Source organism: Condylostylus longicornis, unplaced genomic scaffold (assembly GCF_029603195.1).
Source record: "Condylostylus longicornis isolate FDR11 unplaced genomic scaffold, ASM2960319v2 ptg000106l, whole genome shotgun sequence".
In the NCBI taxonomy this organism is placed as follows: Eukaryota; Metazoa; Arthropoda; class Insecta; order Diptera; family Dolichopodidae; genus Condylostylus; species Condylostylus longicornis.
The window spans coordinates 967,417-1,104,540 of record NW_026578074.1 but is presented as its reverse complement, the minus strand read 5'-3'; the positions used below and the strand labels follow the sequence as shown (position 1 = coordinate 1,104,540).

Sequence of the window (137,124 nt, the reverse complement as noted above, 5' to 3'; positions counted from 1 at the left end):
TTTGTTATTGTTGTTCTTGCTGTATATATAGTAGGTGTTGACCCATATTTTTACAGTTAATGAATTTCTATTATATAATATTATTGTTATACTTACATATGTATTTAAAGCTATATAAATATGTATATACATTATATACATGTGTATTCTCTATATAATATATTAATATTGGTTTGTGGGAGTATGAACGGTTATTAGGATATTTATTTAATTTTCTATAAGGTAAATAATAATAAAATGTTTATAAGAATAATTATAATAAAAGTGTACAAGATGACATACATATATTATATATACTGTATAGAGATATACATATTATATCATAAAATATAATTGAATTTTAATCTGTATAAATATACATACATAATGTATATTAAATCTACGTTATACAAATTTTAATATATAATAATATTATATACTTATATAATATATATATAATACCAAATACATAATCCTTATCGCAATGCGTAAGCGAAATTTAAAAAATGATACAGAGGCTGGAAAAATGAGAAGGGTAGTTGGGAGTGGGGAAGAGGGAAGTGAAAATAAATGTAAATAAAATAAGTAAATAAAAATGCGTAAACTCTTCATTAACAATCAATATTACCGTTATAATTTTTTTTTCTTTTCACTTAGAAATTAGATTATAATTATATTTTATAGAGATTTTTGTACATATACACTTGTACACATTATACATAGGCATTATACTGTATTATACATACAATGCGGTGAAAATTATTTTATTTTATTTATTTATTTTTCTTTCAGAAAAAAAAAGGTTCTAAAATGTTTAATCGACTGTAAATAAATAAATAAATTATTTATATTCATACATACGCTCTAATATTTAGTAGATATGAATAAATAATATAATTAAGGAAATAATTTATGCAATATATATTGTATATAATATACACATAACACAAAATGTGTACAAACTTACATTCAAACTCATAATATTTTCAATAAAAAAGGAAAAATGTGTTAAAAAAATTATTTTCACATAGATTCCAGTCGTTTCCAAATGATTCTGAGCCTAATTCTATAAGAATTAAAAATTTGCATGATTTGGAATACAAGTTGTAGTAAAAATGCAGAATTTTCTAAATTTAAGATAAAAAGTAAGTGAAGTTTTTTAATATTATATTTAAAAATGCTGGCCAACTCATGTGAGAGCAATATTTACTATAACCTACTCAAGTACCGTGCTCTTGTTTATCTTATGTACCTTATGCTTTTGTACTTTATGCTAATGTACTTTTATATTTACATAATTAATAAATAGATACTATTCTGATAGTCCACTAAAATGTGAACAATATACCCCTTTCTATGTAAATCAATGAACCTTTTCGACTACTCAGGTAATTTGACAAATTAAGAGAAAGCAATATTAATCATAATAAATTTGAGTCAAACCAATGGTTTGTAATTTAGGACATTTCTTTTAAGAAAAATCAGCTATAAACTATATTATTAAAATTATTTTCATTCATATACGAACTTATTTTAAAAAATTGCATACCTTTAGGATGAGCAATATATTTCATTTTTGAAATAAACCAAAAAAAAAAATTAAAAGAGGCGGTAACATAATGCGAATACGAATTTAAGGGTTAATTACGTGAGTTAAGAAAAAAAATTATATTTTTTGATGACACAGCATATACCGTTAGCTTTCTGCGTTTATAGAAATTTAGAAAAGCTTGCGGTTTCGGATATATTTATAAGATGACAAAAATTCACTTTTTACATATTTCGTGGGACAATAACTTGAGGGGTGGTTGAGGTAGAAAAACACTTTCTTCTAACGAAATAAAATTATTATTAGTGTCTAAAAGGTGCTAAAATTTCAGACTTTTACAACCTAAAGTCTAGAAGATAAATGATATCAAAAATTTGGTAAAAACGGATTTTAGGTAACGCTAAATTTTAACAGCCATTTTGTTTTTTTTAAAATTCAAGTATAGTATGGCGCGGTAAAAGAAGTTAACCACGATTTTTCTGAGTATGCAAAATTTGAAAAATACTTATGGTTTCGCTGTAATAAATAGTTGAAAAATGGAGTTTTTAGGGGTTTGAGGGGCAATAACTTTTGAGGGGGGTGATAGGTCCAAGAGAGATAGGAAGAGGGGGGGGGGTTTTCTAGTAAAGATCCATGTACGTATGAAATTTCAGATTTCTATCTTTTAGAGTGTAAAAGCTTTGTTAATATGTCCACGGACAGGCGGACGATTGGACGACAGATGGACAGGCGGACGGACACAGTGATACTAATAAATACTTTTTTTCCAAAATTTCTTGGAAAAGTGCTAAAGGGAAAGGACATAAAAGTACAATTAGCTGCAAGTTTCAGTCTGCGGTGAAAAAAAAAACAAATTTATACAATAGAAATAAAGTAAAGTAATAAAGTAAAGTAATCTACACGTAAAGTGCATAAGTATATATATGAATGTGTGAATATTGTAAAGAAAAAATAAAAATACAAATTATTTTTTTTTTTTTTATTCAGTATAACACACGCATTTCCTGTTACTGCGTTAAATAATAAATTTCCACGTTATTATTAAGTAATGACAAAGTCTTGCTATTATATTGCGTGTAATAATAATGACGTGTATGTGACTTAATAATACGAGTATTATATTATATACTCGAAAGTGTATATAAAGAAATTCAAAATAAAATAATATGCAAGGTTATTGTATTTGAATGTTTAAGTGCCTAAGAAAATTATTGTATAATGGAATATAACAAATTTGTATTGAATTGCCAGGAATATAAAAAAAAAAGCTGACTTAACATAAAATTGTAAGCTAAAAATTACATACATACATACACAAAAATATTTAATTATTGTTTAGCTGACTAAAATTTTCATTTCAGTTTTTTTATTTGAGTTTATTTTCTTCTTTTCTTTGTATATAAAATTGTGTTTCTTTACTATAAATGTACAGTGTTGTTTCCATTTAATTGCAACGTGTTTAATTGATTTTTTTATTTTATTGAATGAAAAACTTTGGAGTAATTGCAAAATCCTTGAATGAAAAATTCGCTTAAACGAAGCCTTTTTTTGTTATTAAATGTGGTATTAATTGTACGATTAAGAAATTATTAGTAAGAAGATTTCTATAATTTTTAATACTGACAAAACTGGATGATTTCTCACTTAATTTAAGATTCATTGCTGAATTTTTTATTGAAGCTGTTGCGTAATGTTCGAATTGCTCTAAATTAAAAGATGAAATAGAAATATTTGAAATTTAAGACACCATTCTGGAAATCATAAAAATTAAAAATTAACAAAATCTTATTTAACAGATTTATTTTTTTCTGTAACCGTAAGAGAAATCAAATTAAGCTGTTCATAAATTAATTTACACCCTATACTCTTTTTTATTTTCTTCATTTCATTTTTCAATCTCACAGCAATGATCTCTTATATAGGCTATACCTATATATAACAATGTAGAGCCCCAATTTTCTTGAATTTTTCTCTTTTTTTTTCTGTTTTGTTTTTGTTTTTTTTTGTTTATTGTTAAAATTTGATGTTTATTTCTGTAAGTCAATAACAAAAATAAGATGAAATGAAAAAAAAATAAAAAAAAAATTAACAGCGGCTGCCTAGCTATTGTATTTGTGAATAATAAGAAAAGGAAAGAAAAAAAATGTCCTTATAGAAATAAGGAACCGAAAATTTTTTTTTTCTATTTTATTTTTCTAGTTCTTTTTCCTTACTCATTTTAAAAGTAAATAAAATTTATAGGAAACTTTCGGAACAAAAAGAAAAAAAAATTAGTGAAAATTTAAGATTTGGGTGAGCTAGTAAGAGAAGGGGGGGACGGGGGCCGATATACCACTAGTATACTTGTACAATTTGTTAGAAATTAGCTATGAACAAAGAACAAAATTTTCATGTTTTTTTTTCTCTCTTATTTTACTTTCAATTAAAGGGACAAGGAAAATTTGTCAGAAACGAAAAAAAAAAATTAGTTTCCAAAATAAGTGCAAAAAAGAATTGAGAGATGAAAATTTGTAAAATGTGTTTTTTCTTGTTATTTTTCAATATATTTGCTTCGAAAAAGCAAGTTAAGGATGTCAAATATAAAATATTTTATTATATGTACACTTAAGTCACAAAAGGACAAAGATTAGGACATTTTCAAAAAAAAAAAAAACCGGTTTATTATATTTTTAAGGATATTTTGGAGAAGGGGGCCTCTTGTAAATTATAGTATGTATAGAATGTGTGTGTTGCTTTTCTTTTGAAACTGATAATTTTAACAGGATTTGCCCTTTAATGAAAAAAATAAGAGTTTATAAAGAAAAACGAACAAAATTAAGAAGTTAATTAAGTTGAAAAATATTTCAGAGTGATTTAGAATTCCGAAAAATATTTTTAAAATTTTGTACAAATTTAATGAAATAAAGTAGAGCCCCAAATATCAGTAATTAAATTGATTTCAGTTTTTAAAGTATTTCTTTATTGTCAACTTTTTGATTTTTCCTAAGAGACTCTTGAAATACCTAAAAGTATGCGCATTTAAAGTAATGTAAATGCTTAGTTCCATAAAGGTTAAGTGCTATGGCATTCAATAGTAAGTTTGCAAGCTGTAATATTCTAAATTTGTAATCTGTAATTATTCCAATGTAGATTTGCTAATCACGATTCAATTTCCAAGAATTTCTGAAGAAGAAAGGATTAACCTATGTTAAGGACATTTAATAAAATATTTCAATAAAATTATTTAAATACAAAAAAAAAATTCTTTTGACTCTTCTAACAAATTTTTTTCATTTCAATTCATTTTGTTTTTCATTATTCAATTTGAACATTAAAAAATATCTGTGCCTCATAGGAGAAAAATTAAATTGCATTGAAATTGACATGTTCTGTAAAATTTAAACAAACACGCAATCTCAGAATTTTACATTTTTGTGCTATATGTGCATGTCATATGATAAAAAAAAAACAAAAATGAAAATTAAAAAAAAAAAAAATACAGGTATTGTACAGGTATTGTAATTTTAATTTTAAAAATAATTTTCTCTTTTGTTATTTGAACTAAAAATAAAATGAAAACAGAACAAATTCTGTACCTGTACTCCTTATATCTATATGATCCTTAATGTCTTGTATATTTTGTCTTAAAAATCTATTTTACTGAAGTAAAACAAAAGCTGCACGTACTACAATTTTTTTTTTACCCTTATATGACAATTTATTTTTTTCTATACAAATGATTGGATTATACACTGGAACCCCTTCATTTCAATTCCAAATTAGAAGAATATTTTCTCAAAATCCAACAACAACTGAATAATAAAATTTATAATAAGAAAATTTAAAACAAAAAAAAAAAAGGAGCAGAACACATGTCATATTGACATTTTAATTTCATTATTACTTAAAATTCTCAATCGTAAATGATTGCCAATGAAAATTTGAGAGAAAATTTTTTTTTGTATATATACGGGTACCTACCTAGCCTACCTTTACCAATGTGGCTCATATTATTCTATACATGAATGTTAATTTGTCAAAATAAAAATTTCAGAAAAAATAGACATTTCTTTTTAAGGATGTTTTAATTTTTAAGAGACAATATTGGACAATTATTGTCGAGTTTAAAATTTTATTTTAAAGAAAATATTAATTAATTCAATTGTATATCTATGGTTCTACGTAACTGTACATGAAATATGAGTATGTATATATACTTGTGAGATAAATTTACATTTGAATTTTATTTATTTTCTGTTAAGTATAAAAGTATAGGGTCAGTGACGATTACATGTAATTTTCTCGAACACATTTAATACAATAGTTGATATTTTAAAATTTTGTTCTTGAATTGCTTTAAGTTCTATTTGAATCGGACAATTAACCTATTAATTTTGACAATCTTAACAATCATAACTAAGGAGCCCTCATTCTGCGTTATAATTACCCATAGTATATGTTAGAATAGGAGTTACAACATAACAGAAGATTCTCTTGAAAATTCCGTATTGAATCTTTAATGGCAAAAATAAATGCGGTACCATACAACTAATATTTCTTAAATTTCAGTATTCTGCATTGATTTAGACATGTCCGTCCGTCCGTCCGTCCGTCCGTCCGATCGCACGATAACTCAGAAACGAATAATATGATCGACACTAAACTTTCATAAATTGTTTATTTTGTGCCAACGACGGCTGCTTTTGCAATTGAACCAATTCGGACAACGGGTTCAGGTAGCAGTCATATAACTCAAAGAGATTTGTGTAAATATTTCAAAAACTAATAGAGATATTAATATTAAATTTTTATAAAGTTGTGTTCAATTACGTACGTCCCATACATGCTCCATAAAAATTTATATAGAATGGCTGCACTGATTCGAATAGCTGCCATACAAATCCAAAAGTTAATTTTAAATATTCAAATACCGTTTTTTATAATTTCAAAAATACAGTAGAACCACTTTAACTTGAACTATTCTCTATAACTTCATAAAAATTAATGATCATAAGTAATAAAAATTAAAATAATCTGAAATAAATATCAAATTAGAGATGGGACAAATATAATATTATAACACTAAAACAATGGATTGGTAATTAATTATTTTAAATAATGTAGATATTTCATTCAAACGCATTTTTTTTTTGCATAATTTTAGGATGAGAACATAATTTAAAAACATCAACCATTATAGTAGACTTCGACAATAAATTATGTCACTTAACAATTACTACTAGTATTTTAATAGGAGATCATTAATTAAAATTAATTTTTTCCTTTTATAGAAATTTAGAAATATCACTGGTTTCCAAGAGATATACTTACAAAAAATTATCGGAAATTTATATTTTGCTTATTGCAAAAACTTGCAAGGCGAAGAAGAATAGAAAAAAAATTTATTTATGTTTGGAAAACTAACTCAAAGAAAGAGTAACCCTTAATTTTGAAGAGAGTAAGAATTTGAGTAACAGTTCGAGTAAGAGAAATTCGACTGTGTTAATATGTTTATGTTATACATTAGTAGTAGATACAGGTAAGCACCATGGATAAATGAATATTAAATAAATAATGTAAGATTATCATACTTCTCTAAAATATAGAAATACGTAGATATGGAGAATACAATATTATCGAGTTCTATGTCTCAGAATAATTTTAACATGTTTTATAAAATTGGATGTAATATTTTTAAGTAATTCCAATTCACATACATATATTGAATTTAAAGAAAAAAGTGAAATCTTCACTAACAACAAAACCCACAAATAAATCTTTTAATAGTTATTTTTGTCCTTTTTATGCATATTTAACTAAAATCAATTCTAAAATCTTCCAACATTGTAAATGTACAAAATATTATTACAATATTGTATATAGCATGTGTGTGTTGTTATATTGATATTCGAATTCTTATAATATTTACCTATACATTACATTGGTATTTTAACATTCAATTCAATTAGGAAAATATGTAAAAAAAAAACAAAAATATTTCCAATCAATCGATGTTAAGATCAGATAAAAATCCTACATTGTAATACAATTATTATAAATAGGTGTACGTATAGTGGAGAAGCTTAAAAAGGATATAAAATTTTACTATATATACATTTACTTCAAATACTTGAAGTATATAATATAAGGGTTAAAAAAGGAAAGTTTTTTGTTGAAAGAATAACAAAATTCTAGTACGAAAACATAGAAAATATATTTTAAGTTTAATGTTATTGAAAATTTTCAATATAATTATATAAGTAACTCTTCAGAAATCCTCAGATTCCATACAGTAATTTACGTTTTATCAATTAAATTTAGTTATGGCCATTAAGCTGAGTTACCACCCGATAGTAACATTGGATTCAATGAATTTTGAAAATATCAATTTTTTTTGGATAGTAAATCCCCATTATTTAATTCAAGTTGTAGAAAAACTTGGTTAATATTTTTTCAATTATATTTTTCTAAAATTAATGAATACAAGTAATGATATCAGTCACACTCTCCTACCACAGTATTCCCGAAGGTTACTGTTATATGTCAAATACTGGTTTGTTTAACCTATATAGTCATGCAACTGTTTTAAGAAATTTCATCTATACAAAATCAAATATGACTAACTCACAGAGCTAGAACAAATGAGTTCAAAATTTTGATTTCACATTATTTCGAATTTTCACGATAATAGTGCCTTTTCACTTTTCAAAATATACGGTATAGGGGTTTTGAAATACAAAAGTAAAGTACATATCTGACCGTATGCCAATATTATAAAAGTACTTAAAAATTATTTTTATAAAAACACACTATACTTTTTCAATCTAGTACCCATAATTCTAAATATTTCAATATAACACTTCAATACACGTGTATCTAAACATATTACAAAAACATACTTATAACATACATACATGAAATTGAAGAGCATAAACAAATTGATATTACATAATATTATACAAGAAGATGAATCGATTCGTTCAAATCATTCTTAATCTATATTTCCTATATATATATACGAGTAGGATAAAACAAATTCGATATCCTTAAAAAAAATATCTTATATACAAAAAAAAAATGTTGTTTATGTATGATGCAATCTGAATGTACGTTCTAAATAAAAACTGTTTTACTTTTTGGATCTATTGATGCTAAGGAATAAACTAGAATAGAAAAAAATGCAAAGAAATGGAGAAAATTTAATATTAAACACTTAAGGATATTTTAAGGATTAATCAATAAGTCGTTAAAAATCTATCATCTATTGAATGGGTTATCATTTTAGGATATGATATTGGTGATATTTGAGTGAATAAATTATTATTATTGTATACTATTAATATATTATGTTATATTAATATTTGTATAACAGTGTATAAGAGTATATTTGTAAAGTATAAGCGCTTGTGTGCGTCAGTGTTCTATATGGTTTATTTAATTTTAAGAAACACATAATTTTATAATATTTATTTAAAGAAAATAGTTCAAAAGTGTATGGCTTCTGCTAGATAGAAATAGATTTTATTCAATCTATTTGCTTATTAATTCTATTTTGATTAAAATGTCGAGAAATTGAAAGCGTGTTAAACTTGAAAAAGAAAGAAGGCTGTATTTTCTAGCGAAATTGAAATCGAGTCGGTATTTCTCGTTCTATTCAAGTGAAACTAATATTTTGGACAGTTCTATATTATATAAATTTATTTTTTTGTTGAAAAATGCATTTATTTAACATTTTTGTTTGTTTAAATGTTGTATAACACTTAAAATTACTACCAACTTTTTACATTCATAAAAATATTTTAGTAAGAAGATAATAAAATCTAGGCCCAACCCAAAAACCACCGCATTATTGAGAAACAAAAAAATTCAAGTTCATCAAAGTTCCACGAATGATTATAGAATTTTTTAAACTTACAATTTCAGTTGATATTCTCTTTATATTTTTAACTTCATTACCGTTAATTGTATAACGAGAAATGAGAAAACAATTCTGTTATACTAGCTGACATTAAAAAAGACGTTGGCTGGAAAAATTATATACTGTTTGAGCATTTTGCAGAAGGTTAATTGCATAAAAAACGAATCATTTCGAATTCAAAAATTCTTATTACGTCGTCTAAGTATATTTGAAATATATTTATAGTATAACAATATTTGAAATATAATCATAACAATATATTAGATTTCAAATAAGGATATAAAAAAGAAACTAAACTGAAAAATCTGTTTTTGTTTTTTTGTTGTATCTTAAGTGCAATATGGTAATAAAATTTTATAATTCACTGTACTCGGCTATAATACCATTTGTATATCCGAAATTTTTTAATGTATATAACATGTATTGTACTTGCTTATTACGAAATTCTCTTGAATGAGTTGAAGTGTTCTTGGAAAAAAAATAAAATAAAACAATATTTTTAACTTAAATTTTACCTTGAATTTTTTCATTTTCATTTTTTGGTTGTGGTTGTAGTATTGTTAGTTTCTATACGGAGTTGGGGTGAAAACGCACTTATGAAAACTCTTATTTTACTAAACATGTTACACAAAACTATTGTTTAAATTTGTGTCGTTCCAAGAAAAATTCTTGAAGGTGGTTTTTAATTTCTTGATCGGTTTAGATTATCAAATATGTTATGAAATATTAACATTTCAGTGAATCAAGAAATGGTAAACGGGTTTGGAATCGACTTATTTCTGGAAAATATTATGGACGGATTCGAATAAATTATAAAAATGTAAAAATTTTTCAATAAATACCATTAAAATTATATTGAAACAAGTTTTTTTATATGGTGATTACAAAATGTATTTCAGTTCAAACATCTGTTCCTTGTGAACTGTTTCGGTTGTTCTTCAACTTCTCTATCTCTTTGAATATTCTGTGCGGAATAAACTAGACTACAACCGAAAACATTAAATAATAAAATTATATTTTCAATATATTTTCAATATAAATAAATTAATTTGTATGATCATACGATATCATACGATTTGTTTGACTGATTCAACACATGACTTGAAATGTAATTGAATATAGGCGCAATTATTGTTTTTTTTTTGTAACGGGAATAAACTCAAGATAAATCGATCTTGTAGAAATTTTACTTACAATTATTACTTACAATTATTAAACGAACATGTTGTAAAGTGAATTGAATAGAACGAATATGTTGTATTGAAATTTTATAAGAGCAATAATAATTTTTACTGCAGTTTTATGAACAAATAATAAAATCTTGTGCATACAAAATATTTTTCGTAAAAGAGGACACCAAAATTATAGGATGAGAGAAAAAAATTTTTTTTTTTTTTATTAAAGATCATCAGACATTCATACACATACAGTATGGTATTACTAATGCATTTTTATGATTGCTTTATACATTTGCGCGTATCTCCGAAAAATTACATGATCAACTATAAAAATTTTCTTGGTTTACTTTTTTTTTTTTTTTTTTTTGAGAATTTTGTGAGTAACTTCTTTTTAAATTGCAAAATAAAAAATATAGTGTATTTGGTTTATGTGCTTTTATATTTTCGTTGTTTGAATGGTGTGTAGATTTTAATGGCGATGCAATTTTGATATTATAAACTATGGTTTATGTTTATGCTTTAAAAATATACACAAATTTTTTGAACCAAAGAATGCTTGCCATTTTTTTTTCGAATTTTTCATATTTTCTATTTTTTTTTTTTTTTTTTTTGTTTCGCTTATGAACGTCATCATAATGTAATGTGGTTTCATAAAAATTTTTCTTTTGTTTGTTGTTCAATTTTTGTTTTTGTATTATTTTTCTCTCTTATATTACTTTGGTAGCAATTTCGTTTAAGTGTAAGTAAAAATCTCAGGTGTGCATCCATGTCAAAATTTTTCAACAATAATAAACATATATATATATACATATACAATATAATATACAAGCATACATAGTATAGAAAAAATGAAAATGAAAAAAAAAAAACAAATTGCACACATAATATGAATGAAGAAGGGAAACTTAAAACTATTTTATTTAGTCCTTGTGGTGCTACGCTAAAAGGATTTAAAAGTTTTCTTTCAATGCATTACCATGAAACACAATTTTTTAACCATATATAGGGAAAATTGTGTATATATATATAATGTACTTAATAAATACATGTATATAAGAGTGAGACAAAGTTAATCTAGTTTTTCACGTACCAACTATTTTTTTTTTTTTTGTTTTTATTCTTTTTATTATTATATTTTCATTACTTACTTAACATTTACATATGTGCATGAATTAAGGTACATCTGTTGGTTAAATCGTCTATGTTACACATTATATATGTATATTATATATATATATATATATAAATATGTGTAAGGATAATGTACATAAATGTTGGGTCTAATTTAATAGTAGCACAAGTACTGAATACAACACTAGCAACCAAAAAATATACAATATAAAACCTGGGTTTTATTGCAATTTGATTTGGTTTTTTTTTTTCTGGAAAAATACAAAATGTTTTTGCATTCCCCATTTTTATTGTGGTTAAGAGAAAAATAAAAAATAAAGAGAAAATATTTCACCAAAAATGAATCCAACACAATATTTTTGTGTACACAATAAAAAATGTATTGTGTATCCTTTTTTTTATTCCTTCATATTCAATTTTTTTTTTCATTTTTTGCTCTTTTGGTTATTAGAGTTTGGATTTGGTGGTGGTGTGGTGGTGGTGGGTATATGAGAGATGAATAATTTTTTTTTATATGATAAATGCAATGAATGCAGGTATTTATGAGATAAAAGATAGAAAAAATTACAAAATTTTTTTGTACATGAAATATTTTTGGTGCATTGGTTTTTTTGGTTTTTTTTTGTTTCATTTTTAATGTTTCATAATAAAGTATATCATATTTAATATGAAATATAATGCTGAATTAGGGTTAAAAATTATTTTTTATTTATTTATCCCTATAGAGTTGTTTTTTTTTTTTGCATTATTATGCAAAATTTTTAATAAACAATATAAATTTTGTTTAAATATATTGTTAAACACACACACATATGAACATAAGAAACAATTCATTTTGTTAATTTTTTGTTTTTTTGTTATTTTTGGAAATTAAATTTAATTTGTTATACATTTAATATAGTTTCAACCCAAAAAATATTCAAATTGTATTAATAATTTTGAAAAAAAAAAATAAAATAATTGCTAGCATTAAAAAGTTTAAGTATGTATAATTTTTAAGAATTTCATGAAATATTTATCACTTAATATTGTGAATATAAGGAATTTTTACTTAATTATTTACAGTACTTGCATATGTATTGCAAAAGTATGAATGAAAATTTTAAAATACGAAATATTTCTAAACTTCTTAAGAATATTCGGCATTTAGATAACTTATTTTTCAAATTTATATTCCATTAGCTTAATTAAAAATCAATATTTCATGTGATTTCCGAATTTTTAAATAATAATTTTAATTTTAAAAATTTTACATAACAATATGTCGGCTAATTAATCATTCGGCTTTATTATTTGTACAAGCTTGAGAGAATAAATATGATATTCGTTAAAAATATAATTGAATTAAATATTTAAAAAAAAATTAAATTTTCAAGCAATTTAAAAATTTTAATAAAATAATGAAAAAATTGCATATATTAAGGTGCGAATTTTAAATTGTTTTCTTGTATTTTATATTAATAGAACTAATTTTCTAAAAACCAAGTTTTTTTTCTAAGTTAATAATGAAAAAAGAGAACATGGCAAGTAATTTTATAAATTAGACTTATATTTAATTTCTATGCTAAATAAAAATTATGTGGAAAACATATACTTAGTTGAACAATTTAGAAATAAATTAAATTAAAACGTTATTTAAATAAAAAATTGCTCGTTTCTCTTAAGTTAGCGAAATCGCCAAATTTTTCTTCGTAGACGAATTCGGCAAATCTCAAGATTCTTCTGAGTATCCGAATTCGCAAAATTGCTCAATTCGCTTGAGTTGGCGAATTCGCCGAAATTTTCCGTCGTAGACAAATTCGCCAAATTTCTCGGTTCTCTTGAATTTGCGAATTCGACAAACTTCCCATCGTAGACGAATTCTCCAAATTTATTTTCGTAAGCGAATTCGCCTAATTACTAGATTCTAATAGAAAAATTACAAGATTCGCATAAAATTGTCGGATTTTTTGCGTTTATTGTTTGAGAATGGTGTATTATTTGCTTTTAAATACTTTTAGTTTTAGAATAATTGTGCGTTTTTTTTTGTATATTCCAAAGACTATTTGAATTTTTTTTTATTAAAATTTCTATAATTATTATTATTTGCTTTCTTTTATCTTTAAATAATTATTTAAAAAATGTTCATAGACACAAAAATATTTAATAAATCGAAAAAAATGCAAGAATCTCGTATGAAACCTTACAAAATTTTCCTTTTGAATAGAAAAAAATTAAAAGATGAATTGATTTTACTTGTCAATTTTTACTACTATTAAAAATTTAAAAAAATAAATATATATATATAAAAATAGCCATGAATTCAGTTGAGCCCTAAATTTTTTTTTGCTCTTTTTTTGCATATTTAATGTTTATACTTGTAACTTGTACGTCTTATGCTATCAATTTTAATTAATTTTTATCGTAAACAAATCCTTCTTAAATTTCTAATGACATACTCTTAATTTATTTCAAATTGTCTTTAAAAATAAAACAAAAAAAAATTTTTTTTTTACATCAGCTTTTTTTCATTAATACCTTATAATTAACAGCTTTGGTATGGTTTCAATTCATTTCATTTAATATACACACATATACATATTTGTATATATTTTTGTATATACTTTTTTTTTTATTAAAAATAATTACATAATTTACACAAATTAACTACCCTTATAATACATATATATATATATATATTACGTATAGGTATAAGTGTACTACTAGTATGTAACAGATGAACAAGAAATAGACCCTTAAGTAAAATAAAGTGAAAATAAAAGAGGCAAAAATATTTTTCTAAAAAATTTTCACAATGGGCGACAATTACACTTTTCTACATAACATTCTGATATAACAGTACACAATAAGAAAATTTATATTTCGAAAAGAAATAAGAAAAAAAAAAAATTTTTTTTTTTACAAATATTTTTTTTTGTTTTTTAGAACATAAAATTTAGTCCTTTTCCTTTATGTATAACTCTTGTAAAAGAATTTGTTTTCCTGTCTTTCTAAAAAATTTTCTCTCTTTCTAAAATTGATAGCGTATGTACAAAGTAATTTAGGATGAAATATTTATAAGAATAGAGAGAACAGAAAATAAGAAGAATTATTTTTTGAATGTACAGGATGTTTCAAAATTTTTTATTTATTTAAAGTTTTAAAATGGAAATTTTCTATATATTTTAGAGCTTTAATAATTCATCAATTAAAATTTGAGATGAATCAAGTTTAATTAGGGTATAAGACTATTAAAAATTAATAGTGATTTGTTCCATTAAGCATTCAGGAATTTTAATAACAAGAATAATCAAAACATTAAATTAAACATAATATGGCGATCTTAACATAATTCTGAAGAGCTTCTGTAGGGACAGCTCAGTTCGGAAAACTTGTTTTTTTGTAATTATTCCATCTAATAAAAATTATACCGTATGGAATCTAAAAAAGGGATATTTATTATTTATTAAAAAGACAAAATTGTACATTTAATTTTAGAACACGCTGTATATGAATTTTTACTTCATCTCAACATAATATTTTACATAATTTCAAATGAAAATGTTATAAACGAAATTTTTGTTTTTTTTTTTTTTTTTGTATCTATATGTTTATATTTGTATGAATAAATAAATAAATAAAGTCGATATAATATATATATATGTATATATTTACTATATATTTTATTTATGCTTGTATATTAGATGCAATTACAAAATGTGTGAAAATCAACATTGCCGGCAATAATAATGAAAATCTCATTCATTTGTAAATTATATTTTCAAGGCTATAATAATAATAAATCACCTGTCGACTATATATTGTACATATATACACATTGTATTGGCTTAAAAAATAAGAATAAATTTTTATATATACATATATATACATACATATATATTTACATTTAGGTTGTAATACTAAGAATTTTTTATTCTTTGTTTTTGAATAGGCATTTCATTTCAAATTTATTATGAGTAAATAAAAATTATATATATAAATATCTATACATACATATGTGTATTTATGTATGTTACATACATATAATGATATATGTATGATGTGTAATAAACATGAATATTATCACTAAAAATGATTGTATAAATTTTCATTTATATAAAATTATAGGAACCTTGTACTTGTACATACATACATACATACATATGTATGTAAATATAATCATAATGAATTGATGATGAATTAAGGTATCTTGATAATGAACTAAGGTAACTCTTCCTTGCAATCAGAAAAAAAAAAAAAATTTTTTTTTCCTTACAATATTTTTATCCTTTAGTTTACAGAACGTTCACGCGACTATATGAATTTTATATCTATTTTGAATTCTAACAAGATACCCTCGTTATCATGGTCATAGATTCATTAAACATATTGCTAGTAGCACGTAAATTTACTTCATCATTTCCTCCATCAAGCGGTAATATTCAAATAATAGCATTTTATTTGAGATTTGTAGTTGAAACCGAATATAGTGGCCCCCGCACAATTTATAATAAAATGCCAAATTTTCAAATATTTTGTAGGTTTCACATAATTGTTGTATGTAAGAATTTCATATTTCCTAATTAACATTGAAATGATCTCAAATTGTTATAGCAAATTGTTGAATTATTTCCAATATTTGAATTTAAAATGCTGTGCCTCTCGAAATACGAAATTTTGATTTTTTTATTTTTATTTAAAAAAAATTGTGGTCTAAATTAGCTTTGTTTGTGATTTTTATATTATATGTAAGAACTCGTAACTTTTATATAAATTTTATATGAATGATGAGAATAAATTTTTTTAAAAGCAAAAGTTGTTTCATTACAGTCTATAGGTTTACCATATACTTTACCATATACTAGAAAATCTAAAAAAAACAAAATAGCAAAATTCTGAAAAATTTTTACTAAATCCTTCCTTTAGTTGCTCATTTAAAAATACAAACTATATTATGTACATTATTTGCATATATGTGAAGTTTTTTAATGTTGACGGTATAAGTTTTAGAAACTAAACAAAAATAAATTCACATTAGAAGATAGTCTTTTCATTCAAAGTTGATTCATGAATTTTTTTGTTTTTATTGTTCAAAATTAGTCCATTATTTTTATTTTATAAAGTATAAGCTCTATACTACTACTATTATATAATATTTGCCACATAAGTATGGTGGTAACTTTTTGAACAAATTCTATTTTAAATTTTTATTTTTGTGACCACAGGATAGAATTTATCGTTTTTATATTTTATAGAATTAAATTGAAATACCAAAATATTTAAAATAACAAAATGGCTAAAGTTTTAATGCATACAATATAAAGATTTAAATTTTTTTTACAAATTTTATAAATTTCATAGGTTTAAAAAGTTATAAATGGTTTTTTTTTTTAAATTAGTTTTGATTTTTTATAAGTTCATACTCGTACAGTATAAATGGTATTTCTATAAATACAAAATATCTAGCATTAAAGGATTGAGTTTTCATTTAAAGACCGTGATTTATAATTAACATTAAATTATGAGTTTATGAAAATAAATTTTGAACATTTTTTGCTTGATTTTTTATTCTGTAAATAATTTTAATTTTTGAATAATTTTTTTATAGGTGTAGTTTTTTTATATAAGAAACTGCTACAAGAAACACAAGAAATATTTAAAACAATCTAAATCTTATTGATAGATTTTGATTGTCATCATACATATATCGGAAGAAGAAGGTATAGTTGTCGTAATTGTCTTGAGTGGATGGTATGTGGCAGTGCCGGATCTACTATAAATGTAAAGTAACCATTTGCAATTGGCACTGAAAAACACGGGGGTCATAAAAACAAAAAACTAAATTTTAAAAAATAAAATATTTTTCTAATTTTTTTCATTACGTGTTTTCCAAAAATTTTGCGCCCTTTTTTAAAACCGTATAGGTCACCGAACAAGTTAGATATGTCCGGCCCTAAATGTGTAACACAAATATATGAAACGCTACACACAAAAAAATATGAAAATAGGTGAAATTGTGAAAAAAATTTGGACCAGTTTTAATTGCAGTTTTATTAATATTTGAGATAAAACAATGATGATCCAAATTAAAGAATCATAGGTTCTGATATCTGACAAATGGGTAATGATGATAGCAATACGTTCTTTAACCAAAGGGTTCTAGATTCAAACTTCGATCATTTTATAAATTCAAAAAAACTTCAAAATTTTTGGTATACCAAATTTAAGTTTTTGACTTATTTTAATATTCGATAACATTATTAGCCCAAGATTACGAATACTTTTAAATTTCCGTGTAGCCGTCTAACAAGCAACTATTTCAATTTTTAATAGAAAATTTTTGATAACAGCATCGCGTATGTAACACAATTTTACTGACCGCTCTAATAACTTTGTTAAAATTTTTGTTATACCCCAAGAAGTATGCAATAATAGAAACTTTTGAATAATTTGAATACTATTAAGAAAATTTATTGAAAGGAATTCAGTTGATATAGAAAATCCTTCTTCGACTGCAATTTATTGATTAATTATTTTTAAAATACGCAATAATAAAAACTCTAAAGAATCAATGAGCTTAAGTAAAAATTTCCTCATATTAACATATAGTTATTAATTCAAACTATAAATATAAAAATTTAATAAAATAACAAGTCAAATTTTATTATCTAATAAGCTAATTTTCAAATTCATATGTAAAAAAATAAGGCAAATAAAATCAAAACCACACGGCAAAACCACACGGATCAAAAGGCTTTAAAAACAAGTAAAAACATTTCAGTCGATCTAAACCAATTGAATTATATACGTATCATGCACCATGATATTCTGAGCATAAAGATTTCTTGTTGAAATATTTATAATTAACTTTTATGGTAATATGGCAAGTTTCTCGAACCTGTTGGCCAAATTTGTCCAATAACAATAAGGTCCATCCTTGGCACTATAGTAGCAATTTGTGCAAGTTTAGTCGCATTTGCTTTATTCGTTTTTGAGTTATCGTGTGATCGGGCGGACGAAAAGACGGACATGTCTAAATCATCACAGAATTTTTTGGTGAACAAGAATGCTCATACCGCAGATGACTCCATCAAGTGCTTATAAACTCCTTACCCTTCACGAAGGTGCAGGGTATAAAAAAGGACAGAAAACAAAATTTAACGAAAGTTTTTGTTTTTTTTTTCTCAGTTTTTCTTATGACTTTTGTTTTTTTTTAATAAAGTCAAAAACTAAAAATCTTCCTACACACTAACCATATTCCAATACAAAAATTCATCGAAAATTTTAAATTACTTATACTTTTAAAAGTTACAAGAAAAAAATTATTTTTCAAAACTCTTAAAAATAAAGTTATTTTTGTATTGTGCATAAGAATCAGTATAACAGTTTAAAAAAAAACATATTTTTGTTTTATGAAAATTTCCAAAAACTTTCAAACAAACATACGTAAAAAATTTTAAAAAATGCTACCATATAGTTCGAAAGAGACGGAGAGGGAGAGAGAGAGAGAGAGAGAGAGAAAGAGAGAGAAAGAGACAAAAAAAAAGAGGTTTTTTAAAACAAAAAAAAAAATCAACTTTTTTAAAACTTTTCATATTTGATTTTTATAAATTTTTTTTTTTTTGCTCCCAAAATTTTCCAAGTTATTTATTCGACTTTATTTGGCTTTATGTAATCAAAAATTTAATTTAAATATTTATAAATATTACTCTATACCATATTGGCTGTTTATGTACCAAATTCAAGTTCTTTTCATAATATTTCATTTATGTAGTCTTATAAAACATACACACAAACACAGATAGTACATACATTCCTATATTTATTTACGTGATTTTCTCTATATAATGTAGATATAGAAAGGAATACCAGCAGGATGTTTTAGATACTATTTTTTATTACAGTTTAGTTGGCATTATAGTTGAGTTACTCGATTTTTAGAGAAAATAAAAAAAAAATAAATAAATTTTTTTTTCTTTTTAGTTTTTGTTTGCTGTGGTATCGAAAAAAAAATTTTTTTTTTTGTTTTTGTCCATCAGGTGTTGAAGAAAATATTTTTAATACTAAATATAGAATAAACATATTCTATACACAATTTATGTATGTATGTTAATTTATAAATGAAATACTTACATACATAATTTATACGAAAGATATATTGTGTGCATTTAATTCGAATCCAGTAAAGAATGCATAGATAGACTATATTTCTTTAATAGATTTTAGCATCAATGTATTACAGTATAGGCTCGAATTTATGTGAATCAATATAAAATGGCAAAACGAATTGAAATGAATGAAAATTGTTCAAGGAGTACCCAAATAATTTCAATCGGAATTTCTGTTCTATCTCGGCAAGATTTACGAAATTTCGGGTCCAAAATTTCGTATCAATCTAAAAATATTTCAAAATTTTTTAACAATTCAATAAGATGGCGTCATACTAAACAAAATTTTTTTGGAATATATAGAAATTATGACGAATTTTTCTTGACAGTTTTTGAATTTTCAAAACTGTTAAATAATTTATAAAATTTAACATAGCCTTAATATAGATTTCCTTATATTGAAATAAAAATTTGTCCCTTTCAGCATTTTTCCCTGATACTTGAAAATTTTCTCACTAATTTTCATCTATTAAACATATTCGTATAATTTATTTCGAAAACCAACTATTTGTTAGCAAGTTAATGTAAATCGGGATTCTACTGTAATAACATACTACTATTGGTATTGGTTATGTATACTTGTGCCAAAAAACAAGTTAAAAACCCAGAGGTATAAGTGCAAAAATTTTGTAATTCAATTTTTGGACTTTTTAATATTGTTTAGTTGTATATAATTTTGGAGAAAAAAAAAAAAAAACTTTCCAAAAGGAAGAAACTTTCAATTTTAAAAGTTGATTTTTGAGAGTAACATAAAATTTTTCTTTATTCTACTTTTTGTTTGGGATTTTATTTTTTCATATTATGTAACCATGTGTATATAAATTTAGACAATATTAAATTAAAATTGTATGTAACATTACGATATACGATATTAGAATTTTTTTTTTTTTTTTGTAAATTAAGTGAACATGAACACAAAATATATACAAAAATTAATTTGAACAATAAGAAAAATGAAATTTTTTAAAATTTTCTTCTTGATGATTTGAGGGTGGCTAACACTTATGAAAAAATTCTTGTTTAAAATTTTTCAAATTTTTCTAATAAAATTCTGTTAAATTTTCGTTTTGAATGCTTTGGAATCTAAAATTATGTTTTTCTGAGTGTATTTTTATATTTACAAAATATATGCATACAAGTTCGTTCATATTTACTAAATATTTATGAAGGTGTGCAAGTGTATAATGTAAATTTATTGAAAACAAGAAAAAATGGGATCAATTTTTTAATGGTGCTTTTTTCTTTTAAATTTTATGAATAATGCAAAAAATGAAATGAAAAGTGAAAAATTGAATAAGAATTCAATGAAAATAAAAATTAAATACGTAGGGGTCTCAATTTTTTTTTTAATTTTGAATTGGAAAATATACAAATGAGCAAGGTTAATTTCAATAAAAAAAAAATTGATTTATTAATTACCAAAATTATTGTTAAGTTGTTCAATCGAATTTTGGTTTTTTTTTATTTCAAAACTTAAGTGATTTTAGATAATATTGCAAATATTTAATAATTTTTTTAAAAAACATTTTTGATATTGATATTGATTGATGTTGCTTTGTTGAAAATTATTTTCAGATTATGGAACATAGATAAGGCGAACAAGTTTCTATTGTTTTGCATAAGAATTATAAAGAAGATTTCACATATATTTGTGATAATTTAAAAATTAATTGCCGCTTTTGCTAGAAATTTTTAATACTCGTAAAGCACTCTGTATTAAATAAGCACTCTGTTCAAAAATCAAACCAATTATTAGAAGGAAGAGTTATAGGGCCTTGATGAAAGAGTTATAAAATCGCAGAAAGAAAACTTTAAAAACTGTATAGAAATTTTATGCCAATTTTTCTAATATTTCACCGACATATTATTTGCATATTCAAATTCAAACCTTATTCAAATTGCTAAAAACAAATTTAGCTCGAGAAGAGATTTTAAAGGATTGAAATATTTTCATAAAAATTTTAAAATAATTTAATTTTTCATAAAATTAAATGCAAATTGACTTTGGCCCTAAATTGTATAAAAAATACCAAGAACTCCTATTGATACCCTTACAAAAAATTATCTATGTATAGTTAAATAACACCATAAAGTATGAATAAACACAAAAAGAAAAAAAAAAGTATAAGAAAATGTAAAATTAGTTGAAAATTTTTCATTTTCAATATTATTCATGATCTTCTTCTTCGTCTTCTTTTGCTCTTTCATTAATTTGAATCTTGATTTAATTATATTTAAACCTGTTGATCCATTGTATAAAAATATATTTAATTTACTTTTGTAAATCGTTTAAATGTTTAATAAATCCAGATTCCTTCAGTTGAAAAAAAAATTTCTTTAGAACTTGTACAAAATTTTACTTTCATTTTTTCCTAATTTAGTTTTTTTTTTTCTTATCAAAAAAAATGAAAATCGAAAATTTAATAAAAATTAAAAATAAAAAGAAAAATAAAGGAAAAGCAATAATCGGATTAAAAAACAAAAACAAAAGAAGAAAAACGGGAAAATTTAAAAATGAGTGAAGAATGAGAAAAAAATTTTTTTTCTTCAGAATAAGCCTTAAGGAATCGATTGAAATTTTAATTTCTTTTTTCCTCAATTTCATTTTTAAATTGCTTAAACATTTTGAAATTGCTTAAGAAAATAAAGAAAAATTTCTTGTTACTTATAATATTACTGAAGTACGTCAACCTGATTTTGGGACACATTCTGATTAATATAGAAGTATTTGAATTTTACTCAGATCTCTCTGGTTTTAATTTTACTAGTAAGATCTCTCAGAAAAAACAGTCGGAATGCCATCGGAAAAAATATAGTAGGGAAAATATTCTGATTCCCAGAATATATTCCGAAGCTGTAAATAAAATTGGTAGATTCATAGGGAACTGAGCAGGCCAAGAGAAAATATCATCCGGATCACCGTGGCCATTCACGACTTATTGTAGCCTCTCCACCCGACTTATTGTAGCCTCCCGTCTAAAATATCCTTTTTTCAACCATAAAACTTAAAATATCCGCAAAAGAATTAGGCAACAGTTTTCGAAAGCACAGGAAACCCTGCCAACGATAATTACGACGCTGTACAGCTAGTACCGGACAATCACAAATACTGTGCACAACGTCACATCTCGTCACCTTCCCCATAAAATTTGGACAAGATTTGGAGTCCAATTTTCCCAGCTTATGCAGGTGATACCTTAATCTGCAATGTCCAGTAAAGGAATTCGCAGTACCAAGAACCGGGTTTATATCCATCTCAAACAACCACGCGGTTAATCAATCAATCGCTCAATGGACGACTCTCTTAAAGATGAATTGAATTTTGCATTCGCTCATGTACTGGACGCAATTTAAATCAGAAATTTTGAAAGGGACAGATAAGGGAGCTCTTTCAAAAAGTATAAAATATAACACTTTCAAAAATTTTAATAGAACGAAAAAAACTGAAAAAACGAAGTGGTAAGAAAATAAATTTAAAATTTTGAGTTTGTCTCTACCGTCACAGTTTTGTCGCAGTAATTCATAGTGCTTGTATGGCTATTCAAATTTGTCTAGTTTAACTACAATAATCAGAAAATATGAAAACGCGTATAACAAATACAGATTTCCTTTCAATAATATCAAGATTTTTTAAATGATTTCAAAATAAATTTCATAAATTTTAAGAAGATCATTGATTTTCTTATTTGATTAAAATGAAAATTATAAAGTACTTTGAAAGTCGATTACAATACTTAAATTTATTATGTGTTACCATTATTTTTCTTATTTTTTTTAATAAAAACTGTGATACTCTTACTTTTTACCAAATGATTTTTTATACTCAGCCGATGATTTAAATAAAAAAAAAAAATAAAGTAAGACAAGCGAAATAAAAAACTAAAAGAAAATTTAATTTCCACAAGAAGTCAACGTAAAAGTCAATAAAAACCGTATAAAAAAAAAAGAAAGATTTTAAAACTGATATACTACGTGCTTTACAGAAGAAAAGAAGATAACACTAAATTTTAACGTTTTGAGAACTTAATCATCGAAAAATAAGAAGAAAAAACAAGTGAAAAACACACACATAAAAAAATAAAATTTCATCTAGTCTCGAGGCTTTTTTAAATTCGTTTTAAAGTTAAGAATAAGGAAATGAGATGACAATATTATTTAATTTTCTCATTATTATGTGTGTTTCTTTTCTCTTTCTAACTTCTTGTTTTAAGCCTAATACATACTTTTATACATATAATTAATAATGAGAAATGATAATGGAAATAGAGAAAAATGAGGCGATCTCTAAAAAACTTTAATAAAATTTTGGGTAATTGAATTAGGAGAAGAAGTCTATTGAAACTGATTCTTCTTCTTCTTGTCAAACTTACTTTTATTATTATTGATAGTGAGCTTATATAAATGTTATACAGCAGTATATATCAATATTTATATTTCTGTTATACAAAAGTGCATATTAATAGTTAGTTTATATAAGCCAGTATGTATAGCATCAACAATTTGTGGGGTTCCATTTTAGAGTACATATATATTATAATATTCTAAATGTATGACACTTCTGGTATATAACAACTACGCATTAGAAATTACGCATATTTATTCCGATAGATGACTTTTTACTTTTACATGAATATAAATGTCTAATTCTAATATTGAAATTTCTATTTCTGTATAACAGAATTTTCGTAATACTTTTTATTTCCAGAATTTTCGTACTAGTTCCGTTATATGTATAGCAGAACTTGCCTACTCATTTTTATTCCTGTATAACAGAATTTTTGTGCTAGTTATAATTTCCAGAATTTCCGTTCTGTTATATGTATAACAGAATTTGTTTACTAATTTTTATTCCCGAATTAACAGAATTTTCGTGCTAGTTTTTATTTCGGTATAACAGAATTTTCGTACTAGTTTTTATTCCTATATAACAGAATTTCTGTAATCTATAAAGAATATCCTGTATAACAGAATTATGTTTCTAGAAAGTTCAAGTTGACTTTTTAAGTCGAAAATTTTTTAAATTTTCTAAAAAATTTTTAAATATACTTTTTCAATTACTTTTTTAATAATCCCGCAGTACTCGTAGTTCCAAATAAATATAATGTTATACATCTTTAAAAATAAAACCAATGAATATTTACTGTAAATTAAAATTTTAATTTGAAAAGAACGTCTTCCGATATATTCCTGTTGCTTTTTCTCTCTCTTTTTTGTGTATTGTGTATATAAATTCAAAATTACTGATGACAGCTTGTTGATGAAATGCTTATACATATATAAGTAAGACAAAAATTTTTTTTTTGCGAAAGTAGCGCTTTTAAAAAAGAAAACAAAAAAAAATGCCGTATAAAATTAAAATTCTTACTTTATTTAATTTTTTTTTTTTTGTTTTGTTATATGATTGAATATTGCAGAAATCATTACTAATATAGCCGTCATCGCATCACCATCATCGTCACTACTATCATCATTATTTTATCATGATTATTATCAAAGTTTCGTATTAATATAAGAAATACCGTTAAAAAAAAAAAATAGCAATTTAAAAGATTTAAATGGCGATGGCAGTGAAAATAATGAAGTGAGAGAGAAAAAAAAAAAATGTTATAAAAAAATTTTTATTCTTTTTTTTTTTACGTTAGGCGCTAGTAAAGACATTTAATGCAAAGGAGTCGCCGAAAAATTAAAAAAAAAAAAACTGGAGAAAAAAAATTTTTTTTTTTTTTTATAATTTTTTTGGGGAAAATTTTTTTAATGGATTTCATTTTCCTTTTTCTTTCTATATTTTTTTTTTAATGTTAATTGAATTGAAAATTTTTTTCTCCCCACTTATTTTATCGTTTATTAAATAAAAAAAAAAGAAGGGATTTATGAGAGATCGGTTTTCTTATGCTGTTTGTGTATTTTTTTGCTTCCGGACCTTGATGAAAGACTGAAAATGTTTTTAAATGTAAGTAATCATTTCATTTTTTTCCTGTTTTGTTTGCTTTTTTCCTACTTATTTGATTTTGATATATCAAAAAATTTTAAATTATTTTTTTTTTTCTTAAAATTTTCACTAATAATTTAATTTTATAATTTCTATCAGAAATGTTATCTTTACCTATAAAAAAGAGGGTGAAAGGGAGGAGAGACGCCATTTATACTCGGTATGAATGGAAAATCGTTGATAATAATTTTTTGTACTTGATTGAATTTTTCAAACTATTTTTCTTTTTTCTTTGTTTCGATAATCGCGGTATAATACGGATTGAAAGATCGTAATGGATCTGCTATACAATAATATTGAAGAATTGAAAAAAAAAAATAGGTTTTCTTGAAAATGCTATTAAAATTTCGATATTATTGAATAAATTTGTAATTTTTTTATGACTTGAATGAAACTGAAGATAGAAGAGAGCAAAACTATTAAATAGAAAAATATTCTTAACATAAAATAAATATATAAGAAGAATTTCTTGATTGTTGATAAAAACTTTCTTTGCTTGGACGTTATTTTCTTAAAATTTTTCGAATAAACTATGATGAGGAGAAGCAATTATGGCAATTAATTCTAACATACATATGGCATGCTTACAATCGACCAAAATTGACAAACATATAATCTTTATCAAAATCTTCATTATATTTTAATTAAAACGTCTGTCTCTTCTCGGTTCATTTCAAAAACAAAAAAAACCAAATCAGACTTCTTTCCTAAATTCACTTATTTCGAGGTCAATATTTTCTCCATTTAAAGGAATTTTAATTAAAATTACAAAAAAGTTGCTAATTTAGTAGTATACAAAATAATTTATGTGAATATAAAAAATATTTATTTAAATTAAATAATAAATAAAATTTTAAACTCACAAATTTTTGGTATGTTTTTCCTTACCTGTAAACAAACAAAAAAAAAATATTAAAAATCATTAATTTCGGCAATATTATCAAATAAAAATTAATGTTATTTAGATTTTTAACAAGATTTTCTTATGCTCTTAAATTTCAAGATGAACCCCGGAAAAATTTCAACTTTGTTCCCATTTTTAACAAACTTTGTTCCCATTTTACTATTTAGAAAAAAATTACTTTTAAATACGAAGACTCCTGGTCCCAATGCGTTTCCTATTAAGATGATCCATTCGAATGCTTCAATTTTAAAACATTTTTTTTTCCATATCTCGGTACATTACCAATAACACTTTGATAATTAGTTTTTAAGAGTTGGTATTCGATTCGGAAAGTAGGTCAGTATTTTTTTTTTTTTGAAAAACTTCTTTTTAGCAGAACAAATCCCATTGAATACAATCCATAATAAAAGCGAGATGGAATTTTGGCATAACTAGCACCCAACAACTAGAGGTAAGAAATTATTTAAAAAAAAAACTCTTCAACAAGTGAATAACAAAAATGTCTTTAGCTTTTATCACAATTTCGAATAAAATGAATAAATTTGAAGAATACAAAAAATTTTACTACAAATTGAATTGAAAATAAAATACGACACCAGTCTTGTCATTTGGAAAAGTTTTATGTCATTTATGAAAAATGTCAATCTACGTTTTGAATAACATGGAACTATTTCCTGTACCAGTGTCTTATTAGCTTTCTTAGAATATTATGATCTATTAGTGAGAATTTCGAATAACAAATGTGGTAACATTGAACCAAGGAAAATTCAAATATAAAAAAAAAAATTAATTTACTCGAAATTCTATCTTAATTTGGCAATAAAAAAAAATTTGCTAATTAAATCTCTTGCCTTTCTTACACAGTTTGAAAGTGCATTTTTTTTTTGTTAAAATCTCTATAATATTAGTTATTGCACTAATTTTATTCTATACCAAATAAAACAAAATTAATCTTCTGATCCTTCTTTGTGTAACAAAATTTTTTAGTATAACGAGTGTGAAAAACACAAGAACCATTGCAACTTTATCTTATGGTTTAAAAAATCCTTTAACAATTTTTCAAATAAAAAGAAATAATTTTAAAATCTCTATGTAAAAAAACGAAAAAAAAAACCACAACCTTCATCATCATCACCATTTTATTATTAAAAACCATCATATGAATATCGAATATCTTCTCTCTCTCTATATTAAAGTTTGACAAAAAGAAGAGGACCAAAAAAAAAAAAATAAGTATTCAAATATCACTGATGATGCATTTTGCGTCCTTTTGTAATATTTTTGTTTTTTATTCTCAAAAAAAAATTTCAATTTCTTTCTCTATTATTTTGTTTAGAATTCGGGTTTTTTTTTATTATTTTTTTTTTTTTTGCTGAACACAGGACACTCGTAAGCATGCATATGATTGTATGTATGTTCGTGTATTTAGTTTAAATTCATTCATAGGGTAATCACACTTAAATCAAGTCCCATATTCAATTTAATACCATGTATACCACAAGTATTGAATTTGCTATATTTTTTTTTTTTGTATATTTGTAATCTGATAAAGCTGGTACTGATTTAAGTGCACATATTGTTATTTTTGGTTCAAGAGAGAGGGTGTATTGAAACAAAAGAATTATACTACAGGAAAAAAAATTCTGTATAACAAATTCAGTGGAGAGGAGAGTATATGTAAAAGATTTAAATGAAAAAATAAAAAATTTGAATTTATCAGAAATTTAACAGACCTTTTAATATTGTTTCCAATGATTTTAAATATATTTAAGTTTTGTTAATAAAATATAAGGTTACTATACTTTTTCATATACAAATGAATTCCATTTCATTACTAAAAATATTGTAAAAATGAAAAATGTCAAGCTTTTAGCAATTTTAATATGACAAATTGAAAGAGAGCCCACTAAAATCACTTTGTAGACCGGGCGCACCCGAACTAAATATGTCCAACTGATATATTGTCAAGAGCTCCAATAATTTTTTAAGATTATATTTTAGCAAGATCATATCTTCTTTATTAACTCGCATACTAAACCTTTTGTATGCAGCCCCGTTAGAAACTCGTTCGATTCTATAACTTTATGACAACTTAATAAAAACCCCTCAGAAAAAAATTATGATCCTTAAAATGCATTACTCGAAAAATATTAAAAAAAAAATATGTTTGCTGACCCAATGTATAGAATAAGGAAGGTTATGTGATGCACAAAATTTCGAACGTCGAATTTTCAATGAAAGTACCCCGGTTTATGCTGGTCAATTTAAAAACAACCACTTTTGGAAAGATAGTATGTGTACTTGTGTACTTCTATTTCTCAATTTGGACTGTATAAAATTTTTAATAAAATTTTGAATTTACTTAAATGTGGTGGAAATTTAACTTTTGGGGCATATGAGGCCAAACAATTGGTTTTTCACTATAGGCCGATTTCACATTATTGATTGCTTTTAACAAAATTATTAAAGGAATTTTTTGTAAATCTTAAATTGCATACATTTAGGATGAGGCAAAAAAAAAAAATTGAAAGAGGTGTTAACCTAATGCTTGAATTCAAGGGTTAATTGCTCGAGTTAAGAAAAATAATTATATTGTTTAATACCATGGCATTTACCGTTGTCTGCCTTCATAAAAATTTGGAAAAGCGTACAGTTTCGGAAATACAATAATATTAATTATGACGATATCTCAAAATTATTATTTATAACTATTTTGAACTGTTTTGACGTCATTCCATATCAATCTTCTATTTTTAATTTCAATTTATAAAATTCATTTTTTTTTATACGCCTTAAAATTAGAAAAAATAAATAGATTAAAATTAGAAGAAAATTAGAGGGCGTAAATGTGATTCTAACGTAATTTTATTGTATGAGGGGCGTAATAATTGATAATATTAAATTTTCAAATATCTTATTAAATTTTAAATAACATAATTTTATCTTAAATTCCAATTAAAATATTAAAAAGCATCTTGAATTTAATAAAATTTTTGAGTAAAATCTCAAATAAAAAAGTTCAAAATGAATTGTAAATGAAACATTTTACGCAATTCTAAAAATTTTTTATAATTTGCCACTATAAGATTTGGTATTCGATCAAAAAATACCATTTGTTAATATTATTGATGCTTTATAATTATATTTATTAATTTTAAAAAAATTCCGTAAAGGAAATGTCCAAATTCCATATAAACTACAAAAATAAAATGAAAACATAATCTTAGGCGGTAGAACCAGTTTTAAAATAATCATATCAGCTAAAATATAGCAGCACTGCTAATAATATTCATGTATAAAATAATTTTTTTTGTAGGAAGAATATTTTCCAAAATTATTTATTTCGCCCTTTCGAGAAATGGTAACTGAATATATGCAAAAATTCAGCCACTCAAATTTAGAAATTAAAATACAATCTTAACTTGTATTCTAATTTTAAAAACGAGTAACTTAATTTAATATTTTTATTCTAGTACAGTGTACTTTTAAATTTACATCTTTGTAGTACTCATGTATATATAAATTTTTAGAATCTAAGCTCTTATGTTTATATTAAGAAAAAAAAAGTATTACTAAAAAACAGAAAAAACTTACCATCAAAGCATTACTAGAAGCACCATATACGTACAAACGTATATGCATAGAAAAGTCTACAACGAAATTAAAGTGCTTCATTGTATACAATATAAATAACAAAATTTCATCACGATTGAAATAATCAAAAATTCTTTTGTTTGAGTTCCTTGCTCTCTCTCTCTCTCTCTCTCTCTCTTTCTTATTCTTTCTTTCTCTCTCTCGTAAAATATTTTATATTTTGTAATTTTTCCTTTTATATGGTAATAAACAAATTTTTCTTTTTATTTCAATATTAGAATCGGTTCGGTTTTGTATATTGCATAGCAGTTTGGGCTGGAGGGGTTTTTGTGATCAGCTATTATTTTATTCACTCCCAAAATTTTATTATAACTTTCATTTATATTAAGTTCCTTTTATTTATAATTATATTGGTTTTAACCATACACGTATTTATTAATATTTATGTAAGTACAATACTTGTACAATGAATGTAGCCATCACAGTCGATTTAAACAGGATATTTTGTTATTTCCTTTTTTGTTTACTTAGTTAACAACAACAAAAAAAATGTTCGTGATCAAATTTGGTTTTGTTCTTATTTATTTGAAATTTTGTTTTTTTATTTTTTTTATTTTATTATTCATTTGAAATTGCCTTTAAAATTTTTTCTGGTTTTTATAATGTAAAAAGAAATGGAATTGGAATAGAAGAGATAATGAAATATGAGTACACTATATAAAATAAATAGTGTAGGTATAATATGTATAGGTAAGAAAATGAGCCTTTGTATATATGCAATATTTAAACCATATATAGAAAGCATAGTTATTTGTGACGATTCAAAAATCGTGATGATTTCAAATTGAAAATCTTTCTTTTATTATTATTTATTATTACCATCATTTGTGGTGCACATTCTTGTACACTTATCGTATGTATATATACGTACTTATATATCTGTACTATATACTAAAGTGGTTCTTTCTTTACAACACCATTTATAATATTATACAGAGACTTCATTATATTTTCAAGTAAAAATTACATATTTTTCTTTTGTGTATGTTTGTGTCGTATATATGTAAAATTTTGTATAATATAAAATGACTTGGCATAAATATGTGAGGATGTGAGAAAGTCAGGTGAGATTTTCAATTTATTTGTTGTTTTATATTCAGAATTTTATTATCATATAATCACAATAACAATCATCATTATTGTCATCAGAATAAAATTTTATATTTTTTTATAATGGATGGTCATGAAATAGGAAACAATGATGGAAAAATTTTGGTGTTAACAATATTATTTTTGTTTTAATAATATTTGCAGTTGTTACAATTACTGTTGCCATATTATTACAATATATTCCTACAACACTGTTATACTGTTTTCAAAATATTATATTTTTCGATTGTTTTTTTTTTTTTTGTTATTTTGAGTTTCCTTTGTTGTTGTTTTCTTACTGTGGTTTTAGTTGTACTTAATAATTTGATGATTGTTTGTTGGTTTAGTTTAATTTTTTTTTTATTATTATTTTTATTATTTTTATTATTATTGTAGTTTATATGAGTGTGTTTTCTATTAAAATATTATATATAGAAAATTTTATATTTTCATGTTTTCCGTTATTATTTTGTAAACAAAAAAAAAATTGTTTCAATGTATGTACAGTTATAGATTATCGTAAGTATAACAGTTAGGTAACTAAAATGTTTAGTTATATTCTCTTACTTTAATTTTAGTTTATTTTTTTTTTTTTGTTTTTTCCAAATATTTTTGGTTAAATAAAATAATCATTTTCCATTTTTATAACTATAATTTTTTTTTTTTGTATTACACTTATACATGCATAGGTATACAAAGTCGAGATAAATGGTTTTATATAAAGTTTATTTAGTTATGAAAATTACAAGTTTATAAAGTTTAATTTTTTATTTTTTTTTTATTATAAATTCTCTTCAATTTAAGTTTTTTTTTACATTTTGTATAATAAAAAACAAAATTAAAATATATAAGTTTTTGCTATTATTATATTTACTGGAAATACAAAATGATAATTTGGTAAATTTTAATAAATTTTGTTTTTATTACAATTAATTTATAGTTATATGTGTATAATATTTGTTTGTATGTATTTGCTACTTTCATTTATTTGAAACAGCTAAATCTTATATACAATATTAGTAAAGGTTAAAATCGGGAACAAATTATTCAAGTTTTTACAAGAAATTGTATAATATTGTCCTAGTAATTAAAATTTTTTTGAGGCATATTGTCCTCATAACAAGGGCTAATGATATAAGATGTCTATGTTTCTCTGTCTAAGTCTAAGGCTGTATATGCTTCTCTTGTATATTAAATAACTAAATCACTGCATACATTTCCAAAAAATAATGTTATATTAATAATACAAAAATATTTGGAAATTTCAACATTTTTTTGTTTATTCACTAACAAATAGTTTGGCTTTTCACTTGTGTGTTCTTAAAAAATTTCAACATAAAATACATAATATATAAAATTTTCAGAAATTTCTGAAATCAACTAAGAAGTGATAAAATTTTTGAGTGCGAATTATTGTACGGAAATTTTTAGTGTGTCAGTTTCTATATATACCAGACGAAACAGTGGGAACAGTTTAAAAATATTAATTTTTAATAAAATTTGTAAAATTAAATTTTTTAAACTCTATGACTATGGAAAACTTTTTCAAATTAGTAATATTCCATAATATTTAAGCTACATTCCGCTAGATGACTTTTTTTTAAAAATTTTACTGGAGTTTTTTGCATCTAGAAATAAACAATGAAAATTCTTTCTTACAATTTATAGAACAGTTAGATAACGCAGCCAAAACGAATAAGTCGAGAAAAATTTAAAAAAAAAAATTCTTTTCTCGAACTGAACTCGAACCAGTGACCTATTACTTTCCAGATAGACGCTCTAACATAAATGAGCTGTATACAGAGATTTTGCATTTTTCTTAAATTTCAAAATACTTTTTACATTTTTATAATAACTATAATTTTATTTAGCGTATATTCGGAACAAATATAGTTGGTAGCTATTAACAAACTAGTATTATAATAAAACACAATGAATACATAATATTCAGAGTGATATAATTGAGAAAAAAAATTTATATAATGTGCATACTCATGTGTAAAGAAAAGTAACATAATTTCATTGTTACAAGTTTTTAAGTGTTATAACAAGTTAATATATTAATATATATACGATTAAAAGGTGTACAATAATATTGTATATGAAAATATAATATAGTATATGAGTTTGTGGAAATATATCTACATGTGAATATAATTATATCATTATTTAAATCATTATTTAACTTTTATTCACAATAAATAAGTGAAAATATTTATTGTTCAGGGGGAAGTTTTCACCTTTTTTTTTTTCGTTTCTTTTGTATATTAAGGTAAAATGGAAATAAAATGAAAATATGTGAAAGAATTCGTGAAAAAGAACCCAGGTAAATATTTTATAAAATATTCTGTTACTGATTATATTCTTCTATTTTAATTATTTTTTTGTACATAATTATTTATAAGTACATATGTATTATAATGAAAAGGTTCAAGGATAATGACAATCATAATAATATTTATATAAAAATAATATAATAAAATTTTAAATAATTATTTTAATATTAAATGCTAAATTTTTACTAAGTATTTTTCATAATATGTTTAAGTGTGACTTATAATTTGGGTTTTTTCTTATTTTTTATTATTCTAGAAATTACATATAAAAATTTAAATACATACATAAATATAATGTGAAAATAATAGAATAATTAAAATTATTGTTGCTTAATAATATAGACGTGGGTGTTAATTAAATATTCAAGAATATAAAAAAAAAAAATTATTTTATTAAAATAAAAGATTAAATGAATCAGATTAATTATTTTAAAGTAATTATAAATTTTAAGGATCAATGGTTTTTTTGTTCTTTCTTTTAAATTTCACTTTATATGGATGCCACACAATATATATGAATGCGTGGGCGAAAAAAGATTCTAAATATTTTTTTTGGTTCCTCTTTTTAATTACCTTAAATACCTGAATATGAATTATAAATTTATTTAACAAAATTTTATTATATACAAATTAAAATTTATTTAAATAAATATTAAAATTATATAATAAAATTGTATAAATTTTCATGAATATTTTAAATTTTGTTGAATTTTTAATAATACAAATTTTTAATAAAAAAATTTTGTTAAAAAATTATGTATCAAAAATTAATAAATAACAATAATAATTAAAATTATTTTTAATATTGGAAATTCTAGATTTCGAATTTTTTTGACGAAGAATTAATTATGGAAACGCTATTTATAAAAAAAAGATCTAAAATATTTTACTATCGGCTTACCAAAAAAAAATATTTAAAGCGCTGCCATTTTAACAGGGCAGTGGCTAAAGTATGGTATAAATTATTTTCATTTTTTGTTTAAAATTTCGATAAGTCAATAAATGGAATTTAGAAACCGTTATGGACATTGGTATATTTATACTGGTACGAATGTATGTTCAAAAAGTATAATAAATTTGTCTTATCGTTTGCAACGGTAAGAAATAATAATCTGAGATATAATCAGAGTCTCAGAGCTGAGACTTAAGTATATGTTTTTGATCGGCGTCGAATTCTAAGCGTCGAATTTAGCTGTCCGTCCGTCCCACGTCCCAATTTATTAGGGCGAAATACGTAATAATTCGATATAAAATTTTGTATTTTAAACTCTTTATTACAAAAAAAAAAGATGCTAATGGATAATAAAGATGCAAACGAATAACTAATGGAAATTTCTTCATACACAACTGCAAAACAGATGAATGACGTAATCAAGGGAACAAATTAAAGGCAAAAAAAAATTTATATTAAAAAAATTTTTCTCCACAAACTGAACTCGAACCAGTGACCTACTCCTTTTTAAGCGGACGCTCTACCAACTAAGCTACAGAGATATGAAGAGATTCTACAAATGTTTTAGAGTTCTTTAAGAATTAAAAGTACTAATTACTAAAATATTAAACTAAATTAAAAAAAAAAATTCGACTTTATTTTTTAAAGAAAAATATATTTTTTATTTAAAAATATAATTTAAGAGTGTCTAAATTTCATGTAATGCTAAAAATAATTATTGATTAAGAAATAATTTTGATGAAAGTGAAAAAAAAATTTTTAAAACAGTATGTTGGCACTAAGGTTTTAAAAATTATTTTCCAATAAGATTAAATAGAATGTAAAAATCCAAATTAATTCGATATATTTGAGCAAATTTAAATTTATTCTAAGAAAATAATCGTAATTATTATGAACAGAAACTATATTGAGTTTGAGTTACTATAGTAATTCTGAAATATCAACATTAATTTTGAATACTGAAACCAAATGTAAAACTGTACCCAAAAAAAGAAAATTATGTACTTTTCATTACCAAACCTTAAATATAAACTTTTTAATATTATATACAAGTTGTATGAGTTTATATTTTTTACATTATATTATAATTTTGTTAAAAAATATAAAAGGAAGAGAAAAATTTTCAAGAAAAACTTAAAACTTCTTTATTGCCTGCCGTCTCCAGTAAAATACAAAATAAGAATTTTTTTTTTTTAAATTATGTGCAATAAAGTAATATTTGAGGCGTCCTATATATTATGTGTGCTATAATAATAAATATAAATGGAAAGAAAGACAAAAATTTAATAAAAAAAAAAAAAAAAACTTTATTGCACTTTGATTACATAGTTACTTATTATATTGCAGATAATAGTTAGTTATATAACAGTAAAAATAATAGTTTTTTGTATTTAAATAATGTGTAATAAATTTTGGAAATTTTTTATTATTTTAATGTTAAATTTTTATATAAATGTATATATAGCATTGTAATATCTAATAGAAATATATAGTATTATTGTTGTATTAAGGACATAAAATGCAAAATTGAATTTCAACGCAGATAATTATGTAAAATTACTGTTACTGTAAAAATAAAAAAACTTTGACTGTTAAAATTGAAAACTTTACTTTACAAGTTATTTAAAATTGTGGTAGATTTTGATTTTAAATAGAAAATTTGTGGTTCTCATACAAAATCGGAAAAATAATTAAAATATTAAAATGTAATTTGATTATATTAGGATAAAATTGAATGACTCGGAATTTCGATTTTGAAAAATACAAAAATTATAATGTTGAATGTCTTAGAAATTTACTGTTAACATGTTTCCTGTCCTCTGAGGAAACGTACGCTTGATAAGCACTGATACTACCCTGAGCTATATTTACGTCAGGTGGCATATGAAACTTCTAAAGCAAATTATTCGACTGGACGTAACAGAACTGTACAGTTTCTGCACGATAATAAAGAAAAGAAAAACGCCTGAACATACGAAAAAATATTTTTTAAATTTTGCATTTTTGTATTGGGACAGGGAACGTGTTAACCTCATTTGCAAAATTTTTAATATTTTAGTTATATAATTAACAAATAGTTATTCTTAAAATAAGGTTTTGAATAAAATTAATAATTATTAAGAAAAAAATTATTTTAAAAATTAATATAATAACTTTTAATAATATTATAGTAAATTAGTAAGAAAAAAAATTATTTCCCAATCAATATTTTTTATTTTATAAAAATAATTCTCTCTTTAATTAAGGGTGACCTACAAGATTTTCGTAAAATTATTTGTAAAAATTAATTCTTCGCGAAAATTGGTATTAAAATTAATTTTATTTAAATAAAATTTAATAAAATTTCAATTAAGCATCTATTACGTCCTGTAACAGTACGCCCTATACGATGGTCCTATACGAAATTAAAAGATTTTTGAAGTTATTTCTGAAGTTATTGGAAAAACTACAAATAAAATTAAATTAATTAATATTTCTATTAATTTATATAATTTTTTGATTGGTCTTATTAGCAAAATATTAATAAAAATTTTCTTTTTAATTTATATTTTGACCACATTCGAATTGTCCGAAACTTAATAAAATTTTACTGGCAAATCTGTGTTTTTACTAGCAAGTCTGTTTTTTTACTAGTAAGTCAAATTTAAAAAAACCTAATTACACTAAGTCCTTGAGATACGACGCCTTCTAATACGACATTTGAAGTTACGACATAATATAAATTTGGACCATTTTTATTCGGCTTGCGACATTATTCCTGATACGACATTAAAACTTTAAAAAAAAATTTTTTTTTTGTGTTTTTGGCACATTTTACTGTTTTTTGAATAAAAATCTATACAACTCTTGTCTTGTTCAATAATGAACTCTTTCTAGTTAAAAATTCCATAAAATAGGTAAAAATACAATTGGAATTTACATATTTTAAGTAAAAATTAAAAATATTATTGGAAAAACGGGTCAATTATATTTTGTCAAGATAGTTTGTCTAATTAACTTTTTGTTTCCATACATTTTTTTTTTCGTCCTCAAATGACAATTCGAATTATGACATAAATTTCTGGAACCAAAAATGTCGTATCTCGAGGACTTAATGTATATTGTAAAATTTGTCATACTCTTATATTATTATGAATATTATTATGAATAATTTTATAATCGCTGCATTTATAAAAATTAAAATTATACCCATAAATGTTATAATATGTGCTTTTACACATTATATGAATGTATATAAATAAAATTCAAATTACAGTTAGTATACATACATTTTTATAATATATGTATATATATATATAATTATCATAAAATATGTTAATAAATATGTATATATATATACAGTGTCGCATGGATTTATACAGTGTACGCACAAACAATATTACTAATTTTTTTTTTTTTTATATTCGTGCATAAAATTTTCTACATATTTATTAAATGGATAAAGATATTCCAATATTATATGTATATATAAATAATTTAAATATATATATATATATATATATATATATATATATATATATATATATATATATATATGAATGGATATATACGTGTATTACTATATAATATATATATGTAAGAATATCATAATCTGTTCTATTTAATTGCTGTTCTTCTTCTCTCATTATGGTCTTTTTGCTTTACTGAATTTTTTTTCGTTGTTTTGTTGTTTTTATACCAAACTTATCTTTTTTTTTTTAATTTTAAGATTTTTCTATATTTTTGTAAATTTTCTTTTTTCTTTGTTTTATAAAATTATTTAATACAAAAAAAAAAAAATAAAAAAAACAAAAAGAATAAAAACAAAAGCCGCTGACTAAGTAGTATTTATTTTAATAAGTGAATATATATATATATGTATATATACCAACATAATGTTATATATATCATACAAAGGTATATATTAGATATACCAAATACAACAATGTACATATATATTTGTTAATAAAGAAAAGTAAAAAAAAAACAAAAATTTAAAATAGTTTCATATAAATTGTATATGTATGTATTTAAAAATTTTTTTTTCTAAAGGACATTCATGCATATACACATATATATATAAATATATTATATATTACATACAAACATATATACACATATAATTATAATAATATATTAAAATAAATTTTGTTTCTTTTTCTGCTATACATACAGTATTATAATATCCTTTTAAAGGTCCTAAATTAGGATTTTCTTCATATCACATTTTTGTACACTCAGACAAAAAATTGATATAACAAAAAGAATTTATTTCATATGTATGTGTGTACAATTGTCGCATATTTAAAAAAAAAATAAATATTTTTTTTTTATTTTATTTTTTAATTTTTATAAAAAATATTTTATTCTTATATGTCCTCTATTCTCTTATACTGTTTAAGTTTTCCTTTGTGATTATAATTCCAATTTTTACAACTTTTTCTAGTTTGGTTTTTTTTTTTTTTGTTAAGAAAATGTTTATTCTTTGAAATATTTGAATTTAAAATTTATTTTATAATATTTTAATTTTAAATAAATTGTTTTTATAATTTAATTCAGAAATTTATTTTTTGTTTAAAATTCACTTAAATATTTTAACTAGGGTTTATTTTTTTTCTTAAAATTTTTTTAATAAAAATTTAAAATTTTGTTTTACAATTAAAATTTTGATTGTAATTTAATTTTTTGGATTATAAGAAATTTGCGGAAAATTTAAATTATAATTTAATTACGAATAATTTTAAATATTTTTATTATTTGTTTTTTTTTTTTTTTTGCTTACTAATTGTTCACTATTTTAAATATTTATTACAATTTTTCTATTTTTAATTATTTTTATTATTTTATGTGATTTAATTTTAATTTTGTTTTATTAAAGTTCTTGAATAAAGAGTTAAAAATTTAAGGTGTAATTAACATTCTTTTTTATTTAATAATTAATTTGGTAATTACTTTTTTTTCTACTTTTTTTTTTTCTATTTTAAGAGACGGGAGAGGATGCGATCACACCAAGCACTTACCAATAACTGAATGAAAACTCAGCTGTGCTATTCTATTTGAATGAATTTAATGCCCGAAGCTATTTACGAACTATAATATTGAATACCGTTATTAAAGTTCGTTATCTTGTATTCCTTTTTCCTTTTGTGCAGAAATTTTTTTTATCATATATTTTTCTCTTATGATTTTGATTTTTTTCTTTTCATTTCATTTCTCCTCCTTGGTTTTTATTTAATTATTTTGTTTTTTTCATATTTTTATACTCTTATACAGTTATACTTAATATTAAACTTTTATTCTTTCTATCCAGCCAGATAAGTTTATAATTTTTGTGAACGAAAGAGCAGAAAAAAAAACACATAAAATTATTAACGAATTTCAGTATACATTTTGCTGCAATATTTTCTGCAGAAAAATAATGAAATAACAACAACAAAAAATTTTGATAATTTTTTTTTTCTTTGTTTTGAAACTCACTGAGTCATTGCTGAATATAATCAAAAAAAATAAACCAGAATAGGGTAAAAAAATGAATACAAAAAAGGAAAGAAACCGAAAAATATGAGAGAAATGAATAGAGAAATATTGTATCTGTAACTGTGTATGTATATTAAGCATTAAAATAGAGAGAACCAGTATAACAGTTTTGAAAATTTTTAGTGAATTTTTTCCCCATTTCATGTTGTTGGTTTTGTTTTTTGTTTTTTTTTCCTTTCTCTGAAAAACGGAAACTTTACGAAATGCATTTTGCAGAAACAGTTTAATATATTTTTATTTTATGATTAAGTATATAGAAGGGCCGGTAAAAAAGAAAAAGAACAAGAATACGGTGTTCTAATTTTATTTTAATTTTTATTTTGTATAACAGAATTAATTTTGATTTTGTTATAAAGAGAATGTTAATTATAAGAATTTTCATTTATTTTTAAATTAAATCGATTTATAATAATAAAGTGTGTAATATAAAATATTAAAAATTTGTCATATTTCTTTAATTATTCAATATTATTTTGTAGGATTGTGTTCGTATAAGTATTATATTAGTTTTAATAATTTTGTTATAATTATATTATATAGAATTTTAAATAGCTGTATGTTTAATTAATTTGTAAAATATTATTTTTTTTTAATTATAATAAATATTTTAGATTCTATTTGACGGAATGTTGATTCTGTAGGTCTCTTCGTCAGTCAGCCGATTTCTCTTGTACCTATATATCTTGATTTTTGTCTGAATTTTTTGAATCTCGATTTGGACTGAGGCAATTATTGCTATTTGAATTCTCTTTTGAAATTAAATTCCGTCTCTGTCTGATAATATAGGCAGTTAACAAGCAAAAACTGATACCCAGTACAAAATTTATATTTTTGCTAATATTTATGAACATCACTTATGGATTTTCTTAGAATTTTTTATACTGATTGTGTTTGTTTAATCATATTTTTCGGAGAAATTAAAGGTCGAAATCTAAACATTTCTAGTGATTATTAAGAAAAATACTTAGTGTGGATTTCTTCTGTACTTTACCAATATTGTGGTTATATACTATTTTGCTTTAAATTAATTGATAATTATATATAACTAAGTGATTATATAAACACGATTAATCATTTTTCCCATACTATATCAAATACATATTTTTATAAAACTTTTTATACATATGTATAGTACAAACAAGTAGAATTTTTAAGTGTCGTTTTCTTTTAACTATATGTACAATAAATCCTTGCTCACGTTACATTAATCTAGAACCTAGTTATATATTATATTATATTTTATGTATGTATGTTAAAACCTGTATAAAAAAAATTATAGTTATAATAACTTTTATATTTTAATAATATACTCTCACATATTTTTTCTCCTAAAAAAAAAAAATTCCTTTAAAAAATTTTCATCTCTTAAAATCTGCATTATTTGCAGATTCAATATACTAACAATATAATAATTTCTGTAATTTATGACAGAAATACGATAGATGACACAATTTTTCATTAGAATTTTTTTATTCTTTTAGTTTAACGTATATATTTTAGTTACTAAATGATAGACATATTAATGTTATACATACATAATGAGTAAATACATAAACGCGAGTATGATTTGCAGAATTCTCTTTAAAATACTATGTTAAATTAAGGAATTTATATAGTAACCATATAACAACTCATTATATAGCATAGTAATATTAAAAAGAAAATTTATATAGAAAAAAAAAAGTAGAATGTAGTGATGATAACAAGTCGGCTAACGATTCCAAAATTTTATTTTCATTCATTTTTTTTATATATGAGTTATGTAAGCTACCTAAAATAAAGTTTGAGTTACAACTCAGCTTATGTCACTCGTACTAACTGGCATTTTTTAAAATGCATACTTTACAAAATAAGATTGTTTTATATAACTATAAAATTAGCATATAACACCTATACAGTCCTGATTTTCAAACTAGTTAAACTTATTAAAACTGCACAAAATTACTTAAGGCTTAAAAACCAGGCTTGTTTTAATCTCCTTTCTCTCTTATTTAAAATAATGAAATTTTTACACAAAATTCAGAAAAAATTCATTTTATCGAACTAAACACTGATAAAACCCTAACAAACAATTGCAAATCCCTTAACTTAACCATTTCTTTTTTTTTTTTGTTATTTTATGTACAATGTTGCGCTTTCCTCTTTAATAATTTAAAAATAAATGAAAAAAATTAAACGCACAAAAATTTTATTGTGCTTAAAGTTTTCCAAAATAATATAAAATCCTTATAATCGTCCTTGGTCGAAATTTGCACAAAACAAAAATAAAACAGAAAAGAAGAACGAAAATTCAAATAAAAAAATTGAACGAAATAAGCACTTATCTGTTCTTCTCTTGACGACCAACTAACTATATGTTACTACCGAGCAGTGAGCATAAAATTTGGCAAACTGTAAAATTTTAAACTAAAAATTAAGGAGAGGAGATAAAACAAGAAGAAGAGAAAGACAAAAAATCAAAGATAACTACGAAATATGGAAAGAAAAATGAAATCCTTTTTTTTTTTTTAAATGATTTTTGTTGATTTTATTCTTTAATTTGTTGGTTGACTTCTCAAAACTCAGCAGAATTCCAGATTCGAACCGTAGCCAAAAGTAGTAAAAATATTACCAAGAAAATTCAAAAAATCAAAAAAAAAAACAAAAAAAAAAAGGATATTAAGAATAATTTTCGTGCCAAAAGACAAAAAAAAATAAAAATCGAAAAAAATTTAATTTTTTTTTTTTAGGATTTCGCGAAATTACTTTAATTCAATGAAATTTTTAAATTCTCACGCTTATTTCTACTCAAATTCGTAAATTTTTCAATATTAGAAAATCGTTTTCATTTAGTTCATAATGTATTCTCAGTGCACCTACTGGGGGGAATGTAATGCTCTTGCTCATAGAGTTACGGTCCTCCGATCCTCACAAGTTCCTTGAGTTCATCAGGAAAGTGGGTTTCGAGCGTGTCTTGCAGGGAATGAGATCCTTATCATAGAGAAGAGATCCTTATACGTGGTCGCACTGTTGCCCCCGTTGTACAAAACTACAAATCTTGTCCATAATGTAGCAAATTTTAATATCAAATATTGTTATACAATAATAGAACATTTGACCGGTTCCCTTAAATTTTATTGCTACAATTATACTGATAAATTAAGCAATAATTTCTAGTTGCTTTGCGAGTACTTTTTTTCGATTTTACCATAAACTCAGTAATGTGCGAAATTGAGTGAAGTACGAAATTCCGCTAGAATCGAGTAAATCAAGGATGTTACACTTTTGTAATAAATATAAAATGAATTATTTCATTAATTTAAATAACTTTTCATCGATTGTTTCTGATACACTGCCCAAATATACGACCTCTTTTGATTCTTTAAATTAATCGTGATCTCAAACTAGTTTTTCACAAATTTTCAAGAGTATTTTTTTTTACCCGAATTTTTCCTTTTAAATTTTTTAACTGCATATATATATAAAATCCTACAATATATAAGAATTTAAAAATGAATTAAATCGAGAATTTCGTAAATTCTTTAAACCCCTTAAAGGAAAATTGTCTACATAATATTAAAAGTGTTCAAATATACATGTTTGTATGTGTGTACAATCTATACAAAAAAATACAAAAACAGCAAAAAAAAAAGTTGGCTTTGGTTAAAAATTCCAGTAGTTTTGTTTGAATAAAAATAATTGGCACAGATTACAAGCATAGGAACAGGTTTTGATATTTATTTTTAACTAGAATAAAATATATATAAAAAAAAAATCTGATGTAATCAGCACATAACCGACCCCAACGTATATTCCGTAGTTTAGTCAAAGTGTTGCAGAAAATTATGAAAATGCGTTTTGAACACTTCCTTTCAATTTTAAATTAGCAAATTTTTAGTTAACATACCTAGAAAAATGTTAATTTGGCTCTTAATAGAATTTCACTTTGTACCACACGAATTCCGTCAAAAGTTCGCCAGTAGGTTTCGGTAACAATCAGAACTCAAATAGCAAATTTCAAGAAATTTCATCAATCCGTTCCGTAGATATGGTAAGAAATATAAAATCGGCCGCCAGTTCGGTTTCCGAACCCTGATCTTCCCAAAAAAATTATAGCTTTTAACACCTCGAATTTAAATATTAAATTTCAAGAAAATTAATTGAAATATACGCAAAAATGTAAAATCGGCCCAGAAAAAAAACCAGTTCTCGAAGTTGATCAATCTATCATATCCCAAAAGTTGATCAATCTATGCCATAGTCAAAATAAACTCACATATCAAATTTCATCAAAATCAGTTCAGCCGAACTTAAGATATACGCATGCGCATACAGATCGACAGACCGACAAGTAGCTAAAAAAAGTTTATTTATACTTCCCTAATATGGAAAAATTCGGGAACGTGCAAATTTCGGACAAATTCGAGGTCCGAAATTTGGTGCCATAACCTTCTTCATTATATGGAATGCGGTAGGTAAAAAGGAAAACACAAGAATTAATTTCATTTCACTAATCAATTTTTTTCTTAGATTTTTGGGACTAAACTTGCAAGTACTTAAAAAATTTTATTTCTTGATTGAGGCGAAAAAAGACAATCTAATTGCATTATTGTCTTTGAAATTAAACAAAAATTAATATTTGAGAATTCTTTTTGATAAAAATAAATTATATTTAATTTCATTCTTATATTAACTTTTTTGTGATTAAAATTTCAAATCAGAATTACCTTCGAAAAGGTTTTCTTCAATGTTAACTTCGACACTTACAATACGCTAATTAATTTGTAGATCAAGCAATTTGAAAAATCAAAACATTTCGGCTTAATTAAATGTATAGTTGTAGTTGATATCTCATACATTCCGATATTGATATCTTCTCAGGGAATAAACTAAATAAAAGAGACTATGAATGAAAAAGCTTCTTAAACTTAATATATTTTTACAATGTGATACTTTACTACTCGTACCATCAAAATTAAATTAACAGCAACACTCAATCTTTGTGTTAGCTACATATTTTTATTTTTATCAATTTATATTGCTCAAATTTTTTTCAAATTATTTTTTTTCTTTAGCAACTCAAAACAATAATGTTATTTAGTTAGAATAGAATAATATTGTGCTCTCTTGATAACTAATACTAAAATATATTTTACGAGAATGAGATACGTTCTCGACTGACATTACGTATTTGCCAATTGATTCTAAATAAAGCTTTTACGCTTGAACAAAATAAGTATGTAGCATATAGGTATGTACTTTGCTCGTGTTTTTTAGTTTTGAAAACCATCTATTATCATAAGCTAACACTTAATTAATTTTATGCCTCATAAATTCAGATCTAGTTGTATCCAGTATATGAGGTAACTCTTTCACCAAAAATTAAATTGTCATTATATAAGTCAACATTAAAATGAGAAAAGTTTTCACACATGTGGTTTTGAATAGCAATAGTACATAAAATATAGATTTAAAATTTAATAGTTTGATTAATACCTAAGAGTTGGCCGGGTCAACTCCTCTCACGCATTTTATTTTCTCTCTCTTTATTTGAATTGTTATCATTGAAGTTGTATTGTATTTTAGGTATTACGCTAAAATTTTCGTATGATTAAGTAGAGTTTATTTTGTTTTACTGACAAGTACATTGCATTTTTTACTTGTATACTTTAATTTTGTATTTATTTTGCTTTTATTTTTTTTTGTTTTATGAAAAATTTTAAAAAAATTTAGTGTAAAAATTATTAAAATTTAGTGTAATTATTAAAAAATGAATATTTCAGCAGAAGCTTTTCATGATCCTTACGACAAAAGTATACATTACAAATTATTAGCAAATTTAACAATTGGCAATAAAGATTTTAATGTAAATTTTGGTGGATTTCTTTGCGGTAGTTCAAAGAGAAAGAACTGGACTTCAAGTGGAGTTTTTGCTGGTATATATTGGTAAGTGATATATTGTGAGTTATAATATATTTTATAGAATAACTGATTTTTTGAGAAAACCAATGAAAAAGCTTTCATTTTTTTATACGATCGTGTTCATCATATCGTAAAATCTATATATGTGTGTATATTCAATTCGTCACGTATTGCATTTGCTCATGATTTAATTCTAAGTCGATTTAGTTCGTCTGTCTGTTCGTCTGTTCTATCTATTGACATCAAATTCTAATATTTTCATTATTTTTTTTTTGCTTTATTGGAAAAAATTTATTAAGAAAATACTTCAATAAAAACTGTTCTAATGTGGAAGCACATTATTAACAAGTTCGTACTTGACTCTAGTTTATATATTTTAATATTTAGTATAGGAAATAAAGGCACCTACCAGAATAAATATGCCAATAATTAGTTTTTCTCGATTACTACTACCATGTTGAGGCTGGTGTAGTTAGGAGTTTTACACGATTAGAGTTCAATGCGGGTTGAATTTGATATTATTATTAAAATTTACAGTTATAATAGTTTTTTCTTTTTTTTTTTTCAGTGGAAGATTAGGTTATTCAGTGACAAAATCATTTCACGACGAGCTGATTATTGATGCAGTGAGCGTAACACATTCATTTCATTGTGATGTTATCAAAAATAAATTTTCAAAATTGAATTTATCAATTTATGAAAGTTATAAAAGTTATTTTTCGGAAACTGTTTTTGAAGAAACTTCTGGTTTCTCTATAAATTTAGGTGATTGTTATGGCAATGAATTATCATTGAATACATATGGAACAAAATTTAAAAGCGATCAAAAAGATAAAGAAATTGAGCCAACAGTTGATTTCTCTGGAAAATTAAATTTAATGAAAGATGATCTGAATTGTATAACTTTTCTTTTCACTAGTACTTATCGTCAACAATTCATTGGTATTAAAAAATATTATACGAAATGCGGACTCGGTTTTTCCTGTAACGTTATTTCAATTGAATAAATATAACTTTTAAATTCTAACAATTTGGTAGTTGCTATTTTTCTTATTTATAAAATTATTTTTTTTTTAAATTAGTGTAAATGAACTTTAAACATATTGGTCTACAGTATTTGAGTTATAAAATTTTAAAAATTCAACAAATGTTCTCATCTACTACTACTTACACCAAAACGAATTTCTGAATTAAAAAAAAAATTTAATGAATGATCAATTTGGCATGCGCATAACACACTATTATAAATCTAAAGATTGTTTTTTTTACAATACTTTTATAAAATTCTTGATTTTAAAGCTGAATTTTAAATTAATCAAATAAATACACTATCAAAGTGTAGCTCTCTTTAGCAAAAGCTTTTTTTTTTTTGCAAAATAAATAAAACGAAAAACAAGAGAAATATTTTCTACACATACATTTTTGCATGAATTTGCTTTTGTTATTGAATTGTACGAGTGTACAAGAGAAAAGCTTTCAAAGATTATGAGAGAGTGAGAAACTAATTTAAAACTTTCAAATTTTTATAGAATTTAATAATTTTTAAAATTAGTTCGGCGTGCGCATTCATTAATTTCAGTTTGGTATAGATAAATAATTTTTTTCTTGTTTGGTTGCCTCCCGAAGAATCTCACATTTTATTAAAACCAGATATGAGTATAACAGCTGAAGGTTCAATTGATCCATATATTGGTGGAATTAATTATAAAATAATTGCAAGCTGGGCAGTTACAAAAGATAAAGGTAATTTAAAACTTGGTGCATTTATAAAAGGTAACTCAAAAGATTATGGATCATTTTCTACTGGAGTATTTGGTGGTCTATATTAGTAAGTATTACGATTAGGTATATAAAAAATAATGTCAAAAAAAAAAAGCTTATTCAGCTAACCGCTTTACTGTTGGCCTATGCTCTCAAAAAAATGAAATGTTCTTTTTATAAATTGTTTTTTTTTTATTCTAAATAAAATTTGAGTAGAATTAAGTTGGATCAAACCAGTGGTTTATATTGTAGCACTTTTCCCTTTAACAAGTAAAAATACTGCTTTTAAATACAGTCTATTTATATCCACCACACTATTAAAATTATTTTCATTCATAAACGAAACTATTTCTAGGATTGCATATATTTAGGATGAACGATTTATGCAGTCTTTGAAATAAAGCAAAAATTAATTTAAAGAGGACTAAACATAATGCTCGATGAGAAAAATAAAGAATATGTTCATATGTATGTATGTACATAAAATAAATTGCTTAATTTGCAAGAAAGGGGAATTCCCGTTTCATTCGAGTTTAGTTCTGATATTCACATCTTTCAACTCATTTTGAAGTTTTGGATATTTTGTGTGTGAAGTGGAGTAAACAAAAACTAAATTTAATAGGTTAAAAATTTTCCCGCCAATAAATATTATACACATACATATAAACACGCACTAACACAAATTAAATATTTTTTATTGCTTTACCGCTCAGCTCAGTTCATATATGTATGTAAATATTGACGACATGTCTATGGTCAACATTAAAATGAAAAACATTCCAGTGGATGCCTTGCTAATGTAAAATACAAAAAATCAGTACGTTGACCGTAGTTTATGCCAAATATATTTTAATAATTTTGGAATTATAACATAAAATTTATAAGAAATAAAATATGTAAATTTTAAATTGATTGACTAAAATCGAAAACCGTGAAATTCATAATAATTTTATAATGTCAATTTATCAATAATTTTTTAATTTAATTTTAAAAATTTTAGTGGTGGACATGGTATTTTATTGACAAGAGATTTTAATAATGATTTCATCTCAACAACTACTGGTTCAATTCAAATTAAATTATTGGATGATGGAGCAAATAAATTAAATGCAACAGTACATAAAACTGTTACAAGTCTTAATAAAACAAATTTACAAATGGAAGATTATAGTGCTTCTTTGGGTTTAAATGATCTACTTCATGGTCCAGGATTTGAAATAAAAGCAGTAAAAACACTTACCGGCGATTATAAATATCATTTTAGAGGAAAATTAACTTTATTTTCTGATAATGTTAATGATGTAAGTTTTCTTGGTGAAGTAGTTGATTTATTTGGTAAAAGTCGTCTGTTAGGTGGAATTAGTGCTTCACGTAAAGTTTTAGATATGTAATTGACATGAAATATTTGTGAACTATATTTTATAAATCATTTTAGTAAAAATTATTAGTTTGTTTTTTTAATTAAATAAATGTTTAAATGCTTGTTAATTTTATTTTGATATTTTTTTTTTGTAATATTTTACATAAAGTAAGGTGTTTTATTATACGGACAAGGTTCTCTTCAAATTCTTGTATTTAAGAGAGTTATTATCGAAGTTCATATAAATCATATTCAATTACGTATACGAATTAATAGGTACTTACTATATGCACATTTAGGTATGGGGAAACTAAAATGAAGATTATGAAAAAAAATTAAACTCGATAATGAAAAGATAAAGTTAGTGTACCCTAATAATGATATAAGGGCCATATGCATATATTTGTAATGCATGTAAAAAAATTTATTAAGATATGGGACGATAATATAAATATAAGATATATATATATTTCATATGCACATGTACATACATTCATATGTACATAAAAATCATATTTAAAAGTAGATGGTAGGTAATCGTAAGTTTACTGAGCAAGTGTATAAAAATTTTGTAATTTGATATATGTATTAATATTTTATATTTTCAATATGGATTCATATATAAGGATATTTTAATATTTTTGCTTTTACATTTATACAACGATTGAATTTATTAAATTTTAAGAAGCTATAGGGCATGTGAAGCACTACAAAAAAATATTGACGTATTCTGTTTTTCCTTTTACATACGACTTCGGAAGGTTTTAAAAAAAAAATCTCGTGATATTTTTTAGAAAATAAATTTTTTTGAAAAACCCGTCTGTTCAGAAGTTATACAGCAAAAAATCAGATTTTATGAGATCCTTTTGAAATTTGTTAATTTTCCGTCATACAGGTTATTTTTGAAAAAATTCAGACGAACTCTGAATAATTTTTATTCAGTGAAATTTTTGGAAATCAACCATTGGAGGCCTGTAGGTCCCAAAAAATATATTCCGAAAAAAAACATGTTAAATATTGTTCTACTCATAATAGGTTTCAAGATAATAATTTATAATAGGCGGTACTTTGTATTCCCAGGAGTAGCCATAAGGTTACTGGAAAACTTAAATATTAAAATTTTTTTTAGCATAATCATTAATATCAAAAGAAAGATCTTAATACTTCCGGAATGTTTTTGAAAGCTCTAGTCTAAATTGTTTTTAAACAATTAATTTTTAACAAAAAGATGTTCTATTTCCAAAAAAATCTCTGGTTATATTTTGTTATTGTACTTCAGGAGGTTGGCCACCCTGAACATACCTATATAGTAAATATATAGATGAATTCATTTATGTATATGTATTTCTTCACTTAGTTATCTTATTATCTATAATTTTATATATGTATTAAAAAAAAAATAAAACAACAACAAATTATGACACGAGTACATACTTACATAATATTGTACATACTAAATACATATATACGCTTATTATATACGATAAATATACGATATAGAATAATTTAAGACCATTGTTATAAACATGTTATAAGAGTTTCATATGTAATACATATATACTTATAAGATTTTAAGTAAAAACTGTAGGACTACTACAGTAGGATATGACCATATTGATATTTAAAAATATGTATAATAAATGCTTAGTCATCATAACAGGATAACGTACTATATTTTATTTAGTATTTTCTCTATTGAAAAAAAAAAAAAAAATTTTTCATTTTTCTTTTTTTTCAAAATTTTCTATTGTTTTAGAGTTTCTTGATGTTTCCATTTTCTATACAAGTATAAGAGTGTTATATATATATATATGTATATTTATTGAACTTATATATGTACGTGTACGTCCCGCTGTGTTGAACGATAATGTACTGTAGAGTAACTTTTAAATAACATTTTATTGTTAAGTAAAGTGCATATTATATAAATGATTTGATGATGAACTACGCATATATATATATATATACTATATATATGGTTATTAAAACGACATTTTGGATTATAGTTATAAATTATTAATTTTTGTAAAGTCGAAAATACAAAGAAAATTTAAATCTAATTTTAGTATGAAAATTAATAAGAAAATCTAAATTTTGTAAAGCAAAAAATTTTCAATTAAAGTTTTCAATATCAGAATAAAATACAATTTATAGACATGCTCAAAATAATTGAATAAAATTCTATTATTTCCTATTTATGCATTATGCATTTAGATTTTGGAAAGTAAAAGTCTGAAATTTAGCAATGAGAATTTAGAAGAATAATATACAATATACTTTCTATACAAGATTAAGATTTTAGCTATATTGGTAAATGAATTGTGTACAACTAATTACAAAATTTTAAAATTCATTTGAAAAATTTTTGAAATCATAAAAATTTTGTATTAAAAGTGGATTATCTTATAACGAGGCATAAATTTCCCTAAAAAAATTGTATGAAATTGTGAAAAAAGTTATTCTTCAAAGATTTTCATAAATACACAACTATGATTCAGATAATATATATAGGAAATAAAAGAAATATATAGGAAATATAGAATCTGATTAGTATAGAATGAGTTACAGAAAAAATGTTCAATGATCAAATGATTAAATTTTAAAGAAAATATTTATCATTCAACAATAATTGTAAAGATTCTCATGAAAAATAATTCTAAAGATTCATTTTCGAAAAAAATTTTTTTGAACCGTAACAAAATCGTTGTACCATCTAACCATAATATACGTCAAATTTTTCAATGTATTTCCTGGCTTACAATAGAAGCTAAAATAACGGGTTTTTAAGGAAATTTTCAGCATTTTAATCAACAATAATTTGGCGTATTTAATATCAAACAACATACCAGAATGTAAAAAATTTCGAAAATCTGTTGAAATGAGTCTGTTGCAGTTCTTAATGCTGCCATATTCTTTATTTTTTTGGAATTTTATAACAATTAATAAGTCACAAACTATTTCTGTTGTTATCCTGATGGAATTCTCCAATTATTATGAATAGCAGCTAACTATTTTGTATTAAATGTGCACTGTTTACTTTATAATAAGTTCATATACTTGTACATTTATATACGTTTACTTAATATCTCATAGAACAACTCCCACGTACCAATATATTAGGTAAAGGTAATCAAAAAACATAAATTAAAGCTAAATTACAGCTTTATTTTGGTTATTAAGAAAAACACCATATAATATTAGAAATTTGTTTCCAAGGATATTTTCTTTCAATTCAATTGATACATAAATGTTTGTATCCTTTTTCAATATATTAATTTTTTTTTTCCAATATTTTCCTTTTAAGTTTTTTTTTTTTTTTTGTGTTATTCGTGTTCACTTTTAATTTAATATTTGTTTTCCTTTCGATCTACTTATATACACACATACATAATAGTATTATACAATAAAATATATGAATATGTTATAAACTGGTATACGTACAATGTATATATATATACATTTTACTATCTCCGCAAACAGGAAAGCTGTCATTTAATATCCGCAATTAAAGTGGTCATCAATCAAATAAAAATGAACATTAAAAAAAAAAATAAAAACATTGTCGATAATAAAGGAATTGAAAGGACGAAGATATAAAACCAAAAAAAACAACTAAAATATAACTGTGAAAAATAATAAACAGTTTATTATAAAAATATTACAAAGGAAAGAAAAATATAACAGTTAAGAAAACCTGCCCCGCCATAGGATACGAATTCTATTTAAATTTTTTCAAATTGACAATAACTCCTATTTCTGCTCAAAATTATTTGTGATTAACAGGAATCTTACAGTATTTCGATAATAATCAATTGGAACAAAATTATTATACCTCTATAATAATACCGGAGTATAGTTGAAAATATGTATGTATATTATGTATAGGTCTAAAAATAAACCTATATATAACATAAAAATTTAAGAAGTTATTGAATATTTAATGATAAATTTTCTATAAGCCGGAAAATTGTTAATTTCGACTATGTAATTACTCCTCTGAAGTACGACTTTAATAAAAAGACTGATGTAGTTAGGAATTTTATTTACACTTAAAGTATTATGTGCCCTATAATAAAACAATATATGTAGGGCCAACTGAAAATTGGAATATTGTATAACATTCCGTTTGTTAGGTCTTCCAAATAGATGAACTTATTAAAATTTTAACTTATTTGGGGAAAAAAAAAACAAATTATTCTCTACAATCACCCATGTTATTCATCGTAATTTCATGTAAAACGAAAAAATTAATTTTGTATACTACACAAAAATTTGCACACTTGCACTGTTAAGAGTACAAATTAAAAGAGTGTACCGTAATTCTGTTAAAACATAAAAAAACAAAAAATTAACAAAGCAAGAATTGTAAAAAATTCCCGGTCTTGCCCTCCCTTTTTTTTCAACATGTTCGATATTATTGTTTTTTTTTTTGTGTTTTTTCTCCGTATATTGTTTTAACACTCCACAACAAAAGGACCTCCATATTTTCAACATTGTTTTTTTTTTTTTTTTGCAAAAATTCCTTATTTCCTTGTATTAAAAAAAATTTGTGTGACAAAATAAACCAAAAAAAAATTCAAAAAAAAAAATATAGAAAAGTGCTACTTGTTTTGATACTTCTCTTCCTCTATAATGCTATTCTGTACCGTTAAAGGAAGCTACTATATATCTTGTAATTCATTAGCTGATGCATCATCAATGCTGTAATTTGTTTGCTATTTTTTTTTTTCTTATAATTTTTTTTTCTATACTGATTTAGAAGGAAAATAGAAGGATAGTGTTATTAAATTGCAAGCGCAAAAAAAGCAGGACACTATAAAAATATATAGTGTAAGAAAGTAAAGAAGAAAATACAAAAAAAAAAATAATATAAAGGCGATAGAGAATTGAACAAGAAAGAAAGAAAGAACAAAAAAAAAGAAAAGTAAATGAGGGCAACAACATCCGGTTTGATGACTTACTTTATATACTCTTGTAATATAATGGTAAAGTGTGGTTATTTTCATCACAATTTTTTATCACAACCTATATACGGTCTTATGTACTAGTGTATGCGTGTATATATTTAATATGTACCCTGTATATTAAATGAAAAACATTGTTAATTTACAAAATGAAAAAAAAAAACGAGTTAAATTTCCTGGAGTGCAGCAGGATCATATTCAATTTTGAAATGGTTCGTTTATTTTCCATTTTATTTATATATATTTGTGTATGTTGATTGTGGTTCCTATTAATGATATAATATAGGAAATTTACTTATTCACTTTAATTTTTGGAATCCGCCCGGATTTCATTTTTTATTCATATTTTAATTATTATTTATTTTTTGTTTGTATGTGTGTATGTCGAATAAATAAGTTACAAATATACAAATTAAGTGTATTTTTTAAATTAATTTCACTTTGCTTTTTTTTTCTTAAATATATTTAATATTTAAGGCATAGTAAATAAGGCGTGAAAAATGACATTTAAATTAATAAGAAACTTGGTATAAAATAAAAAAAAATAATTGTTAAAAATCTTACACTAATACACTAATCACTACTGTTACACTAATCTTGTTTGTTTTTTTTTTTGTAGGCAAAAAGTAAAGCTTGTACGGGAGTCATAATGCTTCACATTTTTTACAGTAATTGAGGAATTGTTGTGAAGTATAATATTGACAACAACTCCTCAGTAATATCGAAAAAATGTGCCGAATTATTGTTGAACAAAATAAGAATATTAACATATGTGCACGTTACTATTAAAATAACATTACTCAATCTTGAAAAAATTGTAAATTTTGCATCAGATTTCTACAATTCTTACACTGTTAGCTCGAAAACCCACCCTGAACCTTATATATATATATTTTGTTCTAATTTTCAATCGTTCATAAAATACATTCTATATTCATCCGCAATTCAAATAAATTTTGTCAAGTCTATAGTGAACGACTATTGATCTTAGAACGAAAACTATGCTCTTATAATAGCTCTTCTTATTCTAAAAAGATTTTCTAGCAAAATTGGAATTTTCTGTATAGTAATCTTTTAATTGTATAGTAATCTTTATAAACCATGAATAGATGATTTGAATCATATTACGGGTTAACTTGTATTACAGTCAGAACAGGACGAACATCATTGACGACTGGGTCCAAACAAAGCTTATTTCTTCGAAGAGTCTATGTTATATAGAAAATTAATTATCTGTTGCAGAAAAACTGTTACACTAATCAATTGATGGGGCAGTTTGAAATTAATCTGATTTGTAACCAATTGCATCGCGATACAGCAAATCAAATACCGATGGACAAATGGAATAATAAACGACTACAACGAATTATGGTCAAAGCTATATTGTACATCACACACGGGATCTGATAACACTTCGCCAGAAGGATCTTCTTGTTATTTATGTTCTAACTTTCAGAGAAATACTCATGTCACAAGCTTTTATTAAAAGATCCGTCTGAAAGCGGTGATATTAAATTCTGGCGAGGTCTCAACGTATGCTTATAGTTAACTGATGTGTCTATGTGTGTTTAAATAATAACAAAATGCAATTTGTAAAAAAAATCTTCTTCAATTATCGCACAAGTTTTATCTAGGCATGCTGAAAAAAATACCATTATACTTCAGTTATAATTAATACGCGATAAACATGACGATAAGATCCTTGTTTTTTTTTTTTTTTTTGTTTTTCCTAATAATTTTTATTTGTGTAATATTTTTTCATTATAATAAATTTTTATTTAATTAAAAGATATTAGAAAATTTATTAGTTTGAAAATTAAATTTATTGGCTCTTAATTTAAAGAAAATAATAATGTAATGTGTACTTGCTCGTTTGTGTTTTGTGTGCTTATAGAATGAAAAACTTTTTTAAGAAAATCTATTATAAAATTGCAATTAAATTGACATGTTTAAAACCACGCCTTTCCATCCATCAGAGTGAATTGCAAGGATAATTACACATACAAATTAAAAAAGGAAGACAACGCAAAAAAAATCATTTTATATGTAAGATAATATGCATACATACACACATATGTACATACATTTTCCCTTACACAATTAATATATATGAATTTCTATGCATTTAACTATCTTTATAAGCTGGATAAATAATTGAATATGTGGGAGGTTCATATTCCTTTTGTTAAAATAATAACATAGAAAAAAGTGTTCAGAAAACTAAACACAAAAAAAAAAAACAAAAATTATACATAGTATTTCCGCTCTATTATAAATACATTAAATGAAGTGCATTCTATCTTATTTTTCCGATTCAATTGAATTTTTGTTGTCTTTTTATTAACCCTCCCCTGTTTTTCTTTTACTCCCTCTTTTAAATTTTTTCCAATTCATATCCTTTATTTTTTATGTTATTAGGTGAGAATTTGTTTTGTTTGAAATTTTTTTTTATATATTTTACATACATTGTACGCAGTACATGTTATTACTGTTATCTATACATGACTAGGGACAAAGGGGTGATGAATATAAAATTGAAAATTAATTATATTATTATTATTTTTTTTTCCTTATTCTATTGAGTTTTTATTTGCAATTTTCATATAAAAAAAAAATCAGATTTGATCAGCACATAACCGAAAGTGTTACAGTCTGATTTCTTCCAAAAGTTCCGAATTAAACTTTATATATGAAATTTCAAGTAAATCTATTGAATATTTTCTTCATAATGATCAAAAATGTAAAACAGGCCCCCTAAAAAGTGCAGTTCCCTGATATATCACAAAAGTAGATCAATCCGTACAGTAGTCAAAATAAACTTAGATATAAAATTTCATCAAAATCGGTTCAGCCGAACTTTGAGATACACGCGTGCACACACAGACCGACTGGGTTGCTAAAAATAGTTAATTTACTCTTCCCTATCATGGAGAAGTGCGTTCCCACCAAAAACTCGATATGCAAAATTTGTTACCATCACATAACCTACCTATTATATTCACGGAATACGGTCGCTAAAAAACTAGTTCATATATAAATTGATAAGTTTTTCTAATAAAAGTAGGAACTGAAAAACAAAACAACAAAACAGGAGGACTAAAAACAATATTGTAATAAAAAATGTTATACGAAAGGAAACGGAAAGAATTAAATTATTGCATTGCAAAATAATTATATGGTGCGTCTGCCTGTGTATGTACATAGAAAGATAGTTTTTATTTTTTTCACATTAGAGAAAACTTTATTTTATATTTTTTTATTATATTATTGTTTACCTTAAGTAATAAATTTCGTATTTCTATATTTTTTGTTGTTGCTCTGCAATATAATAGAAAATTGCAGTTTTGGTTTCCCTTTGCAAGAAAAATAAAAATATTCAATTATAAAATGACTTTTTATTATAAATTAAAATTAATTAAATATAATAGTTGCCTACATTTAAATTAATTGATTTCAATATAATAATTTAAAAAATATAAATTCAACATAATTATGGTAGGTAACAAGATCAAAAAATTCAATTCGGAATAAAAAGTTTATTAACCATTAACACTCACACTTATTTTCGTGAAATAATTTACTCACACTGGGGCCTACCTTCCAATATGTAATATTCATTTTAAAAATTGAAAATTATATAGTTTTGCTTAAACCTAGGTTTCTTAAAAAAAATATCAATTACAGCCTGAAATATCAATCCTATTTCTTATTAAAAACCATTATTTAATTCATAACTTTTTAGAACAAAATAGGTGCTCGGTGTAAATTTCAAATGGCCGAAAAACACAATTTGCACGGGAAGAAAGTTTTCTTATCGCCTTTCTTGAGACAAAAAGCAAATTTTAGACAAAAAAATTTTTATCATTCTTTAAGTTTCCAATGACAAAAAAAAAAAATTAAAATCCAAATCCTTTAAACATTACTTACACTGGGGTTTCTCAGACCCCAAAACAACTTTAAGGCTATTTTTTGGGTATTTTTGCGCAAAGATATTTACCGTTCAATTTCTTATCGTAGACTTCTTGTCGTAGATAATAAAAAAGAAAATTTATACATATATATTTCCCGAATTGTTTACACTAACTTTCAAAAAGAAATCAATAAATTAAATTCTGTTATGGTCTACCAGACCCCAAGTGTGAGTATCTCGGGTTAAATTGTCTTGAATATATTGAATGAAATATGGTTATATAAAACCGTTTTAAAATTTTAGAATTTTATATGAAAATCTACATCTTTTTACAACAAAAATTCATTAGAATTTTGTTGACTATACCTTGCGTATATCATGAATATAAAATTATATGTATATGTAAATTACATTTTTCAAATTTTGGCAAACGCATTACTTTTTTTTTCCCCCTTTTAAAATATTTGCTTAAAAAATGAGAATTTTTCATTAAAGGAGTGAAAAGAGAAAATAAAATTTTTGTAGACCTTGAACTGTTTTATTCTCAGTAATATGAGAATTTGAGCTGTATTAAGATAATCGTGCCAAAATTTATTGTAGGTATGCAGGTTTACTATTGAAAAAATCAAAACTATGCTTAAATAACTTATAAAAAATAACAAGCCCTTCTCCATAATTATGCAAGTTTATTAAATAAAATTTACTTTTATTTTTAAAAACTGACCGGCACGGTACACTGTATCTAACACTTGCACGTCTTTTTTTTTGAAGTGCAACTATGATTTTATTAATTTTACTCTATAATTTGGAATTGGCAGACGGATCTTGTATTAGATACAATTTTTCAATTAAAGTAGAATCGTAAATTTTATTATTAAAGAAAAATATTATTGATATTGTGTATTTGTTTTTATAATTGTTATATAGATTGTGAATGCGTATTACGTAAGCTTTATTCAAAATAATTTGTAGGGTACAAAAATACACCAACATAACTGGAGCTATACAACTAAAACTCACGCTAAAAATTGAATCATTGAGCCCTATGAATGCAAGTTAAACAAAAGTCGGATCTCTAACAAGAATTCTTTTCAAAATAGGTGTAACTGTTCTAAAATAATTATAAAGTACCTACACATTGCATGTATGTATGTATGCATGTATGTAGATAATATTAACAATTTCATAGTTAATTCTAATGTGCAATAAAATTATATGTGCATACAATATATGTACATACATATAAAAATTATATATTTATTAGCAAATGAAATTTGAAGTATTCAAATAAGATATTTAGTGGGTTACTTGTAGCTTACGCTTATTAATTGTAAGCACATTACATATCTACATACCATATATACCATAAATATAAAATTATATTAATAGGTATGTACATTAATATGATCTGAAGCATGTGTACATAATAATATTAATAAACAAATAAGCAATTTGTATAATCAGTGATAAAGCTCATTCCAAAATTAAATATTCGCAAAGCTTTAATTATATGTACTTTTTACTTGATACATAGGTATATATATATATATATATATATATTTATGCATATATTCAGTTAGAGATATATATGTGTCTACTTAAATTGCTACAAACATAAAATAAAAATAAATTGAGCATAATTTTTTTTTGTGTTGCTTAAACAAAAAAAAAACAAAACTTACGTAAAATTAAATAACAAAGCAAACAAAAATACAAAAACAACACAACAACCGAAGAAACCTGTAAAGCATAAATACACTTATGTATGTAGGTACGTACGTACGTCACTTCTATTTAAATTTATTCATCAACAAATTATAACATTTATACAAAAACAGCTACAAGAAAAATAAAAAAATTTTTTAAAGTGTTTTTTTAAAATAATTAATTCATAATTGAGAGAAACTTTCGTTTTATGCTGACATGATTGCCTGGTCATAAGTTGAACTGATTGAAGATCAAAGAAAAAAAAAAAACTTTTTTGAATGTTAATGTCAAGGTGGTTTTTCAATTAATTCCTCCATTCATTCAACTAACCCATTCATTTTATAATTAACAAAAAAAAATAAATAAATATTAATAATCGACAAGAAATGATCGTATAAGAAAATATATAAAAAATGGTCAAGGTGGCCAGCTAAATCAATATTTGGTTTTTATAAAAATGTTGATAAATTTTAAAAATTTCTTTATAATTAAATTTATTGATAACATTCACTGATTAATATTTTTTTAAATTTAATTTTTTTGTAATTTGAGTTTTTGTAATGCCTCAGGCATTTTGTAGTATAACTGTTTCCGTGGTGTAGTGGTTATCACATCCGCCTAACACGCGGAAGGTCCCCGGTTCGAAACCGGGCGGAAACAATTTTTTTTGCAACAATAGATCTATAAAAAAAAATTTTAAAATTTTTAAATATTTTCGAAAAAAAAATTAGATTTTTTTTTTATTTTGAAAAATAAAAATTAATAATATTTTATTTTGTGGATTACACGAGACTAATAAGGCATTTAGATACTCAGTTTATTGAAATATTGTTATACATATTATAATAAAATACATACGTAACATATACATTAATAAATAAGTAATTAAAATATTATAAGTATTGGTATGTATATTGCTTATGAGATTTACCGTACTGCACCGCCACTGATTAATGAAGCTTTTACAATCTTCATACTAGTCTTAAAAGTAAATTGATTTAGAGTGCTTTTGCTCTTGCAAATACATAAATATGTACATGAGCCATAATATATGAAGTTTACCATTATACGATCTACTTTAATATTGAGTAGGTATATAAAAATGGAATTCATTGATTCTAACCAAGAATACAGTAATTATAACAGTATTAGAACAGAATACTGTTATCAAATTGAATACTCGTATATTATTAAAAATAATTTAATATTTTGAATAAATTTCTAAATTTATATTGCAAATTCAAAAAAAAAAAATTTTTTATTAATGACATTATTTTGATTGAAAATTTAATTTTTTTTTTAATATTACATTTGTCTGATAAAATTTTAAAAGTTATTTCTTATCTAAATCAAAATTTTTAATTCTGAATTCAAATTGTTGTGATTTATTTAAAGTAAATACGTTAAGTGTTTCCGTGGTGTAGTGGTTATCACATCCGCCTAACACGCGGAAGGTCCCCGGTTCGAAACCGGGCGGAAACAAACTAGGTTTTTTTTTAAAGTAAAAATTCTCTATTTTATTTAAAAATGGCGTTTTTTAACAATGTGCATTGAAAAATAAATGTTAAAAAAATAATCTTAATTGTTTCAATAGAAGAAAAAAAGTTAGGTAAATTTAAAATTATTTTGTTATACTTTTTTGTCAAATGGGATAAAAACTCTTAAAATCCTCAAATATTTGAATTTGAACAATAGCACATCAAAATGAATTTGAGGAGAAATATCTAAAATTTGATTTGACATATTAACTTTATTCTAGGTTTCAACAATTTTGTAATACTTTTGTATTGAATAGTTCCAATTTGAAAGATAAATGCATGGAGGATAAACCCATTTGTTAACTTAAATTTATCAATTTAACTTTTAAATCTATTTCGGATGGAAGAGTTCACTTAGAGGAAAACTGAGAATAGTATATTGCTAAAATTACATACAATGAAAAGTAATTAAAAAATTTTTGAAAATTCTGTTATATTACTTAAGTAAGCTACTAATAGCCGATTCTAACAATTTGAAAAAGTTTCAAAACGTTATTTTCAGTTTCGAAATATTGATGAATACAGTAAAATTTTGGATTATATATTTAATTTATGCCTATGTAAGTGTAATTAACATAAGAACTAAAATAACAACACATGTCTCTTTCATAAATAAAAATCTAAAATAAATATATGTTTTCGCCCGGGATTGAACCGGGGACCTTCCGCGTGTTAGGCGGATGTGATAACCACTACACCACGAAAACCAGTTAAAGGTTAATGTTGAAATAAGAGTGTTGTACTTTTCCTTACCAAAAATTTTAAAAATATATAATAGTGTTTATTAAAATCCAAGTGTAGCATTTTGTAAATATAAAATTTACCTTACTTTTTAAAATTTTTACCGGCCTGTGCTTTTGTGCAATAATTATGAAAAATTCTTAAAAGTAAATTATAATTTTTTAAAATTGAACTATAATAATTCAAGGGTTTATTCAAGCCCACAGCTTAATAATGAATTTTTCAGTGTGCGTGTGTGTTCATTGATTAAAATAATTTCCAAACTCAGACACTTACCTAAAATGAAACAAAAAGAAAATGTTATTATTAATAGAGTAATAATTATTATTAAATTAACAAAATATTTTATTAAAAAATCTTAATTAATATAGAATTTTTAAACTAACTACTGATACAATGCAATGATTGAATTCTGCAGTTCTGACTGTGAGAGCTTTTATTAGTTAAAACTGCAATGCAATAAAACTACTAAAGCTAACATAAACTGCCAACATAAACTCTGGTACCAAAATATTTGATTTATATTCTCTATTACATCTCTTCAAAAGATCTTCTATCGATTCGACAGAAGATCTTTTAGAGTTCTACCAACGAAAAAAGAATGCTTTTTGCAGCAAACTACAAAAACGTGCTGCCATTTTTATTAGAACTGCCAACGCGAATTCAACCTATTTTGAATATTAGGAAAATCATGACCTTAATCAAATTTTAAAGGATTAAAAAATGATAAGGCCTGCTGGAAACATGATAATTTTTTTAAGATAAATGTGCTTTAAAATTAATATTTTATAGGTATTTTGACATTCCGGTTTCCGTAAGTTTGGCTTTACACATTCGAGATTTTTATTTTTTATACCTTCCCAACAGCAATTATATTGAGATTCCAGGATTTATCTTTGTGCAGAATGTCACCTAAATATTTCAAATTTGTTTTACAACACTTTTTTCAATTATATTTGTATACATTAAATTTCTGACTAAATCTTAGTTATAGCCTTATAGTATGGCTATAACTAAGGATAATTTATACAACACTTCTCTTTTCAAAATTAATTTTTATTAAAAAATAGAAATTTAATTTTATATACATAATTATGCATTATAGTAATTTTACATTTTCATAACATACCTATATGAAATTTTCATTTTGAAAATATAAAGGAAAAGTGCTCTTAATGCTATTCAAAAATAATAATAAAATTTTATTATTAAAAATATCAAATATATACACCTAATACATAATATATAACAGATATTTTAATCATATATATTTAGTTTATTTTTAGCACATTTCCAAGAAAATTTCGAAAATATGTGCTTCTAAATTAAATTCAGGCCGTTCTTGTGTGAGTTTACAAAATTTGTATACCTCTTAAGATGAAAATCTAAAATTTTAAAAATAAATGGACTCCATCTGAGTTATCTACATATTTAAAACCGTAGGGCGGGAGAGTGATTTACAATGTATTGGTGAGGACAATGGACACAAATATTATGCAGAACATCTTTTAAAAAAAAAAGAAGTATTTACACTTGGAAATGTGCTAATTTCCCAAACGTTGGCTTAATCCGAATTTATTCCATATCTAGCAACTGATATGAAAGTCGTGTAAGAAGTACTCAATATTTTTATGTTAATATTTTGTCTTCTTAAATAAAATTTCGAAAACTATACATATACAATGCATATTTAAAATAAATTTTGCAATATAAAATAAAGTAAAGGGTATAATAGGTACATTGAAATGAATAAAGTTATACAAATAATATTTAATAAAATTTTATTATTATTTGTATATTACTTTGTTAGTTTTCTTTTTTTGTTTTTGACTGTTATATGCTTTTTTGTGAAAGAGCAACAAATGTTGCGTGAAATTGCATAATATTTATTTTTTTAAAAATATTTAATATTGAATTTCAATAGCAAAACGATATATACTGTTATACAAATATTACATACTGTTATACATTATAATATTATAAAATATTGTTATCCTAAGATTGAATGCAATTAAATATTATGGCATATTATATTATAAAGTTTTAGTTATACAAATATTTTGAAAAGAAATTTAGAAAACTATAAGAAATTGTTTTCTTAGTAAATTATCCTTGTAAAATAAGCGAAATATTAAAAAAACTACACTGAGTCCCTAAAATACTTTTATATTTAATCCATTCGCGGTCATATACGAATACACTCGTTATAATAGAGCCAACCTCTAGATTATGACGAATACCTATACTCGACAAAATTCGCTTTAATCAAAGAATTAGAACGAAAATACTTGTTAAGTGTTATAAAAATGTAAATTGTTTGTGTGCGTTTAGACACTCATCAAGCGTGTATTTTGTTATATGTAAATAATGTAGAGCTAAAAAAAATATTTTACACCATAATTCGATGTTTCCATTCCGAGCTTTATTTAAACTTGTCGCGGCAGATATGGTCGTCATGCGTTTTTTCATTTATTTTGATATTTTGAAAAGCACGCCCGGCGTTACTCGTCACAAGTTCAAAACTAAATTTATGTTTTAACTTTAACAATTTTTAAATTTCTTTTCATTTGCTATTTGCCGAATTCTTAAATTTATGGAAGATACGAATAGATGGAAGTTACCATCTAAACAAAAATTTTGTTTGAGCACCTTAATATTTATTTACTGTAAATTCAAAATTCTCATATTATATTAAACTATCAAATGTTCGAGTACAGCAATGGAGATATGTGCGTAACGTCATTCAGATAGATAATGAATGAGAATACATACTTAAAACGCATCCTTTCATTGCTATGTAACAAGTAAATTAAGAACATCTCTCAATGACAATATGAAGAATCATATAGAATCTCTTATAATAACTAGTATTTTCAGCTTAAAATTATAATTTTTAAAATATTCGAAAGTATGTGCTATACATCCTATATATACATCCTTAAAAATTTATTAAATAAATTTTTGCAGACTAATGAAACTTTAGAATTCAAATGATTTTAATAAAGATAAAAAATAATCTATTTTGTTTTTTTTTTCTTTTTTCAAAAATTTTAACCAAATGTGTGAATATTTAAAGATTTTTAAATGTATATGCTTCCATTTTACGGGATGCTTATGATCATTTGACATACATAAAATACTACCAAATAAACTGTCCTAAAATATAAATATAATATGATTAAATACACATAATATACGAACACCATATATATACTGAAGGATAATAGAATTTATGACATTAGTATTTTATGCATGCAGTCATGTCAATCATTTTTATATTCTTTAGAGACATTGCATGTGTATATGATGCCACACAAGGACTTAAAATACATAAGAACAATGTGTATACATACATTGTAGCTATAGCCCTTCATATGTTTTCTATATGAGTAATATAATATTGACTTTATAATATTCTAGAGAGACTAAAACAATCTGTGTTGGCGACACTATATTATGTACAACACTATAAAAGAATAACAAAAATGACAAAATACATAATACGAGTATATAAATCTATATATGAATTTTATTTTAAAAAGAAACTATAATATTGCATACGATGCCGGCTTGAACACTATGCTCCTCATTGCTCTTAATATTTTACATTATGTATACAAAATTTCATATATAACTATTCTTTCATTTTACAGTAAATAGCACTGTACACAAAATGTGTAGATGGCTATATATATATATATATATATATATGTATAAACTATAAAATGTTACAAGAAAATTTATGAGCCTAAAAGTATACTATAAAGAATTGTATATAAGATAAGTGTATTATATAATAACAATAATAATAGTGGATATTAAAAATTTTCAAAACTATATTCAACAGGATATTATTAAAATTTTATAAAAATAAATAAATTTATTTTTACCGACCGTATTGTGTAAACAATAGGTAGGTTATGTGATGGCAACAAATTTTGCATATCGAGTTTTCGGTGGGAACGTACTTCTCCATAGTAGGGAAGTGTAAATAAACTATTTTTAGCAACCTGTCGGTCTGTCGGTCTGTCGGTCTGTCGGTCTGTCGGTCTGTGTGTGCACGCGTGTATCTCAAGTTCGGCTGAACCGATTTTGATGAAATTTTATATGTAAGTTTGTTTCCGCCATGGCACGGATCGATCAACTTTTGGTATATATCAGGCCTCGGGAACTGCACTTTTTTGAAGAAACTATTCAACCGATTTACTTGAAATTTTATATATAAGCTCAGCTCGACCGTCCGCAAAAATTCGTATATTTTGGAAGAAATCAGGCATCGGCAACTAGGTGTTTACTACGGGCCAAATATACATTTTTGTGTATATAAAGAGAAATAATAAACCGATTTCATTGAAATTTAATATATGAACTCCTCGTATTAAAACAATGAACATATAAATTTTTTGGAAAGATCAGGGCTCGAAAACGGATTTGCGGGCCGATTTTACATTTTTCACCATTTTGAAGAAAGTATTCAACCGATTTACTTGAAATTTCATATATAAGCTTTGCTCGATCATACGCAAAAATTCCTAACTTTTGGAAGAAATCAGGCATCAGCAACTGGGCGTTTACTACGGGCCAAATATACATTTTTGTGTATATAAAGAGAAATAATCAACCGATTTCATTGAAATTTAATATATGAATTCCCCGTATTAAAACAATGAAATGTAAATTTTTTGGAAAGTTCAGGCATCGGCAACTAGACGTTTACTACGGGCCAAACATACACTTTTGTGTATATAAAGAGAAATAATCAACCGATTTCATTGAAATTTAATAAATGAATTCCTCATATTAAAGCAATGAACATATAACTTTTTTGGAAAGATCACCGCTCGAGAACTGATTTGCGGGCCGATTTTACATTTTTCACCATATCCACAGAACGAATTGATGGAATTTCTTGAAATTTGATATTTGAGTTCTGGTTGTTACCGAAACTAACTGGCGAGCATTTCAGGGAATTCGGATAGCACAAAGCGAAACTCTACTAAGAGCCAAATTTACATTTTTCTAAGTATGTTAACTATAAGCTTACTAATGTCCTAAAAATTGGAAAGAAGTATTTAACAGACATTTTTATAATATTCTGTAACACTTTCATTTAACTAGACAATACACAATGCGGTCGGTTATGTGCTGACCACATCAGATTTTTTACTATTTGGATTTCTTATTAAAATACCGTGAAAAAATGTTTTTGTTTTCTTTTTTCCGCGAAATAATATTTATGTAGTATAACAATTGTGTATTGCTGTTATACAAAATTAAAAAAATCACATTTTCTTTTTAGATAGCGAAAGGATTTATTATGACAAACTTTATACCGAATATTGAAGAAATTTACGATTACTTGCGTTATGAAACGTAATTTTTTTATGTGAAATTAATTTTGCAATAATTATTTATGCAAAGCAACACAAGATGACACGCAAAACACAAAGACTATGCATGTTAAGAGATTAGATTTACAACCAAACTATTGCAGATCGAAGATTTTAAAGCAAAATTATGCATATGTATTAGATAAATAATTGTTAAAAAGATACTTAGAAAGTGCTTAATTAAGTATACTTGCGTCGTAAGCAATTATTACAAGAAATTCTTATGTAGGTAATATTAATTATCAATATCCCTCCTTGGATTGGGAATAATACTATTTTGCTGTAATATTCGGAAAAAAACAATTATAAACTGCCTATGAGAGGAAATATTTTTAATTCTTCGACTATTTAAAATTTAAGCTTTATTAACACGTTTGCGACCAATGCGTCAAATGAGATACGTTGCAGTTTTGTTCTTAAAAATACCATGTATCACCGGTAACCAAAAAAATATTTAAATTAACCAATAGAATTAAAGTAAATGAAAACTGAAAATGTAATTTCTCAATTTTGTGATTGCTATGATTTCTCAATGGGTGACGCATTGGTTCCTGGGGTAAATTTTTTTTTTGTGATCACCATGGGTGACGCATTGGGGAAGCTTTCACCGGTCAACACCGAACGTGTTAAAATATTAGATATTTGCAGCCTCATCCCTTCATGTCCACTAATAAATATAGAAGAATTTATTTTTTGCCTTAGTAATTGCCTTACTAATTTCGGCTCTTTCAATACTATTATCTTCAATACTAAGTTTCATCCAAATTTTAAATGCCTTCAAATTTCTTGCAGTTACACTTTTATTTTATTGATAGAGTCCTAAAAAAATAAAATTATATTTAAAATTCAAAATAAATTTCTATTATACTATATTAGTGTTTATCAGTTTATTGTGTACAAAAGCAATTTAGACCTTGCATACACAGCTCCACATAACTACATGTTTTGTACAAATATTTGAATTTTTATATAGTTATATAAGAATTTATATAGATATATGTTATATATTATTTTGTTTATTGTATAAGGATATAAGTCAAATGAAAATTTCATTTTGAAAAAAAAAAAAAAAAATCCATTTTAGTGGTGCGTAACAAGTTTATTGGCGCCAATTTGGCCGACTGATGCTGATATTTGAATATATAGATGTAGTATAATGTAAATATTATAATATAGCTGATATAATGTATTATATATCGATATATATGTAGTAAATATACGTATATGTAGTAGATATATAAGAACATAATACTATTATGTATATGTATGTATTGAAAAAAATAAGCAAAAATTCTAGTTTTATGATGAATGTGAGTATGAAAGAGATAGTTGGAAAAAAAAATATGTAATAGGATTGTTGATGATTCACAAAATTATGAGAAGAGAAATGACAGGAAGGGAAGTGCAGAGAAGAGAAAAGAGTAAGAAGAGAAGAAAAAATATAGGAAAAAAAATGTTTGCTTCTTTTGTTTTTTTTTATTTTTATTTTTTGTAATATGTTTTAAGGACATTATTTGTGGGTGTTCTATTTTCTATCCATATTTAATTTTCTACTTTATTTTTTGTTTTTTCGTTCTCTTTTTTTTTTTATTTTATTTTTATTTTCCAAATGTTATATAAGAACGATAGGAGATAGAACAAGCAGGCGGCAAATTTTTATTTTAGTTTCAGTTTATAATATAAATGGGATTTTGGTGTTATTGTTTTTGATGTTTTATAAGGATATTTAGGAATTTTATATTATTTGTATATTTAAATGTATTTACATCAGAATATATATATAATTTTATACATTATATACATGTACATCATAGTGTGTATGTTGTATATTTTTTATATATTAAATTTGTACGTTAAATTTACTTTTGATTCATGTTATTATTCTTATTATTTTTGGTGTGTAGAAACACTATTTTTTCCGATATACATACATACATACATCTATATTACATAATATCATTTGTTGCGCCATAAGGAAATTTATTTTTTATATATAATTTTCAAATACATATATATGTATGTATCCGTATAGACAGTATTGTAAATATATTAAAATTCGAGGTAATAAAAAAGGAAAAAAACGAGAGAGACAAGTAATTTTCATTATCTTATTATTATTTGTTTTGAAATCCTTAACGTTATATACGAGGTTACCCTTTTTTTCCCCCCGTTTCTCAGCTTCAGTTCTTAATACAGTTATAATACTGTATTGAATGGCTATTTACTTATAGCTATACACCATAGGTACTTATTTCTTCTTAAATAATTTTATAATTGAATTAAATTAATTTTTTTTTGTAAATTAATTAAAAAAAAAATTGTAATTTTTATGGTGTCATTAAAATTTTACATCTGCTTAAAAATATACTTTAAATGTTTATAATAAAATAGTCAGGACGAATAATATTATAAATTGTATATTACGTTATTTATTAGGAAAATGTAAAAAAAAATGTATATAATTCAGAGTTAAAGTTGTGGAATGAAAATTTAAAACAATTAATTGCATTTTTTACTTTTAAGATTATGATACTGCAATTATGGCAGTAGCATCTCAAATATTGAAGACGCCACCAGAAAGTTGCAGTAGGCAAGCAATAGTTTTGATGCTTGAACCAAGAAATGGAAAATAAAATTAAATGAAACTAAGTCTGCACAAGTAAATTTTACAAATAAAGTTCTTGTACACCCCGCACGTATTGACTTAAATGAGGTAAATGTTGTGCAGGAAAATGCGGCAAAATATATAGGAATGACACTGGATATTAAGTTAAAATGGAAGGAACATATTAAGAAGAAAAAGGCAGAATTAGAATTATAATATAAAGAAATGTATTGGCTCCTAGGTCGCAAGTTAAGGTTGCCGATACAGTATAAGATCCTGTTTTATAACCAAATTATTAAACCGGTTTGGTTGTATCATATGAAGTTGTGGGGATGTGCCAAACAAATACATGTACAGCGAATACGAAACGTTATAGAATAGGGTTTTGCGGAATATGGTGGATACCCCTTGGTATGTGCAAAATGGAAATTTGCACAAAGATCTAAAGGGCGGTGAGATATAGAGCTCGTCTGAAGCAATATGTCAACGTAGAGGCCTCTCGGCTCCTAGTTATCCGGAAAAGAGTACTTTGCCTTCTGATTGAGAGCAAAATGCGCTTCACCAAGTTGGAGAGCGTTAAATCTCTTTCAATCTATATTAAAGAAAATTTGATGGTTGGTTTAAGGGGACTAGTATCATAATATAAGGAGGAGGTTTTTGTAGTAAAACACATAACTAACTATGGGTTACCAGGGATTACCTAAACCAAGAGCCAGGATTTAAGATTACCCAACAGCCAGGATTGCTTCTAAGAAAATTGAATAGCCCAACACCTAGGATTGTTTCCACAAACATTGAATTGCTCAACACCGTGGATTCTTTTCAAAAGCGTTGAATTGCCCAACACCGTGTATTGTTGGTAAGAAATATTGCATTTCATTTGCCACCTGAGAATAATTTTAATAAGTATATCATTATAAATTATTGATTATTAATAATGTGATCGTGGACTTTTAAGAACAAGAACCGTATTTTAAACATTTGTTGTTTTTGTAATTATTGTTTATTATTATTAGTGTAATAGGCACAATACCTATTTATATGTTCTTTGATTGTGTGTTTCAAATGGAAGATTGCATAAATAGCATCTCATGTAAACAATACTTAGTCGTCATGTATAGTTTATAGTACAAATCAATGTGAAGAATAATTTGCCGGCAATCTCTGCATACCTCTTATTCGCTCAATTGATAGACCGTCCCCTTAAAAAGCTCTAGGTCACTGGTTCGAGTCTATTTCGAGGAGAAAAATTTTTTTAATTTTTTTTTTGCCTCCCTTTGATAACGTCATCCATCGGTTCTGCAGTTATATGAAGAAATTGTTAAATCAGACCAATTGTCAAATAAATCGACTAACTGACAACTGAACTACAAAATTCTTTACTTACATTTTTCATGAATAAAGTACTTATTTCAATGAAAAAATTCAACGAATCTTACAATATTAAAAACTATTAAAATTTCTCATTACCATTTCCTTGACTTTTTTTTATTGCAATTTATTTTTTGACTTAACTTTATTCAGTGTTTCCTTACCAAATTCGGTAGAAGCATTTTTGTTAAAAATCCGTGGAAAAAATTATAACATTAAATTTATTTTTTTATTTTGGCTATAAAAACAAAAGTCTCAGAATATTTAATATATATTAACCTTAAACTATTCTCATCTTATACGATAAAAAAAACTTTGTAATAACATTTTCATTTTAAAATATTTTAGAGCTTCATACACAATTACAATATATCCGCGGGAACATCAATAAAACAGACAATTTAGAGAGGAAGGGTAATAATTTTCATTTATATTTCTTGTCTTCATGATTTTATGAATAAAGAAAATGCACATTGTAATGAAAATTACTTTAACCAACCAACCATCTGGTGGGTGAATATTTTCCTATTTTATCTTTGCTTTAATATAGTTTTTTCACATAAAATTTTCTTGCCCAAAATCACTTTTCTTTCACATTATGAAATTTTCTATCGCGTATAAATAGTTGCACTCATTTGTGTGTATATCACTTTTCATCATTTTTAACTTACATCGGTTTTATCCAAAATAAAAGGTCATATAATAAAAATGAAAATTCATCATTATACGCTATTAACTATATACATATGAGAGTGTATAAAAGAAATGATATTATAAAAGGAGTATAAAACCATCAAAAAGGATATTATGTGTATATATAGTGTGTGTATGATTTCTATACAAAAAAATACATGGTTAAATAGGGAATGCATTTTACTTTTATAATATTATTTTCATGTAATTTAACAAAAACTCTTTCAATGTTCTGGATATGACCGAAAAGAGTGCATAAAAATTGTTAAGAATAGAAAAATTAAAAGTAGTATATTATATACAGGGTGTTTCGCATACTGTGGCAAATAATTTTACGGATGATTTTTTAAATAAATTTCCAGCAAAAAATAGTATGGTCGAAAATTATAGCTTTAATCAAATTTATTGTAAGATTGAAATAAAGAACAATCAATAGCCTACAAAACAAGGTACAGATGGTTACTCTTTATCGAAAAATTCCAAAGTCATAAGCATTTATTTATATATGAAGGACCAAGGTATAACTCAAAAACGAGTACCAAATCCCAAATCCATCACCCCCCTTCTCTTACCACCCAAATCGTACAATATTTTTCTGGAAATTGATTCAAGAAGGTTTTGGACAGAGTAATTTTTTGATTTTGTACATTTTATTAGGACCCTTAAAATTTTGACATCATTTCTGTACCATACAAGATTTCTATACAAGTGGAAAATTTGATTTTTCCTAAAATTCGATTTCTTGGTATTCTGAAAGTACATAAAATACAAATTCAAGTAATATATTACTTTCAAGCCCTATATGCTAGCATTTTCAAAAACTATGTATTTGATATTTTATTCGGAATAGAAGTTATAAGCATAAAAACTTCGGCAAGTAGAAATTTCGTAAAAATTCTTTAAAATTACTGTACCTCCGAAACCGTTGAGATTTGATACCTAGTTCTGAACGAAAATTTTACTCATTTTTGATATCTTAAATTATGGTATAATTATTTTATGTCACTGATTCTGACTGAATCCTCCTGTATATGTGTACGTATATTTAACATTAAAACGATACATAATTGGTTAAAATGATTTTAAAATGAAACTTATATTAATTAAAGCTATAGGGTGCAGGGCATTTTTCAATGTAAATCAATGAAAAAAATATTAGGTTAATAATACTTTTAACATTTATTATTTAAAAAAATTCATTCAAATTATCCGGTTTCTTAACCATATTTCAAGGAAATGATTAAATAATGTCCTATTAGCGGGCACAAGGCAAACAATATTATCCTTAAATTGCATACAGAACTAAATTTGGCCAAATAAAAGATAAAATTTCATATAGATTATTAAAACAAAATAGAGAGCGATTTCAAATCAAAATTAACAATAATTTGACAAATTTTAAAAATCTCACTATAAATCAGTGTGTGTTCTTTTGAAACGTCTTTAATAAAATGACAAAATTTTATTCTAAAATTTTCAGTCAAACATCAAGTAGTATTTGAACTTGAAGTATAGAATTAAAGTTCTGTAACAGGACAAATAATCTCCGATTACTTGGAATTTCTTGATTACTTGTTAAACAGCTTTCAACTTCTTTTATTTATTATTAAAGTATGCTCTCATTTCAAAAATCGCCTTTACAAACAAAATATTTTTTATCTAACATTTTAGACGTATGATTACAAAATTCTCATTCAATTTCAAATTTTAAAAATTTTTATGAAGCATAGTTTTCAGAAATATTTTTTAATTTTTTAATTTTCTAATTTTCTTGTTTCTTATTTTTAAAGTCAGCTATAGTTCATTGTTACAGGACGAAAATTAAAATATAAAAACAAAAATAAAATAAGTAGTTTTAAACGTATTTTTATTTTCCTGTTAAAAAAAATGTGTATATACATATATACAGTTTCTTTGCAACAAAGACAAAAATAGAGAAAACAGGACGCATAAAAGAATAAAACAAAAGATATAAAAAAAAAATCGCAACATAAAAGGACGTCATCCATCCATTTATACTCGTTTACAACCCACATTCTCTATTTAAAATGTAATCTGTATATTAGAGACAAAATATATACGAAGATTATGTATGCAAGTTGTAAGGACCTTATAAGAGAAGAATTTTTTTTTTCAGTACTTTATTTTCACTGTTTCCGTTAACTACTTTCGATGTCATTAAACAAAATGAAGTTTTTAAATTTCTTGTAAACACGATTTCTTTTTTAAAATTTTTAATTTGTGTTTTTACCGACCGTATTGTGTAAACAATAGGTAGGTTATGTGATGGCAACAAATTTTGCATATCGAGTTTTCGGTGGGAACGTACTTCTCCATAGTAGGGAAGTGTAAATAAACTATTTTTAGCAACCTGTCGGTCTGTCGGTCTGTCGGTCTGTCGGTCTGTCGGTCTGTCGGTCTGTCGGTCTGTCGGTCTGTCCGTCTGTCGGTCTGTGTGTGCACGCGTGTATCTCAAGTTCGGCTGAACCGATTTTGATGAAATTTTATATGTAAGTTTGTTTCCACTATGGCACGGATCGATCAACTTTTGGTATATATCAGGCCTCGGGAACTGCACTTTTTAGCGGGCCTGTTTTACATTTTTGAACATTTTGAAGAAAATATTCAACCGATTTACTTGAAATTTTATATATAAGCTCAGCTCGACCGTCCGCAAAAATTCGTATGTTTTGGAAGAAATCAGGCATCGGCAACTAGACGTTTACTACGGGCCAAATATACATTTTTGTGTATATAAAGAGAAATAATCAACCGATTTCATTGAAATTTAATATATGAATTTCTCATATTAAAGCAAAGAACATATAAATTTTTTGGAAAGATCAGGGCTCGAGAACTGATTTGCGGGCCGATTTTACATTTTTCACCATATCCACAGAACAAATTGATGGAATTTCTTGAAATTTGATATTTGAGTTCTGGTTGTTACCGAAACTAACTGGCGAGCATTTCAGAGAATTCGGGTAGCACAAAGCGAAACTTTACTAAGAGCCAAATTTACATTTTTCTAAGTATGTTAACTATAAGCTTACTAATGTCCTAAAAATTGGAAAGAAGTATTTAACAGACATTTTTATAATATTCTGTAACACTTTCATTTAACTAGACAATACACAATGCGGTCGGTTATGTGCTGACCACATCAGATTTTTTTTTATTTTGTTATTCAAAATTCGAATTAAAAAAAAAAAACTTAATTTTATAAGTTTAATATTTGAAATTTCTCTTAAATTTGCACCTATATATAAAGCTTAGGGTAAATTTTTTAAGGAAAATCTACTATTCAAATAAGATCTAATTTTGAATTAATTTTAATTTATTTTAAAATTAATTAATTAAAAAAATATTTTTCAATTGAACATTTTATAATAATTTTTGAAAAAAAATTTTAAATAAGCTTGTATAATTGAGGTTATGTTCACATTTTTAAAGTTAAAACCCGTCCACTGTTTCGATAATCTATGTCTGCCCGTCTTTAAGGATGTTCCAGAATATGAGATCAGATATTTTTTAATATAATATTAGAGTTAACTTTTTAAAAATAATTTTTTTATTTTTAAAGCAAAATTACAAGAATTTTATTTATAATATTAAATTTTAATTTTAAAAATTTTCCATTGATAATTCTTCAAAATTTAAAGTTGTTATTCACACTTAAGTGAAGCTGCGGTAGCATTTTACTCAAATGGACGAAGGGTAGACATAATTCTTAAATTAACAATTGCAAATGCTATAACAGTAAAGAATCAACCTATATAAGAAAGGAACAACACGAAAAGAAAGGTAGCTCTTTACTGTGATTGAACAACTTTACGATTACTGTCCGAATAATAAAGAATAAAAAAAAATTTGCTGTGACGTTATCAATATAAATGTCATAAAGAGAAGTGATTATTAAGGAAAAATTGAGAAAAAAAAATTTAAAAAGTATCGGAATCATCACAAAAAATCTCCTATTATTTTGATCCTTTAATATTTTACGAGTTAATTTTTTTGAAAATTTGCAACCAGCGTCGAATTTACCCTATATTCAAAGTAAGCGGATTCAATGAGCGCCGAAAAATAGGAGGCGTAAAAAAAAAAATTCTTTGTTTTTTTATTTACAAAGATGACAAACCTTGAATTCTGTATGATAAAGTTCCATGAATGTGCAATGCGAAGTGTGCAATGTTAATGGTATATTGTTCTCTGATTTGGAAAGACGAAAGGAACGCAGGCTGATTTACTGATTTGAGCAGTTCGAGAGGGCAAAAGGAACGAAGGCTGAGAATAGCATTTTTTGAAAACTGCATAGGGCCCCGAAAAAATCAAAACCGGGCCTGTCTGTAATATAATTTCTGAATATCTTTCTCAAAATTATTGAGAAAGTCACAAATTAAATAAATTTTTTTTTTGTTTTTATAAAAATACGTTTATTGTCAGAGGTCAAAATCTAATATTTTTCTTTTAAATTCTTAAAATGTTATACATGGAATATTCCAAAAATTCGTTAGAAGATTCTACAATTCTACTTTTGCAATTAATACCATTAAAAAACAAAAATGAAAATTTAATTTTTTAAAATTTTATTTAATAAAAGTACTTACGTACGTAAGATATTTTGTTAAAATAATATTAAAATTCAATAACAATAACGGTAATAAAATCGTATACATTCTAGAGAAAAATTCCAAAAAAAAAAAAAAATAAAAACAGGAATAAGAAAAGTAAAACTAATATAAAAGTCATTTCCGTAAAACATTAAGTTGTAAAAACAATAATATTATTTTACACACACACATATACAATAGTACATAAAATTTAACCCCTTTATTTGTTGACACAATACTAACTACCCTTGTCCTTCACACATATACAAAAAATTTATACAATTTTTTTTTTAACATAAAAACTCTTAAAACGTTTAATGGTTTTTTTTCACTCCCAGTTTTTCATGTTAAATTTTTTTTTCACTGAGATTTTCATCAATCCTTTATTTTATAAAAATTTTTTTTTTCTTACCCTTTGTTTTCTTTAATTTTTTTTTGTTCCATCCGGCCACCAGCATGTTTTTCATCACTTTACCCATAAAATCTAGAATTTTTTTATTTTCCTCCCTCTTTTTTCTTATATTTCTTATGAAATTTCTTTAATTTTACGTACAATATCACAATATATCAATTTGATTCTCACACTAAAGATAACAAGAAACGTTCAATTTTCAATTTGATAAAAAAATATACATACAATCTTATATATGTGAAAATGCGTATAAAATTTAGTTGATACACTCAACTTTAAGATGTTTTAATCAATACAAAGAAAGAGTAAAACTATATTTTGTTGTATAAGTAGATGCCTTCCTTAGATTTTGTTGAACTCTTTCGATAATTGTGTAACGATATCATAAAATAAATTAAAATTCATAGCTTTCACTCGTATTTCTCACTCTTTTATTAGATCAAGTTGTCTAATTTATGTTAGAATTATCTCTAAATGCTACTTCAAACTTCACAATCTGAAACGTTCGGATGTTTCAGCTATATAAACTGACAAGTTTTATAATATATTCTTTCTTGAAGATTGTTGTGTGCACTGAGAAATTTATTGGTGTGTCCTGAGAAACATCATTATACTTATAGTATTCTATGGCTCTTCATGAAGTAGTTCCTTTGGGGATGCATTAATAGTGAACTCGGTTTTGTGAACTCGGCTAATTCTTTCGATTGAAATTAATTAAATTTTGTTCATTTTCAGAAACATAATTAAAGACATTCCAACTCTCAAAGTCTCAACATCATACTCCAAACTCCGACATATATGTTATATATGATCTTATTCAATAATCTTCCGTTTGTTGCTGTTCTTCGGTCTAATATAGACGCACACATAAATGGCAATCTCAATCCAAGGTTAATATCTCCGGTACAACATGCGTATCGTAGGGAAAGGCTTCGACGGAAATGGCCCTCAATTTTGTTCGCTGAATGCCTCGATAGGGAACATGATGTCAGGCAGACAGTATCGAGCTGGCTATCAACCCATATAAAACGAAACTAGTTATTTTTAGCAGGAGATACAAGATATCAAGTGTAAACCGGCCGCGATTCAACGAAATCCGCTTATTTTTTAGTAAATAGGCTAGGTTTCCGTATCTAATTCTCAATTTGAAACTGAAGTGGATGTCCAACATTATGGAAAGAGTAAGGAAATAGCAACTATTACGCTTTACTCACGAAAAATCTAATAAAATTTGCAGAACGAAAGAACTTATTCGTTTCTTATAGGCACAATATTGAATTAATACTTTCCGTTTTCTAAACAAAATGAAAAATTCATTATACCCACAGAATATCGTACATTATGTAGATCTAAAAGCCATTTATATTGATGGATATTTCAGTCTCATTAAAAAAAAAATAGAAGACAGTTTTTAAACTTCTAAAAAAATTAAAATAGAAAAAATACCGAAAAAATTATTACTTTTAAAAATGAACACACTCTAACGAACATTAATGAAAATAATATCATTTTGTTTTACGTGGGTGAGAGGACGAAATGGCAATAAAATAATATCAAAATATCCTTTTAACATTTTGAGTATAATGTGAAAGAAAACCCCTAATAACATACAAAAAAAAAAAAACGAAACTGATTCCAAAAAAATAACAACAAAAACAAAAAGAGAAAAAAATGTGCAAACAATAATGGAAAAAGCAGAAAATTGCAAAAAACACTTTTCTGCTTCCGGTGTTAATTGCATTATCGCATAGAGATTGACATAAAAATCCTGACATGAAATGAAAAGGACATAAAGTGCAATCCTTTTTTTTTTACTTTGAACTTTCTTTCACATATTATACTTACATATATACAAACAAAATAATTTAAACAGGAAAATATAAAAACAAAAAAAAAAAAAATTTTAAAAGAACAAAATAATGAGAACATTTTACACCCCCGTAAACCACAATATATAAGAAGCAGCGTTGCGATGACTTCGAATAAAAAAATCTGATTGAAAAATAGCACGCAGCCTCGTACTTATACACAATAAAGTTTCTCTTATATTACAGTGATCTGGTCGGAAAAATGTACTTATCGACTGTGACTACAGCAAACCAACACCTGCACTATCACGACATCACCATACATAATGGGTATAAGAAGGAAAAGAAGAGGAAAAAGGGAGACATCTTTTATTCTGACTTCTTCTTTCTGTTTTTTTTTTTTGTAATTGTTTCAAGTTTATTTTATTTTTCTTTTCTTTTTACTGCAGCTATTAAAGGAATAAAACATCTAAGAGTCTTTTGAGTATTGCAAATAAATGGAAAAAGATAAGATTACAATTCATGTTAAAACACATGAATTTTAAACTACAAAACAGAAACAAATGTGGAAAACCATTTCCAGTGTCTATTTAAAAAATAATAAAAGAAAAAGTGGTTTACTTCAAGTTAGGGTTAAAGAAACTTAAAAATGGGAAGCCACAAAGGCAAAAAAAAATTAAAAATTTAAATTAAACAAAAATTAAGGCGAAAATTTGAACTCATTAATAAGTTCGTTTATAAAAAAAATAAGATGCCTTTCGGTGTTTGTGTTACAATACAAGAATTAAAATTCCAACAGAATATCGAAAATTTGAAGTCACCAAAACTATTCTCGAATTAAATTAAGAAAATACTGTTTAAAACTATATGGGCTCAGGCAGACATGTAATTTTTAGTGTTGACCAACTATTTGCTTACTTATTTATAGGTTTTCATATTCAAGAGCGCACGCATGCAACTGTATGATTGCATGCAATTGAGCAATCAAACATATTGTGATTTTCTACGAAATGATTATAACTTTTATTTAACTAGCAATCGATTTAAATTGAGACAATATTTTATAGTTGCTTAGATGTGCAAGTAAAACGATTTTACAATGAAGTAGTATTTTTCAAATTAAAAGTTGAACATGTGTATCTGAGCCCTGTGAAAATGAACAAGAATCGAACAAATTCGAACAATATTCGAACAAAATGTTGAATGAATTTAAACAAACATCCTTCTCTATCATTTTAAGTTAGTCAGTTTTAATCTAATAATTGTTTAGGAAATTTGCTATAATTGTAATTATCTATTTGTTTTTTTTTTTTTTTGAATTATCGAAACATAAGATAGAAATCCATGTTGATAATTATATTACCGGAATAGTGGTTTCAAATTAAGTATATAATACAATATGTGATTAGTTGTTGTACTGGGAGGTATTTTTGCTTAATTCAATTATGTTTTAAATAGTTTTAATTCGGCCAATCTCTGTTAAATTACCAATTCCCGATCCCGAATAATAGATAATCGAATAATAGAATTACCAATTCCCGATCCCAAAATAGAACTCAAATAATAGATCATCGCAGGTGGTTAGAATTTCACTAACGAAAAAATTTGTAGAAATTTCTTTTCGTCTGTAAGATAGAAAGGAAAAAACTGTAAATTAGAATATGTGTTTATTCTGAAATTTTGCTTGTAAAAAGTCTGTTATTCGAAAAATCCTTCATTTCGAAATTGAATTTAGTGAGTATTGTTTTATTCACCTATTACTGAAATTGTTTCTTCGAATTCTAAAGTTGCTAGGTTTCAATTAATGCTATTTGAAATTAAATTTTGATTTTCTTCCCTATAGTTATGTTTATATGTAAAATATTTTCTGAAACACAGTTGTGATCTCGGATAAATTATTCGAATTAATCGAAACTCGACGGGAAATATGATTGTCATTGTTATGCTTTCATTCAAATATGTCAATTACAGAACTACATTTTTTCTTAAATAATATATTTGACGTAAAATTTAAAATTGTCACGCATTCATATAGAAAATTCATTATATAATGGTCATATAATTCATAGATTTTCAATTTTATTTTATTATATACTCGTACGTTATACAATGAAAAAGGAGAGTTAAAATTTTAGTACACGTGATTTTTAATTCACATGAAATTTTGTCCTATATAGTAACAGCATATAGTATAGTAACAAATCCAAGAACACTCTACATAAAGTGTGTGTATGAAGACATAAAAATTTCTTATATTTTTTTCTCATTTCTTTTAGCAAGTGTACGTAATACTTAGGTACTATTTAAAAATAAATAAAAATATATTGTTAATTTTCCAGTTGTTCTAAATATGATATTGACGTATTACGATTCTTAAGATTTACTTTAATCCTTTTTTTCTTACTCACAAGAAATGATGTAAGAAAACATGCAAAAAAAAAAAAAAGAAAAATTCAAAACTAAAAATACAATAAAAAAAAACTTCAAACTCCTTCTAGAATAAAATCCTTGAATAGATTTTCCATTTCTTTTTTTTTTTCTTTGTAATATTTGAAAAAATTGTTGAGTTCCAGATAAGTGTTCAGGTATTCTTAAGAAAAGTATTTTATTCTTTAACAAAAAATACAAAAGAAAGTAAGAAATAATTTTATAAAAGGGAAAAATTCCTGAAAGAGAAATGATTATTGGAAAATGTAATAAAAAAAAAGTAACCATTGTAATAATTGCAACAGTCACATGTCAAAGCTGTGTGGTCCAAAAAAAAAAAAAAAAAATGGAAAAGGAAAGTCGAATTTATATAAAATTTAAAAACGAAACAAAGGTCCGTGTATTACGATGATTCAGCCAACTTTGAGATTTAAGTAGATGAAAATTCATGCCCCCATGGTTTCTTAAATTAACTCTAATTTGATTTTAATACAATAAAAGAATTAGTTAAAAATTTTGGAGGCAAAAAGACGTAATTTGGAACTTCATAAGAGGAGATTTCTAAAAATTAAGTATTACAGTCATAATAAAATTTTGGAAGAATATGGTTCGGATCTCGGAAACTGCCAGATCGACAATCCGATTCCAATAAGTGATTTCCGCGACGATTATGATACCGTTCTAATTCAAGTAGAAGAGAAATTCTAAAAGGGTTCTTGTCAGATAGGAAAGTTTTCGATTTACACACGTATACCTAGTAAGATATACCTAGTAAGAATGTGAGCAAAAGTAATTTGTGACGAAAAAGTATTTGAAAATATCTACCATGTTACCAGATCAAATGTGAAAACGGAATTCAAACGTTAAGCAACAACAATGGACTATGTCCGTTGTTTTGTTAACCCAGAACAAAAGCAACATCAATTGAATAGTATTTTGTATATAATGCCACACACAAACACATATAGAAACAGGTAATGCCAAAAGAAAAAACCACCGGAAGGAATTTAGACGGAGGCGGTGAATACAAGTCTTTCCGCCGGTAATTTTGTTTGATTCAGGCCAGTCCAATTTAAATATGAGTTTTTTTTGTATATAAACTCTGACATTTTACTGCAGAGAATTGCTTTTATTCTGTTTTCAACTTAAGAATGGACGAAGGAGACGGATAGACGGAGAATAAATGAAATTTAAAATATTTGAAACATAAAAAATCTCAACTTTTCTTGTGATTTAAACCAATATTCAACACTTTAATACAACTCGATTTTTTTTTACAATTCCTTAATAAAAAAATCTTAAAACGAAATAATTTTCAATGTGAAATATATTAGAAAAGTTTTTCTCTAACATCAAATTGATTTTGTATAATAAAAACAAATTTTAAATCAATCGTTCAATAAAATTCAAAGCATTATTCATTATCCTTTCTGAAAATTCAATGACAATATTCTTGTTAAGTACAAGAAAAATTATAAAAACTATAAAAATTACTTTAATTGTAAAATTTTAATAAATTTATGGTTTCTTTGCTATAAAAATAAAGTCACAAATTTTCAATCTGTCAACTACTTGTTAAAGAAAGTAGAATTTTCATCAAGATTTATGGCAGACAAGGGTACAAGAAGATTCTCTCATATACAAAAAATGTTTGCGTATTCAAAATTTTAAAAAATGATTAAATGTACAATTAAAGAGCACAAATATTTTATATTTCAAAAATGTTGTAATAAAATTATTTAAGGTCCAGAAATTTTCCTACATATAGGTCCCCTTATATACATAGTTCCTGTACTGCTTTATATTTTTATAAAAAAAAAATCTTTAATTAAAAAAAAATGAAATGAAAAAAATTTTTCTCCTTGAACAAAATACCGGCCATATCATATAAAATTCTGTATATATATATATATTTATACTATATGAGCCGCATTATACCTGTATTTTTCTCTAATTAAGTCAAATTTCCATGAACTTAAGATCAAAATATAACGACAAAAGATGAACTTTATATATGTATTTTTTCAGTGGTTATTAATTTCAGAAAGGGGAGAGAAAAAAAAATTCTCAAAAAAAAAAAAAAATGTGATTTAAGTGGTCAATTAAATGTTTTTCTCTTTTCTATCTTTTCTATCTAGCTTTAATTTTTGTTTTTTATAAATTAAAAAAAAAAATTTTTATATTTACAATACTTTTGCAAAACAATTAGTCCTTCATTTTATTCAAGAAATTTCTCTTGCAATTGTATAACAAATTAAATTTTCGGCATTTAAAAGCACGATTCAAATTTTTTAAGAACAGGGTATTTGAAAGAGTTAAGAATAGCAATTAGACCATGAAATTTATACGACACCGTATATAAATATATTTACATTAAAAAGGGGGGTTTAATCAATTTGCCAAAATTATTCACCCTCATTTTAGAATAGAATATGCTATAGAAATATCTTACCAGATGCTCATTTCTTTAATGCATATGGTTGCATTCCATATCAGAAAGACCGGCTTAATGAAGCAAAACGGAACTGGCTTACAAGTTATTTAAGCGCAAACCGAGTTTTCCGCTCGAAATTGAATATTTCTAATATTAAAATCATTTATACCCCTAGTATACGAGATAAAAGTGAGGAACTTTTGAGTACTGAACTAAAATCCACTATACTTGTTAAATATATGAACGAATAATATGACAATCGGCTAGTAAATAAATTACAAAACTTCTTATTCAACACATTACACAAAATACAGTATCAAACAAAGAAGAAACAAAATACAAAAACAGAAAAATCTCACCACAAAAAGCATAAAGAAGAACAAAAACAAAAAATGTAAACCAAGACAAAACAAAAAATTTTGAATTCAAAACCTACAAAATAGTTTTACCTCCTTTTTTTTTTTTGGAAACATTATTCACTCTTTTTTTGGTCTATTTTTGTTTTTTTTTTTTGGAAATAATTTGCGGTCACTACATTATATTTCGTCCTTAATACAGAATATATAGAAAATAAAAAAAATTTACGAGAAATTCCGTAAAAGAAAATAAGTGAGTCAAAACAAAAAAAAAAAAATTAAAAAAAAATAACAAGGATTCTATCCTTTTCTAATAGACTTCAAATTTTCTCACTCACGTGTAACTCGATTACATTTTTTCACTCTTATATAATAAAATTACAATAAAAAATTAAATTTTTTTTTTTTGGAAAACGAAAGAAAAAAAAATTTCCAAATTCTAGAATTTTTTGTACATACATAGATAATAAAAAAAAAATTGTGTGTGTTTGTATGTGTAATTTTGTATTTATAAAAATTATGTAAAATTTTCGTGTTCTGAACCGTGGTTAGTGTTACCTTGATTATACTACTTGCTACTTCTCTTTATTATTTACGTAAAACTCTGAAATTTCGGAAAAAAAATTGATGCGAATAAAAACAACCTGAGAAAACATTTAAAGAGTAAAACCGGGTTTCGTATAGTTTTTTTTTTGTTTCTTTTTGTCATATTGTGTTCTCCACTTTTTTTTTAAGAGACTTAAAGGATCACACAATATGATACTTTTTATGGTGTTCCTGTTTTTTTTCTTTGTTGTTTTTTTTTTCTATTTTTCATATTGTGCTTGTCATTCCAATAACCACATAATTTCGTTTTCATGTATATATATTTACATACATACATACAAAGATACGAGTAAATACATATAGTGGGTAATGGCAACAGTGTAGAGAAACACTACATTGTTGGCACAATGGTTACAATAATGATGATGATTCCAATGATGACAGTGGTGTAAATGACGACCGTGGAATCGATTGTAATGAATAAAACGACAACTGATGATGATGATGATGACGATGATGATGATGATAGTGTTGATAATATAGTCGAAAACCAGTAATATTGTTTCAATAAATTTTTTTTTTGTTTGTTTGTTTGTTTGTTTCTGTCGCTCTCTAATTGCCTATACGCGAGATGTTTCAGTATAACTATACTCTTATATAAAATTATAAAAGAAAAACCAAAAATGTCACAAAAACCTTATAGTAAAAAGAAAAAAAATTAAAAAAAAAACCAAAAAAAAAAATTAAAAAAAAAAAAATTTGTAATGTTTTTCATGGTTTTCTACAATTCCGTTTTTTTTTTTTTTTTTTTTTTTTTTTTTTTTTTTTTGGAAAAACTCAATTTTCCTGATAAAAATTTTTTAACTGGAATTAAAAACTTTTAATTAACAGTGAGGCAAAAGAGATACCGAGTAAAAATATTAATGGACTGAAGTTTTTTTTTCCCGTTGATTTTGCTTTTTTTTTATTTTTTTGTTGTTTTCTTATTTCATCTTGTTTTTTTCATCTTCCATTTTGTGGTTTATGCACCTGGGATAGCAGTCTTAAGCGTATTGTTACTACTCATTTTCGACTATTTAAAGTATATACATATATACAACATACTCGTATAATATGATTAAATTGGAGGCGTAAAATATAAAATGTTGAATTATACAAATTGTTGGGGACTGTCAGTAACTATATAGTTTGACTCTGAGTCATAGAAATTGCTAAGAATAATAAGTCTTAATATTTAATGGAAATCATTATGAACAAAACAATAAATAAATTAGGTTGCAACTTCGCATGTCGCCCTACTTAACATCAATATCGAATTTGGCTTTTATTGATCCAAATATGGTGACTGCCAATATGTTATGACGATATGTTATGACGATTTTAAATCGTATTCAAAATATTAGGAACTGATGTGAATGATTATGGTAATTTCCAGTTTTCTTATGAGGCAAAAAAGGAAAATTTGAACAAAAATTGTGGAACATTCATTCCCAAAACAGAAGCGTTTCCTGCGAATAATTCTAATCTTTTGTATTTTTGCGTTGTAATGAATTATTACGATATGGGACAATGTACAAATGTAAGAAATAATTTCACATTGTAATTTGTTATAATAAGTAAATAATATAAACTTCATAATTTTTAAATTGAACCGAACGCTTGCCGTTTCTTTTTTTTTTGAAGTGAATTTTGTTATATGCAAGTTGTGAATTTCGAAAAATGTTACAATAGGGAAATATAGACTAAATTAAGATCTATATAAATTTTTGTTGAAAATAGAAAAAGATTCAAAACAAAATTGTGGCATAGATAAAATATTGAATCAGCTATGGACTTTATAAGAAAATTTTAATTGGACTCTGATAATCATACACAAGCTATATACATAATATAGTTTATACATAAAAAATATGTTTTCAGTATTAAGAATCTCATCGCTTCTGCCCGATTCGGCCTATCGCACTTTAAGAAATTTGTATCTTCCTTGAGACTAGAGGGACGGAAGTTGGCCATACTTGGTCGTCTAGATTTAAAGCTATTGGTGGGTGTCCTCACTGGATACTGCCTCTCGATGGTCCATCTGAAAAGGATGGGCAGGGCTGGGAACAGGGCCTGCCGTTAATACCAGGAGGAGGACGAAACGATAGAACATTTATTGTTTAATTGCGAAACAGTGGCGATGCATCGGGGAGGCTTTGTGGCCCCGTGGAGGATCTCATAGCTTGATGTGGCTACTATACTGCGGTACGTTAGAGGCCTAGGTATAGGGATAATGTAGATGAGAATGGGAATTTTACAAAAACTCCTATGAGTAGACATGAGAAGTGGTTAAGGACCTCGGTCCCCAAAAAAGAAAAAAAAAATCTCATCACTTATTTGAATTGTAAATTATTTAAACATCACCAAGCTACCTCCGTCTTCTTTATTATTTAAAAAAAAAAAATTCTCTGTTTCTTTCCTATTTATTTTGACTTTATTTCCCTTGTTATTTTTGTTATACATATTTTTTTTTTTTTGTTATGAATTTTGCCTCGCGAATTTTCACTCTAAATGTTATGTAATACAAAATTATAACATAAAAACGTTTTTGCATAATGAAAGTTTTGTCTCTTATATTACAAAAGTATGCGCGGTAAGTGTATTATTGTTATTGTTATTATTATTTAAATATACATACATACATACATGTATATATTTTAGCAAATTGCATATATGTATATGTGATTGTATGCAATATCTGTATGTATGTATATATGCTTATATAAATTATAAGTTTTATAGGATATAGGAAGGAAGATTTTATAGTTTGTTTCCTTTTCAACATCCTATTTAGTTCCTTATTTATTTTTCCTTTAAATTTTATGAACTATAAAAACAAAATACATAGATTTTTATTTTTTTATTTTTTGTGTTATAACAAATAAAATAACATTTTTAAAGGATTTTTGTTTGTAAAGTTAAAAAAAAAAATAAAAACCGAAACAAAAGATAAAAAAATTTGTAGTTCCTTTCCTTCTAACAAGGTACTAAAAAAAAAAAAAAACTAATAGACATAGACAATTTTTAACGATTACGTCTAACTTGATATGAAAATGTTAAAGCGCTTATTTTTAAAATAAAATAAAAAATAAACTAGAAACGGTGGAAAAGGAGTAGGAACGTAATAGTAAATAGGGAAGTGAGAAGGAAGTGAGGGATTAATTCCTTTGAAATGATATGTGAATGCATGGTAACTTTTTTTTTTTCAAGTAATTTTTAAATGTTATACAACTTTGATAAAATTTATTTTAATTTTATTACAATTTAGCAAATATTTGCAGTCACATATAATTTTTTCATAATGACTACAAATTACAACATGACATTATATATATATACATAATGCTATGGAAGCTAAGCGTAACTTAAACTCAGAAGGGTATGACACACAAAAACAAAATTCGAAATTAAGAAAAGTGCAAAATTAGAAATATTGTAAAGCATTCGACAACTTTAAACAATAGAAATTAGAAAAAATTAAAAATTTTTGAATAAATTACTGCAAAACTCATCTTGGAACAACAGATAGAGTCACTAGATTGTAAAATTATAAAACCGGGATAACGGTGTATAGCGACCACATATAAGGATCTATTGTGCCTCCACCCCCTTCTCCATTAGTGTGGTACATGCCCCTGCAGCATACGCTTGAGATCCAAGTCGTGATATATTCGAGTAATTTGTGAGGCGCGAAAAACCGTAACTTAGCCTCCATGAGAGTAAAGTCTCCTATTATTTTCATTCCAAGCAATATCAACATACTCTCCTACAAGCTGTAGTGACATCTCTCATCTTTCCCACAGAATTTGCAAATGTCTTCCAGTCTAGTCCACCGATGTGCCCCTTAAATCTCCAATTACCCGACAATTCACCTGATTCCTTCCTATTACCATATAATATTTTTAAATCGCTTCCGATAATAATTTCCTTGATCTGTCGCAACTTATGAAAACTTCTCCAACACTAACTTTACTAACTTTGTAAGCAATAAATGTGCTCAATCATTTCTTTATCGAATTAAATATGTTTAATATGATTCAATTTATAAATTTTGGACTTTAACTGAATTAAAGTTTTCGAAATCAGATTGAATATTTGATGAGAAATTCCGGTTACGGTTGTTATGTTACAATCAAAGGACTTAATTAGCTTTATATATTTTTCGATTGTGCCATTCGGAATAACTTTCATATTCATTTTTTGATTCTGTGCCATTCAGTTGGTCTCATTTACTTAATCAAATTTGATCCTCAAGCCCGATCATGTTATTTTAATTATTTATTCGAATATCAGAAAAAAATTTTATTAACTGTCTAAAAAGTGTACTTTTTAAATGTTATTTGAACATATACGTAACCTGTATTACGTATAAGTATGAAGATGTAGTCGAATAAATTCATTTTATAGTTTAACATTTTAATTTTGTTTTTTTAATTTGTTCTAGGGAAATAAAAAATATTTTCATTTTTTTTTTTTTTTTTTTTTGATAATAATGAAATAATATTTATGAGCAAACAGATTACTAAGCATTAAAAATAGTTTTCCCAGAAAAATTTATACAATTATTTTAAAAATATATGCATGATAAATTGTTAGAGATTGCATAATTAATGTTTTAAATATGAAAAAAAAAACATTTTTGCCTTTTTTGTTTTATTTTTTAAAATAAACTTTATTTTGGGGGGGTTGGTTTGATAACAATTTAATAAGTTTTTATTAGGGAAACTGATGTATATGAAAGTATACAAAGGAATGATATAAATTCAACAAGTTAAAGCCCAAAAACAATTTTTATACTTTTAATAAATTTATGAATGAAAAGATTTTTGTAAAAATTTTCAAAATTAAAATAATTTTGCTCTGTGTACGAATTTCAGATCTATGGTTTTGAATTAAATTTTTTACTTGTGTTTGAACAAGAAATAATTATTGAAAAAATTTTGAGCAATTTCAACTCTAAAACGCGAAAAAATTAAATTGTTTTAAATTAAGTGGCCAAATTCTTAAGGTCATGTAAAGGTTAGATGATAAATTAATTTTATTGTGATTTCAATTGCCAAAATATATTTGCTTAAGTTCCGGCAGAAAAAAAATTTTTAATTGCACCTATTACGTTACGATTTCCGACTTATCTAGTCTCAGTGGTGAGTTTGTCTTTAGTCTCAAAATAAACTAATACCTTGGTTATTACATTTTGCATAAATTTCGGCTGAAGTTCACAATATCTAAATTAATTAAATTTAATTACAATATTCCGAATGAAAATTGCAGGATTTCGTGCATATTTTACAAAATATTCTAGTGTATAACAGTATGCAACTATTTAATCGATTTCTTAATTTAAGTGTTATTCTTTCTCAGAGAATGAAACTATGAGTAAATTTTGTTTTTCATAATTACGTGTAAAAAGTAAAAAATTTTTTTTCCATTTTTTTTTTTTTTTTTGTTTTTGTTATTTTTTTTAAATAATAATCAATTAACAATGGAGTATTTTTATTGTTTAAGTGAATGCCATCTGTTACCGGTAATTTTAACTATTATTATGTCATTCGCTATTTTTTTTTTCTCTCTCTCTCTCTCTTGTTTTTTTTTTTTTGTAATTTTCGAGATAATAAAATAAAATTAACTGTAATTAACCACATTTTATAGCCGCCATATTGTGCAAGAGTCATATAATCTATAGATGTGTTTGTGCTGTTTTTTTTTGGAAGATTTTTTAAGAGTTGAAGTTTTTTTTTAGTAATGTTCTTCTGGCTATGAATATAGCTATAAATGGGATAATAAATGTCACGAAAATTTAAATTTTCCTAAAAAAAATAAATTTCTTTCTTAAATATACAATATTTAAATTTTACATTGTAACGAGTGTACAAGTTTTGGAAAACATGCACAAGGGCAGGTAGAAAAGCGTACAGACGAGCAGAGCAGAACAAACAAAGTGAAAATTAAAAGTAACTTTTCAAATGGATAACAAAACAATAAAATTTTGCAAAAAAGGTTCTATCACTAATAAAATTAATATAAAATAAAAAAAAATACTTTTTTGTGACAATCATGACAACGAATTGCGGTTTTAAATGAATAATTTCATCTGTAATGTCATTCTGTCACATACACATAATACAAGTGTATAACGAACAATATGTGACAGTTTTAGTTGTCAATCATTAAATTTAGAATTTCTTTGCTACTTTTGTAGAAATTAAAATTTATTTGACAAAAAAATTTCTAAAATTTTTTTATATTTCTTGTTCATTTCGACATCTCAAAGTTATTTTGTAAATCAAACGTAATCAAACATTTGATTTTTGTTGTATCTTATACATGTATGAAATCCTAAGAATATTCAATACAATATTTTGTTAATATTATTTATTAAGCCGATCAAAGCAATATGGCCTAGCAGAGACAAAATGAGGACGAGGATACTGTTCAGTTATAGTAGGGCTGATCTCAGCATATTAGTTGGACTGCCTCTTAGGGAAAATGGCCAGAAGGCTTGGGGACGGCTAACGTGTATAATCATGTTCTTTGTACGTGTCCGTCTTTGATGTAGAAGAGAAATCCTGCCTTGTGCCTTTCTTTTATGATGGCCTGGGGGACTTGTTTTGCCTGGTGCGGCGTTTGAGATTCGACAAGGAGGTTGGTTGGTTCGGATAGATGGTCTTTGGGGTTGGATCGCATGAGAGTTGTGGGATGTTTTTTTTTGGCAGATGCCGATACCTAGTGCATGGGCTTCAAGTGGATGCCCAAGTGGGGCTTCTCTCTCTTACTACTACTACTACTACTTATATAATTTATTTCAATTGTAAAAGTAAGGATCAGAAAAAAATTTTTTTAATTAAAATTTTGAACATATACAAAATTTTTAAAATTCCCTTGTAAAACAAAAAAAAAACAAACAGGAAAAATTAAAATTCAAAATCAAATCATTTCTCCCAAATGTATTTATTTTTACTTAACTTTTCAAATAACAACCAATTTTAATCACATTACTGCATCCAATTGCACTATTTTTATGTACTTACATATACATATATGCATACACTATATGTAGATGCATGTATAATGTGTTCAAGGTATTTTAAATCAAAGCAAATTTTATATATGTATATGTGTTTGTATATTATTGTATATTTTGATCGCTTTATTTGAAACGAATACTAATTTTATACCTTAAATTAAGCTGAATCTCATTATTGAGTTATATATGTTTAAATGTTATCAAAATAAGAGGGTTTTTTATACTGAATGCTAATATAGATTATAACAATATGGTATATATACAAGTATACATATACAAATATATTATATGTATAAGAAATAGTGTAAATAATGTACTGCAGTATAAGTTTAAAATCCCTTTAGTATTATTGTTTTAATGACACATACACATTATACATACATACATATGGTTTCTGTATATATGAATTAGAAAACATAAGAATTCCAAAGCCAAAAAAATTAAATGTATATACAATATGCAATGTGTTTCTTAATGACAAAATATATTTTTTTTTTTTGGTGTGTTGTCAAAAAATCGATTTTTCCCCTATAAGTATGTAAAATCTATTTAACAAAACTAAAAAAAAATTAAGAATATATCCGAATATTTCATATACCCATACAGTTAACATGCATACATACAAGTCATACTATAAGGTTAAAATAGTAAATTACTTACTTTTTGTTTTGTTTTACAAAATGAAATTTTTTTGTTTTTGTTTTTGTAAATATACAAAAACTATTCTCTAATATAAAATTACACTTTTTGACATTTTGTATTCATATCACAAATTAAATGAATTCAATTCGTGCTCACTGTATAAAAAAAGAAATTTTCAAAATGAAAGAAAATTTTAAAATAATTTTCAATAGTAAGTATATGTGTTTGTTTACAGACACACTCTACTAGTACACAATATGTTTTCTGTGTAATTATATATATAGATACATGTATGTATATGCATATGCATTTGCATATGAATGCCTTTAGTATTGCGTTTATTTTATATAGAAGCATATGTACATGATCTTCTTTACAATAATAATTATGCATATTTTTCTGAAATATAATAGGGTCTACCAAATATTTTAAATAATTAAGCTAATTTGTAATTAATTAGAAATTAATAGCTCATCATATCAGTAAGTTATTAACATCAGTTGCTATACGAAATTAATTTTTCAACTTAAATGAATTATAGATCGCTTAAACTGTAAAAATAGTTCTTTGAAAACGTTAAATATTTGCAAGAGAATTCGTTTCACGGAATATTGTCTTATCGCAAAAAAGGAATTCGCAGGTCTACAGCTTATAAATGCAAATTTTTTTGAAAAAATTAAAAAAAAAAAACTCGTTTCATAAATTGCTTTTCTAATCCAAATTAGGATTAGCCAGGGATTTTAAATTTCATATCATACTATTTCTTGTTTCTAGGTCTAAAATCGAAAAATAATCATTGGAAACTTTGGAAAAAATCAAATTAAATTTGAAATAGATCCCAGATCCCAAATAAAATACATCAATTACAAACCATATTTTAAAATGAAATCCCGTTTATATGAAACAACAAGATAATTTATAATTGTAATAGGTTCTTTTAAAAATTTGAATCCATTTAATCCTCTCTATATAAAATCTTATAAATCTGCCAGGAATATTTGTCCATTTACGTGAATTTAAAATTTTCAAATATGCTTCGCAAAATTTTCGCATTACAAATTTCGCACTACAATATCGAATGGCCCATAAAGCTCTCTGTATTGTACGTGACGTAAAAAACCATTTCGTGTTCTTAGTAATCATTTCTTACTACTTAATTTCAAATTTTTTATCATTTAATTAAATATTTTTCAAAAATTTTATAATATTATTTTTAATTAATATTGAAAAACTCTGTAAAATTTCAATATTGTACACAAAATTCAAATTTTATTTACTTCACTCTTTAGCATATCTATTATAGAAGACTATATCATTGAATTGAACTTGAGATTTTAAAATTTATTTTGTATATATATTCGTATTTAATGTAAAATATATCTAAAAATTAAGTATTACGAAATGGTTATATGCATAAAGGATATATGCCTTCATATTAAATTGTGTAAAATAAAACGTTTAACTACAACACAATAATATTCTTTAGATGTCCTTTTTTTCGTAAGTAATGCGGATAATGTAAATAATAAAAACTGATATGAAAATTTTTCAATAATAATATGAGAAAAGGGAATAAAGGATGTATGTATGGAATGGACCCAAATAATATTTATCTTTCTATAAATTTTACATTTTTGAAATCGTGAGAATTTTATTCAAAAGAAGAAAAAGAAAAAATAAAATTGTTGTAAAACCATTTCAAATAATGCTCAATACAGGCAAAATTAAAATTTCTACATAATATGAGTTTTTCTTCTCATACATACTTTCTATCGTATATATGAACACAAAGTAGATTCATGATTTTATTAGTATATACGGTTTGTATTACGCTAATTTTAATTTACGTAATATTAAGGATAATTTTGTAAAAAGGGTTTTTCTGAGAATGCAACCATATATTCATATTTATTTTTTTATCATATGCAATTTTTCGAATAAATAAATAAACAATAATATTGTGTATATGATGATGCATTCTAATATCCTTATTGGTATATACGCAAAATGTATGCAATTTCAATTACAATATTACAAAGTGAAAAATTTTACGTGAAATTCATTAAATAAAATTTGGATTTAAAAGAAATATACCCAGATCATTGAATTTAAAATTAAATGGTAAACCAAAATCCAAAAAATATCGTAAATTATTCGAATTGAAAATTTGAATTATTTTTGAAATTTTTATTAAGTACAGAATCAATTAAATTATAATAAGTATTTTACAGAATGAATTGAGATTTTTATTAAAGAAGAAAAAATTTTTTTTTTTTTACGATCTAAAATTTCAACTTAGAAATAACAGGAAACAGTTGAAATCATCGATTTTATTAACAAGGATTTTCCAACTATTTATATAGAAATAATAAAGAAGGAATAGAATTAATTCCATAGAATTTATGTTAATTTATGCAATTCTGAAATAGTATTAAAACTTATATAATATAAACAGAATAAGTGTTCTTTAATTAGATTAAGATCAAGTGGTGTAAAAAGGATTAATATACATTAGTAGAGTAAGTTAATAAAAATATTTTAATTATAAGAGTAGAAAAAAAGTTTTGATTTCAAATATTGTTATCTTAAAAGTTTTTAGGTTTTAATATGGCAAATAATTCATCGAAAAGATTAGCATTGAAATTTTTTATAATTATCATTTGAAATTCATAAAAAATCATGTGATGTGATGAGCATATAGCCAACCACAGTGTATATTGTGTTAATTTAGTAAGTGTGATACAGAAGATTAGGAAAATACATTTCAAAAAAATTTTTTACTAACACATAAAATTTAATCAAAATCGGTACAGTCGAACTGATACACGCGTACAAACACAAATCAATAGACACAGACAGACTGAAATTTCTCTAAAAATTATTTATTCGAGTTTCTCTACTATGGTAAAACTGCGTTCCTATCTCGAAAACTCGACTTCCGAAATTTATACAAGCGATACCATATTGTGAGGGAATTATACACAACTTTTCAACAATTTTTTGGCTAAAAGAATACAAAATTAAATTCGCCTCATGAATTCGCCACTCTTAAACTACTGTTGCATTTTTACAAAAATAAAAAAAAAAAAAAAAATTGTGATACATTTCGTGTTGTTGCAACATTTTCTCATTCAAAGAATTTTTTTTTGTTTTGAGTTAAACTTGAATCACTAAAAGCTAGAAGCAGTTCAAATTAGTCTAACATCGGAATATTGAAAATTGTTTTCGTTTCATGTATAAAAAATCTGCAGCGAATTTTTTTCCTAGACTGAAATATACTCTACCTTAATCCCCAGTGCCTATTTTAAAAATTAAATCGTATTATACTTTTTTTTTTATTTTGACACTTCATTTGACATATACTTCATTACATTGACCAGTAATTTAATCCAGTCAGCTTTACGGCGATTTTTTACTTCGCATATTGTATGTTGTGTACGCGGAAAATCGTAATCTTTTATTTTTTGTTAGAATGATTCACAATAAATACCCTTGAAGACACTTAGGAATATCAAAACAATGAAATGAGCTGAAGGATAACTTCACTTTTTATTTCCTTTAATTTTTTTTTTATATTAAAACGCATGAATTATTTATCACTGCTTAAAAGAAATATCCTTAATATTTTTAATTTTCATAAATGAAAGTATCCTTTACTGTTTTACATAAAAAAATTATTCAGATTATTAAAATCGTCTTTTTTTTTGTAAAATAATTAAAATTGTAAATTAATTCAAAGATTTTTTTTTTCATAATTTTGCTGTTTATCTTCAAAATCATAAAGACTTATTAATTGATTTTGAATTTTTATGAAATTTATTCTTGTATATATACAAATTTAATGTCCCATAGTTATTTAAAAAATATTCATAGAAAAAATTTGTTGCTTTCCAAAAACTTTCTTGTTATCTAAGCCTTTCTAAAGCAAAAAAATAAACAACAATAAAAGAAAAAAGTTTTCCCCAATATTAAACACAAAATTAAGTACAAAACTTTTATTTTTTATTTTCGCTTTTATAGAATTTTTCCTATATATTTTCTCTATACTCAATGGTATTTTTAGTTTTTATTCTTATCAACTATGGCATATAGCAAGCTACATACAAAAAGCGCGCAAATCTACTTATGTATTTGAATTTTCCGAAAAGGATGAAAAAATTAAATTCCTATTCTAAATTAAAAAAAAAAAAAACTGAAAAAAAACGAGAGCAATAATAAAACATTTACAAAATAAGTCCAATATTAATTTATTAGAATAACGGTTTGCAAACAAGCACATTTCCTTGGAAATTCATACTAAACATTAAATTATGCTAAAAATAAAAATGGATAATATCCAAACCAAATGAAGAACAACCAGAGAATGAAATTATACACGTTGATTCGAAAATATTTTAATCAAATGGAACAGTATAGTCAGATAAAGCCATACAATATTAATTATGTGATACCTCTAATGCCATCTAAGAGAAAACTGTAAAAATTCTGAATTAAAATAACAGCTAAGTATCTAAAAAAATTTCATTCCTTGTAATTTTCAATAATCTAAGCAATTTTTCATAGTTAGAAAATATGAATTCGAAAACGAATCAAAATACCGTAAGATTTTGTTTTTGGAGACATAAAAGCTGGCCGAATTCTATGACAAAATTACTACAAATTTAAAATTAACATCTATTATTACGCATATATTTCCCTTTTTAAATATTATATTCCAATTAGTATTTAGAAGAAAATATACTGAAATCGTATATACAAATACACATATATACAAGTCGTATAATTTCTTTATACATAATTATAGAAATAACTATACCTTAAGTCTCACACCCTATAAAATATTATTAAATGGTGTTAAAAATATTGTCTCCAGTCTATAACTCGACTATTTAAGAGTACATACAGTTTGTATATATATTTTTTCTTTATGCGTAAATATAAAAAAATGTATGTGTGTATTGGAATATTTAGAATGTGATGTTATAAAAATGGCGCCAATCTGACGTGTAGTTATTTTGTAATTTATATTACTAAGTTATTTTCTATCTTTTCTTCTATATTTTTTTTCTCTTTTTTTTTTCATTTTAAGATGGAAAAAAAAAATATTACATTTATTATGATAATATAGTGATGGGACTTGTTTTTTTTTTTTATATTAAACTTAATAATATTATGTACATATATGTTTATGAAAAAAAAAGATTGTTATTTTTATTTTTGTTGCATATTTATGTGCGCTTTTGATTAAAGGATGAAGTTATACTGCAAGAATGTCCTGTATATGTTAGGATATTGAAATAGAAATATATATATCGATTCATATAAGACTCCATAATATTATTTGATTATTTTAAGTTTAAAGAAATTCAAATGAACTACTAGGTAGCGAGAAGAGTATTTGAATCTACATACTTATAGGTTCGACCAATATTATTCATATAACAAGGCGATGTTCACGTTTTTACGGAAAGGCAACAAAAATTATAGAGGTCCCTTTAGTTTACTAAAAAATAATATTGTTACTGAAAGGTTACGTTACATCACATTTTGTTATGCATTGTTTTATGTTACGTTGCGTTAAATTGCGTTACATTGCGTTACGTTATTTTTCGTTACATTATTTTTCGTTACGTTATTTTTCGTTACGTTATTTTTCGTTACGTTACGTATGTAATATGATGTACATATGTGCGGGGTATATATTGGAAAATTCCTGAACTGAAAAAAAATGTAACGGAGATATTAACGAAACTTACGAAAATATAATATAAAAGGCTGGCAGAATCTACTGAAATTTTTTAATACGCAACAAAACGTCTCACATGATATAGTTCACTTCAATCCTAAAATCAATTTCCTTTCGTCCCACAATTCAATTATTTGTTATTATATAAAATTTTTTCACAAGTTCCATCATTTAAAAATCATTAAAATTTTCTGTTGATTCAATTTTTTAGTTTTTTATGTTTACATTAAAAGCTTGATATAATAACAGTGTGTCTTAATAATCTTAAGGCGGACAAAATTGCTTGAAAAGTCTTTATCTATTTAAATGTTCATAAATATTTTATTTAAATTATTTTCAAATTAAAATTTTGATTCAAAATATAGATAAGTGAGGAAATTTTCAATTATGTATGAGCAACTGGAATATACGGAATCTATTATGTAACACCTTAGGTAAGTGTTTGTTAGCTCCACAAAAAAAAATACCGGTTTCTTCAAGTTAGCCAACAAGGAAAAGAAATGTGATATTTTGAAAAATCTTGTAGCAAATATTTAAATTTTCAAATAATTATTGTTAATTTTCGAGGCACCCTATACGTACAAATTACTAACAAAAAAAAAATTAGTTTAGCAAAAAAAAATTTATTTTATATTTAAATGTAAATATAATTATTTATATATTAATTTTGTATAGTTATACACAATATGGTACACGTTGTTTTCCATTATATATATATATCCATTTTATACATATATAAAACTGAATGAAACACAATGTAATGAAAAAAGAATGTAAACAGCATGCGATTATTTTATTATGATTTGTCCAGCTCATAAAATATAATATGCCCGCCTGTTTTTAAAACCTTACTATAACTGTATTACACAGTGTATAAGCCGGTATATTATATATTGTATAAGAATAGTTCATTTTATTAGCATACAAAATTTTCTATAATTTTCCACCACAGTATAGTAGTTTAAATAATTTTTTTTTTATAATAATATAAAAGGACCTCAATTTCCTTACCATATAAAATGATAGTAAATAATAATAATAAAAATTACAGAAAATAAAGTAGTTATATAACAAAAACCAAAATAATCATAATAATTATATTTTTATTTAACTTCATTAAGAGCAACGAATGAAGAAAATTTCCAGGATCTTACATGGTTACAATACCGACATTTCTGCCAAAATTTAATTGAGTTTAACCGAGACATTCTTTTACTCAAAACCTGGACATATAAGGCTCTTATTATATTCTATTAAAAATCTGAATATATACGTATTCTTAAAGAACTATAGCTGGACTGTATTTTGATAAATTCAAACTTCTTTTGAAGTGTACTTGTCCTCCTAACATTAAAAATCAATGAATTCAATTAACAATTATAAAAAACATTCTAATACAGATCTTATATCAAGCATAAATCAAGATTTTCTCAACTCTTATCTCCTAGGTTTGGTGAATTATCAAAGGAATTAGCACTATGTTGGATAAGTAGCCAAATGTTTCTTTTTCATGTGTTGAAATTCTGATTATTAAAAATAATATGATAACAAATAATAATAATAAAATAAAATTTTCAAAAAAAAAAATGGAAGACAATGTAAAATTCATGTATCAACCATATATTCTAAGGAAATTCACAGAGTAAATAGAATTTTTTTTACATATCTGTAAAAACCAAGACATCACAGGCATAAAATAAAAATTTATTGTTATTTAATTTAGTTATGCCAAGATTATGGTTTTTCTTCTTTTCTAGTTTTAAGCACATTACTCAAAAAATTTTTTGTGCCTAAAAATTTCAGTGTGTTCGCTCATTCGTTAGTACGTGTAGAAAAATTCACGAAAAATTTAAAGTTTTACTCATTAGGGTTAAATTTGAGGTTATCATGTTTCCCGGACTCTTTTCTGTCAAATCTGAAATGTTTAACAGTGTTTGAATAAACCAACCATCTCCTTTTTGTTAGAACAATATTTCTTTGTATGTCCCTACATTTCTAAGTTATTATAATTATTTCTTTTAAATTACTAGATTTATTAAAATTTTTTACAAAGAACAAAAGAAGGAACAGAAAACTTCTCAATGGAAAAAATTTCCTTTACTTTTATCTCCTCTCAAATGTATGCAATAAATTTCTCCTAAATGTATGCAATAAATTTTGCCTTTGAACAATTAAAATTTAATAAGACTTTTATATTTTTATCAAACAAATTATTGAAATACTGTGTGCTATTTTACAAACCTATTGGCTCCTATTGACTTCATTTGCAATTGTTTTTTTTTATTTGTTTCAGATCCATAAAGAAAAATATGAAACTATACCAAAAAGGATATATGCGAGTGAATTAAATTTGAAATCTTCTGGCGATTCTCAGAATTTCTCAATAAAGAATGTATATATAAGAACTTTATATTTTCATACACAAAGGATGGGGGGGGGGGGCGAACTACATTAAAAGAAGAAACACTTAAATTATAATTTATCAGATCGGATAAGATCCTTTTAAGAAATAATCAAGAAAATATTTTTTTTTTCCATATTTTTATTTAATTTATTAATTTTCGTTCTTTTTCTCCTTTACTCATATTATATAAAATAATATGAGTTGAACTATACGTATAGTTCAACTCATATTATTTTATATTAGAAAAAATACTAGGTATAGATACATATGCAAGTTCCTCTCTAACAGCATGAGTTTATCAACTTGTATATGTACTCCTTATATGTACTATATTGTATATACTTATATCATATATAGGATTATGAGTAATTAAAAGATTGTGATTAGTGTTTTACTGGGGCAAAATGCAAAAAAAAAAAAATTTTTTTTATAACTGGAAGCATGAAAATCATAAAATATAATTATTATAAAGTTTCCAAAATGGGGGCACAAAAAAAAAATTAATAAATACCAATATACTATTTCATACCTTATATACATACATACATACACAACAAATAGCAGGCATACTATAGGTATAATCAGACAAAATATTGAATAAAACCAACGTTTATTTATCAAAAAAAAAAAAAAAAAGCGAAATAATAATAATGGTCATTAAGAATACACAAGAATTTTCGAATAAAGGATAATCCTGATTTCATATTAAATAAATTGTATTATATATATATCTATATATATATAAATGTATACGAGTATTATATATGGTATGACATGTAAGTGGGTAAATAATAAGGACGAAACTCTTTAACTCAATCAATTTATGATCGATTTTTTTTTCCACTCTCTCTCTTTCTCTCCCTTTCTCTTTCGCATACTCTTCCTCACCATTACAAAATCATTCTAATTTTGATTGAGTTTTGATTGAGTTGGTAATTTTATTTTAGTACATATAGAAAAAAAACTAAAACCTAAAATCTGTATATAGTTTAACTAACAAATGAGGAAAAACGGAAAAAAAATGAAAATATCTGTATAGTAATTGAGTTAATTAAGGCAGAAAATAATGAATAGTTATGTACTCGTATAAGAAACTATGGGAATTGATTCTGAGAATTTTAATTAAGACAAAGAACAGAAACAAAAATTAATTTGCAAAAATAAATTTTGATTTAAAGAATATTCAAGCTTAAAATATTTAATAAGAGAATTAAGAACAAAAAAAAAATCGTAAATTGCTCGGTATGACAAAGAACAAAAAACAAAAGAAAAACAATTTAATTATAAAAGGTGGGAGAATAAAATGACAGAAATGACAGAAAAATTTAAATGAAGAGTAAGAATAAAGTAATTATTAAAGAAAATGTCTCTACTATATGCAATACTTTCAGAAATCTTGCAGCAAGACACCTTTCCATCAAAGGTGCAGCCGAAGTGAGTCTATACTATACCAAGTATTCTCAAGTCAACGTCTTTTCTTTTCAAATATTATAACCAGCAGCTTGTTATATGAAGTCGAAAATTTGATCGAAATTAGTTCCCATATATTTTTGCATACCCTCATATAACAAATATATATGTACTCATAAAAAGCAGTAAATCACGGTTCGAGTGCAGTTTGAGATAAAAATTTTCTAAATTTCCGCCTGAAGATTGATTCCAGTATCAATTAATTTCGTATGTTCTGCCCATAAATTAAGTAAAATGGGGTATTTTTTCAAAACTACAATTCTACTAACAATTGAAATAGGAAAACTTTAAAAACTGAAATATTCATAAACTCTGCTAATATTTTTGTTTATTTCTAATGAGAAACAATTAAAATATTGAATATGTTTGAGTATTACAATACACTATGTTCAAAAAATCTATTCAATACGAAAATTAATCTGTGACTATAGGGAAAATCTCGTTTAAGCAAATATATCATCATTTTAACTTTATTTTTCCAAAATATCTCTAATTTATTTCATTTAGTTCGAAAATTCAGCTCGGAACAGATGCAATTCCTTTTAAATTAATTCCTTAAATTTTAAAATTGAATAAAAACTTAAAATAAGTTTTTTCAACTTATAGAAAGATTTAAGATACTGCAAATAGTTACAGAAATATTTAAATAGCTTAAAAATTGTAATTTGGTCTTTACACAGTTACTATTATAATTCCAAACCAATACTGTTATATATCTAATATTCTCTTCTAATTCAATAATTTCAAAACATAACAAAACTTCAATTACTTAAATTAAATAAAAATATAATAATAATTTGTTATACTTCTCTTATACAAGTATATGTACTTATAATACAAAAATTATCATAAACTTTTCAAAATTTTCTACCAATCATTTGTGCTTGTGCTTATTTTCCATAGAACACAATAGTATATATATTATATCTCTTATACATATAGAAACAATAAAATATTAGTGTAAAATTATAATTAAAAACTAAATAAAAGTTAGTTATAATCCCTTCTACTTTTTCTCTAACTTAATTATAACAAAATTATAAATATAATTCTTATACTCATTTACATATACATACGTGTACATATAAATTTCCAAAAAAAAAAAAAAAAACAAACTTTCTATTTCATTTGAAAAGAGAACTGACAAACTGACATTTAAAATATTCATAATATCAACTAAACCTACCTACATATACATATATACACACATAATAATTAATAAATCCTAAAGGATATAAAAGAATCTGCTACAATTGTTTCCATATACCAAAAAAAACTTTTATATTATATTTGGAATATTTTTGCATTGCAATATGATAAACGTACGTCATACTTATAATAAGAAGTCATTATAACACTTTTCATATATAGTTATACTTCATTAAAAATAGTGTTATATTTATTTTGGTGTAAGTACTTTTGCAAATATTACTTAAACAAATAAAAAATGATAAAGAAACCGAAATTATATAAGGACTCTTCCCTTCTAAAACAATGAATTTATTCCCGTTCTAGTTTTTTGTTTCAAGCAAAAACAGGCATAAGTTTGTTAGATATGCTACGCATCTGCGATCTACTGAAATCACTAATGTATGTTGACGGAAGACTATATCACATTATATATTTTGGTTGACTACCTCATATGATATATTTAGGCTAATTATATATATATGAACAATATATATGAGAGACCATACTATGGAAATAGATAAGATACTATACAAGAACTCCAGTTATTTTGGCAGACACGGATAGTGTAATGGATTAGAATAATATATATAAATTATATGAACAATGCCCTGAGCCACCTGTATATATGACCTGACTAAATGCTAAATTTAAATAGACGCAATATGCGCACATTTATATTAACGCATTGCCAATAAGCATTCTGGAATTGAACAATGCTGAAAGAAATAATGCATTTATTGTTATATAAGAATGACATGATTGACATTTGTATAAAATGTATAAAACAATTAATAACAATGAATTTATTTTACCACGTATTAAAATATACCTGGAAATCATGCTGTTTCCTTTTTGACAACCGCATACCGAATACGGCGATCATTTGGGTTTAGCACTGAATAAGTTATTTGGCAGTAGATAAGAGTTTGTATAAGGATTCCAGTATATGTAGGTATTTTATAATATGAATTAAAGGCAGTTACATGGCAGTACGGGGCAGTACGTATGGTCCGATTATATTATGGCATGTGGATAGTAGCATATTGATGCTGATTATTCATGAATGATGCAGTATGTGAGATTACTGTTTAAGATTTAAATAAAGGACACCTTAAGAAATAATTGATTATTTTTAATATCCCATGATTGTAAATTTATTAATTTTTTTCCCCTAACTCAATTTAATTATTTGTTATAGTTTTGCCACTTAATTTCTTCACCCACCATATAACAATTTTACATTCAGATTTTTTACTTCAAAATGGTTTTTTCTCTTATATTTTAATTCTCTTCTTTTTCTCTCTACATTAACTTCAGTTTTATTTGTGTTGGTATAGACAAAATACAAAATTGCAAAACAAAATAATAACACGAATAAAAATAAGGAAAACAAGTATTAAAAAATAAACTTAACAAAGTTGAATTTTAAATGATATCACGATTAAAATAAATTTATTTAAGTTTATTATATTGTGCAATCATGCAAAAATATGAAATGGCGTTTTAAATATTGTCTATACACTTATATCGTATGTGACTATATGCATGTACTTGTATTATATTAGAATTCTATTGAATACATTTAAATATACATACATAGATATTTACACAATGTATACTAGTATAGACTATATTGTAAAATTAACCGTCTATAATGGTATGAACCACTTGTTCATTTTTACTTTATTCATTTCCTTTATTCTTCCTTTCAAAAATACAGATTATAACGGTATGTAGTTAAAGTAAATTTTTTTGTATAAAGAACAGAAAATATTAAGAACTCGACTTAATATACTGAATTATCTGAAAGCATTGAAGAGCTTAATTTATTATGCAAACCTCCACTAAATAGTTTGTAATAAATTTTAAATCATAAATATGACATTTATGATCTAAATTAGTTTTATAATTTCAAATCAACATCACGGACAGATAGACGAGAATAAAATGTAAAATTTCTGATCAGCATATCAGACACACGTTATGTAAGCTGTAAGAATTATGTAAGCCATAAGAAATACATAGTGTAAGCGTAATTTTACATTTTTATTCATTTTTACTCATTTTTTACTCCTTTTTACAGAAATTTCCCACAATTTACGGAACGCAGCTAAAAACCACTGGAGTAAATTAATTTTAAACAATTTTAGCATATCTTTAGGCGTAAAATACTGATAATAATCCCTTTTGAAATTATTACTTACAATTTGCAACACTCTGTATATTTAATACTCAAAAACGGTACATATTTACACGTAAATGTCTACATATTGTGTAAATTAATATATGTGACTAAAGTGTATATGAAAATAACAAAAGCAAAAAAAAAAATAAAAAAAAATAAAATGAACGACGATGAGGCGCTATTATTTGTATTGTAATAATGTTAAGTGTTGTTCCGTTTACTTCTCTATAAAAGAAAAAAAAAAAAGAGAGAAGAGAAACAGTAAAATGAGTACAACAGAAAACTCTTTAACTTTAGAAGAACTCTAAAGCAATATGATGTTATTCATAACATATAACTATTATACAATATAAATATAACAATGATTATATGATAATATTTAGTAGTATTGATGATGATGTTGATTATGTTGATTATATGATAATGTTGATGATAGTATATATATGAATTGTATATTCTATTAGAAATGATGAGGTGGTGACAAAATATAAGAGGATATGCTTATCAGAATTAACATTTGAATATAAGGAAAAAAAAACAACAATAATAACAATATGAAAGCAAAATAAAGTTCTATTTTTCGCTTCTTTTATTTCATTTTCTCCATATTTAAGTCTCAGGACACGCAAAATAAAATGACGGAAGTAATCTAACAAAGTGTTGATGATACTAAATAAGTACCGTTACATTTCATTCAGAAAATTGTAGAGCTTTTGTCATTTAATTTTTTTTTTTTCAGCTTATACTTATACTTGTATATATATGACTTATTTGCCTTATTATATATACATTACATATACATATGTGTGTGTATACATAACAGCTGTTTGCTTGTCATAGTGCCTGTTCATTTTCTTACATATCATAATATGCCTGCTGTGATAATTTTGAAAATATAAATTTTGATCTTTTTGACTCTACAATTTTAATATAGCCCAAAATTATTTTAAATAAAACAACAAAGAGAACAGAAATTTGAATGTAATAATATAATGTATGTAAGAGTCACAGAAAAGGGCTATGTGTAACTGTATGAATTTTGATTTTAAATAATAAGAAAAATAATGAAGACAAAATAATAAAGAGTGTTGATAAAACAAAAAGAAAAATGTAATTTTCATCGGAAGGAAGGATAAATAGTATAGGCATTTGAATAAACAAATTGCGTAGAAAAAGAGATTGGTGCGGGGAGAAGCAGGGGTCGGGAATAAATTAAATAAAAAATTTTTTTTTTTAATTCTCTATTAAAGCATAATACCAGTTATACATACCCAGTTCTTTATAATTTAAATTCGAATTTATTATGCCAGTAGAAAATTCAAAAGAAATAACAAAATTATTAACCCGTACCTATATAAAAGAATCCAAATATCTTGAATTAGAGTGATGACAGTGATTGTCATTTTTATTTCCGTTTTAAGTATACAATAAAATTCTATACACTAAAAAAATGTTTCAAATGAAAAATTATTTCCCAATCGATTTATTTTTTTGTTTTTGGTACTTTTAACATTTAAAGTTGAAATCCGAAATTTAATCGAATAAATTTAATTTTTTTTTTTTTAAATAAATAGCCTTCGAATGTAATATAATATATATACGAACAAAAAATTTTGAATTTTTATTTTTGAACGTAAGGTTTTGATTTATTTAATTTTCATTCTCTTCTTGAAAATTCCTCTACTTATACTTTAGAGATACATGCCTGTAAGAAAAATTTATAGCTCATATCTCAGAGAACCAATTATGTATTTAAAGTTTTTGTAATTTTTGGAAACTGACATAACAAATTTTTGTTAAATCAACTGAAATTAAAATTTATGTTATTTTATAAATTATATTAATTTTATTGCATACTTTTAGGAAAACATTTAAAATGTAATGCACAATATTCAATAAAGATATGCCTACAAACTACTTTTCATACGATTTTTGTTAAAAATTTTTAAGAATATTGTAATATTCGATTAACATTAGTAATTTAGTATTTATCAATAGATTTATACAGTAGATTTAGGAATCAATTGGTATTACAATTGAAATAATTATGTAATTAACAATCATTTAATTTTAATGTTCTACAACTGAAAATTTCATTTAAATCAGTCTAGTTTAAATTAAATATCAAACATTTTTCAAAATATTACTATTTTAAATTCATCATAAATTCAAACAATCATAAACAGATTATGGTAATGTTTTTTACTTATGATCACGATTTAATATTTTCTAACAAATTTTTTGTAATAATTAAGCTTAGGGAGCAAGTTTACACTAACAGATTTTTTTATTAAACAACTAAATATTAAGTCTTCTACCTTCTGTTTAAATAATACTAAATTTCAAGACCATTAATAATAAACTATTATTGCTTCGAAAAATATTATAGTTTTATTATTATCATCGACAAAGCAGACGATGTCACATCAACATACGCTTATTTTAACATTTTCTGAAATAACAATATTAAATTCAATGTATTCATAAAATATTATTCAATAAGTATATATATAGTATGTTATAAGTTTTATACGCAATTATTCACACACCCTCTTACATTTATTCTTTATATTTTCAATATCAAAACTCTAAATTTCCATTCATATATATATATATACATATATATATATATAGGAGAGTAATACATTTTTATCGTAACGTTAAAAAATATTTTATAGATTAAAGTTAATTGCATAATAAAACAAGAACGTATCATTCTGATTAACTCAAAAAAAAAAGATGTTCAAACATACAAACATACTATGTGAACATGAAGATAATATTTAGATTATGCATTTTGAAAATTTTCTTACATTTCAATTTCTCTATTTAGCGTAACTCTCTCGTTCAATTCAAATTTACACAAAATCTAGTTTATTTTTTTAAATTGTTAAAATTGACACATTATATTCACATATTTGTATATTACGATAAATAATATGGAAGTTATTCTGAAATTTTTACTCCAATAAAATTCCCAATACGAATTTTAATCATAATAGGGCACGTTTATTAAATCTACTATAATTAATTTGCTAATATTTAAAGGAAGCTTTAAATACCATAAAAGTATAAAAGATATCTAGTTTTAGAGACAGCAATTGGTTAAAATATTAAATGAAAATTGCAATAACAAATTAAAAATTTCCAACTTGACCTAATAGATAAAATTTGAATTTATACCGTAAAATCATTATCGTAAAATCCGTAATACCGTAATATTACCGTAAAATTAAATCGATTAGCACAATACGGTGAAGTAGATGAAAAGGCGTAATATTTTTTTTTAAGTACCATACGGTCTTGTTTTTGCTATATTTTATGTTGTGGTATTATTTTTGTGGCTCTGTACTCGTTTCTTGATGTGGAAGAAATAAAAGGGGAACAGAAAGGGTAAAACAAAATACTACTTTGCAATTTATTCTGCGAATTATTCAGCATCCATAACGTCGGGAAATGAAAAAAAAAATGAAGAAAAAATTAACTGTAAAAATATTACCATTCATGTTTAATATTCTGTTATAATATTTGTGCTGATTATTTCACAATAGTAATTGTAAACTGTTATGAAATCATTTTTTTCTTGTATTCCAATTTTTTTTTTTGTTTCATGCATTTTTAATACCACTATAAACAAGTGCATTTAAACTTTAAACTGTTATGGAAAAGTTTAAATGCGCGGCGATATAGAAACAAAAATAAAATAATAACAAAAAATAAAAATATAATGGAACATTTGCATATACCGTTAAAAGCGTAAATAGGATAAGTTTAAAGGTTGAAATAATCGTTATGTATTCTAGTTACGAGTATATGATTATTATCCTTTTTTTTGTGCATTTTTTTTTTTTTTGTCTCATCAGGACATTATAGTTTTGTTTTGCTTTTTTGTTGAGATTTTAACTGTATATGAAAATATAATAATAAAAAAGTTCGAAATTTTTGTTTTCTATTTGAATTGGTATTTGAAGGTTTTTTTTAAGGAAATAACTCCCATATGGGAACCTTGAGTGATTGTAACTGGAATAGATTTTAAAATATGGTGGTAAATATATTTGAACCGCCGTCCTCTGATTTTATATCTAGTTCTAGTTCACCGAAAATATACTTTGATATATACATACTTCAATTTGGTTCGTGGTAATGAAGCACACACATTCATCATGTGTAGGATATTGATGTAATTTACAAATCAAATCGGTTATGCTAGTTTTTCCTGCCGGATCATAAATGATGGGCGGTAGTGTGTCATAATTTAATTTATATAGAGGAACTTCGGGTATCGTGGATCAGTCGGCTAAGGTGGACCACCAGTGTTTTTCAGTAATTAATATTCGTTCAACCATATTAAACGTGTCAAAATATGAAAAAGAGTGCAACCGTATGTGTCATAACTAATTTCTCTCTTTAATTCAGTTTATTTACAAGTTTCGGAGTTATAAGTGGTTGTTAAGAAAATAAAAAAAAAAACATTTAATGTGTGAATATTGCACTATTTTTTCATTAGTGTTTTTGTTTTGTGAATATTTGTTTATATTTCCAAGTAGCCCTAAATTTTCTCTTGCCAAGATAACAAAACGAAGAGGCACATTTTCTTGTGTTTTTTTTTCAAAATTTCAAAAAAAAAATTATAGTGGGGGGTCGTAATATGGACTACTAGCGATTTTAGTATTTTAGACTACTAGTCCATATTACCTGAAATGGTAATGTTTTCCACTAAAATATTTTAGAAAAATGCCAAAAAACATAAGAACTACGTTTTTCGAAATTATAAAAAGCAACAACAGGTGTTAAAAAGGGACACATGGAGTTTTTGCTAGCTTCAATAACGTTTGCTGTCCCAAGAACAAAACATAATAGTTGAACCAAAAAAAAAATATCCCTTTATCCCTTTTTTATAGTTGTGTTTCAACCAGGTCATTAGCACCCGTATTTACTTTCGAAATAGAAAAACAATTAGTTTGAATACATCAAGGAGGTGGAGTCATAATATTTTGGATTAACGCGACGAGATTATTATATTAAATTTTATTAAATTTTATAACTATGTATAGGATCGATCCTACATTGCTTTTAAAATCATAAGAAATTTAGTTTTTTGGCAAAAACTATACCTCTTCCACGCAAAACAGTTGGTCCGAAATTCTTTGGAAATTTTTTCATAAAATCTAAAAAAAAAAAAATTCATTAAAAAAATGCTACAAAATATCTTCATTTTTTCAAATTGTGCATTAAAAATTAATAGCAGAAAATTTATGAAAAGTTTTTTGGAAAATGTTGTCCAAATTTGCTTTTGCAATTTTTTCTTCTTCCTTATACATTTGCATTTTCACATTTTCAAGTTTCTCATCATTACACTCGCATATATTCGTATGTGCAAATATAATATTGAGAGTAGTATAGTTGAAAATAGCGACTGTACAAGTATAAAAAAAATGGAGTTTTTGCCAATGAAATTTGGTTTCTTTTTTTTTTTTCTTTATTTTCCTTTAAACGAATGATAAGACTGTTGAAAATGGTATAGAATAATTTTTAAACCGAAAAAAAGCAAAGATGAATTTTTTAAAACGATAAAAATACACACACACATATGCACAAATGCATGTTCATTTTAGAAAATAGTCCAGCTGCTAGCATTAAGATATGAAGACTAAGTTTTAGAATCAAAATAAAAAAAAAAGAAAAGAAGAGAATTGGAAAAACTAAAAAATAAAAAATTGAGAAAAAAACTCATTTGATAAGGGATTTAGACTATTAATTTGTACATCTAAAAATTCTAGAAATTTGGTATAAGAATGGAAAATAAATGCATCTAAAATAAAATATACAATTTTTTCCAAATTTAGTTATTCCTGTACATTAGGTAAACTATGGAACGCTCATTAAAATAATTTTATTTTTTATTTTTTTTTTATTTTTTCTTCAGCTCTCACATGAGCTAAACGGTATGATAACGGGTTTTTTCTCTTCCAATATTTTTTTATTAATTGGTTATAATGCAATGACGTAAGTGACGTAACTAAAATGATTATGTAATATAATTGAGCTCAATGTGCTATTACATTTTACGATTTATTTATAATAGAACAAATGCTATATTAGCTGCTAAGAAGCATTTTCTCTTATACTTAAATATTTCAATTTTAAAAATCTGTTAAAATTCAAGTGTTAAATTTAATAAATATTATTGCATATCTAAACAATTCAAACTAATGAGTTTTTTCGTTCAAAAATTGTGAAATTTTAATTCGAGGCTTTAATAAATTCAATTTTATAAATGATTTACTTTTCATACCCGTACGAACGTACGTTGGTAAGATACAATAATTTTGCCTCATTTTTTGTAACGCTAAGAAATAATAGTCTAGTATATAGACATAATTGTATGTTTATGATCAGTGTCGAAATCCGAGTCTATTCAAACATATATCTGTCTGTCTGTCCGACTGTCCCAACGATAGCTCAAAAACTAATTGAACTAAGTTCATTAAATTTTCACAATTAATTTATAATATAGTAAATGCCAGAACTTGATTTAAATTGAATGTAATGAAGGCAGCGGTTCAGACAACTACCACACAACTTCTAAATTTATTTATCTATATCTCAAATACAAGTTATTGAAGCTATATAATAGCGAAAATTCGTACGAGTATATTAGTAGAACGTAAGCTATGTAAGATAAAAATTGTTAAAATTTCTCGGCAAGTGGTGTTAGCTGTCATAAAACTTCAAAAATCATTTCGTCTTATAATGTGGAAACGCTTGAATATAAAGTGCTGAAATTTTGTATAAACGAATGAAAAACCACAAGTACTTATGGAACAGTATGGCAATCAACACACAGGACTTAAAATCGTTCATTCATATATGTAGGTACCACAGAGTTAAGACGGTCAACTCTATCTATTCTCATTTAATCTCTTATAATTTCATTTATTAGCTAATTGTAATTTTTTATCAAAATTTTAAATAAAATTGAAAAAAAATTCTAAAGATTTTAGTAAATTATAAAAGTTTTTACTTAAATTAAATTTAGCTTTAATTTCCTGTTCTTTTTTTTAATTTTTTAAATTTATATTAAAATATAAGGAATTTAAGATTTTCTTACATTATTACGAAAATTTAATTTTAAAGATATTTTAAAAAATTTAAATTACAATTCTTTGGTTGTTTTTCCTATATACGTTACACACTCGCATATTTTCTTAAAATTTAATAAAAAAAAAAATTTTTTTTTACCAACAAAAATTATTATAAGAATTTAAGCTTAAAGAGTAGAGTAGAGCTACCAATGGCATTCAAGTAAATATTGTAGTTAATAAAATAATGGAAAAAATCCCATACATTGAAAAAGCTACAATAGAACTTTTTCGAATAGAATAGAAGAGAGTCTTTTTTGTTTAAAATTGCCTTTTGATGAAGTAAGAGAGAAACTTTATGAGATTTGAAATAAGAGAAAATTTACGATATGAAATCGTTAGAAGAAACTATATCGAAATTTCGGAAATTTAATAACATTTGTTTTGAAGTCACATTATTTATTCATGTGTCGAAACTTAATAATATTAAAACTAATTTTTTTAGAAATCTGAACAGAAATATGGTCGAATAAGAGCATTGGTGATAGGAAATCGAAATTTTGATTTGAATTTCCTTTCATTCCAAGAAATATAGCGTTAAGAACCATACAGCCTTAAAACTATACAAAATAAGGCACAAAAGCAATCAACAATTATTGTTGACTATTATATCGGCAAGCCCAGGCGAAAAGGTCATAATTTAAAGACTTTTTAATTTAAGACTTTTAATACGATCTAAATCTATTTTTAAGTTGGGAAATTTTAAATTTTTAAATAATTTCATTCATCTGGCAAACCCAATTAAATAAGTTGAAAAACCATTTGAAACAAATTTGAAATTCTTTTTTCTCTTTTTTTATTTTTTCTTTTTCCTTCATCTTTGTTCAAACTGCTTTCTTTTCAATTTTCTTTTTTGTTTCATTTTCAAATATAGACGAGTAAATTACCAAGTTTTTCTTTTTTATCTTGTGAGAATATTTTCTTCGAATCTTATATAAATTTTAAAGAATCTTAAAGATAAAAAGAATATAATAATTTTCGCTTTTTTTTTTGTCTAAATCTTGTATAGCGTACGAGTTAACAAACGAAAATAATAAAGAAATGGTTTTTTTGAAAATTTAAAGAGAAAAGAGAAATAACAAATTATGAATTTTAACTTTTTACTTATTTCGATACCTTTAAAACTCTCAATATTATATAATGATGCTAACGTATGACAGCAGTATAATGGTACTATAATTCTGTTGTCAAAATACGGGTGAGAAATTTTCTGTACTCTATTATATACATTAAAACCATATAGAGAAAATAAAGGAAAAAGTACTTCTTTTATTTGGAAAATATGCATTCAATTACAAGGTATTTTTATTTCAAAGCGTTTATTATTTATGTAATATGTATGTGCATTGAAATTGTCCTTGAAAAAGGTTAACACTGGAAAAAAATACCAGTTTTTCTTTTCTTTTTTTTTTGGTTTTTCTTCAATATATCAGAATTGAATTTTATGTTAGCTTTAAAAATAAATTACTTCTAATTTTAAAATATTGTAAATTTTTAATTTGAAAATTTTCAATAATACAAAGAAAAAAAAATTCGAGTTATCCTAAATATATGCAAAAATTTAATTTAATGTAAGTGAGCGAAAATTTAAGAAAATGTATTATCCTAAAAGTATGCAATATTTTATCTACTTGTAAAGAAAAGTAAACAAAAAATTAACGAATTTGTAATAAAATAAAATAAAATTTTAAATTATGTTCAGAACAGTAATAAAAAAAGTATTGGAACACAGTCATTAGCAATTTCGGATATATAATTAGAAAATAATAATTAAACTAAGAGGCTTAATAATAAGGTACTGCAACTAATATAAGGTACTGCAAAATTTCTGATTCTGAAGCTAAATTAAAATTTTAAGTTCTTGTCTTAAAACAAAACTATAATTATTCTTGAAACAAACGATTTCGAAATTTTCTCCTTTAGGTTTCCTGCTTAGTTTTCTCATATATACAATATTTTCATTATCATTTAGAGCCTCAAATTCTCTTTTCATTTTGATCTGTTTGCTCGTTTTTAAACCATAAGACAGACAGTCTTTTTTCGAATTAATAGCCCAAACTTTTTAAAACAGAGTGTGGTGTGAGCTGAATTTTCGCTACTACAAGTATAATTGCCTTATGCAATAATTAATAAATTCGATTTTCTTTAATAAATTAATTACAAATTTTTGTAACTAATTCATGAAGATTTGTAGATTTTTACAATTGAGGTAGCAGTGCACCACCACCACGTATAAAAATCTATTGTGACCCCTCCTCTGAGTGCGGGGCGGCTGTGTGTGTGAAACAAGAGAGCATCAAACTTTCTCAGACTGTGTACTGAGATCTCCTCATCCTCCTTACAGAATCTGCAAGTGTTCTCACTTTCTATTCCCAGCCTACTGAAATGCCCTCCAAATTTACATTGCCCCGACAAGACCCCGGTAAGGATTCTCACATATCTAACCCCTAAAATCATCTCAAATTGTTTCTGGTCATTTTATCTCCCAGAAGATCCATGGTTTGTAGCAGTCTCGGAAGGTTTCGGTAGTGCCCCAACCGCCTTGTCTCTGATCCCTTTCTTAGATGTCATCGAACAGTATGTGGTCCTATTCCGCAGAAGAACTCCGGATCGAGGAGGAATGTATTAGCAGCGCATCAGCTGCCTCATTTCCTTTTATGTCTACATGGCCTGGCATCCAGCACAGAGTAACATAATTGATTCAAGAAACTAATGTTTTTTTATATCAAATAATAATTTAGTGGGTTAATCTTGTATAGTTTTCAAAATTTCGAAGAATTTAAAATAAATTAATTTTGAAAACTATTTCAATTAAATTTATTTAACTAATTATCATTATAGTTTCACTAAAATATTATTTAAAGGAAATAAATAAGAGGAAACTATTATTCTAATTTTTACCATATTTTGTAAGCAAAACAAAAGGCAAACTAAAGAAACCAAATTGCAACCATATAATTTAAAAAATTTCTTCATCTAAATTAAAAACAGCTATAAAACACAATTCTATATACACATACATACATCTAAATCTAAATTATATACGTACATATATATTCCAGTATGTATGTGTATATATTTTGAACTTTAGTCATAATTTTTTAACCTTACTAACAGTATACAATAAAAGAGGGGCTTCATTGTATAACAAAATTATATTCAACAGGATAAATTTCAACTTTTTGATTTTCTATACAATTTTCTTTTATTTTATTCTATACATTTTTTTATTTTTCTTGTTCTAAAGCATAAAAATTTTCCTGGCACAAAATATCCTATGCATCTTTTATTTTTATTATATATATATCTCTGGTTTTTACTATTTCCGGAAATAAATTTTCAAAGTATAACAACTGTTTTACCATCATAGTTTCTCGTATAATTTAAAAAAAAAAAGTTTCTCTATATTTTTTTATATGAATTCTTCTTTTAAAATCCCTATTATAAAAAGGTTAATCCAGGAATGTATAATAATATAACAGTTGTATCAGTATCAATTGAAGATATATAGAGAGAAGAATGAAAACAAATTCCTTTTCTGTTTCTTATATTAATTTTATATTATATAATTTGCAGATTATATCTATATCTGCTAAGAAGAATTGAGACAATTTCTCACTCTTATATACCATACGTAGAACCTATTACAAAAGTAAGTTTTTATTAAGTTCATATATTGAAATACTTATATACTTGAATCTTAAAATTCGCATAGTGAATTAAAAAGAAACTTATATGTATATATATATATATATATATATATATATATATATAGATAAAATTAACTTCACTTACCTCCATGTTAAATCTAAATGATCCCATTTTGCACCTTGTACAACATAACGTTTACGACGTCGTCGATTATCAGATTTTTCTAGATTATCCGGAGAAAAATCTAATGTATCTGCTTTATCTGGTAGACCACAACGTGGTCGTTTTAAGAGATCTTTTGTCCTATCATCTAAATTACCAGTTACAGGAATGTGAGCATATTTCTATATATATATATACAAATAAAAAATTCAAAATTTTTAGAATAAATTTAAAATGTAAATTAAGTTATATTTAAAAGATTGGAATAATAGACAAAAATATTATGCATTATAAAAAAAAAATTCTGTGGTTGAAACTGAAATAGTTTTGTAAAATAGTTAAGGTGTCGGGGGATTTAAATTAAAAATATAATATGAAAATACACAAAGAAAAAAAAATTAAAAGTTAAGTGAATATTAAAGAGCATTCCCAAAAAAAATTTTTATTATAGTTTTTATTTAAATTCAAATTTAATTTGTTGTTGAATATATTGCATAAAATGCAAATGGAAAATTTTCTCAACAATAATTTTAAATTGTGGAAATTTCTGGTGAAAATTTTTTTTTTTAAAAACCTAAAATGTTTCAGTTGAACTTTATTAGTAGACTGCCTAAAACCAAAAATTTAGTAATAAGAATTCTAATCTAAAATTTCTGAAACCTGCGTCCCACAATAGCGTTGCTGCCTTAATTGTGAATAACATTATACTTAATTATGTGTATTTAAAGTAAAATTTGTCATTAGAGAGCCGCCAGTTTCGACATGATTTTGCTTATATTTTTTTTATGTATACTTTCGATTATTGTTTAACAACTCTTTCGTATATTCATCACTGTGCCGGAATTGTCATATTAAACACTTTACTAATTACTTTATTTAAAGCTTCACAACTATTTCAATGATGTTGACGGCCTAATCAAAGCAATTTACTTTAAAACATCAAATAAAACTCTTGCCAAAAACGTGAGTTCAACATTATTATTGAATATTAGTGAGGTATACGAGTATACATATTAAAAACTCATGAAACATAATAAATTTCATAATAAAAGTAAGAGTTTTTATGTTTGGCTCGCTCTAGATACAGATTTCTCGGGGCCTTGAACTTGGATTCTCATGAATCGTTGTACATGGTGGACCTGTTAAAATTTATCGGGAACCTTAATATTAAGTTCTAATGATTTGGGGCGGTGATGCACAAAAAAAAACCTGTATGGTCGAGTTGCTGATTAAATTACAATTCCTTTAACTTAACTCTAAGGCTAACGTTTAATTGGAGTCTATATAGCATTTGATTATTTGTTTCAATTAGCAACTAAGAATTGAAGAGGTAAGTGGACAAAGGGGTTAACTAGCAATTTGACAAAAATCAAGCTTTTCGGATAGAACATTATTATTTTTATATATTTTCAACTGTGATTACTCTTATAGCTAGAAACTTAGTAGAAGACAAGATTGACAGTGCACATAGGAGTAAAGTAACAAAAAAATTAATAGTTTTAAAATTTGTTAATGAAAAAACGTGTCACAATGCAAGTTTAAGTTAACCCCTTTGTCCACTTACCTCTTCAATTATAACAGTAATTTTAAAAATTAAAAATTTTCAAAGCATTTATGAACAAGGAAATTTTTAATATTTCAAATTTTGTTGTTCGGGGAAAATAATTCCGAATCTCAGTTTAAATTACACTTATTAAATTAATGCTAGATAATCAGATTCCTTCTATGTATGCATAGAATGAAAAACCTACAAAAAAAACCCCAAATTGTTCAACTTAAGTGTTATATTAATTAACTTGTTCCTAAATGTTTGTCTATAACCTATTTTTATAACTTTAAATACTTTTACCACAATTATTTTAAATTTACCTTATGCAATTTCAAAAACTAAAGAAAAAAATTTCAAATATTCAAAATAGTATAAAACTTTTATAATAACTACCCTAAATTTTTTTTTAAATATTTTCCTTGTTTTCCTACCTTTTGTTTAAACTATACCACTCCTACAAACACTTTCATGTTATACAATGTTATACAAATATGCACATACAATAAAAACAAAAGAAATATAATTTACCTGGAGATCTTTAATCGCATTTCGGAATTGTTCTTCGGTTCTTAAATTTCCAGTTTCGATATCTGACTTTGGAAGATATCCAAATTCCATTAGGTAATTATTCTGAAAAAAAAAAAACGAAGAAGAAAAAAATTAGAATTATAAGAAAAATATTTGTTTTTTTTTTTTTTTTTTAATGTGCATTAAATTTAAGTAAAGATTATGTAATTGTCAAAAAAAGAGAGAGAAAAAAAACCAGGACATTTAATTTATACAACCATTTACATAAACCAGGACAATATACAACCATTTACATACAACTATTTCTGTAGTATTTTTTACAGGAGAAATAACAGTGAATTCTTTAAAGTGAAACAGAAAAAGAGCAAAAAGTAAAAAGAGCGACTCCATTTCATTGTTATAAAAATTTCGGTGCATTACAAACAGATTTTATTTTTGTTCTTCTTATTATTAGCTAGCTATTGAGAAAATTTTTTAAAGCCCCCCCCCCCCCACCCTTCCTCCTTCCCGACCCAACAAAATTTCTTTTAATGATTTTTCAACAAAAGATGCTTTATTAAAATTATCAGAAAATTAGGGTTTTTATTCTCTTATTTTTTTTTTTTTTGTTGTTTTTTCTGGGGTAAAACATTTTTTTGAATAGATGATGATGAATAGACAATTTTTATATTCTTACTTTTGGTATTTTGAACAAAAACAAAAAAAAAATGAAATCACATCCTTTTATTTATAGTTGCAGAGAACAAACAAAGCAAAAAAACAAAAAAAAATCAAGAAAAAATCATAAAAATAAAATCTGGGACATTTTCAAATGGATTAAATATAAGTGCAATTAAAGTAGTAATAGAGAGAAAGAGAAAGAAACAAATGAAAAAGAGAGAGAGAGAAAAAAAACGATATGGAAATTTATTTTAAGGATTGCCAATTTTTTTTTTGTTTTTATTTTAATTTGGATTTCATATTTAAAATTATTGCATAATTTTAGGGGATTTTTTTTCTTGTTTCCTTTAATTTTCCTGTATATTTGAATTAACATTAAATAGATAAGGTAAATTTCTAAACTTTATACATATATTTATATTTTTTATTATTTTTTTTTTCTTATTGTTTTTTTGTATTTAATTTATAGTTTAACTAGAAGTTTTTTAGTGAATTATGCAATAAACTGTGCTTTTAAAAATAATTTTGCCCACGGAATTTCAAAAAAATTTCAAAATAAAATGTGCAATTTGCCTTGGGCAAAAATAATCAAATGACGGAGTAAAGTTTAATTTTAAAACTCTAAGAATTTTAGAATTAAGCATTACTCCATTTTTAAGCTTCCTTAAGAAATTGAAAAAAATTTGAAAATATTATGTGCAAAGTTCAATTTTATAAGATTTATGGCACAACAAATTACTCTGAACAAGATTTTTAAAGTGGATTTATTTAAGCAAGACTAAACTGATAAATATGAGCTCAACTAAAAACTAAGATTTTTAAATCCCGCCTCAATTATCATCTTATGCGAAATTAAATATGGTATACTTAAAACAGCGGCGACAACAAATTTTTTTTTTTCATTAATTATTAAAATTAATTATTAAAGAAAACTTCCTTTTATTCGGAATAAAATACTTTTTATTTTTCGCTAATATATTTCGTGCGCTACATACGCACTTTATCAAAGCTGATTTTCTTCTAATTAAGACAACAAACAATAAAAATTGAAATCTATTAAAATTAGGAATATTATACCTGACTTAATCTAGAATTTTATTAATTTTTTTTTTTTTTTTTTTTTGTTATTATTTACAAACTAAATTTATACCTGTTTTAAACCTTAAAACTGGTCAAATAATTAATTTAAAGAGCCAAGTAGCCGCGTTACCTTCGTCCGTGTTTAGTAGGCAGTCCTTGTTTGATTTGTATATCTGCATGCTTTCATGAACTTCTCTCCGTGTGATCCGTTTCATAAATGTGTTTTGCAACCATAGAATCGAAAATCCGGTTAAATCCTACTCTCCTTGCACGTTTTATTTCACTTAAATGTTCCTTAAGTCTTGTTGTAACGGGTCTCTTCGTTTGTCCTATGTAAAATTTATTTCAATTATTACAATTGATTTTGTACACACCGCATCTTTCATGTATCTTCAATTTATCCTTAGCCGAATTTAACAAACTCCTAAGTTGATATTTACTATTGGTTTCCGATGTCCGAATATTGTGTTTCCTAAGTTGTTTATTTATCAAGTTTGTACAGTGATGATCATAACTTAAAGATGCCCATGTTGTTCTTTGTTCTTCCAATATCCTGTTCTGTTTAAACAATGTGCTCATATTCTCCTGCTCAATTTTTCGTTTTTTCTTCCTAATGAGTTTCTTAATACTTTCAGTAGAATAACCGTTCTTCACAGCCGTGCCCAAAATGAAGTTTACTTCTGATCTATAGTCGTGTCTGTCCATCGGTGTGGTTAGCATTCTATGGATCATAGAGTTGAACGCCGCCATTTTATGTTTCGTTGAATGGTACGAGTCCTTTAGAATGCATCTTTGTGTTGTTGTTTTCTTCCTATATATCTTGAATCTTATTTTTTCAGATTTTCTTTTCACCAATATGTCCAAAAAAGGTAACACTCCATTTTCCTCAATTTCGAATGTAAATTCGATGTTTCTATGTAATTTGTTGATGCATCTGTTTATATTCTCCAGTTCTTCCTTGTCCACTATCGCGAAGACGTCATCAACATACCGCATCCATACTCTAGGCATCAGAGAATCCTCCTCCATTCTTTTTTCCAATTTGGACATAAATAATTCTGCAATAAATGGTGAAAGTGGGTTGCCCATCGATACTCCCGATGTTGTTCTGTACATCTCGTTTCTGAATTCGAAGTAATTCTCCTCCATGCAAAGTCTTGCTAATTTGTGGTATTCTTTTACTTTGTTGTTCCAATTTTCTGTTTCTGTTTCTCCTTCTTGTGTTGATAACCATACTTTCAAATATTCAAGAGCTTCGTTAACTGGAACACTGGGAAAGAGCGCTTTGACATCGAACGATACCATTAATTCATCAGGACCAATCTTTAAGCCTTTAGTTTTTTCTATGAATTCCTCTCTATTCTTAATAGAACAGGGACGGAAATCCATTTCCCCAAATCTTTTCACGAGCCACTTCGCAATTTTGTATGTTGGGGCGCCGTTAGCGGAAATGATCTCCCTGAACTGCTCACCTTCCTTGTGAATTTTTGGTAGACACACCAGTTTCGGAACTGATGGACATCATAGCAGACGTGGAGACAGCCATAAGAGGAGCGGATCATGGAGCCTAACCTTTGTTCATATATTTTGTAATAGCCCTTATAATTTATAAGATTATAAGACATAATAAATAAAATATTATTTCACCCAAGGCATTAGATCTTACAAGCGTGCAATTGTATTTGTTAAACATGTGAAATTTCAAATAAACAAAATTCTTATATCGTGTAAATATGGGAATTTTTCTAATATAATTTGAATTATATGTTTTAAAAAGAAATAACCATATAAGCGTGTAAAATGCACACTATGCAGACCAATTTATTGAACGAAATAGTTGTATGACTTAAGCCGCTCAAATTAATACAGGCGTTTTATTACTTTAAGCATTTTCCTTTTAATTTCGTTCCTAGTAAAAACTTTCCACACAAATTACAATTTCCTTTAAATTTAATTTCTTTCTTTGGAAAAATTCTATCATACGCAAACTTTAAATAATAATTTCATAAAATTTCCCACAAATTTAATTACTCCAAGTGTTATAGAGTGACATAAAAGAGTATATCAATACTTTGGGAGCAAAAATAGATGGCTATTTTGTTTACCTAAAATTTATTTCGTGTGATTATTAAACCACATTTTGTTGTGCTGTGCGGTCAAAATCGAAAATTTCAAAATATTTTCATAATATTTACTAAATATGTATATAATACTACGTAAGTAGTATATATAGTAAGTAAGCATACATAAAAATATTTGCTTACAACTTGATAAATTGTAAACAATAGTTATTTTAAAGCAAAAGTAACTCTAACGTTTGTAAGTCTTATACAATTTTTCTTAATAAAATTTTTTTTTTTTTTTGCGGTTTTGATTTGGAATTCTTACATAATTCTTTCTATTCTTATAACATGTAATGTGAACGTAATAAATTTTGTGGAAAGTTTTGGATATTGTTTTTTGTTTTTTCAATTGTGACGCGTGCCACTCAACAAACACAATTAACATTTAAAATAATACGCTATATAGAAATATTTGAGGTATAAGAAAAATACAATGTGCTAATTTTTAAAATATTTATGGAATAACAATGCACCACACCACGACTCTAGATGATCTGTTACGCGCCTCAGTACTGAGTAAAATTATTTTTACCCCCTAATTCTTCTGTTTCCAAAGTATACAACAAATACGCTATTTTCTCGTGAATTAATTATTTCCCCCCGAAAAATTTATCGCCTCCCCACTGAACCGGCAGTTACGCTCGACCTTCAGTTTTCGCTTCTTCAAATGCTCACCCAATCGATAATACCACATTGAAAGACCCATGAAGACTCTCACATCTCTTAAATATCTGAAAATGATAATGCCAAAAATTAGATATCTTCATGATCAATTATTTGCTAAATTTTGTATCTTTAAAAGTCAATATCTCTAAACCAATAATTACGAGTTATCTGGTTGTAGTATTTACCTCACGTATATAGCAATTAAATCACACAAGACTGTGTGGTTCCTTATGTTCGAAAACTATTTTTGAATATTACGAATTTGTTTTTTCTTTTTCTTTTATTTATTTTATTTTATTAATATTTTTCTTACAAATTTAATTTTAATTTCCCTAAAATAAATGTTTCCTTCTCTCATCGCAAGAGATTTTTAAACAACATTGTGAATTGCACAACGATAACAACAACTTATTTATTAGCAACTCATTTATTGGAAAACACAATTTCTATGTAACTGTACAACCCTATATCTCGATAGGGGTGTGCACAACTAATCATATATATTAAAATACAATTATATTAATTAATATTTGTATGTGTATGCAAATTTATGTATTAGTTAAAGTTTTCTGTTTCTAACAAGTTATTAGTCAAAAAAAAAAAAAAAATGGGCAAAAAAGGAAATTCTTTTAAAAACTAATTTTATATCCTTTGCATTTTCAAAAAAAAAAAAATAGTTTATACGTCGTCATAAATTTTAAATTTAACACAAAAAAAAACACACCTTTTTGAAAATTTCTAAAAAGTCATCATTTTATTAATTTTGTTTTTTTTTCTCACAATTTTCTCATAATTAATATCCTTATGATTTTTTTTTTGTTTTTGTTATTTTTATTGTAATAATTTTCTTTGTCATCATAATTTTTTAAACATTTTCATGAATTTTATTCATTTATTTTGCAGAAGTCTAATTTTTCTCCGAATGAAATTCTTGGGTTGTTTTTTTTATTTTGTTTTCTTTGTTTTAATTTTTCGAAAACAGTTTTATTTTTACTTGATTTTAATAAAGTGTATAAACACTTCATTTAAAAATATTAAAAGAATTTTTTTTTTTGCCATTCTTTGTGCATTTTTATATTTTTTATATAATATTTTGTACGTTATGTATACAGGGTGTCTGAAAAGTTCGCCTACTTTTTTTTTAAATATTTTTACAGCTTAGAATTGCTACATGGATTAAGAAATCAACATTGTTAACTTGTCAGAAATGCTTATTAGAGTAGTAATAACAATATTCAATAAAAAGTTTAATACAAATGCTCCGTGCATCATAGACAGTATAACCAGTCGTCCTTACAATTTCAGTTGTCTTCATACCTGATCTGTGCAATTTTGTAAGAGTAATGCGCTTGTTATCGTGATTCATTTCTAGGCTAACAAAAAATAAAGACAGGGGTAAAATTGTACGATGAATTCAAATAATGAAACCAAATTGAAAATAAACAAGTAAAAACGTTTCAGTCGGTATAAACCGATTGAATTATACCCTGCACCTTTCGTTATTGTGTAGCAATTACTTGAACCCCTAAAATCATTCTATATAAACTTCACGGACACGTCTGACCTATAATTGGACATCCGACTGCCAAGTTTCATGAATCTGACCTTATAATTTTTCCAAATATTTAAAATTAGCTTTTGGAGTTGTATGGTAAGTACCTGAACCTGCCAAGCAATTCCACCAAAACTTCACAAATATATCTGATTTATAATCGGACACACAACTGCCAAGTTTCATGAATCTGACTTTATTATTTTTCCAAATATTAAGAATAAGCTTTTAGACTTGCATGGGAGCTACTCGAACCTGTCAAGCAATCGCACCAAAACTTTAGAAATATGTCGGACCTATAATTGGACACAACTGCCAAGTCTCATGAATTTGACTTTATTATTTTTCCAAATATTTAAAATAAGCTTTTAGACTTGTATGGGAGCTACTCGAACTTGTCGAGCAATTCCACCAAAACTTCAGAAATATATTTGAGCCATAATTAGACACATGATTGCCAAGTTTCATGAATCTGACTTTATTATTTCTCCAAATATTTAAAATTAGCTTCTGGAGTTGTATGACAGGTACCCGAACCTGTCAAGCGATTCCTCTAAAACTTCACAAATATATCTGATCTATAATCGGACATCCAACTGCCAAGTTTCATGAATCTGACTTTATTATTTTTCCAAATATTTAAAATTAGCTTCTGGAGTTGTATGGCAGGTACCCGAACCTGTCAAGCAATTCTTCTAAAACTTCAGAAATACATTTGTCCTATAATTGGACACATGACTACCAAGTTTCACGAATCTGACTTTATTATTTTGCCAAATATAAAAAATTTGCTGTTGGAGTTGTATGGCAGCCACCCGAACCGGTGCAGCTATCCCATTATAATTTTTAGAGCATGTGTAGAATATAATTGGACACATGTATACAAAATTTTATATTAATAGCTTTATTAGTTTTCGAAATATTTAAAATAAACTCCTTGAGTTGTATGGCAGCTACCCGAACCCGTTGTCCGAATTAGTCCAATAACAATAGGGTTCGTCCTTGGCACAAAAGAAAAAACTTGTGAAAGTTTGGTGTCGATTGCATTATTCGTTTTTGAGTTATCGTGCGATCGGACGGACGGACGGACGGACGGACGGACGGACAGACGGACATGTCTAAATCGACTCAGAATTTTACGCTGAGCAAGAATATATATATATATGTCCATACCGCAGATGACTCCTTCAAGTAGTTACAAACTCCATACCAAAGTTAATATACCCTTCACGAAGTGCAGGGTATAAAAAGAAACAAAATTATAACGAGAAAAATTAGTATTTCCAAGAGTACGGGAACTTTTCAGACATCCTGTACTTGTATATTATGACATAGTTATGATGACATTTTAAAAATATAAGAAAATAAAAATGAGAGAAATGAGTGAGATTTTGTATATTTTTCTCTTCTTAGTTATTTGGAAAAAAAAATATATATATATATACACATATATATATATATGTATATATATACATATAGGGAATCATAAATATAAAGGATATTATAAAATTTATATAAGAAGTTTCTTTAAGAAACATGGAGACTTTCCTGTTAATAAATTATAAAAACTTTACGAATACAAATTATTTTTATATATATATGTATATATATTTGTAAATGTTTATATAACGTATTTGTTTTGTATAATTATAATGTATAGATATTTGTATCTTATAGTGTCCTTGTATTAAAATTCTTTTATTGAGAAAAGAAAAAAAAATAAAATTTTTCTTGCAATAAAACTATTAAAAGAAATAAAATAAAATTTGAGTTCGAAAAAAAAAAATGCAAAACGCAAAACACAAACTCAAATTATAATTTCTTTGTTGCCTCATTTATAGTCTTTCCATATTACTCCTTTTCTTCTTCCCTTTATTTCCTACAATTATACTCTATTTTGTTACAAATATCCAGTCTAGATTCTTAACATTTTTATCTATGGAGTTTTGAAAGTGTTGCCGTTTGTATTTTTCATTTATGTAGTATATAATTTAATTTTTTTGATTCTAACACTCGACGTCAGAGTGATTCTAAGCTATACAGACATAGTGCAAGTTTTAGAAGAATTTTACAAAAAATTTTCCAAATTTTATGAATGAATAGAAAAAATCGGAATGTAACCAGAATAAAATTTAAATCTTTATATTTGTATCTGGCATTCTGTATTCTATTTATTCTGCTTTTAAAATGGTTGAACAAAAATCATTTATAATATTTTTACGCGGATAAAGAAAACCAGAAAAAAATCTGGAATATTCGGAATGAAAAAAACGAAAACACCCGATCTCTATATAGAGGATTATGTGGGTTGTTATTATAATTATAGGCTTGTCGTCATTTGCTTTGTGAACATTTAAAATAAAACGAAGGTAACTTAAGCACAATGTGCTTTAATGCGTGTAATTATGTAAAGAAAATTAAGTGTTTTAAGTGTTAAGAAATTTAAATGAACGGTAACCCTTAATATGCATGCTGAGTTGAAACGAAATGAATGATGAATTATTTTCAACAATAATATTTTATTAATAAATTTTCTTTATTAAATAAATAATAAAAAAATATTTCATTTTATAAACACAATCACTTCGACGCATTTTCAGACTTGTTTAAGAAAATTAAAAACATTTTTTTTTTTGGGTTTCCTTTTTTCGTTTTTTTTTTTTTGGAAAACAACATGCAAGAAAACGATAAATAACATTAAATATTCGCAGAATGTCCAAAAAACAAAAACAAATTATTTCCAAGGCGCACACAAATCTTTTGGACACGCCAGATACACACAACTGGTAGTCATTCCAATTAGAAATTCTTTGTGTCTACTACAGATTTTCATTGCATCCATAATTCCTAAAAATTTTATTAGGTTAAAATAAAAAAATAAAATTTTTTAGTTATACATGATACACATGAGCTATAATTAAGATTCATCATTAATGTCCTTGTATTTATATCCCTAGCAGTATCCCTAATTTGAGTTCATTTAAAGCGTATATTCTTAAATATTTTCTTAATGCGGCAAACTGTTCCCCGATATATTTCCGACAAAATTGATAGAAGTTTTTAAATGGTACTCAAACATCAAGGTTATCTATTTGACTACTATTTTTCATATAAAATAATAAAGCTATCTGCCCGAACAAATGTGAGTAACTAGTCTAAGCAACTAAGTCTTTATAAAGCTATGTAATTAGGAAAAAGTGTTATGTGAAAAAAAAAAAATTTATTTTTTTATTAACACTATAGATGGTGTTAATGTAATGTGATTGGCTTTAAATAAATGACGATATTATGAAATAAATTTTACGTTCTTACAGAAAACTATTAAACTGCAACTGCAAAAATTGAAAAAAAAAAAACAACAGTTTTCCGCGTAACCCCTTTATATACAACATTTAGCAGCCGATAAACTTTATAATACCAATTTCGTATAGTTGCGTGTATACCACAAAAGATGATATGCAATTTTAAAACACATGAAACTGAATGATGCTGCGAAATGCGCGCAAAATTAATGAAAATTACTTGAATAACATAAAAACAAAAAGTTTTTAATAAAAATTTACTCTATAAGAATAAAGGGCAATGAATGATAAAATGCAATTTGTTCAAAGAAGAATTATAGGAGACAAAAAGTTTTCCGCATAATTTTTTTAAAATTTTCTTCATTATACACCATCCTTTTTCAACTATATTTTTTGTACAATAACAACAATAAAATAAATTTCAACAATGTCCTGTTGAAGTTAATTTTTTTCTTTTTATTATTATTTATAAATTCATTTGATTACTATAATAGTTTTGGTCCTTTTCAGTTTATTAAAATGATACAGAGTGTCAGTAATGTTGTCATACAAATTTTATTAAACAAAAAAAAATTTGGCAAATATGTAGTAATAATATTAAAAAATTACTGAAAAGCTTCACTATTTTTAGTCGGAAATCTGAAAAGAAAAAAAAAATATAAAAATGTAACAGTTAATCCTTAAAATGATAGGGCTTTCTGCCCGGCTTACTTTTTTTTTCAAAATTTTTGTGTTTTCCTGATTAGGCTACTTAATTCTGGGAGACAGCCCTCGTAAAATTGTACTAAATTTCGTATAACAAAAATAGGAAAATGTAGCTAAATTCAGATCTTTAGTTTTTTTCAAGTGAGTATTTCAAAAGCAAAAAGATCAGCAGATGAATGAACATGGCGAAAGAAAAAACTTCGATTCTAAATAAGGCTATTTTTAAATTTTTTTATTGTGGAATATGGCGTCCTTTGTGTTATACAAAGTATTTTCCAGTTCCTAATTAAATATTTTGTTGAAAAAGATGCACTTTCAACCCATCCAAACGCAATCCTATACAATATATATGTAGGATTCCATTATAAATGTAAAATATATCATTCTGTTTTAAGGCGAACCTGTATTATAAAGACATATATAGGACAGAGTATAAATGTTTTGTATATGTACAAACAAAATACATAAAATTTGAAAATTTCAACACATCATTTGAAAACTTTTACAATGTTGTTGTACATTATTTCGTGAAAAATAAAATAAAATTAACAAAAATAATTTATACAAAAATATAAAACTGTGAATAATGTGAAAGAATTTGTGTTATACAGAGAAAAAACCAACTATAAAATAAAAAAACATTATACGAAACATATACCTACATATAAATATAGAATAATGCAACAGTTTATAAAGTTTATCAAAGAATATAAAAATATTCTTATATATAATCACGCATGTTTACACATCGTTCTTATGATTTTAGACAGTAAAGGTAAATCTATTATTCGCGACCCGACAAAAAAATTTTTCAAAGATACAATGACTAAAATTGTACGGTTCGGGAAATAATGATTCATATTATATGGTTCGGGAATATAAAAAAAAACCACCGGTATTGGTATTGGGTTAAAAAAATGTGTATGCCTATGGTTCTGTCAAAGGAATGTGTATATAAAATTGAATATCAAATTGAATTCGAAGTGATTATTTTATATCATTTTGCATAAACACAAATTCAGCGACGTATTTAATATGTATATGTCATTGAATTCAAAAATGATCAATCGCAGTCACTATTAAACATAATAACAATATCCGCAATAAAGTCTATACTTTCAAGAACCGAATTCCAAGTGTTAAGCTAAAATTTTTGTTCTATATCGAATAAAAATGTTTGCAATCACTGTCTTCATACACAAATATAATGTTTAACATAGTTATGTATGTTTGGGGTTTTCTATATATTAAATTTGCAGAAAATCCAATATAATTATTACGATATAATAAGGCGTCACAACATCCTTTGTAAAAATATATATTGATGTACGTTAATATATATATACACTTAACCATATTTCTATACAAACACTCATAAAAGAATGACTATGAGTCTCCGTCATTTTCAAAATGATTTACGATTTGAAAATGCTTTTTTTTCTTTGTTCCATATCCAGAATGAATTTTATGTAAACTTAAATGAAAATCCTTTAAAAGATTACTGTTAATTATGACAGTTTTTCATATATAACTACATTATTAAGCGAAAAGTATATATTATTCAGTTATGATATAGACAAAAACAGTGAACATACTTATTTTATGGGTCCGCAGTTACATAATAAAATGCGATTTACAAAAATTTATGCACAAATTTTGTAGATATACAAAATATACAATATCGAAGTTTTGATTTGAAAATTTCATATTTAAATCATATCAATTCCATTTAATTGAACTTTATCATAGAATAATGGAATTTAAAAATGTATATATATATTATAGAATAATTCAAATTAAAATAGCGTGTACCTGATATTGATATATATAAAGAGAGATTGAAGTAAAGAAAACAATATTCATAAAAAGGATAATAGGAAAATAAAAACATAAAAATATATAAAAATAATTTAGAATTGACATGAATTTCCACTTATATAACATAAAATAAACAAGTACATTATATACATATATATATATGTGCATTTATATATGTAAATAATTTTGAATTTATAAATTTGATTACATTTCATTTCCATATTCAAACAATATTATGAAAACAAAATTATATTTATAGTTTTTTTTTCCACCATCCATTTTATTATCCTTGGACTTTAAATATTATATGTATTGTCCACACATTGTTTTCATTCATTCAAATAAATTACAGTCGAACTTGGAAAAACGCATATCCTAACATGCTAATATGTTATTTTGACAGAAACTACAAAAATTTCGTTTCGTTTTACTCGTAGAATCGTATTATTTTAAAAATTTAATTTACCAACTTTATTAAAAATCAAAATATAAGCAAAGAAGAATTACTTATTGAAGAAATTTCACAAAACATACTCTACTACATTGTGAAAAGATATTATCGTGCTCGAGTACAAAGCTGACATTCTGCAATTTCGTCAATTTAATCGATTTCGGTATAATCAAATTGAAGTGGTACAGATTCCTAATGAATTTTTGTATATAACTCTGAAAAATTCAGTTCGGTTTATGTTGTATGATATATACATGTATGAACCACATACAGTAGCAGTCGGTAAAGTACGGTCCGTTCAACTTTAAAATGCGGTACATTATTTTGCTTGCATAATATTTAGTCGAATATTACATATTCGATTGCCACTATCAAAATTTTTCAAAAAAAATTTTTTCATTCTCGCACTTCATATTTACCCACAACTTTCATATTTACTCACATCTTCTTCTTCTTCTTGTAGCTTTATAACCCGGGGTGGGTTTTAACCTTCTGCACAATTGACCTCCATTTTCCGAGACTCATTTGCAGAGTTCGTAGCAGGTGTTTCTATGATCAGAGTTCGTAGATTTACAGGGTAGGGGAGCTAACCCTACGCCCAACCCTCATCTTTGGAGAACCGTTTTGTAGGATTTATTCACATATTTCATATTTACCCATAAACCAAAAAAGTTTGCCAGTGGTTGACATACAAGATTTGATTTGAAGTTTTTGTTCCCGGTATTAAAATTATGGATTTGGTAATGGAACAGCTATTGTACAATTGTTCATCAACTATTGTAAGAATGTTATTTTTTATATAAATTAGTGTCACTGTAAAATAAAATGGTATAGGATTTTGTAAATGATTAAATAAATTAAATTTCATATTTAAATGATAAATTTTTATAGAAAATTTTGTCAATATCATAAAAATTATATTCAATAGCTGCAAAAATTAATGTTCAATTTTAATAAAATTATTAATGTACAGATATACAGATATTTACAGACATTGTAATGATTAATACCGAATATAATTAAGAAAATTATTTATAATTTTAATGCGAACTTTATACACTAATATTGCCAAATATTATTCAGTAAAATCTTCTGAATTACACGTTCTGACGCAATGAAATTTAAAACTTTTATTTAAATTTTATAAACAATCTATAAAACAACATTAATTCTTAAAATTAACCCTCTCTTCCTTTTTTTTAAATTTATATCTAAAGTTAATTTTATTGAAATAGCACAGTCCTATTCCATAATATCCAAAACTTTTGAATTTAATAATTTATGATTTTATATAATGGCATTTACTCCTTAACATTTTTGACCTCATGCTAGGAATCATTAATTCAATACACTTATATCGTAATTATTGACCATAGACCATATTAAATTCATTCCCCCTCTTGCATTCTTATTCAAGTAATTTCATATTGTATTTTTATTTTTTCTTTTGTGATGCCACAATTTGCAATTCCATCATAACTTACTAATTTAATAATTTATTTATTATAATACAAAAAAAAAATGTACACAAACTTTTCAAATCTGTCAATCAACGCAGCAGTCAAAATTTTATTGAATCAATTTTTTTTTTTCTTCTTCTATACTTTTGGCAAATAAATTATCGTATACTATGAACAGAATAAAAATCCCAAATATGTCAAAAAAATAAATACATTTTATGTTTAATGAAATTACATTAGAGGTACCTGCTTTATACGATTTATTACCTGCTACCTGCTATATTATATAACTTTCCTATTTTCTTTACAAGTTGGTCTAAATGTTTGGTTCTTGTTATTATTATTGTAAAAAAAAATTTTTTTTTATTTCATTTTGTAAAAAAAAAATTTTTTTTTTCGAAACATATTGTACAAAAACGTGTTTTTCTATTATTAAAAACAGAAAAAGAAATAATCAAAAAAAAAAAAATTAGCAACAAAATTATTTAGTAACCAAAACTATTTTGACATATAAAGTCAAATTGTGAAAAATATTTTTTAAAATATTGCAAAATGTCAAACCAAAAACAAAAATTTAATAAGAAAAAAATTTTGTTCAATTTGATCCCAAGATAAGATTATGGCAACATTGAAAATGGTTTTTAGAATTTTATTTAAAAAATTGCAAAAGCTTTATGCCAAATATTTCATTTGATTGAAGACTTTTAAGAATTTCAACAAAAATCGATTGAAATTATCTACAAATCTTATACTTTTCAAAAAAATTTAATCAAATTAACATAAAAATGATTTTAAATTAATTCTTATTTTAGTTGTCAAATTATTAAATTACTTATAATTTAACTGTCAAAAAAAAAAAATGAAATAGAAATTCATTTGGAAATGTCAAATTCTTGATGTGACGTTTATATTGACACATTTCGTATTATTAATAAATTATTTATTTGAACAGAACTTATGGAAAGTATAGTACAAAATCAACTTTCAAATGCAATTCAAATGCTTGTCAACTATTACAATCGTATTATGTCCACATCTGTCACATTGACAATTCCAATTCTCACCGATTACTTTATCTATAACATTATATCAAAAGAATCTAATAATAAAATCATAAATCATAAATTAATTATATAAGATTTTAATTTATTTAACACACTTATATGTGTATATGTATGCGTATTTACATATGACTAAAAACGGCGTGTGGTCCAGTTCAACTTTTATATAAATTAGACACACACTATACAAAAATGGTTATGAATCATATGGATCACATTTATCCGAACAAGGAATGTTGAATTTGCCTTTGTTTTTTTTTTTGTTATACATACAAATTGTATTTATACCATTCCCACCAATCATATCTAACTTGTATTTATTATGGACTCTATCTTCAAAAAAATAATCAAAATCTATTAACACTGATTGACAGTTTATTCGGAATTCGGGTAAGTAACCATTTCAATATTATACGAAAAAAAAAAATAACAAAAAAAAAAAACTTTGTATATACAAATGAAATAAATCAACCAATATGTTGCAGAAGATGAAAAATTCCATCTTTGATTTTTTTTTTTTTTTCTGCAATCATACAAGTTAAATTTTATCAATCAAGATAAAAGCTAAATTTTTTTTTTTCTTTTTGGTACTCAATAAATAAAAAATTATAAATACAAAGGCATATATGACTTATGTAGTTACTATTCAACATACACAAGTATGTACACGTATATCAAACAATTTCAAACACATTATACAAACAACACTTTCATACATAATATGTATATCCATACTTTCAAACATACACACAATCAAACTTAATAAGTTTGATATTAACTAAACTTTTCGAGTCCACACTTAATAGAAAACAAAAAAGTGTATAATATAACTTAGTTAAATTTGTTACGTGCTTTTGAAAGTTAAAAATATCAATAAAATAAATTAAAAAAACAAAATAAAAATCAAAAAAATTTAAGTAAATAAAAATCACGTTCTTCGAAAAAAAATAAAATAAAAGTTTTCTTATATAAGATTTCTATTTCATTTATTTCTCCTTTAACTTCGAAAGTAATAAATTTTAAAAATATATATAGAATCTTATATAAAATAATAATCATAAATATACTACACTTGTGTATAACAATTTCTACGTATAACAGTATATAAATTAAAAATTGTATAAAATGAAACAATTTTTTTGAAAAAGAATGAAACTAAAGAGAGGGCTCTGCAACCTCTCAGTTAAATTTTAATTGAATTTTATCCTTTAATATTATTGACATTAAATATTTCGAAAATATTTTCGAATAAATGAAATAATATATTGAAAGATATATTGTAGTAACATATTTTGACAGAACAACATTATATTGCAAATTATTTAATTGCATTTCTCTAATACGGCGTAGTATACCATTACTTAATATTGAAAATACTACGTTATATATGACATTTGGTGAGATCACAATATCTCTCTTAAATAAAATTTCTTTCTCAATAATTTCGAAAAATTAAGGAAACTTCATTACTTACATGTATTTTCTACAATTATAATTTTGATGTTCCCATCTGCCTGCAACTAAATAAGTATCTCTGACAGCAAGTATTTCAGTAAGCAATAATTTCTGTACTCGTAATCGTGTAAACGTCAATACCGATAATCCAAAATTCTCATTGAAAATCTTCTCTCATTTTTATGCAGCGATTAATTTTTTTTCTTATAGTTGTTGCATTTTTTTCTATTACTTTTCCTTCGTTCTTTCATTTCATATTTTAGAGGTTTTTATAGTAAAATATAATTTTATTTTATTTTTTTTTATAATTACAAGGATATGGAAAATTAAAAACTCTTGAGTTTAAATTAAATTTTCATTTAAATTTTCAATTAAATTGCTTATCGTCAATTTTTTCCCTGAAACGATAAAATAATTTACGCGTTGTTTAAACGCACATACATGAACACAAACATATAGTAGCAGCATTACAGGACATTTTTTTTATTTCATCTCTGTAGTGGTAATATTAATAGTAAATATAATTGTATGTCAGTTGTGTATACGTACATATTATTGCCTCTTTTTTCGTACATTCGAATAGTTTATCTAGACGGCGACGTCGAAGCAAATATGAATTATTCAAAAAAAAAAAAAAACAAATTTTTTTTTTTTTAATATTCCTTTAATACTCCTCCATTTTAATTGAGAGAAAACGAAGATAAAAAAAAATAATAAAAAACAAAAATAAAAAAGGAGGAAAAGTGGAAAATAACAAAAAAAATTTTTTACGATCGTTTTTTTTTTGTTTTTGTTTTTTCTTCTATAAGCAATTAAAAGTTATGTTGTCTCCCGTTATTTATGCTTCAATACTTCAGTTTATCATTATACGTCTAATTTTTATAGAAATAAAGATTTTAGATATTTTAAAATAGCTTTTGTTATTTAGATTCTGTTATATTCTTAATATAAACATGTTTGTAAATATGTTGACAAGTACATGAATACAGAAAATGTGCAACAAATAATTTAGATATTAAAATGCGTGTGACCTTAGTAATTTTCAACAGTAAATACCTATGTCCACATAATCATTATATATCCTAAAAACACTATGTATATATATATATACAATGTTTATAATCAGAAAATAACTATAATTGTGGCAATCGCATTTCGATATGAGTCGTTCGGTTGCCTCTTATTTTTAATAAGGTCTGTTGAAAAAAAATACAGCAAATATCTTTACTCTTAGGAGTTCTTAGAAACGGGACATTCTTGGAAGCCTTACACTCTTACATAATCTTAAGAATAAGCCTTTCCTTGGATAAGCTTGAAATTCCTCTGTTAAAATGGTCGGCACTTTCATATTTACAATTCTGCAATTACATGAAAATAAAAACGAAATCTGTATAATAAATTTCAATTTCTTAAAATCTTGGGATTTCAATTAATTAAAGTAACAGTCATGTCAATTACTATATGATTGCCCTTTAATCAATTCTCATTTGCTTATATTATATATAAAAAAAATGATGTCGATTACAAAAAAATTATAAATGTATGTACGATTATGTGATACATATTTAAATATAAAAATAATCTTCAAAGTATTGTAAGATTTTATGACATAAACAATAAAAGTGTAATAAAAAAAATTTTTCAAAATAAAATAAGTAATGCCAGTAATTGGGATGCGATTGCAAGACACATCACAATATTTTTCTGTCTGTCAGACTTTTTATCGTTATAATTATTATCAATACGATTATAAGTAATTATAAAATGCTAATAAAAACTTCAGTATTATGCTACTTATCTAAATATGTTTTACATATAATATGTAATTGTTCTATATACACAATAGAAAATAAAATAAATTAATACAGAAAAATGATAGGGTAATAGTAAAATTTTTGGCATCTCTTGTTGATTCTCTACCCAAACACAAATACATATATCAAAAGAATAGGTTGGTGGTTGGAAAAATAATAATTTTATTATGCGACTGAAAATAGTTATAATTGTTGGAATTTATTCCGTATCATGGATTTTATAAACAACAATGTAATTTCGAATAGTTATTAATAAGTAATACAAGATACAAAGTTTTGGAACAAGTCCAATTTAAAAATTATATTTGTAAGCCGCGACTGTTTTATCGTAGCATTGAAATATAGTTAACTAAAATTACTATATGTATAATTAGAAAAATAATATAAT

General features: G+C 24.9%; 3 protein-coding genes, 1 long non-coding RNA gene and 3 other non-coding genes across 7 annotated transcripts; 3 read left to right on the top strand and 4 right to left on the bottom strand.

Annotated features, from left to right (window-relative positions):
- Positions 1 to 24,494: 24,494 nt before the first annotated feature.
- On the bottom strand, positions 24,495 to 118,686 carry LOC129614201 (matrix metalloproteinase-2-like). The gene is made up of 3 exons (XM_055528646.1): positions 118,590 to 118,686; positions 116,495 to 116,694; positions 24,495 to 26,758 (listed from the first exon to the last, which is right to left on the bottom strand). The coding sequence occupies exons 1-3, from the start codon at positions 118,677 to 118,679 to the stop codon at positions 26,755 to 26,757; spliced, it is 294 nt and encodes a 97-aa protein (XP_055384621.1). The 5' UTR covers positions 118,680 to 118,686; the 3' UTR covers positions 24,495 to 26,754.
- Positions 30,364 to 40,075, bottom strand: LOC129614202 (uncharacterized). Its single transcript, XR_008697364.1, has 2 exons — positions 38,959 to 40,075; positions 30,364 to 32,390 (listed from the first exon to the last, which is right to left on the bottom strand). It is a non-coding gene; the product is annotated as an uncharacterized LOC129614202 (long non-coding RNA).
- On the top strand, positions 47,788 to 49,477 carry LOC129614200 (uncharacterized). The gene is made up of 2 exons (XM_055528645.1): positions 47,788 to 48,051; positions 48,985 to 49,477. Exons 1-2 carry the CDS (start codon positions 47,876 to 47,878, stop codon positions 49,373 to 49,375), a joined length of 567 nt encoding a protein of 188 aa, XP_055384620.1. The 5' UTR covers positions 47,788 to 47,875; the 3' UTR covers positions 49,376 to 49,477.
- Trnav-aac (transfer RNA valine (anticodon AAC)) lies at positions 60,513 to 60,585 on the top strand. Its single transcript has one exon. It is a non-coding gene; the product is annotated as a tRNA-Val (tRNA).
- Trnav-aac (transfer RNA valine (anticodon AAC)) lies at positions 61,335 to 61,407 on the top strand. Its single transcript has one exon. It is a non-coding gene; the product is annotated as a tRNA-Val (tRNA).
- Positions 62,098 to 62,170, bottom strand: Trnav-aac (transfer RNA valine (anticodon AAC)). The gene has a single exon. It is a non-coding gene; the product is annotated as a tRNA-Val (tRNA).
- LOC129614185 (uncharacterized) lies at positions 118,687 to 121,718 on the bottom strand. Its single transcript, XM_055528616.1, has 2 exons — positions 120,704 to 121,718; positions 118,687 to 118,691 (listed from the first exon to the last, which is right to left on the bottom strand). The coding sequence occupies exons 1-2, from the start codon at positions 121,716 to 121,718 to the stop codon at positions 118,687 to 118,689; spliced, it is 1,020 nt and encodes a 339-aa protein (XP_055384591.1).
- Positions 121,719 to 137,124: the final 15,406 nt, after the last annotated feature.

What these genes read in the sequence shown, in the direction of transcription:
- LOC129614200 (XM_055528645.1), top strand. Translation starts at nt 47,876, where the DNA reads ATGAGTATAACAGCTGAAGGTTCAATTGATCCATATATTGGTGGAATT. An exon ending in GTATTTGGTGGTCTATATTA is followed by an intron (nt 48,052 to 48,984) that starts GTAAGTATTACG and finishes TAAAAATTTTAG; the next exon opens with TGGTGGACATGGTATTTTAT.
- LOC129614201 (XM_055528646.1), bottom strand. Translation starts at nt 118,679, where the DNA reads ATGGAATTTGGATATCTTCCAAAGTCAGATATCGAAACTGGAAATTTA. An exon ending in ATGCGATTAAAGATCTCCAG is followed by an intron (nt 116,695 to 118,589) that starts GTAAATTATATT and finishes ATATATATATAG; the next exon opens with AAATATGCTCACATTCCTGT.
- LOC129614185 (XM_055528616.1), bottom strand. Translation starts at nt 121,718, where the DNA reads ATGGATTTCCGTCCCTGTTCTATTAAGAATAGAGAGGAATTCATAGAA.